The following is a 104,909-nucleotide window of genomic DNA, read 5'->3' as shown; positions in this document are numbered from 1 at the left end:
AGCTCAAAAAAGCTATTAAATAAAAAACTCTCAAAATCAGAGTAGAAATTCCACACCATATCTCTCCACTGAGAAGATGCAGTTCCACAAGACACTCATTAAAAAGCCCCAGAAGACCAAATCCTAAGAACAGGGTTGACCTGGGGTAAACTGCAATCCAACCCCAACCAAGCTCAGTCAGTGAGTATACTAAGGCCATCAGTGCTGCCCTCTATTTCCCTAGCAAAGAAAAGAGTGAAAGTTCCTTGATGAGTTATAACATCAACTGGAGACTCTACATTTTTTTAAAAATATATATACTGTCTAATATTTAACTAAAAATTACTAGAGAGGATCATATAATTGTGATAAAACCAATAACCAAGAGAAAAAAATAGACAATAAATACAGACTGTCATGTGACCCAGATATTGAAGTTAGGACATAGGACATTTAAATAAGTATGATCATTATGTTCAAGAAAATATTTTTAAAATAGAGAAATAAGGCCAATGTGGCTGGACCATGCAAGAAAATGAAATATAAGATTGAAGATACAAGCAGGGGTTGATCATTCAGGGTCTTTTAGGCCATGGTAGAAAGTCTTAATTTTATTCTGTCATAGTTTTAAGTAAGAAAGGAAAATAACCCAATTTGCATTTAAAAAAGAAGAATCAAGGTAATCCTCTAAAAACCTATAGCTCTAACCCAGCTAAGAGATGATGGTAGCTTCGACTGGGATTGCTGTAGAAGACCTGGAGAGAAGGAGCTAGATTCAAGATATATTTTGGAGGTAGAAGCTACAGGACTTGCTCATGGTTTGAATGTAATGGATCAAAGAAAGAAAGATAGCAAAGATCTCTCAGGTTTCTGACTTGAGCAAAATGGAGTAGAATGATAGTAGAATAGGTTAGGGAGCCGAGGGAAGTTCCATAGAAGTTGGGAGGCTTTCCTAAGATTAGCAACTAGTTAGTAGCAAAACAAGGACTAGAATCCAAGTCTCCTGATTCTTACTCCAGTACTTTCTACCATACTGAACTAACTTTCCTCTAGGAATTCTTTTCAGTAGTATGATGTTTGTCTGTTTACATAGACAGTGAACAGTGTGTTTAGTCCAGGAGTAGTCAAATATTAATTTTGAAGCTTTAAACGTGGGTGGAAAATGCCAGTGCTTTCAGAGCCAGGACATAAGATGGGTAAAGATTGGGTTTTATGCTAATAGAGAATGGGCGGAGGGCTCTTTTGATGAACCTGCAGCATATACACCACCTACAGCCATTCAAATTCAATTTTTGAAATATTTTTAATTACTCTCATGCCAATGAAAACATATTTATATGCAGTTTACCAACTCCCGCTAATTAGATGCAAATATTTTTGGTAACACCTTATTTTGCCTTTGAACATGAGCAAAAGATAAGAGAGTTCCGTTCAAGGACTCTACTCTTGTTTAGCCACTTATTGGAAATGACAACGTGTTTCTAATTGCATGAATATTTATATGTAAAATAGAAGTCTAAGGTTTATTCCATAAACAAACAAAGAACTAAAAGAAGGCCATGCCTAAACCAGTGATGATAATGTATTGTGATCCAGCGATCATGATTAATCCAACTTTTTACAACCAAAATCCAAAAATAAATTGATTGGATTATCTTGCCTGATGCACTTATTGTTCTCTTGAGATATGATAACAGGAACCCTCAACCTCATCACCTAGGAACAGACAACAGAAAGAGGAAGAAAAGATTACAAAATAGAAGCTGCCAGTGATGTACTAACATATGGGTTTCAATAAGAAAGCAATGGGAAAAAATTGTGACATAAAAAAACCTAGTTTGCACCTATTTCATGAAATTGTTTAATGCCTCAAGAAAATGTTTAATTTTTGTATGTTTCAACTGGGAAGCCATTCAGCTTAAATGCTTCTAGCCAGTTTTATAATTTCTAAACTCATTAATATAGAACCAAATTTGGCAGGATATCAGTGTAGTGTGTTTTTGACAAAATTCCTGAATGTCTTTTACATGTTTAATTTTTGAAAATGTATTTAATGAAAGGACAAAAATTCAATTCATTATATAATCCACAAAGCAAAATAATTAAATAAAAATGAAACATCTTGAAAGCATGTGACCCACAGGATTGTCATTATCAAGTTAATATTTTAGAATTTTTATTATCACTTTTGCATCTGTTTTTTCATAACATTTTATCTTTTGGGGGGGAGCTCTCAATATATCTGTTGTGACTTGATTAATTTATTCCCTTCCACTCATTAATAAAAGTGAGCAATTTGATTGATCTATGTCTTCTGCTGTTTTGTTATAAACAGTAACTTTAGTGTGATTATATAAACATGGCTGTTTCCCTTCATCTGCTTCCAAAAATATATGAATAAACATCAAAAGTATTGCTGTGCATGTAGAAAATCAAAAGCTGTCTTGCTGACATTTTGTATGAAAAAAATCTAAGACTTTTAGGTGATGATAATCTTAATGGGAGCCTACACAGCACTAATCACTAGTATTATTTCTACTGTTACTATTACTACCACTGATAATAACAACAATACTTTATTCTAGTCAAGGTAGTATATAAGATTCCCCATTAAATAAACAACTTTAAAATAAACACATAACAATGATAAATAAAATATTTGCATATGTTTTAAAAGTTATATTTGTGCTTAAAATGATATTAACCAGGTATTCATGAACCAGAAAGAGAATTACATTGGGTTAGGACCCCAGACCTACTAAACTTGAGGATGGAACCAAACCAAACATCTATATCAATTTCTGGCTGATTAGAAATTATAATGTCACATACATTTTAGACAACCAGGGTTAGTTTTGTGGCATGAATTCAAAGATCAGCAGAGGCTTCTGGTCTCAACAAAGTCTTTTTTTTTTTTTTTTAAAGCCCATCCTATCTGGAGAGAGTAGTAGCATTTGAGACCCCAAACTTGGGTCAAGCTAGCCCATTGGCTTACAAAATGGGTCTTTGATATTCTCCCAGCAAAGTAGACCCATGTTACCAAAGTAAGGTCTGATTCCACAATGAGGATCCAGCATACTGGGTAAAGCCAACTGGAAAATATTAACATAGAGATATGTGTGAGGCAAGGGAGAAAGAAAACACATACAAGTGCACACACATATACACATACATCCTATACGAGTTAAACTGGCAAGTAAAAATGTCAAAGCACATGAGAATAATAAACATCATAAAGCTCAACAAAACAAGAAATTACTCTAAAATAATAGCAAATATTAAAACATTCTTCTAAGGACTTTAAAATCTCCATAAAGAGGAGGGGAGTAGGGAGAGGAGAATAATAATAAAGTCAACAACAAAATAATAGCAGCTAAAATGAATTGAGTACCTCTGCCACAATTCTCAAGTGGACTGATTCATTTACTGTAACAAATCTATGAGGAAAATAAAGGGAAAAAATACAATTTTTACCTGGATCCCATTCTTCCACTAAAAGCAATGCTTAACTTCTCAACCTCTTGACTTTGGAATCAGCAAACACCTCAAGGAAAACAAAAATGGTGCCAAATACTGAACATTCCTTTGTGAACTTCCACTTTCTCCCCTGAATCTCGCTCTCACCTCTATAAGACAAAATCAATCATCATGAAACAATGACCGGAAGATAGGAATCAAGATTTAGTAGAGCGAGAGGAAAACAAAAATGAAAAATACAATCACTGAAATAAGAAAAGACAGAATAAGGATCTAACTGATGGGATAACTGGGGAATTGGAGGATAACAGTCAAGAATTTACCTGGAATGAAATGTAGAGCATAAACAAAGATAAAAACTTAGACGATGTGAGAGAAGGAGAATAGATAAGAAGCTCCAACATACACCTGACCATTGTTCCAAAATTAAAGACTAGAGAATATGGCTAATAATTTTCCTGAATTAAAGGAAGACAGAAATTATCAGAAAGAAAACTCTTGGTGCACAACAGAACAAATCATCACAAGCCTACACCTATGAGTTTGATTATAATAAGAGTGACATTTCTATAGCACTGCACACTGCACTGTCTCACATAGGAGTTCTGCTTCTAGCAATGGCAATGAGGACAGCGGGAAATCTGGATAATTTGTTAACAAGATTTATATGAAAGCATCAGAGAGCTACCAAGGGGATGAGGATCTGTGGTATCAAGATCCAGGCAAAGAGGAGAGGCACAGAAGCCGGCTCTTCCCGTTAAGATAACTGCCAACTCTGAAAATGGCAGCTGAGGGGTTGAGAAGCTGAGCAAAACTTTAGAGCAATTTGTTATGTTACCGCAGTTGAGTTCAGGGATCACAAAAAAAGAGGGTGCTGCTAAATATGCCAGGCTTTTGATTGAGCCTGTGAAGAGCTACACCCTAAGAACAATGCTGAATTAGACCACATGTAGTTCCTCATGGTCCAACTGCTAAAAACTAAAGACAGAAAAAATCTTCAATGTCATTATGAAAGAAAAAAAAGACCCTCAAAGTAGTAACAATTAATCTTATGGCTTACTTCTAAACAGAAATAATGAAATTCAAAGACAAGAGAATTATGAAAGGACAGAAAGAAAACATCTATTAATATAGAATTCTATACACAGAAAAATACCTTTTGAAAATAAAATGATGTAATTATATTTGCCAAGAAACAAACTGAGAGAATTCATCATTAGCAGATTACACTAAAAGAAATAACAAAAGCTGTTCTTTAGATAGAAGGAAAATGATTGAGGTAGAAAAGCTAATATGTGGGTAAGTGAATATAGACTACATAATCAACATGTATGAGGATTGAATAAAACATGAAGAAAAATAAAGAGAAAAATACATGAAAACAACACTACATAATTGGAGAAAAGGGTAAATGAGGTTAAAATGTTCTAAGGTCCTTGTACTGTCTAGAAAGTGGTAAAAGTATTAATTTATAGTATAATTTAATAACTTGAAGATGCAGATTATAATCTCTAAACCCATATTTACTAAATAATAGTAAAAACATATATAACTAACAAGGTAATAAGTGGTGTCATGATTAAAAATACAATTTAGGGGCTTCCCTGGTGGCGCAGTGGTTGAGAATCTGCCTGCCAAAGCAGGGGACACGGGTTCGAGCCCTGGTCTGGGAAGATCCCACATGCCGCGGAGCAACTAGGCCCGTGCGCCACAACTACTGAGCCTGCGCATCTGGAGCTTGTGCTCCCAACAAGAGAGGCGGCGACAGTGAGAGGCCCGCGCACCGCGATGAAGAGTGGCCCCCGTTTGCCGCAACTAGAGAAAGCCCTCACACAGAAAAGAAGACCCAACACAGCCAAAAATAAACAAATAAATAAAGAAGTTTTCATTTAAAAAAAAATACAATTTAAAAAACGTCAAAAGGAGCAAAAGGAATTAAGAATAGTTAAGACAAGGAGAAAGACAATAACACGATAAATTTAAAAGTACATCAGTAATTACATTAAATTTCAAACAACTATATTGTGTCAGTTTGAGTCTTCCTGGAAGCAGGCATCAAGATGGAATGAGAGGTACAAAGATTCATTGGCAAAAATAAAAGAGGAGAGGAAACAGTATGCAGAGAGAATCTCAGATCACAATGCAGATCTGACACCTGTGAAAAATGTAGTGGGAAGGAAGGATTGCAGAAGAAGCTCCTCAGACTGCAGTGCAGCTCGGAGAGAGTCTCAGCCAGGCTGACGTGGAGCCCACAGCAAAGATTGTCCGATATATGGACAGAAAGTCTTGGCTCTTTTACCCTTGCCATGCTTACTCATTGCTGGGAGCAGCCCAAGTAAGTAATGACCTTGGGCTGAAGGCAGGGAATTGGATCTACCCAAAGTAGTTGGAGACTGTCAGCTAATTACACTCCTTGTGGCAGCTTCTCTTTTAAAGACAGATCCGACAACGTACCTCTCAGATGCCGCAGTCCCCCATCTGTCCTGTGCAGATCCACTTCCACACTTATTCAAAGACCACTTTCTTGTGGGCCTTTCGTCCTGAGGTAAACACGGAAGAAGACAAACTACAGCCCCTGTCATTACTTTTGATCTTGGGGTGACAGTTGGCACTCATTGTCTCTCTGCTCTGCTTTGCATTTTCAATTCCCCTCACCCTCAGCCATCACCTGCAGGTTTTAGTGCTATGTAGTAATATTACCCAAAGCCTCATTCTGGAAAGGTCTGAGACCCTGGTAATCATCACCTTTTCTGTTCAGGATTGCTGCTTTTGTCAATTCACAATTACAACTGGGTAAGGGAGTAACAAAATGGACCCAATTGGATCACTTGGATTCTACACATATTCTTTCCTGCCCCCTCTGTGTATAAGCAGCCCTACCTGCTGGATCCCAGATGTATCATTTTGATCCCTACAGTCTCAATCCTGGATGTATCATTCCCATCTTATGATGGACTGCTGCTGGGTCTCTCTGGCTTTAGATTCGGCAGGTCTGACAGAACCTAGATCACAACAGAAAATAAGGGATGGTCACCCAGTACCCATGGTCAAGTGTTCTACCAGGACTCAGTAACACTCCAGGAGCTGTTTCTCAAAAATTATAAGTCTCCACCACAAATGACTTTGTCTTTCTCTAGAACACCAGAGTCCTGGATTGTAATTCTTCCAGTGGGGCTTGACATAAACTCCATAATGAATCGTTTTTACCTTAGACTCTTCAATACCATAGTGTTGACTGGATCATATGGCCCAAGGGGCAAAGGTGTTTGTGTCAAGGCTGTCAGCCTTCCATGTTACTGTATATGGGCTAGAGCACAATTCCTAGGTACTGAATATGCACCTCCAGAGCCTGAAAATGACCATCGGGTAGTGTCCAGCAACTTGTCTTTTACTTTGGATATTCTGACACATCTCTGACTACATCCTCTAAAAACTTCACTGAAGTGTCAGGTCCCTGAATCTCTATAAGATTTATCTCTCATCCTCTGAAGTACCAAGGCTTCAAGCATGCTAGTTACCTCTTGCTCATCTTGCTCAATTAGCATGGCATCATCAGTGTGGTGTTCTGTGGGATATTCAGATGATACAGGTGGTCCAGATCTCTTTGAAGTATGTTGTGACAGAAGATGAGAGAATTACATAGCCCTGAGGCAAAACTTTAAATGAATTGTCTACATGGATGCAAATTGTTTCTATTCCATTGAAAATGGAAAAGAACACATTCACCCAATAAAAGGCCACATAGTATGTACCTGAGACTTTATTATTCTGGTCTACAAATGATGTCATGTCTGGCACGGCAGATGCAATCGGGACTACTACAAGGATAAGAGTGAAGTAATCTATACTCACCAGCATCCATCAGATTTCTTCAGGGGCTGGACTGGCTAATTAGGGGGATAGGTTAGGGACAACCACCCATGCATCTTTTAGATCTTTATGTCCAACATGAATATCCACCCCCCTTCCAGGATTTTATATTTAACATCTTGTTCAAGGTTTAACACAATTCAGAGTCTTAAATTTGTCCTTCCCCATCATAGTAGCTGTCAACCCACAGGCCAAAAACTCAATGTGAGAATTACTCTAACTGCCAAGTGTGTCAATTCCAATCAGTGACAAGGAATGGACCTGTTGTAAGGCAGGCTTTGGCCAGGACTCCATTTATTACTTAGCTCCCGTGTGTCTCCACTCTAACAAGAAAGATTCAATGATGCTTTGAGTCTCTGTATCAACTCAGACCCTGTGTCCTACGGTCCTCAAAATATTTGACATCCCTATTTCCACAGTGTATAGTGACCTGAATAAATGGCTGTAAGTCCTTTGGAGGACTAGAGGTACTTTTACAGTATGCATTTGCCATGACTTTGTAAGTTCCTTCCTTTTGACCTGACCACCCCTTGATTCATCGAGTTCCAGATCTGAAAATGGGCTCATCAAGGAAAAGTTGGCTGAGCAAGGGATCATGACATTTTACTGGGCAACTGTCCCCACCCTCTTGCTCCTCTATTCTGCATCTCAAACTTCTTTAAACATAGGATTACTTCATAAAAGAATAAAGCAATCTCAAAACCCATTGATAAAACCTGAAGTAAATAAAGAAGGGAGGATTTTTTTTTCTCTCGAGACAACAGATTACAGGTCAAAAAAAGTTCATGCTCCAGAAAATTCAGAGAAAGAAGAGAGGTGAGGACGCATATCAGCTTTTTCTTGCTGCACGAGAAGCCATTCCAAAACTTAGTGACTTCAAACAATAATCACTTGTATTTTTTCCCACAAAGATATAGTTTGGCTGGATGGTTCCTACATTGGTCTTGCCTGGGCTCACACATGTGGCTACATTCATCATGTGAGCATATTCCACATGGATCAAATTTCCCCTCCTTTGCTAGAAGTACTCCTCTGTTCTTGCCTTCTTCTGAGAGTAGAATGAAGCAGCACCCTCACTGGCTGCCCCTCTTGGGCAGATGGTCTTAATGAATGGAGTGTCCTCTGGGTCCACCTATGCAATACAATCTTCTGGTGGATCTCCTGACCTCATAATACATCTCCTCCAGCATGCATAACTCCCTCAGGCTTTTTGTTTCCTCTACAATCTGCCTCAGCAACTCAAGCATTTCAGTTTCGCTCAGCGTGAGCTACTACTTTCTCCAGGCTTCTAATAACCAATCCAGCAGTTAACTTGCCCCATTTTCTGGGGTCCTTAGCAGGGTGTTAAATCCCATGCTTGAGAAAGTGCTCCTAAAACATTGAATTCTTGCTTATGTTGTCTTATATTCCAACAATTAGATCAAAAACCCTAAGGGATAACACTTTAAAACCTTTAAAAAGATATCAGATACAAAATAAAGTACTTACAACTGGGATGGTTTGACACCTGTGAATTTTTTTAAAACACTCAGTAGAAAAGTAAATGAAATAAAATGCGCGTGTGGAAAGTGATAGATGAAATTAGAATACCGAAATGTTGATAAGTACTGAAGCTGGTTGATAGACTTATGAAGGCCTATGTGTGGTCCTTATTACACGTTTTCTTTTTTTGTGAGTATGTTTGAAATTTTCAATCATAAAAAGATAAACAGCAAAAAGGAATTTGAGAGCTTCAGATTTTTTATTTTCCTATGGAGTTTCAAGGTGAAAATATTTTTGGATTTTTTTATAGAAGGCAGGAAGGAAGGTTTAAATATAATGGAAGTGGGCAACATGAGAGAGAAGGAGAAAGCCAAGGAAGAGAAGAGGAGAAGGAAGAGACAGAGAGGGAAGAGAGAGGGAGGAAGGGAAATCTGACATATAATAGGGGATGGAGATCCAAAACTTAAATGTAACTTAAACACTGCCCATTGGACATTCCTTTTCCACAGAGCTGCAGCCTCTGGGAATTATATGCCTTGAGAAGATGCTGGTGTGTGAGGGCTCTTCTCAATCTCTTAGGTGACCACATGGCCTTTGGAAGTTGAGAGACCGGTGTTCTGAAATCTCCAAGAGCCTCAGACATGCTACCTTGAGGTACAATGTCTGTGTTTAACATGTGAAATAGCTCGCTTTGCATAAGGGATTCTAATATGGAGTCAGGGTTGAGAACCACTGGATTAAGGGATAAAGGTGTAGGCACTGCCCTTCACAGGGAGGCTATGTTGAATAATGATTAGGAGCATTATTTTGGAGTCAGACAGGCTTGTGTTTGGATGTAATCCTGCTGTTCTTAGGCATGTAACTTCTCTGGGCCTCACCTTTCTTGGTTGTCAGGTATAAATAGCGATACCTACTTCATAAAGTTGTGAGCAGTGAATATAATACGATGTGCTATTGTTTCAAAAACATCTAACTCTCTACTTCCTAGATAAGTGTTCAATGAAGGGTAGCATTTTTACTTTACAAAAGGTTCGTGAAGCCAGAAAAGCCTTCAAATTTCCAGAGGAAGAAGTCTCTAACTATGAAATAGCATTACAGATGAGTAGGGGAGATTTTGAGTTGTTGTTTTTTTTTTAATAAATCTATTTATTTATTTATTTTTGGCTGAGTTGGGTCTTCATTGTTGCACGTGGACTTTCTCTAGTTGTGGCAAGCGGGGGCTACTCCTCGTTGTTGTGCGAGGGCTTCTCATTGCAGTGGCTTCTCTTGTTGCGAAGAACGGGCTCTAGGTGCGTGAGCTTCAGTGTTTGTGGCTCACGGGCTCTAGAGCGCAGGCTCAGTAGTTGTGGCGCACCGGCTTAGTTGCTCTGCAGCATCTGGTATCTTCCCAGACCAGGGCTCGAACCCATGTCCCCTGCATAGGCAGGAGGATTCTTAACCACTGCGCCAGCAGGGAAGTCCTTTGGGGGGTTTTCATAGGAACCCTCAAATTACACAGGAGGCGGCATTAATCCCCATGGTTCTAAGTCTGATATCCTCCTCTTTCCACACCTGCCTATATAAGGTTACAGAAAGGGGCATTTCAAAAATGTATGAGAGGGACTTCCCTGGTGGTGCAGTGGTTAAGAATCTGCCTGCCAATGCAGGGGACACGGGTTCAGCCCTGGTCCGGGAAGATGCCACATGCCGTAGGGCAACTAAGCCCGTGTGCCACAACTACTGAGCCTGCTCTCTAGAGCCCGCAAGCCACAACTACTGAGCCCACGTGCCACAACTACTGAAGCTTGCACGCCTAGAGCCCATGTTCTGCAACAAGAGAAGCCACCGTAATGAGAAGCCCCCGCACCACAACGAAGAGTAGTCCGCGCTCGCCGCAACTAGAGAAAGCCTGCATGCAGCAACGAAGACCCAACACAGCCAAAAATAAATAAAATTTTTTTTAAAAAATGTATGAGAAAATGCAAATCAAGAGCACAATGAAAAACAAATGTACCTCATATTGTTAGGAAAAATTGATCTGACAATACTGAATGTGAGAGAATAGCTGTAGCATTGGGATTGTTTATCTACTGCTGATGGGGTATAATTGCGACACTTGGGAAAGTACATTGGTATTATATGGGATAGCTGAGCAGCCATATACCTTACTATCTAGCAATTCCACTCCTAGGGTTGTAACCAGGAGAAATTCCTGCACATTTTACCTAAAGACATGAAAAAAGTTCATATCATTTCTAGGTTGTAATTAAAATTAAAAAAAAAAAACTGGAAATAGCCAGAGTGCTAAAAAAAAAAAATCTCATTGTAAAAAATTTAGAAAATATGGGCAAAAATAAAGAAAAAACATAATTACATTGTCTTCAGTATTTTTCCTATGTATAAATACAATTTAATGGGATAATACTACACATAGTTTTACGTCCTGTCCTTTTGAGTTCACATATGAGTTGATATTAAGCTGGAACGCACAGTACAACCATTTCAGTTACTAAAATATTGAAATATTTCCATAGTGGCTGGAAATAGTTGCTACCCCGAGGCTTCCATATGCCCCTCTTGAATTTGGTGTGGCTCCACCCCAGAACCTACTCAGACTCCCTCACATTTCAGAAACTAGAGGAATGTGTCTGACACTGCCAGAGGGTTCCAGAACTCTACTGCAGCACAAATACATTAGTACTTGTGCCATACCAGTAGCATTTGTGCCATACTATACTTCTACCATGCCATGTAGAATTTTTAAATTTAAAAAATGTTTATAATGTCCATGCTGTGGTCATGCCATAATTTATTCAATTTTTCCCTTATTTTTTAACAATTTTTTAATATTTTTATTTTGTAAATATTACCATGGTAAGCATCTTTGTTTCATTGCTTCTTTGGGAGATTGTGACTAGGTCACAATCTGAAGCCCTTGGTATATGCTTTCTAACCTTGGTGATGCTATTTAAATATGGCACTGGGTTGACTTGAAAAGAAACCTATATAACAAAGGAACCTCAAAGGCTAAAAGATCCTGAAAATGTGAGACTCCCGAATGATGGTTTTCATGACATAGATACAGCACTTTAACTTTTAAAAAGAACTTTCTCATTATATATTGTTTCATTTCATACTCAAAACAATTCTGTAGAAGATATTACCATTGGTAACGTGTTCCAAAGCTATCAGTTAATAATCTATATAGCTGAGATTAAAACAGGCCTTGTGAATGCGTGTGCACTCTCCTTATTCCACAGCTTTCAACTTGATATAATATTGTATATATATGTGGATCAATACTAACCCTTTTTAAATGAATGTTGCCGAAGTTTTACTCTCATACTTGTGCTTAAGTTTGATATTACCAAAAAAAAGCCACTAAGAACAAGTTCTGACTTTAACCAGATAATGGCCTTACCATCCTTAAAGTCAGATGACTTTTCTTCCATACACATAAATAATTTCCAAGTGCTGATGAGTTTAGACAAAATGTCATGGATAATTTTCACCTCTAATATAATAAAAGTGATTGTATTACTCCTACTCAGCACTGGAATAAAAATTGCAGTGCTCCAGGAAAGGAAAATATGATAACAGATCTAATGATTCTAGTAGAGAGGATGTATGTCTCCAGAGTTATTTTTTCACTTTGAGCAGAACTTTCATTTGGTCTCATCCTTCCATTCTGCCTCAACTGTATAAACTGGCATCCTTTCATAGCCAAAGCCCATTTTCCTAGCACTGAAAATATTCCTTCTAGAAACTAATATATTTTTTTGTTTGTTTGTTTCTTTGACGGGAATTTGATACGGCCCGTGACAATTCTGCCATGACAACAAATTTGATTCCATCCAGTTCTGTAATGTCAGTTTGGTTGCAAACATACCACCTCATGCACTCCCAGCATGCAGCATCTCTCTGTTATTTCAGTCTGCTGCAGGATCAGAGAACACTGTGGTGTGTCTGTAATTCATGTTTATTTTTAGAGTTATATGGCTTCCATTAGAAATCACAAATCTATCTTAACCCAGTTTAGACTTGTGTTCTGACAAAAAAATGTTCGTGTCAGGAGAGTTTTCAGTGAGCAGGCTTTGAAAAATAATTGAAGGAATTATTCCTGGGGAGATATGATGATGGTAGAATATGTTCATCTGCTTCCCTCTTGTAAGATTAAAAGAGTCCTTCTAGGTAGTTAATTCATGCCACCAAACAGTATCAGGTGAGGGTTTCATTAAAGATAGAGATTATAAAATGAATCTGATAAATAAACCACAGCTCCATAAAGCAAGATGAAGAGATATTTGAAAGAAAACATGTTTGAAGAGGGAGGAACTAGCACTTATTAAGTGCCTACCAGGTTCCAAGCACTTTCTGCAGCATAAGTAGATATTGTTACCATCCCCATTTTAAAGTTAACAAAACTGAGCAAATAAAGAGCAGAGCCAAGGTGCGAATCCAAGTCTGTTTAAATTCCAAAACCATTTATTTTTTCAGCCTTGAGTACTGTAGTGTACCTGTTGAATGAGAGTGTGATCTATCTCTTAGTGATAGATTGCCTTAATGCTCCCAAATTTTCACCGCTTCCTGTACAACCACCCTTTGCCACGTAGCTCCCAGTTTTTTACTACTTCCTGCATATACACCCTCTGCCAGGTAACTTTATAGGGCCTTCTTACTATAGATGGAGAGTAAACTCCACATATCAAGTCTGGTCTCAGCCATGTGACTTGCTTTGGCCCATGGGATATTACTAGACGTAACGCAAGCAGGCGCTTTAAAGCATTTGCAAGACTGGGTTTGCCTTCTTGTACCTCTGCTAGAACCATGAGAAAGGCTCACTGGTCCAGAGGGAGGATGAGAAAAACATGAAACAAATCCACCCAGCCTGGATCAGCTGAACCCAGCAAACTGCAGACACATGAGTAAATGTAGCCAAGACAAGCAGAACCGTCCAGTCATACTCTGCCTAACTCAGCCACACTCAGCCAACCTATAGACCTGTGAAAATAAATCCCATTGTTTTAAACCACTGAGCTTTGGGGTGATTTGTTACACAGCAGTTTTGTGGCAATAGCTGACTAATCTACCCCCAAAACCTGGCCCAACACGGCACAGGAATTGGGTTGTATTTTTCTTTTTAATCCTGCAGGTTGCTTTTTCCCATCTTGCAAGATGGTGGGTGAAAAGGCTGAGAAGCCAGATACTAAGGAGAAAAAACCTGAAGCCAAGAAGGCTGATGCTGGTAGCAAGGTTAAAAAGGTGAAGCAAGTTAAGAAGGGGAAGCCCCACTGTAGCCGAAACCCTGTCCTGGTCAGAGGAATAGGCAGATAATCCCGATCGGCTATGTATTCCAGAAAGGCCTTGTACAAGAGGAAGTCTTCAGCAGCTAAATCCAAGGTTGAAAAGAAAAAGAAGGTGAAGGTTCTTGCTACTGTCACAAAACCAGTTGGTGGTGACAAGAATGGTGGTACTCGGGTGGTTAAACTTCGCAAAATGCCTAGGTATTATCCTACTGAAGATGTGCCTCGAAAGCTGTTGAGTCATGGCAAAAAAACCCTTCAGTAGGCATGTGAGAAAACTGCGCGCTAGCATCACTCCTGGGACCATTCTGATTATCCTCACTGGGCGCCACAGAGGCAAGAGGGTCATTTTGCTGAAGCAGCTGAGCAGTGGCTTGCTACCTGTGACTGGGCCTCTGTCCCTCAATCGAGTTCCTCTGCGGAGAACACACCAGAAATTTGTCATTGCCACTTCCACCAAAATTGATATCAGTGGTGTGAAAATCCCAGAACATCTCACTGACGCTTACTTCAAGAAGAAGAAACTGCGTAAGCCCAGGCACCAGGAAGGTGAGATCTTCGACACAGAGAGAGAGAAATATGAGATTACAGAGCAGCGGAAGGTTCATCAGAAAGCTGTGGACTCACAAATTCTGTGAAGAATCAAAGCTGTTCCTCAGCTCCAGGGCTACCTCCGCTCTGTGTTCGCTCTTACAAACGGAATTTATCCTCACAAAGTAGTGTTCTAAACTTCTTACAAAGAACCTAATTAAATAATTCGGTCCATTAAAAAAAAAAATCCTGCAGGTTGCAAAATCTACAAAAGAGTGAATGTTGCTTCTATGCACAATGAAGGAAAATTCTTCAGTCAAGCAATTATTCCTAGAAATATTCCCTAAGCGTTCTTAAAATATTAAAATGTTAGCCACACTACACAGTTAAGCAACTATGAAATAATAAGTATCAAGATCAGCAGTCGTTTGACTTCACAGAATGTAATCAACATTCCAGGGATAAGGGTGATGTGTTTCTAAGAGACACTGGCCAGCTATGACTCTGAAAGCAGGGGGTATGTAAAAATTTCAACCTATGAAAATCACACTTTAAATACAATAACTGTAGGGAAAGTTTAACTAGTTTTTAATCTTTTATTCCTACAGTTTCATAGAGTCTCTCTTCCTCCAAAGAACTTACTTAATTCTCCTTTATGTAAGAGAAAAATGACTATGTGAAGATAAACAGATTAGTTATATTTTCTCTTTTTGCTTATTATTGCCCCTTATACTAACACCCAGGGCATGCTTTTATTTTGCATATTCTTTAGTGTCTGAAGGCCACTTATTAGGATAAGACTTTTTACCCATGATTTGAGACTCAACTCCAATTTTTGCTCTTTAATAAAGAGTTCCATAGATTGTTCTCTCTTTCTATCCTAATGACTTGCCAACTAGCCAAAAATAATCTCTATCCCAGAGTTCTCCCCTGGAAATTTATTTGCACTTTTTTTAGTAGTTTTTTGATACTTTCCAGTTGGATTTTGAGGTATTTTTGTGCATTTTGACCCATCTGCAATACAACAGGTCATAAACTGAATTGCCTCCAAACACCAGAAGGGTAATGATGAGTAAAGAGAGTTGACAAATGGCAATTGTGGGTGGTGGAGTTCCTGGCTAACTGAAAGAGCACATCTCTTCTGAAAGGTGGAAGCTATACTCGGGTCCACCTAATTTTTGCCAATAGGGGAATATAGGCTCAGAAGAAAAATCTATCAAATTTAAGATTTGAGAATCCAGATTTTTCTGTAAATTTGTTCACTTTTATGTGAAAATCACCGACTTTAAATGTTGTGGTAGAGATTTCATTATTGTTCTGAATTACACACCCACTGCCTTGTGGTGTAATGTAATTCCTATCCCCACTGAGGAAGGGCTTGGCTATGTGACTTGCTCCAATTAGTGACAATTGTATTCCATGTCTAACCAGAGCTGTAAACATGTTACTGTAGCCCCTGATCTTAAAATGAAAGACACATGGAAGAAACCCCTGACCTGCAACCTAAAGCAGAACCACCCCAGCTGACCTGCAGACTCAGGAGCAGGAAACATAGATGTTTGTGGCTGCATGCCCATGAGATTTCCAGGTTGTATTTTACCCAACATTATTGTACCTGAAATATCACCAAAACATTTGGCCATAAATTTAAAGAACACAAAAAGCTTCTCCTTTAACACTCAAGCACCAACCCTAGCTCTCTTTGTGTATCTTTTGTTTTGAGGGAAAAACTAAGGGATTTCCAAAGAATATGCCACTCAGAAATGTAGCTTATTAGCTTCCTGGCACCACAGTTATGACTTTTAGGTATGCTCTATTAATATAGCAATTAATTTTTACACCAGTCTAGCTCTCTACCAAGAAAGCTGTGCAGTCCATATGAATAGAAAATAGCTCACGGCTGTGTTCGTCCCAAGCCATACTCTCTGCTTCTTTCATGGAAGTCTTGTTGAGCTGCCAAAATGATAATAGACCTCATTAAGAGCACCCCAACAGTCAGTGCTCAGCAGAAATTGAACAGGAGGATGCTGGGAAATTACCACTGCTGTGCCAAGATGCTGGGTGTAAATTAAAGGGAGCAGGTTTTTCCTGAAGGAGAGTAAGGTCCAAAATAAAGTAACACTTCTGGATTATACATGATCCAGGATATTTCAGTGAACTACGGTTTCTATTTTTAGGGTTTCCATTCTGAACACTAATTTTTTTCTTATTTTATTATTAATATCTTATGGCTATTGCTCTCACAAAACCTCACTCAGTTCCCTGCCTCCTGGGCTAGTTGCTCCCTTTCTACACTGCTGCCTCCTCCATGACACCCAGATGCTACCAAGAGGACATTAACTTAACTCTCAGCTCGGCCTTTAAGCCCCTTGAAGTGACCTCATCCTGTTCTGCACCTCAGTGTTCAGCAAAATAACAAAATTTTTATTTTTATATTTTTTTAACATCTTTATTGGAGTATAATTGCTTTACAAAGTGTGTTAGTTTCTGCTGTATAACAAAGTGAATCAGCTATACATATACATATATCCCCATTTACCCTCCCTCTTGCGTCTCCCTTGCACCCTCCTTATCCCACCACTCTAGGTGGTCACAAAGCACCGAGCTAATCTCCCTGTGCTATGCAGCTGCTTCCCACTAGCTATCTATCTTACATTTGGTAGTATATATATGTCCATGCCACTCTCTCACTTCATCCCAGCTTACCCTTCCCCCTTCCCGTGTCCTCAGGTCCTTTCTCTATCTTTGCGTCCTTACTCCTGTCCTGCCCCTAGGTTCTTCAGAACCTTTTTTTTTTTTTAGATTCCCTATATATGTGTTAGCATACGGTATTTGTTTTTCTCTTTCTGACTTACTTCACTCTGTATGACAGTCTCTAGGTCCATCCACCTCAAAATGAACACAATTTTGTTTCTTCCATTGTATATATGTGCCACATCTTCTTTATCCATTCATCTGTCGATGGACAATTAGATTGATTCCATGTCCTGGTTATTGTAAATAGAGTTGCAGTGAATATTGTGGTATGTGACTCTTTTTGAATTACGGTTTTCTCAGGGTATATGCCCAGTACTGGAATTGCTGGGTCATATTGTAGTTCTACATTTAGTTTTTTAAGGAACCTCCACACTGTTCCCCATAGTGGCTGTATCAATTTACATTCCCACCAACAGTGCAAGGGGGTTCCCTTTTCTCCACACCCTCTCCAGCATTTATTGTTTGTAGATTTTTTGATGATGGCCATTCTGACCAGAGTGAAGTGAAACCTCATTGTAGTTTTGATTTGCATTTCTCTAATGATTAGTGATGTTGAGCATCCTTTCATGTGCTTGTTCAAAATCTGTATATCTTCTTTGGAGACATGTCTATTTAGGTCTTCTGCCCATTTTTTGATTAGGTTTTTTGTTTTTTTGATATTGAGCTGCATGAGCTGCTTGTATATTTTGGAGATTAATCCTTTGTCAGTTGCTTCATTTGCAAATATTTTCTCCCATTCTGAGGGTTGTCTTTTTGTCTTGTTTATGGTTTCCTTTGCTTTGCAAAAGCTTAGAAGTTTCATTAGGCCCCATTTGTTTATGTTTGCTTTTATTTCCATTTCTCTAAGAGGTGGGTCAAAAAGGATTTTGCTGTGATTTATGTCCTGGAGTGTTCTGTGAATGTTTCCCTCTAACAGTTTTATAGTGTCTGGTCTTACATTTAGGTCTTTAATCCATTTTGAGTTTATTTTTGTGTATGGTGTGAGGGAGTGTTCTAACTTCATTCTTTTACATGTAGCTGCCCAGTTTTCCCAGCACCACTTATTGAAGAGGCTGTCTTTTCTCCATTGTATATTCTTGCCTCCTTTATCAAAGATAAGGTGACCATATATGCGTGGGTTTATCTCTGGGCTTTCTATCCTGTTCCATTGATCTATATTTCTGTTTTTGTGCCAGTACCATACTGTCTTGATTACTGCAGCTTTGTAGTATAGTCTGAAGTCCAGGAGCCTGATTCCTCCAGCTCCGTTTTTCTTTCTCAGGATTGCTTTGGCTATTTGGGGTCTTTTATGTTTCCATACAAATTGTGAAATTTTTTGTTCTAGTTCTGTGAAAAATGCCAGTGGTAGTTTGATAGGGATTGCATTGAATCTGTAGATTGCTTTGGGTAGTAGAGTCATTTTCACAATGTTGATTCTTCCAATCCAAGGACATGGTATATCTCTCCATCTGTTTGTATCATCTTTAATTTCTTTCATCAGTGTCTTATAGTTATCTGCATACAGGTCTCCTGTCTCCTTAGGTAGGTTTATTCCTAGGTATTTTATTCTTTTTCTTGCAATGGTAAAGGGGAGTGTTTCCTTAATTTCTCTTTCAGAATTTTCATCATTAGTGTATAGGAATGCAAGAGATTTCTGTGTATTAATTTTGTATCCTGCAACTTTATTAAATTCATTGATTAGCTCTAGTAGTTTTCTGGTAGCAGCTTTAGGATTCTCTATGTATAGTATCATGTCATCTGCAAACAATGACAGTTTTACTTCTTCCTTTCCGATTTGGATTCCTTTAATTTCTTTTTCTTCTCTGATTGCTGTGGCTAACACTTCCAAAACTATGTTGAATAATAGTGGTGAGAGTGGGCAACCTTGTCTTGTTCCTGATCTTAGTGGAAATGGTTTCAGTTTTTCACCATTGAGAATGATGTTGCCTGTGGCTTTGTCATATATGGCCTTTATTATGTTCAGGTAAATTCCTTGTATGCCTACTTTCTGGAGGGTTTTTATCATAAATGGGTGTTGAATTTTGTCAAAAATTTTTCTGCATCTATTGAGATGATCATATGGTTTTTCTCCTTCAATTGTTAATATGGTTTATCACATTGATTGAGTTGTGTATATTGAAGAATTCTTGCATTCCTGGGATAAACCCCACTTGATCATGGGGTATGATGCTTTTTACGTGCTGTTGGATTCTGTTTGCTAGTATTTTGTTGAGGATTTTTGCATCTATGTTCATCACTGATATTGGCCTGTAGTTTTCTTTTTTTGTGACATCTTTGTCTGGTTTTGGTATCAGGGTGATGGTGGCCTTGTAGAATGGGTTTGGGAGTGTTCCTCCCTCTGCTATATTTTGGAAGAGTTTGAGAAGGATAGATGTTAGCTCTTCTCTAAATGTTTGACAGAATCCGCCTGTGAAGCCATCTGGTCCCAGGCTTTTGTTTGTTGGAAGATTTTTAATCACAGTTTCAATTTCAGTGCTTGTGATTGGTCTGTTTATATTTTCTACTTCTTCCTGGTTCAGTCTCGGAAGGTTGTACTTTTCTAAGAATTTGTTCATTTCTTCCAGATTGTCCATTTTATTGGCATAGAGTTGCTTGTAGTAATCTCTCATGATCCTTTTTATTTCTTCAGTGTCAGTTGTTACTTCTCCTTTTTCATTTCTAGTTCTGTTGATTTGAGTCCTCTCCCTTTTTCCTTGATGAGTCTGGCTAATAGTTTCACAATTTTGTTTATCTTCTCAAAGAACCAGTTTTTAGTTTTATTGATCTTTGCTATTGTTTCCTGCATTTCTTTTTCACTTATTTCTGATCTGATCTTTATGATTTCTTTCCTTCAGCTCAATCTCAGGTGTTTTTTTCTTCTTTCTCTAATTGCTTTAGGTGTAAGTTTACGTTGTTTATTTGAGATGTTTCTTGTTTCTTGAGGTAGGATTGTATTGCTATAAACTTCCCTCTTAGAACTGCTTTTGTTGCATCCCATTGGTTTTGGGTCATCGTGTTTTCATTGTCATTTGTTTCTAGGTATTTTTTGATTTCCTCTTTGATTTCTTCAGTGATGTCTTGGTTATTTAGTAGTGCATTGTTTAGCCTCCATGTGTTTGTATTTTTTATAGATTTTTTCCTGTAATTGATATCTAGCCTCATAGCATTGTGCTTGGAAAAGATACTTGATATGATTTCAATTTTCTTAAATTTACCAAGGCTTATTTTGTGCCCCAAGATATGATCTATCCTGGAGAATGTTACATGAGCCCTTGAGAAGAAAATGTAATCTGCTGCTTTTGGATGGAATGTCCTATAAATATTAATTAAGTCCATCTTGTTTAATGTATCATTTAAAGTTTGTGTTTCCTTTTTATTTTAATTTTGGATGATCTCTCCATTGGTGAAAGTGGTATGTTAAAGTCCCCTACTATTATTGTGTTACTGTCAATTTCCCCTTTTATGGCTGTTAGCATTTGCCTTATGTATTGAGGTGCTCCTCTGTTGGGTGCATTTTTACAATTGTTATATCTTCTTCTTGGATTGATCCGTTGATCATTATATAGTGTCCTTTGTCTCTTGTAATAATCTTTATTTTAAAGTCTATTTTTTCTCATACGAGAATTGCTACTCCACCTTTATTTTGATTTCCATTTGCATGTAATATCTTTTTCTATCCCCTCACTTTCAGTCTGTATGTGTCTCTAGATCTGAAGTGGGTCTCTTGTAGACAGCATATATACGGGTCTTGTTTTTGTATCCATTCAGCCAGTCTATGTCTTTTGGTGGGAGCATTTAATCCATTTACATTTAAGGTAATTATCAATATGGATGTTCCTATTACCATTTTCTTAATTGTTTTGGGTTTGTTATTGTAAGTATTTTCCTTCTCTTATTTTTCCTGCTTAGAGAAGTTCCTTTAGCATTTGTTTTAGAGCTGGTTTGGTGACGCTGAATTCTCTTAGCTCTTGTTTCTCTGTAAAGGTTTTAATTTCTCCATTGAATCTGAATGAGATCCTTTCTGGGTAGAGTAATCTTCGTTGTAGGTTTTTCCCTTCCTTCACTTTAAATATGTCCTGCCACTCCTTTCTGGCTTGCAGAGTTTCTGCTGAAACGTCAGTTGTTAACCTTATGGGGATTCCCTTGTATGTTATTTGTTGCTTTTCCCTTGCTGCTTTTAATATTTTTTCTTTGTACTTAATTTTTGATAGTTTGATTAATGTGTGTCTTAGAATGTTTCTCCTTGGATTTATCCTGTATGGGACTCTCTGTGCTTCCTGGACTTGACTGACTATTTCCTTACCCATATTAGGGAAGTTTTCAACTATAATCTCTTCAAATATTTTCTCAGTCCCCTTTTTTTCTCTTCTTCTTCTGGGACCCCTATAATTCTATGTTGTTGCATTTAATGTTGTCCCAGAGGTCTCTGAGATTCTCCTCAGTTCTATTCATTCTTTTCTTTATTCTGCTCTGTGGTAGTTATTTCCACTATTTTATCTTCCAGGTCATTTATCCGTTTTCTGTCTCAGTTATTCTGCTATTGATTCCTTCTAGAGAATTCTTAATTTCATTTATTGTGTTGCTCATCATTGTTTGTTTTCTCTTTAGTTCTTCTAGGTCTTTGCTATATGTTTCTTGTATTTTCTCTATTTTATATCCAAGATTTTGGATCATCTTTACTATCATTACTCTGAATTCTTTTTCAGGTAGACTGCCCATTTCCTCTTCATTTGTTTGGTCTGGTGGGTTTTTACCTTGCTCCTTCATCTGCTGCATATTTCTCTGTCTTCTCATTTTGCTTAACTTACTGTGTTTGGGGTCTCCTTTTCACAGGCTGTAGGTTCATAGTTCCCTTTGTTTTTGGTGTCTGCTCCTAGTGGGTAAGATTGGTTCAGTGGGTTGTGTAGGCTTCCTGGTGGAGGGGACTGGTGCCTGTTTTTTGGTGGATGAGGCTGGATCTTGTCTTTCTCATGCACAGGACTATGTCTGATGATGTGTTTTGGGGTGTCTGTGAAATTATTAGGATTTTAGGCAGCCTATCTGCTAATGGGTGGGATTGTATTCCTGTCTTGCTAGTTGTTTGGCATGGGGTGTCCAGCACTGTAGCTTGCTGGTCATTGAGTGGAGCTGGGTCTTAGCATTGAGATGAAATCTCTGGGAGAGCTTATATATATATATAAAGGAAGAGAGCATCCAAATCAATAAACAAATCTACCAATGATAATAAGCTCTAAATACTAAACTAAGATAAACATAAAACCAGAAACAAATTAGATGCAGAAAGCAAACCCCAAGTCTACCGTTGCTCCCAAAGTCCGCCGCCTCAGTTTTGGGATGATTCGTTGACTAGTCAGGTATTCCAGAGATGCAGGGTACATCAAGTTAATTGTGGAGATTTAATCCGCTGCTCCTGAGACTGCTGGGAGAAATTTCCCTTTCTCTTCTTTGTTCGCACAGCTCCTGGGGTTCACCTTTGGATTTGGCCCTGCCTCTGCGTGTAGCTCGCCTGAGGGTGTCTGTTCTTTGTTTAGACGGGTCAGGGTTAAAGTAGCAGCTGATTTGGGGGCTCTGGCTCACTCAGGCTGGGGGAAGGGAGGGGTATGAAACGCGGGGCGGGCCGGTGGCAGAGGCCAGCGTGACGTTGCAACAGCCTGAGGCGTGCCATGTGTTCTCCCAGGGAAGTTGTCCCTGGATCATGAGACACGGGCAGTGGCAGGCTGCACAGGTTCTCGGGAGGGGAGGTGTGGATAGTGACCTGTGCTTGCACACAGGCTTCTTGGTGGCTGCAGCAGCAGCCTTAGCGTCTCATGCAGTCTCTGGTGTCCGCACTGATAGCCGCAGCTTGCGCCCGTCTCTGGAGCTCGTTTAGGCAGTGCTCTGAATCCTCTCCCCTCGTGCACCCCAAAACAATGGTCTCTTGCCTCTTAGGCAGTTCCAGACTTTTTCCCAAACTCCCTCCCAGCTAGCTGTGGTGCACTAGCCCCCTTCAAGCTGTGTTCACACAGCCAACCCCAGTCCTCTCCCTGGGATCTGACCTCCAAAGCTGGAGCCTCAGCTCCCAGCCCCCACCTGCACCAGCGGATGAGCATACACGCCTCTCGGCTGGTGAGTGCTGGTTGGCACCCATCCTCTGTGAGGGAATCTCTCTGCTTTGCCCTGTGCACCCCTGTTGATGCGCTCTCTTCCATGGCTCTGAAGCTCCCCCCCCCCCCTGCCCACCTGCCCTCTCTGCCAGTGAAGGGGCTTCCTAGTTTGTGGAAACTCTTCCTCCTTCACAGCTCCCTCCCAGAGGTGCAGGTCCCATCCATATTCTTTTGTCTCTGTTTTTCCTTCTTTCTTTTACCCTACCAGGTACTTTGGGAGTTTCTTGCCTTTTGGGAAGTCTGAGGTCTTCTGCCAGCATTCAAGAGGTGTTCTGTAGGAGTTGTTCCACATGTAGATGTAGTTTTGATGTATTTGTGTGTAGGAAGGTGATCTCCATGTCTTACTCCTCTGCCATCATGAAGGCGCCCAGTCAACAAAATTTTTAAACACTCAATCAATCCATTTTCCAACTCACGTTGAGCACCTGCTGGTTTCACTAAAGAAATTAGGGAAGGGGATTATTCCTGAAGTCAGGAGATGTGAGCAAGTTGCCATGTCAGTGGAAGCCTTGGTCTCCTCAACAGTAAAATGTAGTTAAAAATACATGCCCTTCTTTACCTTGTGGGGCTTTGATGAGATGAAGTATGTGTAAGCATTGTAAAGATGACAACGTACACTATATAAGCCAAAGACATGATAATCAAGGTATCCCCTGAACACACTGGGTGTGGGATGTTTAAAAGACTCTGAAAATCTTGTTGTCTTCATGACTTGACTCCTGCCTCAAATCTCAGAATAATCCAGCTTATCATGATACCTGAAATTCGCACACTTGTCATTTTCAGGGGTCTCAAGCAGTCCCCCTGAAAATACACAGATCTACCCCATATCAGTAACAGCTGAACCTCGAGGGCAGATGCAGAGAGAAATTTATTGGATTATTCCATTCTGATCTTGCCAAGTGGATGATATACCTTAGAGAATGGGATATGACATAAGTAAATTTGGACTGAATTCAAGCTTGAACTACTTATGTGCTTGGATAGGACACAAGGAGGATAGACATTAGAATCGGTCCCAAAAGGAAAATGTGAAGGCAGATCTATAGAAACTTCCTCTACTTAACCACTTGACTCAATTCTAGATCATAAAGACCAAGTTTGCCTTTGAAATTTAATTATCTTTCTTTCCAAGTCCCTTTCATTATATCCTCTGTCAGCCCTGGTTTCCTCATTTGTGAAATAAGAATAGTAATGCCCACTTTATAGTTTTGTTGGAGGACTAGACATTAAAATAATTAAATGCACCAAGATATTGTATCTAGCATCTAGTATGTGCTCGGTAAACCTACTTTCCTCCCCTTGTACTCTCTGTGAAATTTTACTGTCTGATGTTTTGCTTAGGGGTGCAGAAGGAAGAATGAGCATAAAGGGGAAAAGAAAAAATGAAAGTGAGAACTAGGCTCATAGAGAATCACTTTGATAGATATAGACAGTCATAAATAAATGTACAATCTTTATAAAACAAAACAAAAGCATTAGGAGTGTCTTAAAGAGCATAGTTTTATTTCAACTGAGCAATTAACAAAAACTCTCACAACCATATAGTCAAGAGAGAAAACTATGTAATGGATACATACAGGGAGAAAAATTCGTAGAATTATTAAGAATCAATCCTCAGGGCTTCCTTGGTGGCGCAGTGGTTGAGAATCTGCCTGCCGATGCAGGGGACACGGGTTCGAGCCCTGGTCTGGGAAGATCCCACATGCCGCGGAGCAACTAGGCCCATGAGCCACAACTACTGAGCCTGCGCGTCTGGAGCCTGTGCTCCGCAACAAGAGAGGCCATGCTAGTGAGAGGCCCACGCACCGCGATGAAGAGTGGCCCCCGCTTGCCACAACTGGAGAAAGCCCTTGCACAGAAGCGAAGACCCAACACAGCCAAAAATAAATAAATAATAATTTAAAAAAAAAAAAAAAAAAACTCACATTACTTAAAAAAAAAAAAAAAAAAGAATCAATCCTCAAGTAGGTGGTTCATCAATGTCAATAAAGACAGAATAATCTAGGGTCCAGCCTCACATTTCAATTCCTGCCTGATTTTCCTTGCTCCATCTGTCCCATTTCTAGAAAGTGACTCTCTAAATTCTCCCTATAGGCAGTCCAGAACCAGACCCCTTTCCTAAGCCAATCTTGACTGCAGAATATACACCAGCTTCTTGTTGTAACCTCACATGGCAGAAAGAGACCTCTCTGGGGTCTCTTTTATAAGGGCCCTTATACCATTCATGAGGGCTCCACCCTCATGACCTAATTACCTTGCAAAGGCTCCACTACCTAATACTACCACATTGGAGGTTAGAATTTCAACATATGATTTTTTTTAAATTTATTTTACTGAAGTATAGTTGATTTACAATGTTGTGTTAATTTCTGCTGTACAGCAAAGTGATTCAGATATATATATTGTTTTTCATATTCTTTTCCATTATGGTTTACCACAGGATATTGAATATAGTTCCCTGTGCTATACAGTAAAACCTTGTTGTTTATCTATTCTATATATAATAGTTTGCATCTTAATCCCAAACTCCCAATCCATCTTCCTCCCATCCCCCTCCCCCTTGGCAACCACAAGTCTGTTCTCTATTTCTGCTTTGTAAATAAGTTCATTTGTGTCATCTTCTAGATTCCACACATAAGTGTTATCATACAGTATTTTTCTTTCTCTTTCTGACTTACTTCACTTAGTAAGATAATCTCTAGGTCCATCCTCAACATATGAATTTTGAAGGAACACAAATATTCAGTCCATAACACTGACACTCTTATCCCTCAAGGTCTTCTTCCAATTAGACCCAGATCTCAAGAACTAGGAGTAAATCTTGGGCACCAGGGTAGCAGTCCTCAAAATGCAGTGCTAGCCCCACTCCCTTCCCCATGCAGTCCATCTGTAAACCTATATGATCCTGTTTTCCATTAATTATTATTCTGCTCTGTTCCTTCTAGTAGCTGAGTTTTGTCCATTGGGTTGGGGTTGTTGAGGCCTCCAGGCTCCTGCTGTGCTCCTCTCTGGGACAGTCCCTGGTCCTCACAAACTCAATTCTCCTTCCTGCTGACAAGTATGTCTCTCCTCGTGTCATGTGTAGCTATGATTTGTTCTATATTTGTATGCCACCTGAAATCCCAGGATCCAGAAGTTGGCTCACCTACCTGAGTAAGTGTAAGCTTATTTTCTTAGTTCTTTAAAAATATTTATCCTTCATCTCAATAAACATGTCTCTGGTCCCTTAATATTCTCTCCCTACTGGCTGGCCAGTGTTATCAATTCCTAAATATTCCTGTGGGGGAGATGATACCCAATTTATAGGCTCTAAAATATTTTTAAATGTTTATTTTTAATTTATTCATTCAACAAATATTTATTGAGCACTTATTATATGCCTAGCACTATTCTAGGAACCAGAAACAGAGAAATGAATAAGCAAGTAGAATTCCTTGCCCTCATTTAAGGTAGATATATTTAATTTTTTTCTAAAAACTAGGAGGTATATTCAGTAAGTTAGGAGACAAAATGATCAAAGTAAATTATAATGATAAACCAAAATAAATAAGACTATATTTAACAAAGTAATACATTTGGGGATTGGCTTTTAAAACTCCTTTGCACAAATGGAAGTTGGGGAAGATCTGGTATGCTGGCAGTTCAAGTGAAAAAGCTTCTGTGAGTTAATTACAGCATAGAAACCCAATGTAATAGAGCTGCTAACAACTACCAAAAAACAAAACCAAACAAAAAATCCTTAAATCTTATGCTGAAGTAAGAGAAACTCAATGTCCACATCAATATGAAATATTGTTATCAGTTACAGACAGTAAAGAGGGGCTTTTAAACACTAGAAAGTATTCAGAAGAAAATGAGAAGGATGGTAAGAGATATGGAAACCATGTTATTGGAAAAACTATTTAAGAGATCATTTAGAGAATTTCCTAGAAAACAGAAAATCTGTGACGTGTAGAATGGTTCTGGAAACCTTTCCAAATATTTGTAGTACTATCATATGGAAGCAAGAACAGAATTTTCCTACTACAAAGGACAGATCTGCAGCAAACATAGGCTTTCCAAAACCAAAGAAATTGACTCATCAGCTGGGCTTTCTAATAATTTTGAGTTGTGTCAAAATGGTATAGTCTAGCTGTGTGGAAGCAGTAAAGTTCCTGTCCCTGGACGTTTTCCAGCAGAGGGAAAGTTGCTACCTGCTAAGAACTGGGAGAGTAGGAGTCCTGCAGTAGACATAGGTGAGCCTGCACAACCACCTAACATCCCTTCCAATTTTAAGGTCCTCTCATACATACATGCTATTCCACCATATGCCAAAGGAAGGAGAGGTATTCCCAGACATTAGCAAAATACTCAGAGAAGCCTGATGATCTTCCTGCAGTGGAGAAAGCTATATCTAACAACAATGCAGTCAGCACAAATTGAGGTAAAATGGCCCTTGTGAGAATTTCTAGTTCAGTCACTTAAATAAAACTGTCTAAATTTAGATGTGCATATGGTACTCATTTAATAAATCTTATAAGTGACATTTCTTGACAAGCAAGGGAAATATTTAAGTTCCAAATTCAGAGCTACAAATCTGTCTAAATACTATAACTTGTGAATGAGATACTTTGCCAATTTTTAATGCAAATAAGGTATATACATACACACACAGACACAGACACAAACACGTAGACACACACACACATGCTTTTAAAAGTATGCCTCCTTATGTTGTATAGTTTATCTTCATAAAGCAAATGTTTATAGTTTAAATTGTACAGTGTTGCTGTCTTTAAGCTTATTTTCTCTTCTTTTCCTTAGTATTGTCTTTTCTACTGCACTAATGTTTTGTAAATTGGGAAAAACAATTATCCTGATATAGCCCACATGTTGTTAAGTCACAGTAGGCAGTAGCAGATTTTGATTCATGTTGGCCTTAAAATCATATGCAATATTGTTATATATAAAAATATATTTTTTTATCATTCAGATGACCAAAACATATTTGTCATATATATCTGGTTTCCACCCACGTTCCTGGCTCAGGGCTCCTAAAACCCTTGGAATTTCCTAAGTATTAAGAGTGATAAAGAAGTTTTTGTTATGTTAATGAGGTGACTTTTGGAAAGCATCAAAGGATGGGACTAGTTGCCATTGGAGCCAGCTTAAGACAATTGGAACTTTCAGTCCATGACCTCTGCAGATGGGAGAGGGGTTAGAGATTGAATTCAGTCACCATTGGTCAACAATTTAATCAATTAAGCCCAAGCAATAAAGCCTCCATAAAAACCCAAGAGGACAGGGTTCAGTGAGTTTCCGGGTTGGTGAACACTGGGAGATGTGGGCAGAATGATTCTCTTGGGGAGGGCATGGAAGTTCCGTGCCCTTTCCCCATACCTTGCCCTATGCATCTCTTTCATATGGCTGTTCCTGAGTTATAGCATTTTATAATAAACTGGTGATCCAGTAATAAAATGTTTCACTAAGTTTCCGTGAGCTGCTCTAGTAAATTAGTGGAACCCGAGGAGGGGTTCATGGGAACCTCCAATCTATAGCTGGTAGGTCAGAAGCACAGGTGATAACCTGGGCTTGTGACTGGCATGTGAAGTGGGAAGTGGGGTGTGGGGCAGTCTTTTGGGACTGAAACCTTTACCTGTGGAATCTGATGCTATCTTTGGGTAGGTATTGTTAGAGGTGGATTGAACTCTTGAACAGAGAATCCAGCCAAAGTGGAAAACTTCATAATTCATGGGACTCGGTACTCACAAAGGCAACACCTCAGTAATGGGGCCAAATTAGACCTATATTAAGGTTGCCTGGTCCCCACACCTTGTAAAACTTAAAAGCAAGCTCAGAAAAGATCAAATTGTTTCCAAGTAACTTAGCTGTGTCACAGAACAAAGTTCAAAAATATTCAACACTTGACAAGAAAAAAATTAATAATGCCCATCATTTAATGGGGAAAAAATGACATTCAAAGAAGCAGGAAAATATGACCAATAAGAGAAATAAAAATAATCAATAAAGAGAAACAGACTTAGAAATCACATAGTTTAGTTTGTAAAATGATCTGTATATTTGCTTTTGTTGAATTAATATACTATCAGGAAGCAGTGAGGATTTAAGGAATATTACTTGACAAAATATAATATAAATGAGAAATGCTTAAGAAGTAACTACTATTGAGTAACAATTAGATTGATTATATCATGAGTATGATTATTTCATAAAAAGTCCTGGAAAAACACGTTTTCTTAAAATCAGAAACCATACTCTTAAAACTTCAATAAGCATAATGCTGCTGGAATGATGTGGCCTGATTAGTCTGTTTTCTGTTTATGTTATAAATTCAACAAGAACAAGAACAACACAAACAAAATAACAGATAACAATAACTTAATGAAAACTTGGTGCCATGTCTTTCCCTTGCATTACCCATTTAATCTTCTCACCTAACCATTTTATAGAAGATAAAAGTGAACCTTGGGTAGATCAAGTAACTTTATTGCTAAACATCTCTAATATTTATTAATGAATATATCTACTTTCCTATTTTAGTCAGCACAAAATGCTGTCATGGGCTCCAGTTTCCTCTACTTGAACTTGTGTGTTCATCTCTGTGCACTACAGAAGCAGAGGAAGAATTACATACATCAACGCAAGGACCAGCCATGAAAGTTATGTTTGTTTCTCAATCCTGGATCCAGAGTATGGTCTTGTGATTTGCCTTCTTTCCAGCAAAAATTCCTACTCATATTTGAGTGTGACTTGTAACCAGAAATTTTGTTATTTGAAATTTTACCTAATAGTTTACTATCACTTGATTAACATGTTTTGAACAGTTTTATTTAATAAGTTGTTTTTACAAAATTAATTGAACTGTAGAATTTTAAAAGTTTCTAAGTCTAATGTGAAGATATCCACATTTTTGAGAGAGTAGCATTGACATATATATGCTACCAAATGTAAAATGGATGGCTAGTGGGAAGCTGCTGCATAGCACAGGGAGATCAGCTCGATGCTTTGTGACGACATAGAGGGGTGGGATAGGGAGGGTGGGCGTGAGGCTCAAGGCGGAGGGGATATGGGGATATATGTATACGTATAGCTGATTCACTTTGTTGTACAGCAGAAGCTAATACAACATTGTAAATCAATTATACTCCAATAAAGATATAAAAAAAAAGATATCCACATTTTTACAGCATACCTAGAAGCCACTGAAACCATCAAAATCATGAATTAGAAATGTGTTTTTAATCTTATAAAAATAAGATTACTTATTACAATAAAACAACAGAAACGTGATTGTTTCTTCAAAAACAAAAGTAAAAGATTTTTCTTTCTAAATATAAGATAATCACCCATAGGCAATGGAATTGTCTCTTTTTTATAGTATTTTTAATTTATTTTCTCTGAAGTAAAAAATAATCATTACAAAAATTAATACAGCAAAACTTAGAAATATTTGTTGGAGATATAAGAGCACAATTAATGAAACAGCTGAAAAGAATATTGTATTTCTAGAACTATTTTTCTATCCCTTAAAAATATACTGATGATTGTTTCTTCTAAGATTTGTATACTTATGCAGTTACAGGACCCAAGTAATTCATTCTGAAACGCTGTGGAAATGAAAGAATCTTACTTTGAATTATCTAGAAACCATTAAAGATGAACTCCTCAGCCAAAAAGATGATGTTTCATTTCTCACTAATGCAACCTAAGGGTCCAAGAGGTCACCGAGACAGTTAAGACCTAGTCCTTCTAAAATCTCTGACTAGAGTTGAATAAGCTTCAGAAAGCAGAAAACCAACTCTCATGATGTCAGACCACCAGGCATGGTGTTCAGAGGTACAAAGGTCTCCTGTCGCTTCTGTCACTACTCCAAATTACAAAGTCAGTCTGTGTTCTTCTCCTGACACCTGTTAGTAATGAAGCTAGAAATGCCTAATATGAGAGGCTTTGGGGAAACAATTTGCTAGAAAATTACTTACTCATCTGCAGAGGCTTGAATTATTTATCACTTGAGAGTGAAACCACTTTATAAATCCATCAGCAAGTTCCCTTGTCAAGACTAAATTCTTAAGCTTCTTCTGAATTCCTGAGGGATGACTTTAAAACCATAGCCTCAATTTTAAAATGCAGCATGCTTAATAATATACAGGAGAGTAAGTGCTGTTTATACATGCTTCAGATTAGCAATTCATAGCTCATGTCTCTTGAGGATTATTAATCAAGACTCATTAACTGAGGCTCAAGTCATTTTATGAGGCTTTGTGAAAGTACATTCATGTGTCTTCCTTTGCTGTCCACAGTGATGGTTGCCTTGTATTCAGTCCCTAGATGCTCCTCCAACTTCCTCTCCCTACATCACTGGCCGCTGGTATCAGTGCAAGGACGAAGGAAGTCTCCGTGCTGGGTTTATGTGGGGAAGAGTATCAGAAATTCCCTATCCACAAAAGGGCACAGTCCAAACAATTCATTTATAAGTTTGTTGTTTAGGGATTAAAAACGACAGTATACCTGGTTTTGGTATCACTGAGAAAGTGAAAACAAAGTTGCTTCATGCAGGGAATGACTTTTATGTTAACTAATCTGATCGTTTCGTCTTTGCAACTGAAAACTCAAACTCCGTCCAGAGAGACTGATTTTTCCCAGAGTAATACAACTAGTTTGTAGCAGAATTTAGACACAATCCAAGTTTCTGAACTCCAAATCTCATACTGTTTCTTCATTTTATTTTTGTTTCCTACGTGAATTCTGCTCTGAAGAAAAAAAAGTATTTTGAATATATGTTTTATCATAGTATCATGGCTGAACACTGTACATTTGCTTTGAATAGCAGTCTAAATTTTGGTAAATAAATGGAAAAAAATCAAGAAAATGTGATTATTTATGTTCACTATTCATATTGATGAAGAAGTAGGTTAATTAGAGTGTCTGCTGTCTTCTACTTAGAGAAAGTAGATGAGTTTCTCTGTATGTTATTCAGAGGGCTCATGTCTGCTTTCAAAGACCATCTCAAGCACTACCCTGTGCTCTGTGGACAGAATTCACAATTCATTATGCTCTTGGTTTATGCCTTAGCATAATTATCACTACTCTGGATCATTTGTCAGTTAGTTGTGTCAGTGGACTGGCTTCTCCCCAGAGATTGCAAATTCCTTGAGGTTAGGACGTGACCTCTCATGACGGTACATTCATGCACCTCCATCACGGGGCTTCTTGCCCAACAAGTAGTCAGTAAATGTGTGTTGAATTGAACCACACTTAACTATACTGGACATTATTCTTTTGTTGTTATTGTTTACTACAAGAAGAAAAAGCAAAGAAAGAGGAAGAGAAACAGGAAGAGAGGAGGAGAGAAGCAAAGAGAAGACAGGAGAGAGAGGAGAGGGAGGAGGGAGGAAGGAAAGAGGAAGGGAAAATCAAAAGAGGAAAATGGGAGCCCACTTACAACAGAGACATATTTAATCTACTTCTGTATGAAACTGCCATCTCATATTTATTGCCCGTTTATGTACTAGAGTACAAGGAATTAGGCTTATATCATAAAACAAACCCCAAAAAATCAGAGCCTAATTTCATTTTTAGTATCTTTTATAAAATCCAACACTTTTTTAAAGAATACAAAGATTCATGTTAAGGTTTAAATGAATTGTACTCTATGATGAAACCATTACAACCACAAAAATATTAAATTTTATTTTCACAAAATTAAAATTTCTATAATATTTTGATATTATTTTCATATATCTATTCTCCCATAGCTTTATATTTTTCCTTTACTGCCTTATTAATATTCTTGTCCAATAACACTGCATTTGGGAACATAGTACTCCTAGGGCTGGGTAGTATCGTTGGACAAGTCACACTGAAAGGAAGTGGTTACACTATACCCAGGGAGACACCTCAGTTCTCTAGCAAGTTGAATATCAACTCCCCTGCAATCATATATCTAGAAACAATACTTCATTAGTTAGCACCTGCCATCCTATTAGCTTTGAGAATTAGGGTTTAGCACGCTTCTAGGGCTTCAGAGAAATCAAACCCATATTGTGCTAGCTTAGCATAAAGAGTAGGAAATAATGGGAAAATGACTTTTTAAAAATCTATCTGCAATATTACCTTATGAAAAGAGACGTTGATGGGTAAATTGCTTTATCTGAAAGAATATTTAGCAAAAAAGATGTTTTGATTGCCCTGATGAATAAATTACAAAGTCAGTATAAATCAATCATCACCTAGCTTCCCAGATCTCTATGAAATCGAGAAAATCTTTATGTACAGACACTCAAAAAAATCATTTGTCACAATTCATGAAAAGAGTAAGAAATTGATTATAACAATCACTTAAATGGCTGGCTTTCTTAGTATTGATTCTACTGTACATTGTTCTTTAAGATTCTAAGGGTACATCATTTCCAACATTTTTATTTCCCTATAAGACATTAAGAGATTCGGGTTGCCTCTCATCACCTCGTTACCTCTCTGACCCACGAATTCGTGGTCTATTCTCCAGTGGGTGAGTGAGTCACGGTTCTGGAGATGAACAGCTGCTGTTCTCGCCCAAACACAATGAACACCCTTCAAGTAAGTGCTAAATTTTCAGTTATCCACTAATGGGTGATTGCACAAGGATCTTGGCCAGTGCCTCTCAGACTTTAGTGAACCCAAGGATCACTAGGGGTACTCATTAAAAATACAGATTCCAAACCCCGTTGTAATTTACCAGGTGTGAGGTATCCCTGGGAATGGATATTTTAAATAAGGACACCAGATTAAATAAGGACAACTGTTACAAGACACTTGTGGACCACACTCTGAGAAACAGTGATGCTGACTTGGGAAGCTGAAAATGTTTTTAACCACCGGCCTACTGAAGACCTCTGTAATAGATCCAGAGCAAAGTATCTATGAAAAGGAAGATGAGTCCGAAGGTTTAGTTGGAAGCAGTTAACCTTTGAATCGGAAATATCCTTAATGAAGGGAAGATGAGAGCTGGAGAAGAAGCAGCAGCTGAGGACAGTCATGAGCCCCTCTCCTCGGCGCCTTTCACACCCAGACCTATAGATTGCTGGTACCCAGTTCCTACTATCTCTGACATCTGCCACCTTAACATACAATCTGGACATACATTGGAAATTGTATATAGATTTAGGATTGGGTTGGGGGGGAGTTGAGAACAGATTGAAGTACTAGTAAAGTTGAAAGCATTATAGCCAAGAGGGCTAGGTAAAGAATGATTTGAAAACAAGAAGAGAGAATGGAGTCAGAGAAAAAAGCCTGAGCCTGGAGTGAGGGCAGCATCCAGATCAAGTCAGTGATAGGGGACATAACGAGGGAGGCTGAGAAAGCGAGGGAGGCTGAGAAGGTCTTGTTTTGCTGCTGTCAGTTGGAGGTTCCATTCAACTGCCCCTGACGGGCATTCTGGTCCACTGAGCATGCCCAGTTTGTGGACTGACTTTCACCAAGTAGAACAATCAGCAAGATCACCATAAAGGCTTGACCAACACCAGGCCAGTAAAGTGACCACTGAAAACCATTCCCAAATCTGTGATCAATGGACCCAGGTTTAGAGAGAAGAACGCCTTTGATCTACCAAAATTGTTTGAGTTTCAGTCTCTAATTTCTTCCTTCTCAGATACTCTGGTCTCCACCAAAGGGACACTATTCAGTGAGATGAAGCCATTTTGTTGGTCAGCAGGAGCTCAGAAGCAAGAAAATGTCCTAGTGGTAGAATACAGCATCATCTTTCTCAGCAGCAGCCCATCACTGGAAGCTTCCAGATCATTGTGCCAATCAAGTGGTGGAGGGACTTCCATTTAGAGACCCTTATGTGAACCTTATGTGAGAAACTCGCCAACCTGCTTCTTCGATTTGTTAGCCTTATTACTTCTGATACTTAGGTGCTGTCTCTTAGAGAGCCTGAAACAGCCAAGACATGGCCAAGGACACAGAGGAATCTGCAGGTGAGCATCGTCGGATCCTGAGGAATTAGGTGTTTTGTGTCTGTGTGACGATATGCATATGTGAGGTGAGGAATGGTGTACATCATTGAGGGAGATCTGTACACCTTAAAAGGTTTTATGAAAAGCTATGCTAAAGTAAGATTGTTTCTCTCTACTCTCCCTTTATTCCAAAATAATAAAATCACATGGATTGTAAAGGACCAATGATAGACTAGGAGCCTGAGAGATGATTGTGTCCTACCTTCTTTAAAAATGTATAGTCTACTTGAGGAGAAAGTGGGGCTACAACACAAAGAAAGGCAGTTTCTTATTTAATCTTCAATACTGGCAGAGTCTTTTGGAAATATTCTGCTTTGTCAAAAAAGATTGTTCTAAAGGGTTATGTTGTTTGATTTGGAGGCTTGTGGAAAATCACTACATCGAGAAATATCCCTTCTACCAACTTGCCACGTGGTGTGAAATTGCTCAACTCCCTGGACTCAAATATGTGTTTTCAGTTTTCCAACAAGCTTTATTCAAATAATTCCTGGAAGGTACAAGTCAAAAATATTTAGATCATTATCAGAAAAGAACAAGGTTGCATGAGCATGATACCAGAAGAGGGACCTGAGAGGACCAGAAGGGAAGTCAGAGAGAAAGAGGATGTGAATAAATAAGTTGGGGGGGTGGGGCAATGAGGAAGGAGGTGGAAAATAACAAGCTCTATTACACTCTTGCCATCCCCTACTCAAGTCAGGTGTGAGGGATTCAGTTCATGGAATCTGAGAGCTGAGACTTGCTAAAGAGGATATAGGGTGATGCCTACATGACTGGAGAGATAAACAGGGATCTAGCATCTTTTATCTTCCCCTCCACATTTAATTCAGGTTTTGAAAAATACTAAGCATCTTCTGTTTTCAAGTATGTCAATTATAAGAAATATGAATAACACACAGTTCCTGCCATCAAAGAGGTGGCAGTCAAGAGGAAGAGAAGAGTAGGAGAAAGGGAGAAGGGGAGAGAGGAAAGAAGGAGAGAGAAGGAAAGAAGAGAGAGGAGAGAGAGAGAAGGAGAAAGAGAGAAGGAGAGAATGAGAAGGAGAGAGAGGTAACCATCACATAGTAATTCACAGGAGGGCATTTCAGCATGTTCTTAATTCTTCTTTTCCTGCCCATTTTAGAGATTTTTGGAGAGATTAACCTCACTCTCGGCATGCTGAACAAGGAAGATAATATTAGCAAGGTAAGGAAAATAGAGAAAAGTGTCTTCCCCATTCACTTTTTCTAATCCAGTTAATGCAACATTTCATCTACATCATTCTTTGCTTCAACTTCCCCTTTTCTCTCCCGCTTCTTAAGTGGCATTCAGTTTTTCAGAAAATGCAGTTTTAGTGGAAGTCATTGTAATGTTTAAACAATGATATTTGGCATTTGAGGATTCAGAGTATCCAACTGTAGAAGCTAGCAAAAGAATGCCCCCTTACGTAACCTTACACAGATAGATGTGGAAAAAGGGAGATGTCAGACTTACAACCATGTGGATTAGAGCCTCCTCCTGTGGAATTTGAGAGTTAGCAGACATTTGGTCCTGTACAAAACATGTCAAGGGCTTTTTGGTGGGGACCAAATGTCTTATGAATGTTTTGGACAGGACCAAATGTCCTGTAAGGAATTTGAGAGCTCCTATGAAAATCCCCAAAGATCCCCCCCTACTCATCTGTAATGCTGTTTCACAATTAGAGATTTATTTCTCTGAGATTTGAAGGCTTTTCTGGCTTCAACAACCTTTTGTAAAATAACAACAGTTACTGTTCATTGAACACTTACCTAAGGCTGGAGAGAGCTAGATGCTTTCTAAACAATAGTGCATTGTATTATGTTCACTCCTCACAACTTTATGATGTAGGTATTGTTATTTCCATTTGACAACTAAGAAAAGTGAGGCCCAGAGAAGTTACATGCCTAAGAACAGCAGGATTACATCCAAACACAAGCCTGTCTGACTCCAAAATAATGCTCCTAATCATTATTCAACATAGCCTCCCTGTGAAGGGCAGTGCCTACACCTTTATCCCTTAATCCAGTGGTTCTCAACCCTGACTCCATATTAGAATCCCTTATGCAAAGTGAGTTATTTCACACATTAAACATAGGCATAGTACCTCAAGGTAGCATGCCTGAGGCTCTTGGAGATTTCAGAACACGGGTCTCTCATCTTCCAAAGGCCATGTGGCCACCTATGAGACTGAGAAGAGCCCTCACACACCAGCATCTGCCAAGCCATATAATTCCTAGAGGCTGCAGCTCTGTGGAAAAGGATTTACAACTTCTTCTCCACAAAGGCATGAATGAAGTAAGGGCCTATAAATCCCCTTTAGGAACAAGTTTCATAACTTATCAGCCTCTTTGGGAATTGCATTGTATTCCTTAATGCCATAGTCACTCTCTGGTAGTAAGAGCAACAATTAGGTTGATAGGCACTTCCATTGCCCTGAGTGCCCTACAACAGTGAATTTCAAGAGACTTTAGTATGTCAGGTAGCCCACCCCTACCTTCAGTTAGATTTTGCCATAGAAATGTAGTCAAATTAAAATAGGTTTTAGAATGAACTTTGCTTTACCTATAAGCCTTTGATTCCTAAAGATAAATATTATGTTAAGGAAGTCCCACTTAAGATATATAAAATCCACTGTGTAGTAGAGATATGTTGCTTAGTTTAACGGTGTTATTCATTTGGACTTTATCTGACTCCTTTAGTTTTGCAACTCAAATTTCTGTGTGTAACCTTGTATGTTCACAGGAAGACATTTATGGTCATCTCACTTCCATTATTCAGAATACTGACATCTTGGATGATGCAGTTGTCCAAAGGTTGATTTATTACGCTTCTAAGGACATGAGAGATGACAATGTAAGTTTGATCCTTGATGATGAGTCAGTGTCAGGACCAGCAACAGGTCTTTACCTAACCCAACTGCACCCACGCAGACATCCACAAACTTTTCTACATCACTGCCAGGACCACAGGTCACTTTTATTAGTTCTTCATGGTAGCCTGGATACAGTTACAGCACATATTATTTACCCCAACACAGATGAGGAAACCGAGGTAGAGCTAAGAAAGTCTTTAGGAGTAATATCCCATCCACTTGTAGATGAGGAAGTTGGTGCTTAGAGAGATTGTTTGCAAAGTAATACAGTTATCTATTGACAGAACAAATAACTAGAACCGAAGTTTCTTGGCTCCCATATGAATTCTTATCTCTTCACATGCCTACTTGTCTATATCTACTAGGCAATGTATCTGAAAAATTATTTGTAGAAATAATTTGAGTCTTAAAATAATGTTATTTCCTTCCAGAAAGAATTTTTACTTGTTTACCTGCCAAGGGCACAAACAATCTATGATTAATTTCAAGGCTTGAGATTTTTCTGGGCAACTTCTGTGACTCAATGTTGTACTACGGTCTGTGGAGAGCCTATTTAACCTTTTATATCAATGCAGCCCTTTGATGTCTTAGCCCAAAAGATAAGAGGTGAGATGACCAGGATCTCACATTTGTTGGCCCTGAATTCTGACTATTGTCCCAAAATGCTACAAAGCAGCCTCAAAAGCAGGGCTTATCTCTCTGGATTTCCAGTCTTGTCCAGATCTCAATTCAGTAATTCATTCCACCTTATATTGTGATCTCTTTGATGTTTCTATGAGTATATTTTTTAATATCTTGCCCAGCACTTTTTATTTTCCTGAGCAGGAAAGTTGATCAAATTGACCTCGTTCACTATTACCAAAAGCAGAAGTCCCTCCAAATATCTCCAACATCAAGGATAATTAGATCAGGACAATACTAAAACCCAAATCTCTAGCTAGCTTTGCGTTTTTCTAGCCCAAATCCCAGCCCATTTTTTGTTCTCCAGTCCCTTCAGTAATTCATATCACTTCAACATAAAACGTAAATCTTATGTTCATGGTACCTGATTAATTTACAAGAAAACATGTATTGCCCCAAGTTTACAAGAATCCTATTAAAACCTGGCTTTGAGGTGCTTTTGAATTACCTCTGCTTTCCCAGCTACTGACACCTACCCTAGAGTCTTACACGCTGGGTTTGTAACAGCCTGTTCTCCCTCTATTGAAAAGGTAAGGAACTTATAAATATTATGTAAACTATCAATATTTCCCCTCTGCTGACTCATTCCGCTCTTCCTAGTTGTTATTGTTATTTTCCTTTTCTTCCTCAGATCCTCAGAGAAATCAGAATGCTAGCTGGGGAGGTGTTGGTGTCTCTCGCTGCACGTGATTTCAACTCTGTGATGTATGAAGTGCAAAGTAACTTCAGGATCCTGGAGCTACCAAATGAATTCGTTGTGCTTGCCCTGGCTGAACTGGCAACGAGCTACAGTACGGAGGGAATAGTGTCCACATTTTTCCTGGGAAACAATCATTCTAATTGTGTAAACCCAAATGGGAGCAAACAGCAGAAAGGAGAGGCTCTCTCCCTTCTTTTATACTAAAGAATATTGATAGTGGCATTTGGGCTGCTGTTTATGAGCATAGGTGAGCCTGCTGGCCAGTCATGGGTCCACACTGCTCTGAATTTGTCTGGACTCTCTCCCACTCTCATTTTCCCTTTCATCTGGCTTTGTGTTTGCAGAAGCACATTTTCCACAAGCCGTATTCTGCAAACCACTCAACTCTTACATGAAGTAAGGGTTTCCTAGGATGTTTTTTTCTAAAGCACTTTATTTAACAGATATTTATTGAGCACCTATCACCTGTGCTAGGCCCTGGGGATACAGGCAAGTTCTGGTGGGAGGGACGAACATAAATAAAATAATTATTCCAGTAAGTAATTGCTACTAAGCAACAGGTACAGATGGCCGTATAGCCAGTACCTTATTTTAAGGTACTCCAACTACAGATTGATTCTCTAACTACAGCCTGGCATTACAGTGGGGGAGGGATAGAGAACAACTTCCCGCTGCACCTCATCTGCCTCCCCTACGAAGCCTTGAAATGCTTATTGATTCCTCACTGCAGTGTCCCAGAGCATTCCCTTCATGACGATGACCCTGCTCACCATGCAAACCATGCTCAGGCTGGCCGAGGAGGAAAGGATGAAGGGAGCTTTCTGTATCGGTGGGTATCCCTGTGGTTTCCTCTTTGTTAAGACCAGACTATGAATGGAGCAAATGTCTTGTTTTTCCTTTTACTTCATTCTTGTCCTTTCTAGTAATAGTAGCTACCATTTACTGAGTGCCTACCACATGGAAGGCCTTCTTCAGGAGTTATCTCTGTCAATCCTCACAGCAGTTCTGCAAAGTACTATTAGCCCATTTTACAGATGAGAAACTGAGGGTCATGGGGGTTAAGCGATTTTCTCAGAGTGGTGACAGTCAGTGAGATGGAGAGGTGGTATCCAGGTCTACATGACTACCCAGTCCATATTCTTCCCACTGTCTTACACCAGGTCCATTTATACTAGCCTCCTTCTTCAGTTGGATCACACTTTTCAACAGTGATTATGAGAGCTTATGAACTCTTAGCCATAGGCTAAATTTTGGCATCCCTTTGTAATGCAATACTGTGAAAGTGATAAGTAAACAATCTAATCAAAATACAAGCAATTATACAATCAAGGAAAATGGGTAAACAAGCTATGGTCACAAATCCCTCTACCCCAAAACTGAAATACATCTACAGTAATCAACAATCTACAGAGAAAAACATGCCCTTGAGTTCCTGGAAAAAGCATTTTCAGCACAGTGAGAGACTTCTTGGATGAGTCTGAAGACCAGGACTCTTTTCTCCGATCAGTCACTGAGCCATCAGGTGATTCTGCCTTCTCTCAACCTCAATTTCACCTCTAACAACAACAAATGAAGTGATTGCTAAGACCCCTTCCACCTCTGACATCCCCAGCACTACTATTTTATAATGTTTTAAAGCCTATACTGTTAGGAATATCTTCTTTACCTACCAACCAAGTCTTTTCTATTCTATTTTACCCATTTCCTCTTGTCTGTCCTCAATAAAGGTAATATTTGTATCTGATAAATATTGAGAATTTACCATGTGCCTGGGCGCTGCCTTGGGTATTTTAAGATTATTATTTCATTTAACCCTCATAGTGACCCCATTAGGTGGCTAACATTTTCTGTTCATTTTACAGATGAGAAATTGAGGCTTAGAAAAGTTAAACAGCTTGTCTGCAATCACACAGCTGGTACGTGGCAGAGACACGTACAGTCTGACTCAAGGACTCAAACTACTATACTAGATTAGCCCACTTTTCAATATTTTTTACTTTCCCTACTTACTATCACAGCTAACATTGTGTCCCAGCAAGAAAACATTGGTGCCACTAAGTGCATTTCTACCTCCAATATTAATAACCAAGAAGGTAAAAGAAAATAAAATCAGAAATCATCGTGGCAATGAATAAGGGAATTCTCATCTGTGTGTTATAAATTTATCTAAGTGTGCTTTAGTCTTAAAGCAACTTTGCCTGACTGCCAGTAAAGAAAAGGTATAAAATTTAATAGCCGTCCATCTAGCTATGCGTTCAATCAATCAGCAAATAAACAGACATTGTGCTTGTTGTTTCAGATACCATCAACGAACCCGGCACCATCCCTTCTCATTATAGGGCAGTGCAAGACACACACACACACATACACACACACACATGCAAAATGGATTTGACAAAATGTAACATGAGATTATCAGAGAGAGTTTGGAAGGGATAGGAATAAACCAAAAATGACCAGCTTTTAGCTAAGATACTTGGGATCTTTTCCATAGAGTTATTTGTAGATGAGGTATCCTTGAGAGAGTAAACTACAGTTTTTTTACTGTCTAATGAAAGAGATAGCATGAGGAGCTGAAGGAAAAAGTATTATTTAATGCATTTGATGCAAATATATATGTGATATATATGATATTTTTGCAGGCCCAAGATTTTTTAATTTTATTAAAGTAAAACATACATGGAGAAAAACATAAAAATCAGAAATATACAGGTTGATGAATTGTCACAAAGTAGCTCATCCATTTGACCACAGCTCAGGAAAAAATTTGGACATTACTAACTCCCTAGAAGCCCCCATCTTTTCTCCCAGTCATCACCTCTCCATCCTCTCCAAGGGTAACCACAATCCTGAATTCTAACACCGTAGATTAGCTTTGCCTATTTGTGAGACTCATACAGGTTTTGTGTACCTGTAGTCCATTTTCATTTCTGTATACTATTACATGTCTATACTACAATTTTTCCATTCTACCTGTTGGCAAATATTTGGATCATTTTTTTTGTTTGAGGCTATTACAAAAATAATTGAATAGGAACATTCTTGTACAAGTTTTTTAGTGCCCACATGTATGCATATCTAGTGCCCATAAGTATACCTTGGAGTGGAATTTCTGGGTCATAGATAAAGCATATTCAACTTTGGTTGATAATGCCAAACAGTTTTCTAAAGTGTTTGTAATCAATTCACACCCTCACCAGCAGAATGTAAAAATATCAGCTGCCCCTTAGTCCTGCCAACACTTGACATTGACTATCTGAAGTTTTAGCAATTCCAGATGGTATGTTGTAGTATTTCATTATGGTTTTAACTTACATTTCACTAAAGTGGCTTGAACACTTTTTATATATTTACTTGGTGCAGTCAAAAGATTTTATGGAAACTATTACACATTTGCTAATCATCAGACACTCTTCTCAAATTATATTATGGTCCTACCTACCTTGATATTTTTCTGTCTGTGGTTGTTTTTAAAATGCAGCCCTTGAGAAGTTCAGCAGAGCCATTTACAAGTATGTCAACCACTGGAGAGACTTCCCCTACCCCAGATTGGATGCCAATCGCCTCTCTGACAAAATCTTCATGCTGTTCCGATATATCATGGACAAGTGGGCCACCACGACCTCACCCACACAAGTGAGTGGGGTTCAGCATGCCTCCAGCTAGCTCTCCTGGCATGCTGGTTGAACTTCCTCTTCTCTTTTTGACATGATAATTCATCTTAGCTCTCTTGGAAAGCTGTGGGTTGTATCTTATCAGGTTTATAAAATCTTTTGTTTTTCCTGTTTCAAATCATTATTTACTCATTATTTCAACTAATATTTATTGAGTCCCCATGACATGCCAGACATCATTCCCATACTGGGGATACAGCAGAGATTAAACAGACCCAAATCCCCACTCTCATGGAACGGACATGCCAAAGTGTGCAGAGAACAATAAATAACTAAAATGAGCAAAATATATGGAATTTTAGCTATATCATTACCTATATTTGGGCTGTCACTGATTAGGAAAAACACCAGTCCACAGAAATTTCCTGTGTCTGTGAATATCACAATGAATTAAAATGATATCTAAAGAAGGAGCGTGTCTGCTTCAAAATACTGTAATGACTTATAAAGAATAGATTACAAAGTGCATTCACATATATAATCCCATCCTTATCTTGCTTAATTGCTATAATTTTTTAAAGTAGGCTAAATTATATTCTATTTCAATCTCTTTATTGCTATATTATAAAAGATTTAACACTTAGCTACCTTCTCTAGTTCAGTTTCTTTTCTATATTTTGAGCTTTTAAAGCATTTATTTTTTAACATGCTGGGATAGTTAAATCATTAGCAAACACGGAATTTTTAAAATATTCTGTAGAAGTCTTTTCTTCAAGCCACTTGAAAAGCAAAATTCAATGCAAATTTGCTGACTACTTTCCTAGCCTCCCACAGGAAGAGTTAGGCAAGTAACAAGAAGGTGCACAAAGTAATAAGGGAGCACAGAGAGAGAAGCACTTAACCCCTGGTGAGCACTGGAAAGGCCATGACATTGGAACTGAGCTTGCAACCCATGAAGTCATCACTACAGAAGACATGCAGTCCCTAAAGAGGGGATAAAACCCACTGAAGCATAGGTTAGAGATGGAATAATGTGATACTTGAGTGAATCCAGTGGGAGAAGGGGAAGTGGGGAGAGGAAAGGGGATATAAAGAGGCAGAAATAAAAGAAACCCAGAAGGTGGTCTTGGCCACATAATAAAGAATGCTACACAGGACTTTTTTTTAAGAAATAAGAAACCTTGGGAGACTTCCCTGGTGGTCCAGTGATTAAGACTTCACTTTCCAATGCGGGGGGTGTGAGTTCGATCCCTGGTCGGGGAGCTAAGATCCCGCATGCCTCGCGGCCAAAAAACCAAAACATAAAACAGAAGTAATATTGTAACAAATTCCATAAAGACTTTAAAAATGGTCCACATCAAAAAAATCTTTAAAAAACCAAAAGAAAAGAAAGCTCGGAAGGGCTTAAGCAGGAAGAATGAGATCTTAGAAACTAAGAAAAGAGTGATTTTCAAGAAGCAGAGACAGACCTACAGAGGACATTGCTATGGTGCTCAAGAAAGAAAAATCTTGAAACGTGTCTACTGCATGGAAATGTGGTAGAAGAACCTTCCAGCTGACACACAGTGTTGAGTGAAATAAATGGTTATTGTTATTAGCCACTAAGTTTTGACGTGGTTTGCTGTATAGCAAAATTTAGCTAATAGAAAAAAAATCATTTATTAGGTAGAAAAAGCAGAATATAGAACTATAGATTAAAGAATGGTGTCAATTTTTAAGAAATTAAAATACATGGAGAAAAAGATAGGAAAGAATAGGTCAAATAAAGAAATAACTTATTTAAAATACACCAGACAGTGCTTATCTATGAGTACTGTGGGTACTGTGTTTTCTGCTTCCTCCTAATTTTTGTGATTTCTACATTTTTTTAAATAAATTTATTTATTTATTTAATTTATTTATTTTCCGCTGCATTGCATCTTTGTTGCTGCACGTGGGCTCTCTCTAGTTGCAACGAGTGGGGGCTGCTCTTGTTGCGGAGCAAGGGCTCTAGGCAAGTGGGCTTCAGTAGTTGTGGCACGTGGGCTCAGCAGTTGTGGTTCGTGGGCTCTAGAGCGCAGGCTCAGTAGTTGTGGCACACGGGCTTGGTTGCTCCGCGGCATGTGGGATCTTCCCGGTCCAGGGATCGAACCCGTGTCCCCTGAATTGGCAGGTGGATCCTTAACCACTGTGCTACCAGGGAAGCCCATGATTTCTACATTTTTATCATCAATATATTGCATTTATATTTTGTACTGGTTCATTTTTCATGTCATGTGGAAGCCAGATGACAGTGGATTGAGAAATAAAGGGGAGGTGGGGGGTGGAGGTAAAAAAGGTAGACCACTCCTTCCAAAAGTTTTGCTCTGCAAGAAAGGAATGAGAAACAGAATTGGATGAGGATAACAGTGGGGCTAAAATGATATGGAATCAAAGAATTTTTTTAATATAAGGGAAATTTTACATTTGTTAATATAGTAAAAGAAAGTGACCATTAGAGAGAGGTTAAAGAAATAGAAGAGCGGGGCAAATATTGAAATGAGCATCAATATAGATATAGATGTAGATACAAATATAACTCTCCTTCATACAATGATCTTAACCTAAACATTTTTTGAAGAAACCTTGCTCGGTTGAAAGCAGTGAGGAAAGTTTTTTGGGGGGTATCTAAAGCTTCTGGTATACTGAGAAATGTACAGAAAGCATAATGAAGTGTGAGAAACAGTATTTGTTTGCTGCCTCTGCAGATTTTGGCCATCATTAAGGCTCACGGCCCCACAGTGAGCTTGCTGCTCTGTCGGGAAGACCTCTGTGAATACGCCCTGGGCCAGGTCCCTTGGCTCCTGAAGCAGTATAAAGACAAAGAGATTGATTTCCATGTCACTCAGGTGAGAGCCACACCCTAAAGAAACCGATTCTGATAGTTGACCAGCAATCATCCTGGAGGATGTTAATTTTCAAGAGGGGTCAAGGAACTCAAACACGTGTTTGGGCAGCCGAACTTAAATACCTCTTGGGAAATAGGAGGTAGAGAAGCGGTCGGTAGCATAGCTGGATGGTGGAAACTCCAGAAAGGAATTTCTGTTCAAGCTGCTGGGGAACTAAACAAGGTAGAGGAGCAGAATCACTAAAGACAACTGGTAACCACAGAAAGGTTATGGGTTTGTTCTCCTCACAAAACGTAATGAGTAATGATTTGCTTTCCACATCCTGTGCCACTGCTCCATAGGCAACCTCCAACTAACCTTCGAGAGCTTTTATTCCAGAGTCTAAGACAGATATTGACCGCGGCAGTCCTTTATGATGTTAGCCTTCCAAAGGCCTTGAGGAAGACCATCTTTATCAATTTACTCCACCAGGTAAGAAGACCATGTTGTCAGATCTGATTGTTTCATTTTCAACAGCTTTCTCCTTTTAACATCTACCACCTGATTTTTTTCTTCTCATTCAGGTGTGCAGAGTTCTAGATCCTCCAGTAAAGGAAAATGAAATCGAAGCTTCAGACTGTTTCCTCATTCTAGGTAGGACCCAGCATCCAGAGGGTTTTTAATTAAAATGTCTCCAGGTGATGAGGACGACAAGGATGAAGTGCGTGCAAACTGTCACATTTGTTACTTTCACACATACACACAAAATGTTTCTTCAACTCACAGTATTCTGTGCCTTTCCCTATCCTCCCTGCTCCCAAGAAAAGTGCAGCTGGTAGGGTGACCAATCATCCGGATCTGCCCAGGACTAAAGGACTTCCAGGAAAATAGAACTTTCAGTTCTAAAACCAGAAAAGTCTCAGACATATTTTGGATATTAACTCCTTACTGGATATAAGGTTGGCAAATATTTTTCCCCATTCCATATGTTGTCATTTCATTTTGTTGGTGGTTTCCTTGTCTGAGAAGAAGCCTTTTGGTTTGATGTAGTCCCACTTGTTTATTTTTGCTTTTGTTGCCTCTGCTTTGGGTATCAAATTCAAAAAAAATCATTGCCAAGACCAATGTCAAAGAGCTTCTCCCTATGTTTTGTTCTAGGAGTTTTACAGTTTCAGGTCTTATGTTCAAGTCTTAAATCCATTTTGATTTAATTTGCATGTTTGGTGTAAGGTAAGAATTCGATTTCATTCTTTGGCGTGAGGCTGTCCAGTTTTCCCAGCACCATTTATTGAAGAGACTATTCTTTCCCCATTGTTTATTCTTGGCTCCTTTGTTGAAAATTAATTGACTATATATGCATGGGTTTATTTCCAGGCAAACCTGTGAGAGTTGGCAACCCTAAGGCTAGGAAATGCTTTTTTCTTGGCATTTGAGATTATTTGAAACTCTATCAAACCCGAGTCATCTTTTTTCTTCCTTGTCATTTCTTAGTATCTATCCCTTGTCTCTCTCTCCCTCCTTCACTCTTTCCCTTTTGTTCTTGCTTTCACGTCACAATCCCGCCCATCACCTGGTTAGAATACCGGACACAGGTTGTCGAGGAAGCACCAAGTTCCCAGGGTCAGGATACAAAACTATACTCTAATATAGTCCCTCAGGGCAAGAGACAAGAGCAATCCTAGACCTCCCACACCTGCACCCTCCCAAAATATGTCATTTCCTCTACTTCATTGCATACCTTTCCAGTATGGTCTAGTTCTCTCCTAACTGACCACCTCTGTTTCTGTAGTTTCCACTTCTCTATGCCCCAGCCTAATTAAGTTCTTCACTTTATCTCTAACATTTCCAACCCAAACCTCTCTACTCCACCCAGGTCTTTCTTCGCTCTTCCCTGCTTCCTTCTTACCCTTGCAAGTCTCCAGCTGCACATCTGGTGAAGCATCACTTTGATCTCTGCCTCCATGTTCACAAGGCTTCCCTCTGTGTCTCTGTCTGTATCTTCTATCCATTTATTATAAAGACACCAGTCATATTGATTTAAGACAACCTCATCTTAACTTGATTTCATCTACAAAGAACCTAATTTCCAAATAAGGTTACATTCACAGGTATGAACAGAAGTGGGTCTAGCTCTCTTAGTGACCAAACTGTTTAATTAATTCTGTGATGCTAAAGAAGTATGGACATAATAAAATCTGGTTACCAACCAAAGAGTGACTTTGACAATCCTCATGGAATGATCCTCTTCCCATTCACAAGTATTTTACCTAAGGTGAAAATGAGTTCTTATGACTCCAGTATTTCTTAAACCCACAGCCCATTCCAGCCCTGCAGACCTGATAGAATTTTTTGATGAACAAATGAGAAGTAATAATGAAGCCACTCGAATGGGAATCTTGACTTTGTTAAGATCGGCTATCAGTGCTGAAGGTAAGCAGTAAAGATGACAGCAGAGTGGTTTATTTTGTACCAAAAAGCAAACTGAAACTTGTGCATTGTCTCTAATTCTATCCCATGTCTTTGGGAAGTTTATAGAGCATCATATTCAGGTGAAGCTTGGTTTTCTTAGTTGTCTACAATCTACTACTTTTAAACAGGCATTTCTAGTTACCTCTCTTCTTTCATGATATTTATGGATGCACCCACTAAATGAGTAGAATATTTGAGAATTGAATCTAGAATTTAAAAGAGCTAGTAAACTGGTTAAGTATCCTGATAAACAGGGAGTGGGTGGGAAGAATGTACAATATTCTAAAAATTAGTACATTTAGAAAAGAGGAGAATTTAATAAATTTTCATATTTCATTAATTCCAAAAAGCACATATTTTCACAGTATCAGAATGCATCTTATAATTGATAGCATCTTTAATTATCATCAGCCGCTAGAGTTTTTCACTCGGCACAATATAAGATAATGATGCCTCATAAAATTGTATCTTGGATTCAATAAAATATGACAATTCATTTTTGCACAGCATTGTAATAGTTTTTTAACACCTTTATTAGAGTATAATTGCTTTACAATGGTGTGTTAGTTTCTGCTTTATAACAAAGTGAATCATTATAATAGTTTTTTAAAATTCAGTTTGCCCTGGGATTTACTGAAGACTTGGCAGAAGAAACATGAAGCAGTCTACGAAATTTAAAGCCGATCCATTAGGCATGATGTATTGAATCCACTTAAGAATCTAACATTTTAAACAGGGTGAAACAAAATGTAATAGAGAACAAAAAAAGCAATCAACATGTGTAAAAAGTTGGAAAAGGAGAAGGTAGGAGGGAACTGAATAACATAAAATGTTAAGGACCAGAGACTTTGCAACTATGTACCATAACTCTAATGGGTTTTCATCAATTCTAGAACATACTGTAGTCCTTCTGAAGCGGGTCTCTCAATTTCTCCCTCTATCTTTCAGAGCCCAAGTTGAGGGATCACATCACTTCAATTGAAAAAACAGTCAAAGTCATCATGGGTGACCTCAGTATTAAAGTAAGAGAATTAATGGGGACTTTTATTTGGATAATGATAGTTTTAGGAGTAAATGAAATGGTTTTGACTGTTTAAGAATCTGCTTATGAGATTGCTGTATAAAGAATTCAGTGATCAATTCTACTTTTAAAAGAACTCCATCTTTCCCCCAAAGATAAACTCTATCGAAGTAAAGTTCTAAAGCACATTCAGTTCAAGGGCTTCTCAGTAGAAAAAAAAAAAGATTTTTGCCCAGAGCATCACTGTGCCATGCTCTTCAAAGAGTTTTAAATTTAATTAGTTGAAAAATTAATTGTTAATTATAAAGATAATACTTCTTCCTCCAAAAAATAATAATCCCTGAACCCTGTTCTGAGCAGAGACATCCTATTTTGCAATCAGGGAGCACCTAGAGCAAGTCTTGCACACAATAGATTTGTCATTATTTCCTGATTATTTGATTAAAGTATTCCACGTTGGAAAAGACATAGAACTTAAGTGGGAACAATTTTTAAAATTAGCAATTGTAGTATTATTTGTATGAAAACCATTTTTTGTTTGGATCAAAGCCCTATACAGAAGCCAATGAAGAGGAAAAAATTCCCCTAAGAAGCTTTGGTCACCAATAACTATGTTTAAAATAACCAAAGCTATGCAATAAATAACAATGGAGTGATTATATATAAAAACCTGACCCAGTAACTGACCAAGCCAATCAAAGAATTGCTAGGATTTAGGGTAGAATAAAAGAGCACAGAAACTTTAAGGAAGGCCAGCTAATCGGGCAAAAATAAAGAGAAAATATACCTCTTTCTCCTTAATTAAGGAGATTACTGAGTCCCTGTATGCTAATTGTTAATTGCCACCTTGTGGCCCTTCCTCCCTGTGCAAAATTATTTTCTTCCCACCCTCCATTAAAAGACCCGTTCGCTAAGGAATTAGATCTGAGATTTCTATCCTCCAGGGAAGCAATCCAATAAATTAATTGAAGCCAAATTATTAAAAGCTTGTGACACAGGTTCATAATTCGTTATTCAAATCCGTAGAGCCAGACATATTTCAGAATTCACAACTTTCTAGATTTCAGAAAAACATTACTGTGACAGTAGCCCTCAATCAAACCTATTAATATTTTTTCAAGAAAATGTATGCATATCACTACATAAAAGAGGTAAAGACTACAAATAGCTTTAAAACAGTTCAGTTTGGGTTTTGCTACCAATGAGTTGGCACCAAATTTAAGAAACAAAATCCCAGTTTTCAGAGTCATTTAGAGTTTGAATTTGTGGATAAGGAATTGTGGAACTTTATTTCAGTGTGGTATCTTTCACTGAGGATTTTTAAAGCGAGGCCATGTTTTAGCCCAAAGTTACTAATGTTTCATAATATATAATAATAGAGAATATGTCTTGGGAACTAGGAAGAAAGATTTTGGTTAAAGAGAGCTTTGCCAGTGACAAATCATAACCTGTAGATTACTTCCTGCTACATATATTACAGTAAGATCATTCAATTTATACTCTTTTTTAGAAAGATTCCACTGAATGATCCATGAAGGTTACAGAATAGGAGAATCTAAATTTCCATTCAGAGTAAAATGTTGTGAATGCATTTTCCTTACTCTAGGTGAGGAATTCCGCCCTCCTCCTCATCCAAACCATGTGTGAAAAATGCTACATTGAAGCCCAGGAAGGCTGGCCACTGATTGACTACATCTTCTCCCAGTTTGCAATGTCCAGCAAGAATCTGGTATGAAGAGGGCGCCATTTTGATTGCTGCCCTGTAGCAAGTTCAGTTGACTCAACTGGATTTTAAAAAAATATCTGTGGTCCAAGTTAGAAACTGACTTAGAGGTTATATTTCAGCCTTATCACTTTCATTAATAAATTTTTCAGCTTCTAGTGTTCTCGGTTTTCTTTCAGTGATATCCTTTTTAACTTATAATAAACCCAAGGTAGGTTAAATCAGTTTTTCCTAAAAAGGAGGCAACCTGGTCTCAAAAGCTTGGGGGTGGTTTGGAGAGAGGCAGAGAAAGTGAATTGTTTCTAGAACACAAGAAACATCCATACTTGTTACACCGGTTCCTTTGGATGAAGAGCCTGAAAAACATGTGCTTAAGATCTCAGTAATCTTAGCAAATTCATTGCAACTGAAATTACAGTCCACTCCACTAGGAAGCAGTGTCATTGGAAATTTTTGCCCCAGAGAAAAAGGGGAAAGGCCTGAGGGAGAAAAGGAGTAATTGCAGTCCAAGGATCCTCACAATGTTGGCTTTTCTGCTTCAGCCAGGGGTGTTTTTTTCTAACCCATTCCTCCAAAGAGCACTTTAAAACAGGATTAGCTACTGGAGACCAAGATTGCTGGATTCCACAAGCCCTTTAAGTTGAGTGACTGCATCCTCCACCCCAGAGGCTAAGAACACCTCCAAGTAAGGTCAGAGGCGACCGACAGCAGGGATTATGAACAAGTCACCTATTTCATCTTTCTTAAAGGAGAAACCAATAAAACCTAACTCCCAGGAGACCAAAAAGGGAGAGAAATGTATCCAAGAAACAAGCCTGGAGGTCTTAAAAACCCTGGACCCACTGATCATTGGAATGCCTCAGGTAAGGGGTCTTTTGTCACCACTCATAGTTAATTTGATCACCTTTCTAAAGCTCTGTCCATTTCGGAGTAAAGATACGAGTTGGTACTCCATGTGTCATCAGCTTTTTGATGCTCTGACTAGAGGAAGTATGTTGGGATGCTCAGTGCCAGCACATAATAGTTCCTCAAAAACAGGTGTAAAATTAGCTAAATAATCTTTTATATCTGGATGGTAAACGGCAGTTTATAAGCATCTTAAAATATTATTTTTCTTCTTCCCCTGACATACTTAGACACGTATTGTAAGTGGTGATTCTAAAGCAGTGAATGCTAAACTTTCCCCATTTATCTGGGAAGGTGTTAAAAGCACACATTCTCAGACCTCACTTGAGGCCTAATATAACCTGAACCTCAAGGGGAAGAGCCTTAGAATCTGCATTTTGCTTAAGCAAAACAACCTGGAAAAGGATTTAATGGCCAGAAATATATGGCACAGCCAGGAGACAATCAAAAGGCCAGTTTAAGGGGATCAGAGGCTTTATCTAGGATGGTTTTTTTAAGGTGTGGGTTTTGGATTACCGGGGCTATTTATTTAAAATGCAGATTTTCAGACCACATGCCAGACCTAAATGAATCAGCATATCTGGGCATGGGGCCCATAAATCTGCATGCAAATAAATTCCAACATTTCTGATGCATATTAAAGTTCGGGAAATTCTGATCTAGTAGTAAATGATGAAAGAGTAGTCTAAGGCCAGACTTTAAAGGCTCTGAAATGCCAAATTCCTTCCTTGTCCTTGATGAGCCAATGAAAATTTTAAGCAAAGGCTAAACATTTTAAATGATAACTGTAGGAAATCAGTGTATTGACACTGATTTAAGAGTAGACACTGATTTAAGAGTAGACTAAGCACAAAGAGTCTATGTATGAGATGAGATGAGATGAGATTCATAGGGGTTGGAACTGGGTCATAATAGTAGGAAGGGCAATATGGAAGGGTGTGAGAAATCTTACAGTTTAAAAAAGACTAGGCTTGGGACTTCCCTGGTGGCACAGTGGTTGAGAATCCGCCTGCCAATGCAGGGGACACGGGTTCGAGCCCTGGTCTGGGAAGATCCCACATGCCTCAGAGCAACTAAGCCCGTGCGCCACAACTACTGAGCCTGCGCTCTAGAACCCGTGCTCTGCAGCAAGAGAAGCCATTGCAATAAGAAGCCCGCACACCGCAACGAAGACCTAACGCAGCCAAAAAATAAATAAATAAGTAATAAAATAAAAAAATAAAATTGTTTTTTTAAAAAAAGAAAAGGATTAGGCTTAGGCTTGGTGATTAAATACAGATGACAAGACACAGGGAGGAGTCCAAGTTGACACCTAAGTTTCCATTAGGACATGAAGCATAATGGAGTTTTTCAGGGAATGTGAAACATACAGACTACAGAAATCAGGTGTTGCAGATTTCCAGAGCAAGAAGATCAGCACCTGGGGAATTCCCTGGTGATCCAGTGGTTAGGACTTGGCGCTTTCACTGCAGGGGCCCTGTGCTCAATCCCTGGTCAAGGAACTAAGATCCCGCAAGCCATGTGGTATGGCCAAAAATTAATTAATTAATTAATTAATTAAAGAAGAAGAAGATCAGCACCTGGAGCACAGACAGCGACAGCAGCCCAATTGCCATCCATTCCCCATCATTCTCACTTCGGACAGTTCGGTTCCAGTCTTGGAGTTTGGAGAAATATTTGGGGCATTTTTGGTTGTCATATTGACAAGGGGTTTAACGGCACTTGGTGAGTGGAGCCCAGCCCTTCCTGCAGTGACCCACAATGACGACTTGTCCTGTCCCAAATTCCAGCAGCAACCTCACGGAGAAACACTGACCAACAATCACTGCAAGTAGCACCTGAAAGTGAATGTGCTGTGCAGAGACTGTGTTTCATGATTTCATTTTGATTTGGCCTGAAGAGCAAAACAATAACACGTGAGAGAAAGTTTTCTAGATTAGCGGGAAACACACAGAGAGGACCAAAGAGGAATAATGAAAAAGAATAAGCAATCCTTGCATCTTGCCTTATGTTTTCCACAGGTGCTATGGCCAAGAATCCTGACTTTTGTGGTACCTGCAGAATATACGGGAACGCTGAAATACCTGTTTAATATCATCAGAATTCTGTTTATGGCAGAGGAGAGGAAGAGGAATAATGCCAAGGAGTCAACAGCACTTGTCATCTCTACAGGAGCTGGTTTGTACATTCAAAAACAAAGCAAAACATTTCTCTTATGAGAGACTAGTTTCCAGAAAGGCTACAGGGCTTTGCTTGTAAACCCAAGCCCCATCTGATTTTTTCTAGGCCCCATAGCAGTAATGAAAATTACTTTCTCTTTCTAGTGAAACTTCCTTCACCACAACAGCTACTGGCCAGACTTCTGGTGAGTGAGTTATGAAAAACCAATGTGGTATGAATTTAAACCAATATGGACAATTCAGCTCCAAATAAATGATAATAAAAATTACATAGATATTCCAAAACAAAAGAAACACTAAAATGGCATAATAAATGTTCTGCTATACTAATGACACTGATGAAGATTTATTATTCGCAAGATTATCTTCTCACTCTGAAATGTTTGTTAAACTTCATTTATGATTTTTTAAATAAACATAGACTGAATCTGATCCATAAGAACCATTCAAACAAATTCCACATCTGTTGTTTAGATTTCTCTCTCTCTTTTTGGCCACGTATGTGCTCGAACACTATTTCCACATGCCCTTATTTAATTAATAGATATATCTAAGTGTTGGTATGTTTCATTTATTTTTGGTTGATGGTTTCCATATATTTTTACACCTTTATCCTCAGAAGAAAATTGGGCAGACGGATTGTCTAAGTATTAGCTTTGATCTAGAATAAGTAAGAATAGACTGTGATGGTTTGTTAAAAGATTATCTAATGAAGGATTCAAGAGAATCCAGAACAGTGATAAAAAGGAAAAGGTAGGTGAGCCTTTTAAATATCCCTGAGTTGATTAGCAATTTTTCTTCCTTCCTCCAGGTAATATCTATGCTCGCCAGTTTAGGGAAATTACGTGGGGTCGGTGCAATAGGACTTTTGACGATATTGCCTGAGATAATTCACCCAAATTTGGTAGAGCTATGGAAAACACGCATACCTGAGCTCCTGCAGCCTCTGGAAGGTACAAGGGAGTGGGATCAGGTCTTTATCCAAGGAGGCAAGAACACAAGGAAATGAGGCACCACTTCTATGTCTTAAGCCATTAATGTTCATATTAGGCAATAAAAACAACGAACTTGACATGCAAGGTCGACAGCTCTATTTTGTCCTGGACTCCTTATGTTCTATTTCTCTACCAAATACTTATATTGATATTATAAGAGGACCTTATAATATCAATATAAGTTTACACTTATAACACTTATATATAAGTGTTACATATTTAGCAGGAACTTTTACTTTTGCTCTGGTCTTTGCTTTTTGTATTTAGAGAAGCTCTCTTTTGGTATTGTTCTAAAAAGTTATAATTCATCCATGCTAGAATATTAAGATATGGTAATTCAGTAGTTACTGTTGAAATTGGCAAAAAGCCTGGATTTTTATCATGGATTGAAGACCCTCTGTCCAGCTGACTAGCAATTTAGAATTGCCAGCATAGTAAATTTAATCTGAAATAACCATCCTGCATAGGGAGAAAGCTTGAAATGGAACAGTAGCTGCCAGTGCTGACCTGGATACTGGGGTGGGTTTTTTTGGCACTTATTGCATCAATTTCTATTTCTAGGAAAGAACACTAGTATCGTGCTGTGGGAGACCATGCTGCTTCAGGTAAAGATGGCTCCTAGACTAATTGTTGATGATGGGGTGATGAAATCACCTAAAGTTACCCATCTTAACTAAAAAGAATTAGATTCCAAAGGACAGGAAACAACATTTCCTTTTCTTGAGAAAATCACTAGACTGTTAGACATGATCACGTAAGAATTTTATGCTCTTTAAATCACCACAATTTGAACAACAATCTTTAGTCTTCAGTTTGATTCAGAATTTAAGACAGTTTTGAAGATATCACTTACTAATATTTTTCTCCCTGTCTTTCTTAAATCTTCTCTAATTTTCAGTTTTTTTCCTCTCCTTGCAATTGTATTCTTTCACCATTCATAAAAAGAAACAGAGATTAACATAATTTCCACTTCTTTGCTCATAAATACAACTCCATTTCCTCCTCTATCTGCTTCTCACTATCTTCTTCCTGATGTCTAAACACCAAAAGGCCATGTTGTACTCCTTCTCCAGAAAAGAATCTTTCTCTCATCCATAACTTTTTGGACCTTGACAACCAAACAGTGCCACAGACAATGTTAAATCCCCAAAACAGTAAATTGCAGACAGGAGTTGGACATTGGCTTTACAGAGAGCATTTTGATTTCAGGAGCCCACAGGAGATCAAGGAACCCATGGGCAGGGAGCTTTTAATCCAACAGTTTTGGTTCATAAGCCACCTATATAGGAATTAACTATGGCTTCTTTCTTTCTTTTTTTTTTATTGAAGTATAGTTGATTTACAATGTTATGTTAATTACTGCTGCACAGCAAAGTGATTCAGTTATACATATATATACATTCTTTTTTTTAACGTTCTTTTCTGTTACGGTTTATCAAAGGATATTGAATATAGTTCCCTGTGCTGTACAGTAGGGCCTTGTTGTTTATCCATTCTGTATATAAAAGCTTCCATCTGCCCACCCCGACCTCCCACTCCATCCCTCCCCCAAGCCCCACCCGCTTGGCAACAGCCAGTCTGTCCTCTATGTCCGTGATTCTGTTTCTGTTTCATAGATAAGTTCACTTGTGTCCTATTTTAGATTCCATACATTAGTGATATCATATGATATTTGTCTTTCTCTTTCTGACTTACTTCACTTAGTATGATCATCTCTAATTGCATCTATGTTGCTGCAAATGGCATTATTTTGTTCTTTTTTATGGCTGAGTAATATTCCATTGTATATATGTACCACACCTTCTTTATCCATTCCTCTGTCGATGGACGTTTAGGTCGCTTCCATGACCTGGCTATTGTAAATAGTGATGCTATGAACATAGGGGTGCATGTATCTTTTTGAATTATAGTTTTGTCTGGATATATGCCCAGGAGTGGGATTGCTGGCTCATATGGTAATTCTATTTTTTGTTTTCTGAGGAACCTCCATACTGTTTTCCATAGGGGCTGCACCAACTTACATTCCCACCAACAGTGTAGGAAGGTTCCCTTTTCTCCACACACTCTCTGGCATTTGTTATTTGTAGACTTTTGAATGATGGCCATTCTGACCAGTGTGAGGTGGTACCTCATTGTAGTCTGTTTTTGTTTTTTTGTGGGGTTTTTTTGTATTTATTACTATTTATTATAGAATAGGTAACTCTTTTTTCTAGAGAAAGCTCAGTGTATTTTTAATGGTTTTTAAATTTATATTTTAAAAACTACCTGTCAAATGTTTTTGAAGAATTTGATTATAAAATTTGCTAGATTTTTAAAATATTTTAATTTTATTGGATTATAGCTGATTTACAATGTTATGTTAGTTTCAGGTGTACAGCAAAGTGATTCAATTATATGTATACATATAGTCATTCTTTTTTTAGATTCTTTTCTCATATAGATTATCACAGAATATTGGGAAGAGTTCCCTGTGCTATACAATAGGTCCGTGTTGGTCATCTATCTTAAATATAATAGTGTGCGTGTGTTCATCCCAAGCTCCTGATTTATCCTTCTCCTTCCCCCCCAAATCCTTTGGTAGCCATAAGTTTGTTTTTGATATCTGTAAGTCTGCTTCTGTTTTGTAAATAAGTTCATTTGTACCTTTTTTTTAAAAGTAGATTCCACATATGAGTGATATCATATGATATTTGTCTTTCTCTTTCTGACTTACTTCACTAGTTTGATCATCTCCAGGTCCATCCATGTTGCTGCCAATGGCATTATTTCATTCTTTTGTATGGCTGAGTAATATTTCATTGTATATATGTACCACATCTTCTTTATCCATTTCTCTGTTGATGGACATTTAGGGTTGATTTGTATTTCTCTAATAATTAGCAGTGTTGAGCATCTTTTCATGTGAACTATGGTTTCTTTAAAATGTCAGATTTCAGTGACCTCTCCACAGCACCCCACCCCCAACACCCCCCTTCCAGAATCAGAATCTCTAGGTGGGGTACCTGCGAGCTCACAGGTCTTAATGATACCCACAATGAATCTTATCCCATATGAGGTTTGAAAGCAATGGCTCTATGCTTCCTGGTCCTTAACTCTGGGATCCACCTCTCCTCCTATATTCAGGCTTCTTTTATCTTCCCCTCCCTCTCTCAAAATTTTTATCTTATTTTCCCCTGCTACCATTTTTTTTTCTTTTCTTTTCTTTTTTAATTTTTTTTATTTTTAGCTGCATTGGGTCTTTGTTGCTGGGCATGGGCTTTCTCTAGTTGCGGCGAGCAGGGGCTAGTCTTTGTTGTGGTGCACAGGCTTCTCATTGCAGTGGCTTCTCTTGTTGTGGAGCACCAGCTTTAGGCGCACGGGTTTCAGTAATTGTGGCACGTGGCCTCAGTAGTTGTGGCCCACAGGCTCTAGAGCACAGGCTCAGTAGTTGTGGCTCACGGGCTTAGTTGCTCCGTGGCATGTGGGATCTTCCCTGACCAGGGCTTGAACCCATGTCCCCTGCATTGGCTGGCAGATTCTTAACCACTGAGCCACCAGGGAAGCCCCCGTGCTACCATTTTAAAATAACTGTTCTTACTAGGAAGGAAGGTTCTTTCTCAAGAAGCCTTGAGAACAGTTCTTTTCCTTCCTCCAATCTTGAGTATACTTCTTGGCTTCTTTTTCCAAACTGTCTGCATTTGCTTTCTTCCCTTATACTGCCAAGGTTGTACAATTTTTTCTCTTCAAAGGATCCACTGAACGAGTTCTTATTAAGAAAATGAATACAAATCTTTTCATTGGTTTTGACATTGTGTTCTTTCTAAGCTTAAGGTAGAGAAAACACAGGAGAAATTGTAGATTTTAGAAATTGCGAATGGATTTTGTCCTCCAAAAAGACAAAAACACTTTTTTATGTATTGTTCAATGAAGAGGGACATGGGTTCAGACAACTGACTGTGGCTCTGGCTCAAAATAATTGATGAAATTAGGAATATTTCACTACTTGAGTTGAAGTTGGCAACTTGTGCTTGTATATCTAATTGGTTCTTCAAGGCATTTAATTCACTATTCCAAAAATGTCCCTTTTTCTTAGTATGGTGTAAAGCAAACTAACTTTGACAAATGGAGTTTTTTCCAAATCTACCCAAACCTTGAAATATGTTAAGTTCAATTTTAAGTTTCAGATTGGATGAGTTTCTATGTTAAGTTTTTCGGCAATTTTTATTTAAAAGGAAAAAGGAAGGCACTTACACGGAGTTACTTGCCCTTCCTGCACATCTAATTCTTAATGGGAATTTGGAACAGGTTGTTATGAGAAAAGGAATAATCCCATGTAATATATACTTTATACTTTTAGAATACATTGTAACAAAAAAGCACCAAGAAAGCACATTAAACCATCACATTAGTATCTGACTTTCACCTCCTACAACAGTTGCTGAAAGAGTCGTTATGGAAGATCAATGACGTAGCCTGGACCATTCAACTGAGTCGGGATTTCAACCAGCAAATGGACAGTTATGGCAATACCTCTGTTGAGAAGGTTGGTTTTTCAGCTCAGAGACCTTAGCTTCTACTTTATGACCAAAAGGAGGGAGAAATGGTTAGAAAAATGCTCCCTTCTCTTCACCTTACATTTGACCAAAAGTTACAGGGCCACATCTATCTGCAAGGAAAACTGCCGTGTATAGTGTCTTCAAGGTAAATACATGCCTAACTAAAATTCGGGGGTTCTGTTCTAGAGAAGGAAGAAAAATCGATACTGGAAGGCAAATAGCAGCCCCTACCATAGCACTAGTTTAATGCAGCTTATATCTTGGTTTTCATTGGGCCAGTCTTGTGAGGCTGGCTACGAGAAATAATCTACTACAATTTTTTAAAACCTTGAAAAAAAAGAATGCTCAAAGGCCACTTCTTTCATTCCTCTCTCTCCACATGACCTCTACCAAACTCTCCACATTGTAACCATCCATTCCAAATGGGGTTTGAATCCAGCTTCTGCTACTTACTGCTTATGTAGCTTTAGGTAAATTTTTTAACCTCTCTGGAGCCTCAGTATACTCACCAACAAAATGGAAATTTTATCTACCTCTGAGGAGTGTAGTGTTTTGAGGGTTCAATGAGATAAAGTATATAAAGTCCCAAGTGAAGTGCCTGGCACATGGCGTGTGTTCAATAAAAAGTAGATGGTGGTTATCATTGTGGTTATATTATTCCTAAATTCTTTTTTTCCTGAAAAAACATTTCCTAAGTCATTAAGTGTTCCCAGTATTAAGTGTCTCTTCCCACAAATTCTTTATTAGCAACCTCCAACTCTTCTATGTAATTTTCAAAACTCCCCTCACTGATTGACTCTCTAATTTGGTACAGAATACTGATTCTCCAAATTGGTCTATCCAGCCTGCAGACACACCCATCAGGAAGATTTGGTGAGCAATGACTCATCTTCTTATACACGAACTAGCCTTGTGCATCTCATGTAGTACCATTCATCCAACAGCTTCCAAACCCACAAGATTAGTCCAAGATGATGGTTGTATGAGTAGGCAGAGCAATTCAAGCGATGAGCTGCTTAGATAGCTCTCAACCTTTACACTTAACACCAGAAAAGTAAGTGTACCAACTAGCTTTAGAAGCATAACAAACTACCCCTGGTGGCTTAAAATAACAGGCACCTAGTAAGCTTACAATTTTGCAAGTTGACAGTTTGAGTCGGGCTCAACTGGGCAGTCTTCTGATCTCAACTAGCCTCACTGCAGTGTACTGGGGATTGGCTGGTCTGGGATGATCTTAACTAGCACAGCTTTTTTCTGCCCCTTGCAGTCCCTCATCCTCCAGCAGGCTAGCCCAGGCTTGCTCTCACGGTGGGGGCGATGAAGTATGCAATGTCTCCTGAGGTCTAAGCTCAGAAGGGGCATACTATTTCTTCTACCAATTCCATTGACAAGAGCAAGTCACAAGACCAGCCCAGATGCAAGGAATGGAGAAATAGACTCGTCTTGATAAGAGCTGCAAACTCCCATAGCAGGGAGACGTGGATAGAGGTGGGATAGAAAGGTTATGGCTATTTTTGCAATCAATGACATTATTTTCCCCAATTCTGGGTTTCTGAGTTCTGGGATTCCTAGCCAAGTCCCCAAGTAAGAATGCACTATGCATTGAATCTGACCAAATTCAGCAGAGAAACAACAGATCAGCAGTACTGGGGGCCACTGAGGCTAGCTAGCCCTTCACATGTAAGTCATATTTCCCCCTGATCAAATCAATTTTTTCTCAGCACAAGACTTTTCCAGACTCTTTCCTGTCTTTCTCCCAAGATGGAGTTAAATAGACTCTAGCAGCTTTGACCCTAATTAATATTTACTCCAGTGCTGTAAACAGTTTTCCTCATTATGATTCCATGACCATGGGGGTCTTTTGCCTGGACAACCAAGAGTGAAGTGGCTGCTACCTTGTCAGAGTCTTACTCTGATTTTACTCTTACTCTGGTAGTTCTTCCACCTGTTTTATCACCTTAGGTCCCCTTCTCATCCCAAGTCAGACTAATGCGTACAATTTCTCCTGAATGTACTAATTTAACTTTATTTGTTACTACTAGATTTTCCTTTCCTCCTGTGCCATACATCCTTTCTGATCAATAATGACCACTCCATAGCTACAATCCTTGGAACTCTGCAGGGTCCTTAGAGTGGACTTCCAACTGGCCACTTTACTCTCCTGTGTGTAACAAGATGGACAGTCTAAATAAAGAGATGCCAATCTGGTATTATATAGCTGTATATACCCACATGTTCATATACCTGTTTACATCCAGGCGTGTGCTATACTGTTCAAACACAAGCCACTGAGGGGCTGCCCCACACCTCGAGGCATAGCTCTACATCATACGTGGCCTCTAACAGAAGATAACAGGAAGACACGACTTACCTACTTGCCTTTTCTCCGTCCCGACACTGCAGAAGTAACCAGGGTAGGGCTGGCATAATGAATCCAACATTCTCACCACCTGTAAGGGAAGTGGAAGCCACAGAATGATTCCCCACATGCTCCGCCTCCAGTGTTCCTCCATGGGGTGCTTTCCCTCCCCAGTTTAGAGTTCCTTACTAAAGACACAATGCGTGTGTAAAAGTTCTTATGTGAATTTTCTTCTTCACTCCTAATACCATTCTGGCAGCACTTCTGGACAACTCACTCTACTCCTGGGAGAGAGATAATAGCAGAGAATACAAAGTATTATTTTCAAAATTACTATATGCTAAATCTCCTAAACTATAAACTAAGTCAATATACTGAGGAGTTTGAGAATATCTGATGACGTTATCTTCAAAATAACCCAATTTTATTGAGCGTGTTAATGCAATGAGCACTTATTAGCTACCAGTAACTGCCCACTGGAAATAATCAATAAGACCCTCTGCAGCCAAGAACTGAAATTCTGAGCATAGTGACAAATAAGAAAATTAAAAATTACAGTAGAGAGTGAAAGGTATTATGATGGTGGAGCACATGGCATAGAGGAGGACAGAAGAACACAGGTAGAGGACAGAGCCTTGGCGGGGGGGAACGCTTTGAAGAAGAGATAATATAGGAAAGTACATGGTTAGTAAGCAGTCGTAAGTTACCTCAATGTCTTTTCTTCAAATGACTGTTTTAACTCTTTCCATTTTTCATCAGTCTTGCTTTCCAACCTTTAACTGTGTTGCTTGTCCTTTGTTTTCCAGAAATTTCTTTGGAAAGCCTTGGGAACCACCTTAGCATCCTGCCAAGACACAGACTTTGTAAGCTCACAGATTAAGGAATCTCTGGTTGCTCCCAACCACCTGGGGGATCAACGCCAGGTGGGACCCCTTTCTCTCAATTTCCTCTCATGACAACGATAATGAATTCCCTCTGGAAAACCTCTGACAGTCCTTATGTTAATGTCTTACTTATTCAGAATTATCCATGCATACATTCAAGAGAGTCCAACAGAATTTTTCAGAAAAATGAAACTTCCTTATTTAAATATCAATGCTTCATTATCTAACCAGGTTTGTGAAAATATTGAAAAATGAATTTTAATCACTCTTACTTAACAAGAGTATTTTAAATATATTTTGACCTTGGCTTTACAACTTAAGAGTATGATTGTAAGTATCAAAATCATTAAACTTGTAAGCTGAAAGTAAGCTTATATACCATTGGTTTTCCACCTAGAGAAAATATAAGTATAACCTGGAGAGCTTTTGCAGAGTGTTTTTGCCTCTTCCCTACCCTAGCCTAAGCTGGAGAGCATATGTGAATGTGGGAGAAAAAAGAGGATGTCTGTTTAAAATAAAAAAACTCTCCAAGGCTAATAAAGACCAGCTAGCAAAAAATAAATTTTCATAGTCTGTATTGTTATATACTCTTCTCAGAAATTCTCAGATGTTTAGGGTCCTTTCCCCATCGTAAATGGCTAGAAACCACTAGACTTACTGAACTTTTGAAACTGTTTTTATATTGCTATTTTAGTTCTTTTTTCCTTCTCAGATATTCAGTCTTCACATTTCTCATTGGCATTATTCCTAGCACCATTTTTCCCATCCTAATTGCCCTTTTAGTTCTGCTCTGGGCTAGGAAACAATGTCAGTTTATTTCAGATATAAGCATACAATATGGCCGTCATTCAAGGTCTGAGGGATTCACAAATTTTAAAAGATGAACTTTGTGACATTCTTTGAGCTTCTCAAATTCCTCTTTTACTTAACTTTACTTCAAGTTCTTGAGTGTGTCCCACACACTCAAGTCACTTAGTGAATGACCTCTGGATGAGTAAGGTGTTAGCACGTAACTTTCTTAGTCTCACTGAGCCTGCTGGCCGTCCATCTCCTGAGCATGACTCTCTCCCTCAGGTGACACCTGAGCTCTGATTCTGATGTCAGACTAGCTGGATTCAAATCTTGCCTCTACAACATGCTACCTACATCCCTCAGGTTCTTCCAAGTAAAATAAGGGAAAATAGAACCCTTCTCAAAGTTCTTATTCATGGATAGTGCTTAGTGAACAGTTTCAGGAGAAAAGAGCTAAGGTTGCAACTGTGAGGAACTGGAGAGAGAAAATGGACTCAGGGAAAGATGTAGGACATCTGTGCAGATTTGAGGGCCCCGCTAGGGGTTGAAATCATCTTCTACTGCCACCTATTTTCTCAGTGGGGTCACTTTTTTTTTCCAGTAGCCTCCTGCAGATGAGGTATAGGGATAGGTGATCGTCAAGATGGGGAGTCAGATTTATCCAGGGCTTGGGTTTTGCCAGACTTACATGATAGAAAGACAGTGGGACATAAGTGGAAAAGTAGGGGAAGGAGTTAAGACGTTAGGTAGATGGGTTGGGAGAGGAGAAACACAGAGCACTGTGGGGTGACAGGACCCAGAGGCTGAAAGACACAGAGAGGTTTATATCTTAGGCCATGACCAAGGAACACAGAGACATCAGGCCACAAGCCTTTAAAGATCTCTTCCAGGCATCTTCTGATAATGGAGAGTATGTGGCCTGGTATCTGAGGACTAAGGACAGTGCTGGTTGAGACCTTGGTGACAGTGGTCATGGTGGTTCTAGCAGGGTTATGCAATCAGATGAAATATAACAGGACTCATAAACAAACTGCCATGAAGGTACAGTAGTGAAGTGAGCCTCGAGCAAGACAGGTGGGAAGAATGTGGGCAAGGGGGAAATATGACCATAGAGCGTGAAACAGGAGCTACCAGCTTTCAACATTTTAGCCACTTGAGATATAGTAAGGGTTCAGCAGGAGAGGGATCCTATAGAAACGACAGTCAACTCTAGCTCAAAAAAACCTCCACTGGCTTCCCACTAGTCTAAGATTAGATATCCAAATTACTGGCTGTGGCCTGAAAGGTCCTACTCAGACCAACCCCCACTTCCTCTCTCACCTCATCCTGCACTTCCCCTTGATTGTTCCTTCTGCCCTCCTCGATAGACCTCAGGGCCTTTGTACTTACTCTATCTGTTTAGAACTCTGCTTCCCAGGTAGTCCAATGGCTCAGTCTCTTGCTTATTTCAGGACTCTTCTCCATGTCACCCTGTATTGAGGCCTTCTCTGGGCACCTTATTTATATTGCCAACTCCTCCCAATGTGCAGCTTCTACTCTTTTTTTTTTTTTTTTTTTTTTTTTTGCTTTTCTTATCTCCATAGCACTTATCACCTTCTGACATACTATACATTTACATTTACATGCTTACCAAATTTATGTGTTCACTTTATGTCACTTCTCCGTCACTTCCCCGTGACTTCCCCTGGTTGTACACTCAAAAGGATAGGGAGTTTTGATGTGTTTTGTTCAATCCTGTATCCCCTGCACCTAGAAGAGTTCCTGACACATAATAGGTGCTCAATAAATATTTGTTGAATAGATGAATAAACTCAAAATGTCCTATCTTTTCTGATTTTAGGGACTAATATCTATCTTAGGATACTGTGCCGAGAACCACTTTGAAATTGTTTTAAAAGTTCTTAAAACATTCCAAGATCGGGAAAAGTTTTTCATGAATCGATGCAAGGTAAAAAGAAGAATCTTTTCCTCCAAAGCCCTGGGTCATTGCAAAGGCAAATGACACTGACTCCTTCAGTGAATATCCTTTCTCCGTATTATACTTGCTCCCGTCCCCAGGTCTTTATTCCAGGTCAGAACTGTCCGAACACAAGCCCTGAAGAATGACCAGCTGGTAACAAGTCTCCTCCACTTTCTGTCACTAATGCTGACCTGGGAGGCCCTAAGGAACTCCGTGTGTGCCTAGGTTTGTCCCAGCTGCTCAGGCCTCATGGACAGTTTCCATTGTGTACACTCTGCTTCCCCTAAAGGAAAAGGATTTAATGAGTAAAAAGTAATGCAAGCCTTCTCACAGGTACCTCTCTTAACGCCTGATAGATCCACAACACCGTACTGTGTGTTTAAATTTATATCGGCAAGAGTATCAGCTTTAGACTAATAGTAATAATCTCAGTCCCATTTCTTAACCCCCATAGTGGCCCATAGAATTAGGAAAAAATATGAGAGAAAAGGAAACTCCTTCAGTCATATTTTTTATGTCTCTCTTTCCTCCTCTTCAGGGTATTTTCTCTGGGAAAAAGAGCCTGACCAAGACTGATGTCATGCTAATCTATGGAGCCGTGGCCCTCCATGCTCCCAAGAGGCAGCTCCTCACCAGGCTTGATCAAGACATTGTATCCCAAGTCCTGTTTCTTTATGGCCAGTGCTCTCAGGTAACGACCAACACAGGGCCACCTCGATTTCCAAGGCTGGGGTTCCCAAAACTTGGAGGGACTCAGCTCTTGGAAATCTTCATGCTCAAAGGATACAGATCAAAGGAAAGATAGGGTATGGTATAGTATGTTTGGAGGATGAGAACCTATGGAGAGAGAACATTTTATTATGAAACAGAGTTGAGTGATTTGTTTCTTTCTTAAGACCTTGGGCAGTTCACATCCCACCACACCCGTGTTGCCTTCCTAGACCAGTTGTACCCGCCATGATCTCACCCTCGTTTAAACTTAAAGCAATGACTCCTGTACTACTTTAGGACAGCTGGCTTATTACTTCCCTGTAATAGTCTCTGATGTGTTGCTAATGGTAGCTGTTTAACCTTTTATAGGGTAATACTTATAAGCCATCTAAAAGAGTACCTCACAAATAGTAAGAGCCATTTATGTATTTTTAAGTGAGTAAAATGCATCACTTGTCAATCTACTCAATCCACCTCAAGTTGTACTAATTTCCCCCTCCACCTTCATCCCAGCCACGCTGACCATCCTTGACGCCCCTCAAACATGCCAAGGATGCTTCTGCCTCGGAACCACAGAACCGAGTTGGAATTCATCCAATCATTTCTGTCCCCCATAGCACTTTTTGTATCTTTAATAAAATGCTTTCTACATGTTGTCAGTTCAGCCATTTTGCTGATTAGTACCAAGTTAGCCACCTAAGACCCACCTAGCAATCAAGTTTAAAATATGGCTTCCCAGATTCATTATCCAGGGAGGCTGCCTCAGTAAGTCTGGGGTGGGGTCTGCCATTTGTATTTTTTAAAGGTTTATGAATGATTCTTATTCACAGCCAGGTTTAGGGGTTTTCATTGATTACCTGCACATCTGCTTCTCCCATTAGATTGACAGCACCTTGATGTTAGGGATTGTACTTTATGTTCCTTTATCTCCTCTTCTGTGTCCTCCATAAACCACCTGTTTGATAAATCTGTGCCCTTGACATTTATTCATGTGTGTATGTGAGAAGAATGGACTCATAGGGAGCTCACGGTATTGTACATATAGGTACCTGCTAGTGGAAGGATGTAGGGCAGTGATCCCCACACCTCAGCTGCATGACAATTACCTGGAAAGCCTGTTAAAAATAGAGATCCCTAATGAATCAGTCTTCAAGGATGGATCACTGAATCTGTAATTTTAACACCTTCCTCAAAAAGTGATTCTGACATACCCAAAATTTGATAAGCAATGATGAGAACTGAAAACACAATTTTCAAAGTTTTATGTTACATTAATATTTAGTCCATCATTGAGGAAAATTATTATAAAAATAAAAAAGGAAAGAGACAAAGATGTTTCAGATGAAGATCACTGGACACTTTGAGGTCAGTTCTGCTATAAGGCAACATTTGCACAAGACAGTACCAGAAAAACCACAGGGATTATGGGGGAAATGGGGTGAGGGGAACAACATTCAAAAAACCCCATCAATGACACATTAAAAAAAAACCCAGAATTAAATTTTCAAAAGTAATTTAAAAAACATTTAGGAAATATATAGATACTACCAAAAAATGATGGCACGTTTCCTTGAAAAACACCTGAAGTCAGCTGTGCAATTTATGAGCTACTATGAAATGGTGGTGGGAAAGAGGGTTATCTGAAATCTGACAAACAGCTGTAATGCCAGATTTGAATGACAGCAGCTCACCACACACAGTAAACGAAGGCAGCTGACGGATATTCGAGGTATGTGCGCAAGTCTTCCTAGGCGGCTCAGTTCAACTGTTGCACCTTTTTGCTGTCACGGACAAAACTGTGCATAAGGAAACTCAAAATTCAGAATATGCTAAAAGTATTCCCTCATGTATCAGTTTCGTTGGAACAAATTTGCATTTTCAACAAAGGTGTTGTCGCAGAACTAACTATATCTCAACTCCAAAGTCAGCTGCCCTATTAACTTTCATTTTATAACTTTTCACCGCTCTTTCTGCCAAGAGCCTTAATACCCTTTTTCTTACCAAAGTCTGATAGAGCCTCTTTAAAGTGAGAAGCCTGAAGCCCAAAGGCTTGACACATTTATGCTGCTTTCTGTAGTTTAGTCATGATTCACCCAGGGCAAAGAATCTACCAGTGTACAGCGTCTCCCTTTGAAACTGGGGGAGGGAGGCAACAGCTGCCACCAGCTGGAAAGACTCGACATCCTGCTTCACTGTTGTCCTTCAGGTTAATGGGTGGGTCTTTTTGTTGGGATGAGGGAACTCTAACTGCTGCTCTAGTGTCTCCTTCTGCCTTTGATTTTTTTCAGGTTCTGGGCATGGCTGTGATGAACAAGGTATGCAGCATATGTGATATATTTGAATACCTGTGTTTGAGTATAAATATATTTGAATACAAATCATGCTCCCTGGAAGTACAGTAAGCATAAATGTTCTCTTGATTTGATTCCACAGGAAAGGATCCCAAAATATAACTAATTAATCCAGTTCTGAAGCCAGGAACCCTGAGTCTAATTTAAGACAGAACAAGGAGCTGTATTTGGTTCTAGGTGGTTTGGAAGTTAGACTGTAAACTAGAACAGTGTTCTTAGAACTGTGGGTTGTAAACCACCAGTAGATCATGAAATCAATTTAATATATCTAATAGATCAAAACCAGCAAAATGTTTGTAATGAAATAAAAGAGAAATAGAAGAGTATATTACATATAGCAATAATAAATATCATAAAACTTTTATTTCAGTTATGTATTTTATATATATATATTCACTATATTGTGCATGTAAGTACTGGGTAGAATTGTAAACTGTTTCCTATTTTGATTTCTGATCAAAAATGTTTGAAAGCCACTGCTCTAGAGAAACCTCAATTTATGGTGGGAGCTGGAGGGGTTGGAGACTGACTTTAGTTTCTCAACTTCCCTGCAACTTGGATCCGAGACTAAGGTGGAGATGGCAAAAGGAGCAGTGTCACTCCTGTCTGGGCACATATTTCAACCCTATTTGTAGAACCAGGTGTGGTGCCTAAGACCCTGGCTTGCATTGTGAGTCATTTTGCTTTAGGACATGGATCTGCAGATGAGTTTTATAAGAAGTATCACGGAAATTGCCATTGCTGTCCAAGATGCTGAGGATGAGAAGTTCAAGTTTTCCTACAAGGAGGTGTTGCTCGGTTACATGCTGGTGAGTGTGCAGGGAGGACATGGGCAAGACCCTGAGAAGTTCATTACCGAGAGTGCAGCTAATGGGTAAAACTCGCCAGTCCCGAAGAACAGACCTTGGCCATATTTCTGCCTGAGGGTGCCCAACGGTCCAATGAGGTTTCCACCTCTTTGCGTCTAGAAACTCCCCTGGTCCTTCCTGAGACAGTTCACCTCCTTGTCTGTGTTGCAGGACTTCATCAGGGATGAGCCCCTGGATTCCTTGGCTAGCCCTGTTCGGTGGAAAGCCTTAATCGCCATCAGATACCTCAGGTAGAGAATTTTTTGCTTGTTCTCATTGAAAAAATATTTACTCCCCCATCTCCTCATTCTGATCAACTGACTTATCGATCGGTGCAGACTCTAGTGCACCGATCAAACATGAACTCAGTTCATCAATAGGTTATTTCAAATGGGGGCTTTTTCTCTTTCCAGAGTGACAGAATTGACTGAGAGCCTGATCATTTGTTGACTCACAGGGACTAGCGGAGCTGCTTATAAGAGTCAGACATTGATATATGAGGACAGAAATTTCTGTGCAAAAATAATTTATCTTGGCCTGTAGGCAAATTTTAATCTTCCCATTAGAAATATATGAAACCCTTAATCACACCCTAATTTGGTTAGCAGCAATAAGCCTGAAGAAGATAATAATTTTAAGCACGTTTTTAAAATAATATTTTTCCCCTGCAGTAAAAGAAATAGAAGTTCACTGTTAAAACCTGGAAACTATAGAAAGTTTTTAAAAATAATAAAAATCATCCCAATTCTCCCCCCCCCCCCCACTTATTATCAATATTTTGGTATATTTCCAGGTCTTTATTTCTAGTCTTCCATGTTGGTTACAGAGTTGAGATTCTACTCTGCATATGATTTTTTATCCTGTTTTTTTTTCTCACCTCATCTTACATATTCCAATGTTATTACCAACTCTTCACAGACAACAGTCGTTTTTTATTAAATTTTTTTATTTTTGATTGTGGTAAAATATACATATTTATCATCTGAGCCATTTTTAAGTGTACAGTTCAGTGTGTTAAGTACTTTTACATTGTTGTGCAAAGCAATCTCCAGAACTCTTTTCATCTTGCAAAACTGAAGCTCTGTACCCGTTAAACAACTCTTCATTCCCTCCTTCCACCAGCCCTGGCAACTACCATTCTACTTTCTGTCTCTGTGAATTTTATACTTTAGGTAACTCATGTAAGTGGCATCATACAGTATTTATCTTTTGACACCTGGCTTATTTCCCTTAGAACAATGTCTTCAAGGTCCATCCATGTTGTAGCATGAATCAGAATTTCATTCCTTTTTTAAGGCTGAACAATATTCCATTCTATGTGTATACCATATTTTGTTAATCTAGTCATCTGTTGGACATTCATCTGATGGGTGTTTTTCACATTTTGGCTATTGTAAATAATGCTGCTATGAACATGGGTGCACAGATATTTCTTCCAGACCCTGCTTTTAATTATTTGGGGTATATACCCATAAGTAGGCCTGTTGGATCATATGGCAAGCCTATTTTTATCTTTAGAGGAACCACCATACTGTTTTCTCTGGCAGTGACACTATTTTACATTCCCACCAGCAGTGCACAAGGGTTCTAATTTTTCTGTATCCTTGCCATCACTTTGTTATTTTCTGTTTGTTTGTTTTTACAGTAGCCTTCCTAATGGGTGTGAGGCGGTATCTCATTGTGGCTTTGAGTTGCCTTTCCCTAATGATTAGTGACTTTGAGCATCTTTTCATAGCCTTATTGCCTATTTGTATATCTTCTTTGGAAAAATGTCTGTTCAATCCTTTGTCCCTTTTTTTTTTTTGGTTCTTTCTTTTTGTTGTTGTTGAGTTGTAGGAGTTCTTTATATGTTTTATATTCTTTCTATTTTCTATAAGGTTATTAACCCCTTATTAGATATATGATTTGCAAATATTTTCTCTCATTCCATAGGTTGTCTTTTACTCTAAATTGTGTTCTTGATGCACAGAAGTTTTTAATTTTGATGTAGGCCCATTTGTCTATTTGTACTTTCATCAGCTGTGCTTTTAGTGTCATATCCAAGAAATCATTGCCAAATCCAGTACCATTCCCCTCTGAATGGTCTTGGAACCCTTGTTGGAAATCATCTGACCATATATACTAGAGTTTATTTCTGGGCTGTCTATTGTATTCCATTGGTCTGTATGTCTGTTTATTTATGCCAGTACTATACTGGTTTGATTGCTGTGGTTGTGTAATAAGTTTTGAAACCAGGAAGTGTGAGATCTCCAACTTTGTTCTTTTTCAAGATTGTTTTGGCTACTTGGGGTCACTTGAGATTCCATGTGAGTTTTAGGATGAATTTTTCTATTTCTTCAAAAAGTGTCATTGGGATTCTGATAGGAATTCCATTAAATCTGTAGACTGCTTTGTATGGACATCTTAACAATAATAAATACTCAAATCCAAGGACATGGAATGTCTTTCTCTTTATTTGTGTCTTCTTTAATTTCCTTCAGCAACATTTTGTGGTTTTCAGTGTACAAGTCTTTCACCTTCTTGGTTATTTCTAAGTATTTTATTCTTTCTGATGCTATTGTAAATGGAATTGTTAATTTCTTTTTTTGATGGTTCATTGTTTAAGTGTATAAAAATGCAACTGATTTTTGTGTGTTGATTTTGTATTCTGCAACTTTTGTGTGTGTGTGTGTGTGTGGCTGCGTTGGGTCTTTGTTGCTGTGCGTGGGCTTTCTCTAGTTGCGGCAAGCGGTGGCTATTCTTCATTGCGGTGTCCGGGTTTCTCACTGTGGTGGCTTCTCTTGTTGCGGAGAACGGGCTCTAGGCATGTAGGCTTCAATAGTTGCAGCACGTGGGCTCAGTAGTTGTGGCGCTCAGGCCCTAAAGCACAGGCTCAGTAGTTGTGGCACACAGGCTTTGTTGCTCCACGGCATGTGGGATCTTCCCAGACCAGGGCTTGAACCCGTGTCCCCTGCATTGGCAGGCGGATTCTTAACCACTGAGCCACCAGGGAAGTCTCTGTATTCTGCAACTTTGATGAATTTGCTTATTAGTTTTAATATTCTTTGTAGATTCTTTAGGATTGTCTATGTATAAGATCATGTCATCTGCAAACAGAGATAATTTACTTCACCTTTCCAATCTGGATGCCTTTTATTTATTTTTCTTATCTAATTGCTCTGGCTGGAACTTCCAGTATTATGTTAAATAGAAATGGCATCTTTGTCTTGTTCCTGATCTTAGAGGGAAAGTTTTCAGTCTTTCACCATTGTGCATGATGTTAGCTGTAGGATTTTCATATGTGGCATTTATTATGTTGAGGTAACAAACATCATTTTTAATGGCTGCCTAATATCTTGGTGCATAGATATGCCTCATATTGTTACATTTAATTATTAATCAACCTCCTATTGCTACATTTAATTATTTCTTGTTTTTAAAAACTTTAAGTAATACTTTGGTGAACACCCTTGTGCAAAAAGTGTTCTCTGAACTTCTAATTATAAAAGTTGACAATTTGTTTCAATAAATATTATTGAGCTGCATCCATGTATCAGACACTGAGCTAGGTTTTAAAAGGACAATGTTGAACAAAATACAGCCTTGCTCTGAAGGAGTTTTAGTCAACTAGGGGAAATAAATGCAAAACACATTCACATAATTTCTCTAAAACTCGATAAGAAGCAAAATAAGGGAAGGCACAAGTTGTCATGTTTACAAAGATGAGGGAGGTTTAAAGAAAGTGCAAATAAATCTTGAAGATAAATTAAGAATTAACCAGGTTCCAGAACAGTATTGTCAAGTAGAAATAAAGTATAATACAAGTTACATATGCCATTTAAAATTTTCTAGTAGCCACTTTTAAACGTGTAAAAAGAAACAAGTTAAATTAATTTTAATAATTAATTTTAATCTAATATATTCAGTATATTCGTTCAAGTATTTAAAATAAAGAAGTAAGATAATTTACATGATTTTCATACTAAATCTTCAAAATCCATGTGTTTTACAATTACAGCATATTTTAAATCAAACCAGCCGCAACTCAAGTGTTCAATAGCCACATGTTGCTAATGGCTATCCTCACATGGACAGGACACCTGTAGAACTTGCAAACTAATCTCTAATGGCAGAAAGCAAATCAGTGGTTGCCTTGGGCCAGGGTAGAGGAAGAGACGAACTGCAAAGAAGCATGAGGAAAAATTGGGGGATGATAGCAATGTTCTGTATTGATTATAGTGGTGGTTCCATGAGTATGAAACTCATTTGATTGCACACTTTAATGGATGCAGCTGGTTGTGCATAAATTATAGCTCAATAAGTTGAGTTTTTTAAACAGCCAGCCAGACAGTAAGGATGAGAAGATTGTTCAGCATCTATCAACACATTTAACACTTTCAATAGAGCTGTCCCAGCTGTTACTGACTTTTACTCTCCAGTGAGAGAACCAATTTCACCTTTCTCTGACAGTGTCATCATTTTTAACTTCTTTGTTAATTTGGTTGCTGACAAGTGGTATTGTATTGTCTTAATTTACACTTATTTAATAACAAATGGAGTTTTTCATGTTTATTGAACATTTGCATTTTTCCAAGTTATGTCCAGGTTTGTTTATATCCTCATAATGTCTATAGTATACGTCAGAAAGAAAGAAAGAGAGAGAGAGAGGAAGGAAAGAAAGAAAGAAAAGAAGGAAGATTCCATTATCATTTACTCGTGCATTTATAAGAACCTATAGTATGTGTGACACTACATATAACATGAGAGGACGTATGAAATTTATAAAACTCACTGCTCCAAACTTAGAATCTCTCTCTCCCTCTCTCTCTCTCTATCACACACACACACACACACACACACACACACACACACACACACAATTGAATGCTGAAGAAAACAAGTAGATTAATGTTAGATCATATAATAAAGGGTAAAGTAATGCAAAGCAAGTGATGGTTTGTTTATCACTCTAATAAATTAGACCTGAAGCGTGTGGACTATGCCCATCGCTACAGTCTGGTTCTATGTCCCCAATCTCTCTCTACTTCCATCACCACCTCCCTCAACATCCCAACCCATTAGAAACGTACCTGACCCCTTCAGCCCCTTCAGACTGGCAGTTCTTGGGAATTCTACTGGGTTATGTTTTGTTTGTCAACATAGTATCCACTCCTCCACGTGGTTCTCGTTTCAGTAAACTGAAACCTCAGCTCTCACTGAATGACCATCTTAATATTCTTGAGGAGAACATTCGGAAGCTGCTGCCCCTTCCACCTCTGGAAAAACTCAAAAATGAGGGCGACACAGACAAGGACAAGGAGCACATTCATGTATGAAGGGGCGAGGCCCGAGGGGAGTGAAGAGTGGAGTAGAATGAATGAACTTGCTCCCCTCGGCCTGACCCTCGCACTCACTTTGATTTCAGTTTCTCTACGAACAATCCATGGATGCTCTGGGGAAGCTGCTGAGGACCATGATGTGGGAAAACGCGAAAGCAGAGGACTGTCAAGAAATGTTCAACGTGAGTAGGGCCACTGCTCAAACTGACTCCCATGGTCCCTAATCGGTGCTCCAAGGCACCCTCCAAACTCTGCCTCATCCTCGTCTCAGGGACTCGTCCAGCCCGACCCACGTAGCCCACCACGTAGGGCCAGCCCACTTAAAAAGGTTTTGTGGGGAGGCCAGCACCCTGTTCCAGAGGAGGCAGAGCGAGAGCGAGAGAACGAGAGCAAATGAATACGAGGATACTAAGGAAAGGACTTTTACTTTTTGACCAACAGCTTCTCCGAATGTGGCTTGTTTCACAAAAAGAGTGGGAAAGGGAAAGAGCCTTCCAGATCACCGCGAAAGTGCTGACAAATGATATTGAGGTAAGGAAGCTCCTAAAATGGATGGATGGCATTGCTTGCTAACAGCAGGGACCTCTGAGGCCGCTGGAATCCAAAACTCGTGCGGGATGGATCTCCAGTCCCAGGTGGGGTCTTTCCGGAGAACCACCAGCGAGGTCTGTCCTAACCCAGAGCGTCTTTGCTCACTTGCTCGCTTACTTGACCACCGCCCTTAAAGTCCGAGATTCCATTTTATTCTAAGGGCCTGCACGGAAGGAACAAGGGACTTAATATCCAGTGTTGGGACTATCCTGGGACATCGTCAAGCCACCCCATCACCTTGGGGTCCCCCTTTGTCCTGCAGGCACCAGAGAACTTTAAAATCGGCTCACTCCTCGGCCTCCTGGCGCCTCACTCCTGTGACACCCTGCCCTCCATCCGCCAGGCAGCTGCTAGCTCGGCTATTGGTCTGTTCTGCATAAAAGGTGAGGGAAGGATGTGAAACCCACAGATGCAGAGAAGATACGTGTTTTCTTTTGTTCTCAGCTTTTCTCCTCGTCCATCTATATCTCTCTCCTTCCTCCTCTCTCTCTTTCTCTCTTTCTCTCTTTCTCTTTCTCCTCCCCCAGTTCAGCCATTTCTGAGTTCTGTTACCTTAATTATGTCACACAATTTGTCTCTCTTTTAGATCCTTTTTCCTCAGTGGCTCTGCCTTCTGGTTTTTTTAAATAAAGATAATAACACCAGAGCATGATAAAGAGTCATTAAAGCAGGTAAAATGTTTCCAGAGTCCGATTTAAATCACACAGCAACTGGGCCTATTAGCAAAGCTTTCTCTATCACACAGCTTTCTTCCGGAGGAAATTGCACTATTATTATGGTGCTAAAGTGCCTTTCAGAGTTTTCTAAGAGAGATAACTTTGTGGAGGTTTTTCCAGCTTGCGTAGCAGGACCTCTGTCTGCTCTGCCAGGACACGTGAATAACTGTCAATGTCAGGAAATATAAGCAATTTTAAAACATCAGTCTCAGGCTGAAACCAACACTCAGGGCTTCCTGATTAAATCCAGGTGAAATCAGCAGGTGTTTCGCCGAGGTGGGCCCTGCATCGTATGCACAGTTCTCTGCAGACCAGGTGCAGCCAGGAACACTCAGCCAGGTTGACTGCAGCTCATGCCCACGCTCGGCTCTTCATTCTCTTAGGTACTCGGTGAACATTTCTTGAGTGACTTTTCATGTGTCAGGCACTGTTCTGATGCTGGAAGCACAGAGATATTATAATTCTAAGATTCGCATAAGAAAAGTATGTGAGATTTGCTGTGCAAAAGCTTTTGAGCCAAAAGATGGGATTTGGTTGGGGGCAGAGGGTAGAGTCAGTCAAAAAGGACAAACTATTCAACAGAGCCCGAATAGGTCTCTTGGGATATGGGACAGTCAAGGGACAGTCCCTTGGGATATGGGAAGATAATTCATGAAGGGTATATGCTTTTACCAAAGCCAGGAAAAAAAAAATGAATTAAGGAAGTGAGAACTAAAGGACCATTTTAATAAGAGAAGAAATGTGCCAGAGAGGGACCTCATAGGAAGAAAGGAATTAGAATTCTATTATTGTTCTACCTATTCTCCCTTTAGTGTCCTTTATTTTCCTGAAACATGCAAAGTTCAGGTCCTGAAATATTCTTTGTTAACAAGAAATCCCATACTTCATTATTCACGTTAACTCTTTTTCTTGGTTGACCAAATAAATATGGTAGAGAGAGAGAAAAACGATGATTATTTTCTTACTAGATACAAGTAACTAGTGTGATACTAAATTAAATACCCATTTAATACTCATGGATGTTGTTTAGTCAGTGGTTAAAGCAGATGAGGGATGTGAGGTTAAGAAATGTACCAGTTGCTTGGACAATTGAAAGCAGTGGAGCTGGACTTTGAGCCCAGGTCGTCTGCCCATTGGCTAGGCTGCCTTCCAGAGTGGTTCAGGCATGAGCTTCCACAATTACTATACTCCATTCAAACAACAGAATATCATTACCGTTTAGGTCTGCATTTACAAATTGATATCAACAGTCACTTACACAGTTGCTGATGTTCCTGTTACCATGGTTGCCTTACCATTTCCTCCAAAGTGGCTCAGTGCAGAATGGAACTCCAACAGAGGCAGCAGTATAGCAGAGGAGTGAGAGCCTGGGCATTGGTGTCAGACCAGGGTTCAGGTTCCAGCTGTCCTATCTTTACTAACTGCGTGATCCGGCCAAATGGCTTTACACCTCTCTGCCTCAGCGTTCTCAACTGCAAATAACCTCAGATCATTTTTAGGAGCAATGAGACCATTACGTGCAGAGTATTTCGCATGCTGCTGGCATGCAGGAACTGCTCACTCAGTGTTTGCTCTTATGCTCACCACCTAATCAGACAGGCTTTAGTGGGTCTGTTAAAGGCATCCAGCAGCTGAATTAGTGTCACATCAAAATACAGACAGCCTCTTCAACCCCTATCAGCTCTTTGAACTCCTATGTCGCCCTTTGTTGATTGTAGGCATTCGCCTGGAAGTGGAAAGACTACAGGATTTGCAGGAAGGGCTGCAGTGTGATGATGTGCAGGTCCAGATCAAGATTTCCTCCAAAATAGCAAAGGTAACAGACATGGAGGACTGGCCAAGGGATGTAAGGATGATTCCGGGTTGATTTCCAAATGAGTCAGCTGTGTACACCCCGCTACCCAGGAGGGCAACAGCCGAGCCATTCTAGCTGAATGAAAGACCTTTGTCCACCCACTTATTAACTCTGGGTCCCTGTGCACAGGCAACAGCTGCTACTGATCATTTCCTACTCTGGGAAACCTGGGGAACCAAGTGGCCCTCTCCAGGGTGAGGGCGGCAGTGGGGTGAAATGGAAGGAACAGGACTTTGGGGTCCATCAGATGCACTCTGTGTGCACTGCTTGAAGTGTGTGCGCTGGGTGATCAGTCTCCTCATCTTAAAAAAAAAAAATGCATAACCTCCCTCTCAGAGCTGTTGTGAGGCCTGGTCGATCAAGTCATTCATTTATTCATTCGCCTAATACGCCCTGTGCACCTACCACATGCCACACTTTTTTCTAGGCTCTAAGGATAGAAACGCCTGCCCTCATTGAGCTTGCATCCTAGTAGATGGAGCAGCCAGATAAATATGATGTCAGGTAGTGACAATTGAGAAAAATAAAATCAAGGAAGGGAATAAAGAGTACGGGAGGGGTGATCCCCTAGGAAGACCCCTCTGAAAGGGAGAACCATGGAGACATCTAGAAAAGAACATTCCAGGCAGAGTGGAAACAGCATGTGCAAAGGCCCTGAGGTGGAGAAAGAAGTGGGTCATGAGATCCAAGAGATAGCCCAGAGCTGATTGAAGTGCCTTCCAGGACTTGTTAAGGATCTTGGCTTTTATTCCAATTGAAATCAAAAGCCAGCAGAGGGTTTTGAACAGAAGAGTCAAGACCACTAGGTACAATGTGGCAGTTGTGAAATGTACAAGGGCACCCTTGTGTGAGGCAGCATCATCCCTAACGTGGACATTATAGGTTTATATGTGTATTATGGCAGTTATCCACAGAGGGCAGTAAAGGGTCCAACAAACTCAGTCACTGTGACAATAAGAGAGAACTCTCTTGAGAACAGGGCACTTTTCCTAATTTGCAAAAGCTCCTTATGGGCTAGTGGTGGTTCTGCAAGGAGGAACGTGATTGGACTTATATTTTCTGAAGGGTCATCGGGTTGCCATTTTGAGACTAGACTATAGGCTGGCAAGAGTGAAACTAGTGAGGTTAGTTTGAAGGAAACTGTAAGAATCTACATATGAGATTAGGTGGCCTGGACTAAGGAGGCAGCAGCGGGGATGAGCAGGTGATGAGAACATAGGAGACAAGCCCGTGGGGGACAGGGAGGGAACATACGTCAAATGCCTAAGAAAGTGTCTGATGTATGAGAGGTGCTCGAAAACATGAATTCCCTTTCTTCCTTTCTTCCTAAACCAATATCCATCCCAATACGAAAAAACAAAACAAAACACATAACTGTTGAGCTTGGACCCAGGCAGGCATTTCGTGTTATACGGAACAGAGGCACGAGTCTAGGCCTTGATCTTGGAGCCATGGTAACTCAGAAACTGGCTTGGATATGCAACTACTCGTGAAAAGGAACTCATTTCCTCTCAAAGATGGTTCTACCAAACATCATCGGGCCATTTAATACTGGAGGAAGTCGGTTGTGAATAGGAATGTTTTCATACCCACAAACTCATAATCATGACCATCTTGCTTGGCTAAAGCCCCAGATAATGCTCCTGGACTTTGTTCAAACTTCTAACTTTTCACCTCCCCTGCCTGCCTTTTCATTCATACACACGGAGAGACATATACAACCAAACATTGTGTATAGTTCTTGTTTAGAGACCAAAATTGCAAAGTTTTTATTTTCTTCACTTTTTATTGACTACTCTTGATCTTGAAACATGCAAAAGCAAAAGACAGCGTTCATAATAATTCACCCTCTGTGTGAAGTACGTCAGAAAGAGAAAAACAAATACCATATGCTAACACATATATATGGAATCTAAAAAAAAAAAAAAATGGTTCTGAAGAACCTAGGGGCAGGACAGGAATAAAGACACAGATGTAGAGAATGGACTTAAGGACACAGGGAGGGGGAAGGCTAAGCTGGGATGAAGTAAGAGAGTGGCATGGACATCTATACACTACCAAATGTAAAACAGCTAGTGGGAAGCAGCTGCATAGCACAGGGAGATCAGCTCCATGCTTTGTGACCACCTAGAGGGGTGGGATAGGGAGGGTGGGAGGGAGACACAAGAGGGAGGAGATAGGGGGATATATGTGTATGTATAGCTGCTGATTCACTTTGTTATACAGCAGAAACACAGCATTGTAAAGCAATTATACTCCAATAAAGATGTTAAAAAAAATAATAATAATTCACCCTCTGTATGGATACTGTGAGGCACTGGGTATTTAGCACAGCACTTAGTACACGGTGATAGATTTCCTGAATTTTCAAGCCTAGCTATTCTTTGGCAGACACAAGACTTATTTCTATGATACATGAAATGTATGTGAAAGTACTTTACAACATATAAAATGGCATATAAACATTATGCATTATTTTTCCTTTATGGGGTATGATGTAACTTCAGGTTTGGAGAGGAAATTGCCTTGGCAGGCCTGGAATTTAATAAATAATGAAATGATCAAGAGATAACTTCAAGGAAAGTTTACTTAAAGTTGACAAGTCATGTCTATGTAAATAGACATTGTACTATTGTAAATAGTATTCTCTCTGGTTTCTATGGCCCCAGTCATATGCTAACTTTTTGGAAAGCCCAGTGGTTTCTAATATCCTAAAACAAAGAATAGGTGTCCAGATACGAAGTGAGGTGGCTGATGACATGAGTCTTTCTGGGTTCATTCTCAGATCGTCAGTAGACTCATCCCAAGTGAAGAAATGCTCATGTTCCTGGGGGAAACCCTGGATGGTCTGGAGAGCCTCAACCCCACGTGTACAAAGGCATGTGGCGTCTGGATGATCGCTGCCCTGAAGGAGCAGGGAGCTGCTTTAGAAGATCAGGTGAACCAAGAGCCAATCTGACAACTGAGCAGAATTCTAACACTTCTGAAATGCCAATACCAGAAGTAGGTGGCCACTTCGCAGCTGGTCCTCTGATGGGCCACAGGCGGGAGTGTGCACGGCCTCGAGAGGCCTCAACAGAGACCCAAGCTGCGTGTGGACAGCCAGGCCCACACTGAGTGCCTGTCTAGCCTGACTCAACTGCTTCTCTAGTCTGTGCTGATAAGAACTTTACAGACTGCCACTCTCTGGTCAGAGGCATGTGGGTCATGGAAAACTGGGTTGTGAGGTCTGCAAGATGAGCATGACCTTGTGAACAAATGCCTGTAAGACGGCCACTGAGGGCCAAGAGAGTTTTCTAATCCCACTGCCACTCTGCGAGCTGCTCTTGAACACCCCTTAGGTATTTTCTGGTAAAGAAAGCTGTCATTGGGGAATTGACTGAAAGAAAAGTCTCAGTCCTTCCTCCCAACTGGGAAGTTAAGCAGAGAGAACAGGATTTAAATTCAGGAAGCCTGGTTAAGAGCGCCAAATGGAGATACTCTACTTTCTCTCTTAAAGTCAGAAACAGAATACCAGCAATTCAGAGATTGAGGAGGAAAAGAATCTTAACTCAATAAAGGCTTTCCAAGGGGAACAGGAGGAGGAAGTTATAGTCCCCATAGCCCAGAATCAACCACCCTAAATTTAAGATTTTTCCAAAGCATGACTTTTAGAAATGACCTCTGTGCTAATTACTGTCCAATCAGCTTTTTTCAAAATCATTCATTGAGTACATACTATGTGGCAGGCCCAGGGCCAGTCATGAGAGAATCAAAGGTTAATAAATTTGGACTGTCCATGTATTTGTGTGTTTAGCATAAAAGGGGAAGTTGTTCACACACTAAGTAAAGGCTTACAATAAGGACCTAAATCCTCTCCAAGAATCATTGAAATGGGACTCTGTGGTATTCATGTTTGCAGGAGGATATTTATGATTAAGGAATTACAATTCTGAGAAAATATTATATTTACTTAAAAGTGTCTATCCAAAGTAAGCGGGAAAAATTTCCACTAGAAGCAAAGGTTCTTTAGCATGGAGACATGCCCTTATCCATGTCAAAAGCCAGATGTGTAATATCATTCCCTACTGCACACAGATTAACACCCAAACTCAGAAAGGTGGCCCTCAATGCCCTTTAGCATCTGGTTTCATCTTTCCTATCAAGTTATCTTCCTTGTATCACCTTCGTTCTTTCTTTGCTCCAAACTGGACCATTCTCCTATTCCATAAACCTTTTCCACATTTGCCTCTACCATGCTCTCATGCCATTTTTCTATATAGATTTTATGTTTTTACAGCCATCATGTTCACAGCAAAATGGAGCTGAAGGTACAGAGTTCCCACATACCTCCTGTCTCCACACTACTCACATCCCACATCACAGTGGTACATTTGCTACAATCGATGAACGCACATTGACACATCATATAATCACCCAAAAGCCTTAGTTTACATTAGGGTTTAGTCTTGGTGTTGACAAATGTATAATGACACGTGTTCACCACTGTAGTATCATACAGATTAGTTTCACTGCTCTCTAAACCCTCTGTGCTCTACTCTCATGGTGTCTGATTTTACATCTTTACCTGTGCTCTTCCTTCTGATGAGGATGACCTTCCCCACCATCTCCACCTTGCGTTTTGGAATTGCTATATATCCTTTGAGACCCAGACCAGATGTCCCTCCACAGTGACCTCAGTTACTTCTGGATTCCCCTATCAGTCCTGCACACCTCTTGTACACCATTTGCCATACAGAGCCTTGTGCACAGCCCTTGGGTATATGGCTGATGTCCTTTATGAGACCACCCATTCCTTTTGAGAAAGGGCTACATCTTATTCATCCCTGGTAAATGCCCCACAGTGCCCAACACAGCACCTGGCGTAATGCAGCCTTTCGCTAAATGTTTGCTAAATTGATTTAAGAATAAATGCCCAATTTATCAATAATCATCCTGAGCAAGAGATAGGCCATGTGTAGAATCAATTACTTTTTTAACATTATTTCTAATTCATCAACCACCACCCACAATATGCTGACCGTACATGACCTAAGCCATCCATGTAGAGGAAAAATGGCAACTCAGTGTTTGATTTGGCTTTTTCTTTTTAGCTGTTGGAGATCTTGGGCATAATTTACCATCACATGCCGGTCCTCAGACAAAAGGAGGAAAGTTTTCAGTTTATGCTGGAAGCCATCTCCCAAATAGCCAGCTTTCACATGGATGGAGTTGTTGCCAACCTTTTACAGAAGCCTCTGCCCTTTGACAGGTAGATTCTAACTGAGCTGGTCCCTTTTCCTAGGGAAGGCCACTCTGTAAGGTATTGGGGAAGAATCTGTGGTTTGAGAGAAAGATAGCAAACAAAAGTTGAAAACACCTCACCTGAATAATTTCAGAAATGGTGTTTGAATCACAGGTAATGGTTTTCCAAGTATTTTTCAAATATATGTCCTCATTGGATGATGAGAGTTTTAGGGGTGTGTGTGTGTGTGTGTGTGTGTGTGTTTATTTAATAGGAATAAGTATTAGAAAGTGAGTATTTCTCCCCTTTCTGGTTGCCTAAAATGAATCTATATGAGAGGTTTCTGTCTTGATGGACATTAACAAACCTTAGCAACCCAAGGCCAGAATGCTAGATCGTTAAATAAAACATCCTCATTATCCCCAGGCATGTTGGCATGTCCATCCATCCTTGCAACTGTGATTAGTCATAATGTGGTTTTAGAGTGGATCAGATGAAAAAGCTCACATCCCAAGGAGTAGAGCCTTATCGGCTTCCTGCCGTGCTTCCCTAGGGACACAAAGACACTGTGGAAGGCTCTGGCTGAGAACCCAGCCTCCAGTGGCAAACTCTTGCGAGCCTTAATAGACAAACTGGAGAATGAGTTAGAAGATGACCTCGCGGGGACAGAGGCGATCTCCGTGAGTTGGACAACCTGCCACCCGCCCGGGACGCTGTCCCACTCCATCCCACCTGGCACTGGGTGATGTAGCATTAATCACACTTCTTCCCCTCTCATACCCTGGTTTTAAATCAATTCCAGTTTATATTGGACAAATATGGCAATGATTTTGTCTGCAGCTGATCATGTTTAGAAGCAAATTTCTCATCAGCCCAAAGAAAATCTGTCTCTGTTATTTCCAAATTAGTCTTCAAGATATCCACTTGTTATTGAAAGACCCCAATACTGGTGCCCCCTGGAGTTTGGAGTCGCCCCACATGGCAGCCCTGAGAGAGAAACACAGCAGGAGTTAAGAAGTTTCCAGACAAATAAACCCTCCCTTTTCTGTGTGCTTTTACCACAAGTGTGGTCAACCTGGAAAGCAATCCTTTGTAGAGAAAACAAACTGGAAGATCAGCCCTGCCTGACCACAGGGTCCTTTCTCCCCTCAGGTGGCCTGTGCAATTTATGAAGTGGTGTCGACAGGCACCCCTGTCGCAGGCCTGTACCCAAAGCTGTTCGCCCTTTTCCTGAAGCTGGTCAGCTGCACACTGGGCCAGAAGATGCCCCCTTCGACCCTAAACCGCCGCCGGCGGGTGATGCAGCAGGGGGAGCGGCAGCAGATCGCAGACCCCTGCAGGTGAACAGCCAGGCGGAGAGGGACTTCCAGAGTCCTGACCCCAGACGCCAGGAGGGGCCTCAGCTACCTGTGAAGAAACAAGGCCCCTCCATCCTTGAGCCTCGTAGCTCTTCTTCCCTGGGTACCCGGCATGGTTGCCCATAACGGTCACATAACGAATAAGCAGTTATGTCCTCTTCCCTAGAGGGCCCGATCCACTTCCTTTGTTTTCTTTCACTGAGACCTTTCAAGGAAAGTTGGAATTCTGTGATTTTCAAGGCCACCAAGGAAAGAATATAAAATAAAAATAAATACCACATTTCCTTAAATCTAAGACTTCTCCAGTTGAAGGAAGCAACATTATTTCGCGTAACACTGAGAAAGGGGAAAAAAAAAAAAGAGTCCCAATTAAGTCATGAATCAGTGCTTTCTTATACTATTAAATTTGCATTTTATATTGATCCAAAAAGCTCTTTGAGGATTATTAGGTATAGATTTTTATCCTTTATCACACTGCTCTGCTTTCCTGTTCTTTTGCATTAACTTTTTGTTCCGATGTCAAATCAATCTTTTTAAAGACATTTTAAATAGCAGTTAGGCTCAGCACATGTAGTTCCAATAATATATGTAACTTTACTAAAATGCCCACAGCTCAAAGAGCCATATCTAAATCCATGCATGTACACGCACTGTATACACAGGCAATAGCAACTGCATCGCAACTACTGTCTGGCCAACAATTGCAACGCACTATCCATTGCGAGAGGCATCCTGATTTCCAAGGTGCTGTTTTGTTTTAGAACCAGTGAAACAACCTCCATTCTTCCAGGAGTGAGGGAGCATTGTAGGGAACATTTTTTTAAAAAAGAAACACAATGTGCTATATTTATTCTGTAGAATACAGTGGTTACAAGTAACCAGATCCACACATATCAATATAGCGCCCCAAGATATAATAAGTGAAAATACAGAATACAGACAGCTTGATGATCTTTATTAAGGACTTGGGGATTCACAATTCCTTGCATGGCATTGACTTACTTTTGTGATGCCAACTGTCTCCTTCAGGCTCTCGACTACAACTCTGAAGTGTGTGCAGGCCCAGGCCATGAAAGAAGGGCTGGCCAAAGAATCTGACGAGGGGGACAACATGTGGACCGTCCTCAGCAGTCGCAGTAGGCACCACATAGGAGTCTGTGCACTGGCCAGGTAATGTGCAGATATTCCAGAACTGGATACGAAGGGAAAAACTGAAAACAAAGTAAAAATGCAATGCAGGCAACTTCACTGACAGCAATTGATTCAGTAAGGATTTATAGTCCAGGAGAAAAAAACAAGGAAGAAAGAGCAAAGGGGTTGGGAAGAGACAGTAGGATCAGCCCCAAACTCACCAACCCTGCAAAAAATAGTGATACAATGAACAGTTTTAGGCAAACTACACTTCAGTCGGGCACTTGGATAGGCTATTCTAAAGTTAAGCCTTGGTGCTCTTTCCTTTTTAACATTCCTTTTTGGATAATTTATTTTCCGGATAGAGAAATGGACTAAAGTGTCTTCCACTGTTTAGAAAGAAAAAAGTCTCTGCTACAGTGGGAGCCTTGGTTTTCTAGGAGCATGGCAGTGTGGCAACACAGAGTCATACTGGACATCACGGAACAACTCTTCCCATCCCTGACCTCCTCCTCGGAGAACTACCGGATAACGGGCGCCGCTTTCTTCTCTGAGGCAAGGAAGCACAGCCATCCCAGCAGGCTCCCAGTGGGGTATTTCTCTCAGGAGTTCAGTGGGAATTTGAGCCATGGAAGAGGGACCCTCTCTGGGATCTCTGGAAATGGAGAGATCCAGCTATTGCCAGAGACACAGTACCTGAGCAGAGAGAGGGAGAAAGAGAGAGGAAAAAGAACCCAGCCTCATCCTCTTCCTGCCCTCTGGTCTGCAGACATCAACTCCCAAGACAGAGAAGGGTAGAGAATCAACCTGGAAGGGACAAAACCAAATGCAACCAACAAATATATTATGGTCCTTCCAAACTCTGGGATAAAGGCTTACCCAGCCAATGCAAAGAAGGAAATTGTCAGTAACTCCTGTTTTCCCTGCTCCATGTTTCCATTTAGATTAGAAATACCTTCTTAACTAGGTATTTTGGTTCTCACCACCACATACCCTTGACCTGTGGGGCGCTCACTTCTAGAGCTTAGCTCCTGGCAGACATTTGAATTCACCCGAGGGCTCCCTCCTCTGCCCCACAAGCAGCTGGGGCCCTACTCTTTAATCATAGCTATAATGCCTTTGGAACTCTCCTGAAGGGAGGCCCTTCACTGAACTAATGGGGAGGAGTGTTTCGTTTTCAGCTCATGAAGGAGCCACTCCTTTGGAAGCACGGGAATCTACGGGATGTGCTGATCTTGATGGGTCAGAGTGCCTGGGACTCCAACGCCATTCTGAGGCAAATGGCCATCCGAGGGCTCGGCAATACCGCTTCTGGAGCCCCTCACAAGGTAAAAGGAGTTTGGGGGGGACACAAAATAGTTCATCTAAGTAGAGTTTTAAAATAATTATTTACTAACCCACACCCTGTGGTTGCATAGAAATTAAGTGAAAATCCAAATAAGTTGCTGAAGTGGTGGCTCTTGGGTTGAAGGACACGTGACCCTAAGAGAATGTCGATCCCCTTGTCTGGGGTCTCCTACCCTATTCCAGATACACATAGAACAATTTTCGAGATTAAGAGACCTTATTTCAAAATAGGTAAAGAAGCACAAGCAGATAATGTTAGAATCTATCGTCAGAGGCCTCTATCACCTGGCCCGCACCGAGGTCGTCTGTGAAAGCTTGAAGGCTCTAAAAAAGATCCTGGAGCTGCTCACAGACCAAGATGTAAGCTTCTACTTCAAAGAAATAGTGCTGCAAACAAGAACCTTCTTTGAAGACGTAAGTGAGCCTGTTCAGGAATCTTCCCTCCCCAGAAGTGAGTGAACGGAAAGAGGTTCAGGTAGTGCTTGTAGCAGACCAGTTTGGTGTCCATTTGCATGCCTTGGCCTGCCCTAGAGATCACCTCCCCAGAGGTCACCTGTCCCAGGGATCACCTGTCCCACAGATCACCTGCCCCAGAGGTTACCTGCCCCAGAGATCACCCGCCCCAGAGGCCACCTGCCCTAGAGATCACCTGCCCTGGAGATCACCTGCCCCAGAAGTCACTTGTTCAATTCCTGTGCAGCCTGTTGGCTTCCTGTGTGTCTGCCTGAGGGTATTCTCTGGCCCAGGAATCATGATTGGTTTGAGCAAGGTGAGCCGGATGTGTTGGGAAAGGACCCTCAAACAACAAGAAAAGAGAGTTTGTAGATAAACTCCCTGGCTTCCTCACCCCTCAGAAGGACGGTGCTCCACTTGCCCATAAGGGTACCACACTCACTAATGTTCCCTTTCGTAGCTTTCCTCTCTTGCCTATCGTGCTTCCTGGGCCCACCTCCCAGATAAGTGACTTACACCTAAATCCTCATCTCAAAGTCTGTTGTTGGGATGAACCGGTTTGCAGGGTACAAATAGAGACACAGATGTAGAGAACAAACGTATGGGCACCAAGCGGGGAAACAGGGGGTGGGGGGGATGAACTGGGAGATTGGGATGGACATATATACACTAATATGTATAAAATAGAGAACTAATAAGAAGCTGCTGTATAAAAAATAAATAAAGTTCAAAAATTCAAAAAAAAAGAAAAAGAAAGTCTGCTGTTGGGGGCACACAGCTTATGACAGTACTCCCTACAGGGCTAGATGTTATTGCCTCCAACAATACCTTTTCCACGTGCAAGATTTCAAAGACTCAAAATGCTTGCGCAGTTCATTTCATCCAGGAGTCAGTAAACTGCCCCATGGCTCATCCCAAATTCGATCCGGAGTATCTTTTTGTAAATGAAGTGTTATTGGCACACAGCCATGCTCATTGGTTACATATTATCTATGGCAGCTTTCACCTTCATCCGGCAGAGCTGATTAGTTGTTACAGAAACCGTGTGGCCCGCAAAGTCTAAATTATTCACTGTTTGGCCTTTTATGGAAAAATTTTGTCAACCCCTGACATGGTTTATAGCCCTCATTTCAAAAAAGATCAGTCAACAACAATCCTAGGCAAAGGAAGGTCATTTTTCTTTATACCTTCTGGGAAACCAGATTTTATTATTTCATTTTGGTTTATTCACTGACATCAATGTAAAAATCTATTTCACGTCTAACTTAAACCGATTTTTTGTGATCTAAACCTGCCTGCTCCTGTTATGTGGTCAGAGGAGATGGAAATTTCTGGCTGCCTCCTCCAATGCATCCTTCTTAAACATTAAGGCTTTATTAAATTACCTATTCACCTGATAGTCTCCAGACTGAAAAGTCCTTATTTCCTTCATTATTTACCATAAACCTAATTTTTCAGCTCCTTAAATATTTTACAAGCCAGTGACTGTGTTGTATCCCTAAATGAGACCTGAGAAGTATTGAATAGAATCTAAAGAAAAATTGCCTCTCAAATCCAATCTTTTCCTATTTATTCACTCCAAATTTTTTTAATCTTGCCCTTTCTTCCTGACTCTTTAGCAATTTATTAACCACACCAACCTCCAGACTGCAGTCTGCAACACATGCCCTCAGTCAATCGTCCTCCAGTGTTGTATTTTTCAGTTTCTCTTGTTTGTGTACTAGCCTAAACCTGGCCTTTGAGAGCAGCTTTCTGCTGGTTTCCAACTATTTTCTCCAGTGTACCAATATTTACTTTTAATTCTCACCTTGTCCCCAAAAATACTTACTGAGCTCTCACTCAATTTAGTATCTTCTGTAAAATAATGAAGATGTTCTTTTTTTCATTACACAGATAACTGATGACAATCTTTAACAACAAAGGGCTAAAGTCAGCCCTACAGAGCCCCACCTGTTAGGTTTCCCTGGACTGTTGTTGATCCAATGATAGTAACTCTCTTGGATCCGAGCCTCCAATAATCACAAGTCCATCTACAAGTTTTGTGGTCAAGAGGATATTTCTCAGTCTTAATGCATAAGAAAAAAAAAAAAAGCTAAAGTCTATCTGGTTGTTAGGTTAGACCTTTCGCATTCCTAATAGGTATCAATTTCATCACATTTGCATAAACGTAAAGTTTGACAAAAATTGAGTCTTAGTCATGACATGCTATTTACGGTCCTATAACGCTCTCTTTCTGCAAATATATTCAACTATGATACTTTGCCCCTATATTTTTCTGTAGATTAAGCATACAATTCTGTAATCTCTAAGTTTTCCCTTTCTTCTCTTCAATATTTAAGTACTTTCTTGAAAATCTAAAAATATGGCTACACTTTGAAAAAGTGGTAGAACAGAAAATATGGCTGCTGTCCCATGCTCCAGGACCTGCTCACTGCTATTTCCCACACTGGCACCTGAGTAAAACTTTAATATCTCTCCCAGCACCCAAAACACTTTACCCCTTCTCTTTTCTGTTTTTTCATCATCCCAACTGGTTGATTCTCGCTTGACCTATCATTAGGTCTTTGATTTTAGAAAATTCAGAGGACTCTTTTAAGTAAATACCTCTCTACCTTTTAGATACTTTGTTACTGGTTTGCTTTCTTTTTCGAAAAAGAGATCTTTTAAAAATATACCTTGACCTTACTCCTAGTACATTTAAAGAACATTTCTACTTACATTTCCCTTCTATGAGGTCACATCTCATGTTATTCAATTAACTTTTCTAGCCTTTTCCTAACAAGCCATCTTTATTTTTTTATGGAAGATCTTTGTTAACTTCCTTTTTCATGGCATTTTTGTGTATGTGCCCACTTCTCACACATTTTATTTTGCCATCAAAATAAACTCCTCTATCTTCTCCCCCTCATATTCATAGGAGTGCTTTTTTATTGGCCCTTGTTTGTTGCTAACCTAAATAATATTCTGGGGAATTCCTTGGTGGTCCAGTGGTTAGGGCTCTGTGCTTCCACTGCAGTGGGCATGGGTTCGATCCCTGGTCAGAGAACTAAGATCCTGCATGACGCGAGGCGCAGCCAAAAATTTTTTTTTTAATTTTTTAAATACATAAATAAAATAAATAACATTCTGCTACTCAGAATGGCTTTTCCCCTCATCCCTCTGCCTTTCTATGGGTATTTTAAACTAGTTTTCTAGATACCCCCCCAAAAAAAAGAATACTTCCAGAAAATTCACCAGAACTCTGAACCATATCAACAAAGTGTCTGAGATAATAGAAGGCCATCTTTCTCCACCACCTTACCCTTTGGCTCTAAAAAGCACTGCCATACTCTGGTTTCTCTTCAGATCGCATACATCCTTCATCTTTTACTAAAAAGCACTGCCCACCCTCCTGGACGACAAGCAAGGCAGTTCCATGACTTCACATACAAGAGTAGGGCTAAGCACTTGTTTGTTTATCTTCTCTCTCTCTCTGAGACACAAGGCCCAAATTTCTGAGCTTCCTGTAATCCCTCTGGGAAGTATTTGGGATCTTGGAGAAGAGTCCTAGGCCTTGGGCAATTTAGATCAGAGGCCCCATAACTCCAGGCTAATGACGCCATCAGGCTAATTTGTACAAAATACAGAATAAACAAGAACCCTCCCTGGCCTTCTGCTGCCAGCACTCCCTGTTGATTATTCCTGTGGTCACATTTCCCCATTAGCTCCTCAGAGTCAGAAGCCAAGTCTCCAGCTCTAAATTCATGTCGTGTGGGTAGAGAGCTGCTGGGAAACGAAAGGCATTCTTGGGACACCCAGGGGCTATGCCAAAGGTGCGCCAGGGCTCCAGCCTGCCTTTACGGAAGTGGGAAAGGGCGGGTGGGGTAGGGGTACCAGCTGGGAATGGCCTGTGTGGAGGACTCACCCACAACACATATCTGTCACCACAGGAGCAGGATGATGTGAGGCTGACGGCCGTCCTCTTATTTGAGAATCTGGCATCCCTAACAGGAAGAAGGTGGAAGATTTTTTTTGCTGAAGAAATAAAAAAGAGCATGATTTCATTCCTTCTCCACCTCTGGGATCCCAATCCCAAGATTAGAACTGTAAGTGGCCCTTGCACAGACACCTGCACCTCCTCCTCTCCCCATGGCCGAGAGGGTGCCGGGAAGCCTGGTCTAGCCGGACCGGAAGCCAGGTCTGAAGGCACCACTCTCAAACGAACCTGAAAACCAATTTTCCCATCCTGGGTGCTTTTTTGCCATCACTTCCCAAGTTTGCGCTTCCATCTTTCAAACTGGGAAGGTGGCAGCACTGACTGTAAAGCCCTCACATCACTGACTTTTACTGCTCCCTTCCCCACACACAACCAGTCAGTGTGTCTTCGCATCTGGAAGGGGAGCCAGCATTACGGACTGTGATGCAGGAAACTCTGTTTTTCAGGCTTGCCGTGATGTCCTGATCATCTGCATTCCTTTTCTGGGCCTCCAGGAACTCTGTGGGGTATTAGATCATCTCCTTGATGGTCAGGATTTCCCAAGGGCCAGGGATTTCTACAGGCAATTCTGTGCGAAGCTGGTGAGTGTGCAGGAGGTGCTGCTTCCAAAAAAATGCAGGCCAAGAGTCCAGGCAAATCCCAGAAGGCAAACAGCATAGCAAGGAATCCCAGCCAGAGCCAGAACCATCTGGGAAGGACAGCAGTGATTCTGGGTATCCTGTCGCATCACCTTCTGCTCTGTCCCCAAGTCCCAACTGGGATCTGTTCTCGATTCCTGAAACTCATCTGTTGATTAGCCCTATAAGCCCCAGTGCCACCCTGATTAAATTTAGAATGAACTAGCCGTAACACACCTTCCAACAGAACAATTAATGGCTGTATGCGTGCTCACTCCTTTAGATGTCCCTTCTTAGGGCCTATAGGATGCTGAATTTCGTAAAGTGTTGCTTCTCAGTTGCCCTCTTTTTTTTTTTTTAATTTTATTGAAGTATACAACTATGTTTTAAAATATTGTGTTAATTTCTGCTGTACAGCAAAGTGACTCAATTATACATATATATATATTCTTTTCATATTCTTTTCTATTATGGTTTATCACAGGATATTGGATATAGTTCCCTGTGTTACACAGTAGGACCTTGTTGTTTATCCATCCTATGTATAATAGTTTGCATCAGCTACCCCAAACTTCCAGTCCTTCCCTCCCCTACCCCCCTACCCCTTTCAGTTGCCCTCTCTGTAACACACATCTCTTCCAGGCAAAGAAAAACCAAGAAATCCTGTGGATCCTCCACACACACTCATTCACCTTCTTCAGCAGCAGCTGGGAGATGATCAGGAGCACAGCCATCAAACTCACAGGTGAGGGCACGTCCACACTCTCCACTCACAGGTCTGCTCTTTTTTTTCTTTTTTTAAATTTATTTATTTAATTTATTTATTTTTGGCTGTGTTGGGTCTTTGTTGCTGCGCGCGGGCTTCCTCTAGTTGCAGCGAGAGGGGGCTACTCTTCTTTGAGGTGCAGGCTTCTCACTGTGGTGGCTTCTCTCATTGTGGAGCATGGGCTCTAGGCACGCGGGCTTCAGTAGTTGTGGCACGCGGGCTCAGTAGTTGTGGCTCACGGGCTCTAGAGCACAGGCTCAGTAGTTGTGGCGCACGGGCTTAGTTGCTCCACGGCATGTGGGATCTTCCCAGACCAGGGATCGAACCCGTGTCCCCTGCATTGGCAGGCGGATTTTAAACCACTGGGCCACCAGGGAAGCCCACAGGTCTGCTCTTTGCCATCCAGTTTTGCTTTGCCTGGCAGCTACCCCAGCGTGAATGCCAATATGACTGGGAAGACCCAAAAAAAAAAGAAAAACAAGAAAGCCAGAAAGAATTCATTTTACGTCTTACAACATCTTCCCTCAAAAGAACCTGTTCTCTTTGCAAACTTACAGTAACAGCTTCTGAATTGCCAACACTCACTTTCTTTCCATCAGACCATTCTCCCTACTGGGTCCTTCATGCGTCTTCTGGTTCCAAGTCATTGCTCCTTCTTTTCCCCAAGTCTTTGATCCAAGCCTGCTGCCCCTGCCTAAGTGTTTTCCTTTGCATCATCCCTTAATATAAACCATAGTCAACCTTCTAAGCTCAGTTCGAGCTGAGAGCTTTAGCAGCGATGTGATACTAGTGGAAAGTGTGTGGGCGTGGGGACCAGCGGACCTTGGCTCTGCTGCGTGATTCTGGACAAGTCACTTAATTTCTCTGTGTTGCCTCTTTGTCTGATCTATAAAATAAAAGAGGAAAGTAAGTGAATCTCTGAGGATCCTTCTATTAGGAAATTCTAAGTCTTATCATGAAACCCGTCCCAACTAATCCAGCCCCCAGCAAATAGGCCCACTTGGTTGGCCATATTTAAGATTGAGTTAAAACCTAAGGATTCCTTATTGGATCGTGTACAGGATCCCCCTAACTACACTGTAACTTTTTGGAAGACAGGGACCATAGCTTACTCACATTTGAAACCCTGAAAACTGGCGCCCCCTGGAGGACACGGTGTGAGTTTCCCCAAATACATGGTGGGTGAGTGACCACTTCCAGACGTGGCACTCAAGACCCCACAGACATCACCCTCACATCATCCTGGGGGTGCAAAGGGAGTCTATAGCTTGTGCATTCACTAGCTAGATCACTTAACTTCTTACCAGGTACAGAGTGTGCCCCGACCTGCTTTCCGTGGCCTGTTGCTCTATAGTGAAATCAGTCTTTCTCTCCTGTTGATTTTAGATGCCATTGTTCTCAATTTGACCTACCAATACGTGGAGTTAATAGACAGAGAACAGCTGACCACACGTGAGTCCCAACCCTAGTTTCTGCCCAGAGCACTGTTATATTCTTAGAAAAAGAGAAACTAATGCTGCTCCAGGTCCCATGTCAGCCGTAAAATCGTAGTGTAAAATCGTAGTGCACCCCATTATCAATCGTCTCTGATGCTCCCTAGATACTGGAATTTCTCCAGAGTGTAAGGTGACCCCCAGCCCCATCCCATTGCAGGCATCATTCCCAACAGACTTCGATTTTCCAATTGTTTATAAACCTACTGCTCACAAGGTCAGGATCTTCTCTTCCCTTATTTCAGTGTTAAAATAGATGCTCAATTTGTGGATCCAAATCCTACCGCTTAGGGTAAAACGTGAGCATGGGGGCCTGGGCCCCACCCAGCACTGACCGTCAGTGGGAGCCTTCCTGTGCTGCACAGCTTGGGCCTTGGCTTTCTTCATTCACTGGACATTGCTATTCTCTCCATTTCAGGGCTCCAAGCACTTCGACAAGACCCCTGCATCAGTGTCCAGAGAGCAGCCGAAGCTGCCTTGCAGACCCTCTTGAGACGGTGCAAAGAGATGAGCATCCATCCGTAAACCATCAGCAAATAAACCGCTAGGCCTTTTCTATAACTGACTCCTGTCTTCATCCTCATAACTCACAAACTTGCAACATCTTGAGGAAAGAGATGGCACCTAGTGTGGGGATGTTGAAGTGGTGGTATCTTCCTTACCCTCCAGGCTCTCCCTAGTGGCTTCTGTTAGCAAAAACCACACCCACCAATTCACCTGAGGAATGACTTGTGATTTGAGCGGTGACAGCCCCATGGCTTTGCATAGGACAGCCCTCTATCTTGGGAAGCTTACATCCCAGCAGATATCAAAAAATGACAGAACATGAAACAATTCTGCCACCATTAAGAAGAGAACCACTGCTATTTTCCACACGGAGCCCTTCTGTCTCATATCTTTGCCATCTTTGGCTTACTACTCACACTCTTTTCTCTCTAAAAAACAGTCTTACGACAAACTTTAACCTGTCTCTTCTTAAGTTGTAATTTATGTGTCGAGACTGTGCCAGGTACTTTTCTACAAAAGCCCCTTTCTGACATTCTATTAAATCTCATAGTTTCCTTTCCATTTTTATCCTAGAACATTGATCCCTTTGAACTGTGTGTATGCAGGTGCGCATGTGTTGACCTTCGTAGCATCTGAATAATAACTCTTCACTCTTTTTTCACAATGCACACCTGAAAGGTTACATACAGGAGATCATGTACAGACAAAGAAGTTTCTAACACAGAGCCTGGGACTCATTTAACACCACCGCTATCAGGATCATTCATGAGCAACATTATTTTTTTGCTATTATTTTTATCTTATTTACATTTAAATTTCAAACACTGAACTCAAGTATATGCTGGCCTTTTGTTCAGATTTTTGAAATAAAGATAAATGGACAGACAGCTTTAAGGGTGCAATGTATTTAACATTGCACGTTAAATAATTAGAGAAAATCTAAGGGGTGGCATAATTATATGCCTTTATACATTTAGTAGCACAAGTATAGGGACAAGCCATGCAACTGGAGGAAAAAACCTGTTCAGGACCGAACATAGAGGTCCTTGGCTGCTGACAGAATCTCCCCTTAACTTCAGACTTGAGAAAAACCAGGAGTCTGTCAGTATACAAAAACCACTGAATTCAGGACAAACAGTAACAGGATATTAAGGAGTTGGCTCTGGCCAGTTGGGATTGTGGACGCCAGTCTGAAGTAAGCAGGGTTGGCTGCAGGCTGGAAATGTTGCAGCTCAAGTCCAGGATCTGTAGATTAGAACAGCAGTCTAGAGACAGAATGGTTAGTGCATTCTTCAAAGATCCCCAGTTTTCCAAACAAGTTCTAGGATGCTTTACTCAAACAGCGGCAACTTATTAAACTGATGTTCCTCTTTATAAATCCCTATCACCTATATTCTAACCCCTTCATCCCCAAGCTCTTTGGGAAAGCATCTTTTGTTTCTACAAAACATTTTAAGAACCAAAGGAATCTTTTAGGTCAGAGATTTTAGGCCAGAGTCCCATTTATTCATTCACTTAACAAATATTTGTTGACTGCCTATAATTTACAAGGCACTGTTATAGCCACTGGGGCTATAACCGTGAGGAAAAAAATAGAAAAATTCTACCCTCATGGAGCTTATACTCTATGACACCTGTGTAGAAATTCCAGAGGATGGAGCCAGCCTCCAAGATGGCTCCATGATTCCTTCCTCCTGATGGTTATGTACCCCCCTCCCACAGTGAACAGAAATGCCCTGTGCAATCAATACAATAGTTCAGAAATAAAAGAGTGTGACTTCCAAGCCAAGGTCATAAATCGTATTGCACTCTCTTGAATCACTCACTCTGGGGGAAGCCAGCTGCCAACATAAGGACACTCAAGCAGCCCAAAAAGAGGTCCATGTGGCCAATAATTGATGCCTCCTGCAAACAACCAGAGCTAACTTACTAGGCTCATTAATGAGCCATCTTGGAAATGGATCCATGAGCCCCGGGTAAAGCCTTCAGATGATTGAAGCCTCAGTTGACACACTGACTGGACTATGGGATAAAAGACAGATTGCCCAATTAAATTTGAATTTCAGGTGAACGATGAGTATTTTTTTAGTAAAAGTATGTCCTGATTATTGCATGGGACACACTTCTACTAAAGAATTATTTATCATTTTTCTAAAATTCAATTTTAACTGAGCATCTTATATTTTTATTTGCTAAATCAAGCAACCCCAGTGCAATCTAACGGGAGTCCTAAGCTGGAATCACTAAGCTAAACCACTCCTGAATTCCTGAACCACAAAACTATATGAGATAATAAATCCACGTTGTCTTAAGGCACTAAGCTTTAAGGTAATTTGCTACGCACCAGTGGATAACTATTACACAGAAAGTCTGTGATTCCACTCAAAGTCGTATGCAAATTTCTGTGCATAATTGCATAGGTGTATTTTCTGGGTAATGGCTTTGATTAAATTCTTAATGGAGTCAGAAGCGATTCCCAAGCATAATATACATGAAACAGAGCAAGAAAAAGAAGGCAAGAGACGCGGGTTTAGTTGACCTCTTTGGCGGGTTAAGTCAAATGACATTTCCAACAGAACTTTCTGCAATGACGGAAATGTTCTATATCTGCACTGGCCAATATGGTGGCCACTAGCCACGTGTGGCAACTGAACACTTGAAATGTGGCTAGTCCATCGGAGGAATTAAGCTTTTAATTTTAAGTTTAAGTAGCCATATGTAGGTAGTAGCTACAGTATTGCACAAGACGATATCAGAACATGGGGCAAAGAGTCGTAACAGAATTCGGGCTGAGCCACCCAGAACTATAAGACGTTCTCAAGAAGTATAAATTCACTGACACAAGACCTTGTCTGATACTTCTTTATATATCCATCCCCACTATTACTCTCCACCCATCCTAGCAACCAGCAGAGCCTTTCTTATCATTGATTGGTGGAAATTAGGTAGAATGGCCCCACAAAACGCGCATCACAGCTAAATCTTTGTCTAAACTCTAATCTTAGAAGGATTCACCCTGACAAGAATTTCCGAGACTCTTTTTATCATATTCCAGCTTCACCCCTTACTAGCTGTGTGACTTGGGAAAATCATTTTACCTCTCTGTATTTCAATTTCCACATCGGTAAATTGGGATCATAATTATCTACCTCAAGGTGCTATTGTGAAGATTAAATGTATTAATGTGCATGTAAAGCATTTAGAAACCTCACACAGAATCATTTTTACGCAAATGTTAACTATACAATGTAAATATTAATATAGTAACAACTTTATTATTAGAATCACAAATTTTAACATAAACTCAGCGACTGGCATATAAAGCCAGCTGGTTATCCTACCCCACGTGGCCACGTTTCTGGCTCGGCGAACGTTGCTGCCCTTCTGGAGAGGATGTAGACAAGGCGGCCCCTCTAGTCAGAGGATCCCAGCTCAGCTGCTCTGGCGGCCGCTGACTGACTGCAATTCCCCCTCGCAGCCTTCTTACTTGCTGTCTTATCATACAGAATAAGCCACAGTCAGGCTGTGTGACAGGGGAAATTTAGACCTATTTGCTCTCCCCAACAATTATTTCTCATAATCCCTCCCAACCACTACCATCCGCTCTCAAAGAGTTGCCCCCGCCCCCCTTGAGGCCTCTCTTTCCGTCAGTCCTCCACTGGCCTCCGTGGTTCATCTCTATGGTTCAAACACAGCCATGTTACTTGGGGCAGAGAGACTTACTGAGGGTCTTAGGGAAAGAGAGTTCTAGAGAAAAATTATGTTCAAGAACTCGTGAAGAAATTACAGATTTGTTTTTCATTGTTACTCCTGCTGCTTGCCTCACTATTATTTGCACATGTAATCGTTTTTCAACTTGTGTTTACTTTAGGATAGAGATTCAACGATGTTCACAGACTGCTTAATGGGCCAGCGCTACTTTGAAGCGCTCTGAATCACATTGTTTTGCAATTCAGCGCTCTGCCCTTTAACCCAACAATGAGAGCCAGTGTTCTGCTGGTAAATCAGGGACGTTTAGCTTGGCTGACCTTGCTAAGAAGGCAGTTTTACCAGAAAAGAGGAAAACAAAAAATCACAGATGGGAAGAAAGAAATAGGCTTCCAAAGAAAGAAGCCAGGGGGATTGCTTCATTGGAATTGTCCCCTTACCGCCATAGTTTTAAAAGTTAAAATCAAGACCAGGCACTTCTTCTGGAGCCCTCAAGAGACTCCAAGATTGCAGCAAAGTATTTTCTAAAAGTGTTTTATTATCACTTGATTTAGTCCCCAATCCTGCCACTCTCCTTCAGATTACCTAAGTATAAAACAAGAGAATGCGTGTCAGTCACACATGGTAGCATCCTGTGAGCTAATCAGGAACTTTGATCTACACCTCTGACAGAAAGCAACTCTCTGACAAGCAATCTTCTATAGCTGCAGTCTGGGAATTATCATTTCTTGGAATTTCTCTTTCTTTCTAATTTACTGCAGGTATCCCTAAGACTGGGACAGTAGAAAACATGGGTAGAGTCAGGCGCAACATGAGGGAAAGACAGTGGGGTTCATTACAAAAATGTACGTGTGTTTGCGTACATATAAAAATCACCAAGTCATTACCTGAGAAATGGCATTTACTTCTTACCTCTACTTTGTCAAACTTTATTTATACAAAAAAAAATCTTACTTATTTGTATTCCTTCTGGACACACTGTCCTGGATTTTATTTGTTGAATTATGTGGTTATCCCGAAAGCAAGATAAATTTGGAGAGCACGATTTTCTAAATATATGTGACTCAGAGTTTCTTTTTCAATTTGGGAGCCACCAAAAAACACAAGATAAGAAATCCTTCCTTCTACCTTACCTACCACTTCCTCCAAATATTCTGAGATAAATCTTGAGGATTAAATTGACCAATGCCCTAAAGCCTCAATTGAACATTGGTCAAAAAGAAGCTCAATCTTACAAATGGGAAACCTGGAGAATTGCTTATTAGTCTGCAGGACAGTTTAACCAGGACTTTTAAAATTTTTCTGGGAAAGATGGGGGAGTTGAAATTTATCTTTACCTTGAGTCCAGTGGAATTATAAGAAAGTCATTAATTACCCCACATCCAACCCTCAGTGACTCTGCTTAGGGCTGGGATGGTGAGAATGTGCCAGACCTGTGGATGGAGGTAGACAGGCCTGTGGGACCATTATCCAATCTGTAACTTCCATAGAGGATGGAATGGAGCCCCATGACAATAGCAGAAAGGTGTTACTAAGAGATGAAGATGGCTAAATAGCAAAGGGCCAAATATTGAATGACAAATCAGGTTACACTATATCTGGAAGACACTGGGTAGCCAGAAGAAGTTCTTGAACAAGGTAATAAAATAATAACTTAGTATTTTAGCATGTAATTACCAGAGTAGATAAACTGGTAGGTCAGACAGTAGGTGATAGACTTTTGGACTCAGGAACTATTATAAAAAGAAATGACAGGGTGGTCAATTACTAGTAAGGAGATTGAATCAGTAATCAAAACCTCCCAACAAACAAAAGTCTAGGGCCAGATGTCTTCTCCGGTGAATGCTACCAAACATTTAAAGGAGAGTCAATACCAATCTTTCTCAAAAGCTTCCAAAAAATAGAACACTTCCAAGCTCATTTTATGAGGCCTGCATCACCCCGATACCAAAATCAGACAAGGATGCTACAAGACAGGAAAGTTACAGACCAATATCCCTGATGAATATAGATGCAAAAGTCCTCAGCAAAATATTAGCAAATCAAGTTCAACATTATATTAAAAGGATCATACACCACGATATGCTTGAGTGAGATTTATGGCATAACTTAGTTCATAGGAATCTAGATCAACTTTCTCTTCTATGAAATATCATGTCAACCAATTACATTGATGACATGATGATTGGACCTAGTGAACAAGAAATAGCAACTACTCTAGACTTATTGGTAAGACATTTGTATGTTAGAGGTTGAGAAATGAATCTGACTAAACTGAGAGTATCTCAGTGAAATTTCTAGGGGTCCAATGGTGTGGGGCCATGTGGAGACATCGCATCTACAGTGAAGGATAAGTTGTTGCATCCTGCCACTCCTACAACCAAGAAAACACAACGCCTAGTGGGCCTCTCACTTCACAGCAAAAAAAAAAAAAAAAAGTCCTGCAACAGGCCTTAGTATTTTGGAGCCAAGCCCTGCCATCCTCTGCAAATAACTACTCTTCTTTCAAGAAACAACTCTTGGCTTGCTACTAGGCCTTAGTAGAGACTGAACACTTAATTGTGGGCCACCAAGTTACCATGTGAGCTGAGCTGCCCATCATGAACAGGGTGTTATCTGACCCACCATGCCAGAAATTTGGGCATGCACAGCGGCACTCCATCATCGAATAGAAGTGATGTATATGTGATTGGCAAGTTATGTGAAGAAGTGATGCAAATGCCCATAATCCTTACTCCTGCTACACTGCCTTCTCTCACCCATGTTCACCTATGGCCCCATGGTACACAATGAGCACCATGATCAGCTGACAAAGGAAGAGAGAACTCATGCTGGGTTTACAGATGGGTCTGCACAATATGCAGCCACCACCCATGAGCAGACAGCGGTGACACTACAGCCCCTTCTCTGAAAACAGCAGTGAAGGGAAATCCTCCCAGTGGGCAGAACTTTGAGCAGGGCACCTCATTGTCCACTTTGCTTGGAAGGAGCAGTGGTCAGACGTGGGATTATATACAGATTCCTGGGCTGTGTCCCATGATTTGGCTAGATGGTCAGGGACTTGGAAAGACATGATTGGAAAATTGGTGCCAAGAAAATATAGGGAAGAGGAACATGGATAGACCTCTCTGAATTTTCAAAAAATATGAAGATATTTGTGTCCCATGTAAATATTCACCAAAATGTGACCCCAGCAGCAGAGGGCTTTAATAATCAAGTAGAGAGAATGACTTGTTCTGTGGAACCAGCCAGCCTCTTTCCCCAGCCATTCCCATCATAACCCAATGGGCTCATGAACAAAGTGGCCATCGTGGCAGGGATAGCGGTCATGCTTAGACTCAGCAACATGCAGTCCCACTCACTAAGGCTGACCTGGCCACGGCCACCACTGAGTGACCAGTCTGCCAGCAGCAGAGACTAACACTGAGTCCTCAATACAGCACCATTCCCCAGGGTGATCAGCTAGCTACCTGATGGCACATTGATTACATTGAACAAAACATCTATTATAGAAGGGGTAGTGTTTTGTTCTCACTGAAACTGACACTAAGCGTGCACATGGATTTGCCTTCTCTGCATCCAGTGCTTCTGCTAAGACTACCATCTGTGGACTTACAGAGTGTCTTATCCACTGTCATGGTATTCCACACATCATTGCTTCCAATCTAGGAACTCACTTCACAGCAAGTGCTGCAATGGGCACATGCTCATGGAATTCACTGGTGTTACCATGTTCCTCACCGTCCTGAGACAGCTGGTTTGACAGGATAGTGGACTGGCCTTTTGAAGACTTAGTTACAGTGCCAGCTAGGTGGCAATACCTTGCAGGGCTGGGGCAAGAATCTGCAGAAGATTGTATATGCTCTGAATCAGTATCCAATGTATAGTGCTGTTTCTCGCATCCACTATTCAGAGATCCAAGAACCAAGGGATGGAAATGGGAGTGGCATCACTCACTCACTGGCATCACTCACTGTTATTATCCCTAGTAATCCATTAGCAAAATTTTTGCTTTCTGCTCCCATGATCTTATGCTCTGCTGGCCTAGAAGTCTTAGTTCCAGAGGGTGAATGCTTCCACCAGGAGACACAAAACTGATTCCACTGAATGGGAAGTTAAGACTGCCACCTGGCCGCTTTGGGCTCTTCAGGCCTCTGAATCAACAGGCAAGGAAGGAAGTAACTGGGCTGACTGGAGTGACTGATCCTGACTACTGAGGAGAAATTGGAGTACTCCTCCACAGTGGAGGTAAGGAAGAGCATGTCTGGGATACGGGAGATCCTTTAGGGCCTCTCTTAGTGATACCATGCCCTGTGATTAAGGTCAATGGAAAACAACAACATCCCAATCCAGGCAGGACTACTAATGGCCCAGACCATTCAGGAATGAAGGTGTGGGTCACTGCATCATGTAAAGAACCACAACTAGCTGAGGTGCTTGCTGAAGGCAAAGGGAATACAGATTTGGTAGCTGAAGAAGAGAGTTAAAATACCAGCTACAACCACATGACCAGTTGTAGAAATGAGGACTGTAATTGTTCTGAATATTTCCTCTTTATTTTGTTATGAATTTGTGTGTGTATATTAAGCAAATATCATTTTTTTCTTTCCTCTCTTATTTCCTTATTATGCAACATAAGACTACTTACTTTATATCATAGTATTTAAGTATTGTTCATTTTACATCATAGTATTTAAGTTACAGGATATCAAGGGGAAGTGTAAACATCCCTCAAGTTCTCTACCTCCTCTTCTGGGGAAAGGGTTAGTATGTTTTCAGTTGTATGTAAGATAGTTGTATCATGTGAGATGGAATTCTGACCTTATTATTATCTTTATTTGGAGATTAAGTATGGTTTATAGAGATGTGTATGGGGGTTAATAAGGGGTGGACTTGAGATGATTAATTTTCTGTGTCAACTTGACTGGGCTGTAGGATGCCCAGGTATCTGGTTAAACATTTTTTCTGAGTGTGTCTGTGAGGATGTTTCCAGAAGAGATTGACATTTGAATTGGTGGACTGAGTAAAGCAGATTGCCATCCCCATCCCCCAATGTATGTGAGGATCAGTCAATCCATCGAGGACCCAAATAGAACAAAAAGCAGAGGAAGTTTGAATTCTCTCTCTCTCTACCTAATTGCTTGAGCTGAGACTGGTCTCCTCCTGACCTTGGAATGAGGCTTAAACCATTGGCACTGCTGGTTCTCAGGCCTTCAGAGTTGAAGTGGAATTTACACCAGGGGTTTTCTGGGTCCGTAGCTTGCAATGGGAGATCATAGGACTTCTTAGCTTTCATACTCACATGAGCCAATTCCTTATAATAAATTATATATATATAATTATAGGGTTCTCTGGAGAACCCTAACTAATACACTCTACTTATATGCACAATATTTATATACACTACTTCTAAAATCAAATGAAAACTGAAGTAGCTATATTAATACCAGACAAAGTAGACTTCAAAACAAAGAATATATCAAAGAGACATTTGACTGGCAACAAATGGGTCAATTTATCAAGAGGACATAATAATCCTAAAAGTTTATGCACCTAAATCCACACAAAAGTTAGAGAGTTCAATACTCTCAATAACTGATAGAACAAGCAGTCTGAAGATCAATAAGGATACAGAAGACTTGAACAACACTACCAACGTGAACTTATTGACATGTGTGGGAACACTCCACTGAACCACAGAAAGCAACTACTTTGCAAGTGCACATGGAACATTCACCAAAATAGACCATATTCTGGGCCATAAAACAAATCTCTACAAATTTAAAAGGATTGAAATCATACAAAGTATGTTCTCTAATCACAGTGGAATTGAACTAGAAATCAATAACAGGAAGATATCTTGAAATCTCCAAAATATTTAGAGAATTAAATGTTATTCAATGAAG

At 40.1% G+C, this 104,909-nt stretch overlaps 1 protein-coding gene and 1 pseudogene across 1 annotated transcript; both read left to right on the top strand.

Moving 5' to 3' along the window:
• Positions 1-13,962: 13,962 nt before the first annotated feature.
• LOC133089649 (large ribosomal subunit protein eL6-like) lies at positions 13,963-14,820 on the top strand (annotated as a pseudogene).
• A 20,612-nt stretch (positions 14,821-35,432) lies between these two features.
• On the top strand, positions 35,433-95,313 carry MROH2B (maestro heat like repeat family member 2B). The gene is made up of 42 exons (XM_061188937.1): positions 35,433-35,460; positions 36,620-36,681; positions 38,239-38,349; positions 39,681-39,840; positions 40,480-40,578; positions 43,231-43,385; positions 46,090-46,230; positions 46,609-46,701; positions 46,794-46,863; positions 48,526-48,639; positions 49,627-49,700; positions 51,306-51,428; positions 52,172-52,285; positions 54,350-54,506; positions 54,653-54,693; positions 55,320-55,461; positions 56,065-56,108; positions 59,918-60,025; positions 63,204-63,320; positions 65,914-66,021; positions 66,572-66,724; positions 69,033-69,059; positions 69,785-69,904; positions 70,115-70,194; positions 75,117-75,252; positions 75,348-75,443; positions 75,703-75,792; positions 76,115-76,235; positions 78,287-78,384; positions 81,209-81,361; positions 83,517-83,674; positions 84,201-84,327; positions 84,800-84,987; positions 86,035-86,175; positions 86,577-86,691; positions 87,318-87,464; positions 87,715-87,897; positions 91,866-92,021; positions 92,359-92,493; positions 93,172-93,274; positions 94,682-94,747; positions 95,207-95,313. The coding sequence occupies exons 1-42, from the start codon at positions 35,433-35,435 to the stop codon at positions 95,311-95,313; spliced, it is 4,761 nt and encodes a 1,586-aa protein (XP_061044920.1).
• The last annotated feature ends 9,596 nt before the right edge of the window (positions 95,314-104,909 follow it).

The sequence above is a fragment of the Eubalaena glacialis genome, chromosome 4, assembly GCF_028564815.1.
Source record: "Eubalaena glacialis isolate mEubGla1 chromosome 4, mEubGla1.1.hap2.+ XY, whole genome shotgun sequence".
Taxonomy (NCBI): Eukaryota; Metazoa; Chordata; class Mammalia; order Artiodactyla; family Balaenidae; genus Eubalaena; species Eubalaena glacialis.
The sequence above is the reverse complement of the archived record's forward strand: the minus strand, read 5'-3'. Positions and strand labels throughout refer to the sequence as shown.

What these genes read in the sequence shown, in the direction of transcription:
- MROH2B (XM_061188937.1), top strand. Translation starts at nt 35,433, where the DNA reads ATGGCCAAGGACACAGAGGAATCTGCAG. An exon ending in CAAGAACCTTCTTTGAAGAC is followed by an intron (nt 87,898 to 91,865) that starts GTAAGTGAGCCT and finishes CTGTCACCACAG; the next exon opens with GAGCAGGATGATGTGAGGCT. An exon ending in GGCAATTCTGTGCGAAGCTG is followed by an intron (nt 92,494 to 93,171) that starts GTGAGTGTGCAG and finishes CATCTCTTCCAG; the next exon opens with GCAAAGAAAAACCAAGAAAT.